The sequence below is a fragment of the Oncorhynchus tshawytscha genome, linkage group LG09 (genome assembly GCF_018296145.1).
Source record: "Oncorhynchus tshawytscha isolate Ot180627B linkage group LG09, Otsh_v2.0, whole genome shotgun sequence".
NCBI lineage: Eukaryota > Metazoa > Chordata > Actinopteri > Salmoniformes > Salmonidae > Oncorhynchus > Oncorhynchus tshawytscha.
The window spans coordinates 31,793,951-31,938,129 of record NC_056437.1 but is presented as its reverse complement, the minus strand read 5'-3'; the positions used below and the strand labels follow the sequence as shown (position 1 = coordinate 31,938,129).

Genomic DNA, 144,179 nt, shown 5'->3' with positions numbered 1-144,179 from the left:
TCTATAAAATAGCCTACAACACTCTACTCAACAAATTGGATGCAGTCTATCACAGTGCATCCGTTTTGTCACCAAAGCCCCATATACTACCCACCACTGCGACCTGTACGCTCTCGTTGGTTGGCCCTCGCTTCATACTTGTTGCCAAACCCACTAGCTACAGGTTATCTACTAGTCTCTGCTAGGTAAAGCCCCGCCTTATCTCAGCTCACTGGTCACCATAGCAGCACCCACTCGTAGCATGCGCTCCAACAGGTAAATCTCACTGGTCACCCCCAAAGCCAATTCCTCCTTTGGTCGCCTTTCCTTCCCGTTCTCTGCTGCCAATGACTGGAACAAACTGCAAAAATTACTGAAGCTGGAGACTCATATCTCCCTCACTAGCTTTAAGCACCAGCTGTCAGAGCAGCTATTTATCTTGCTCCTTTGCACCCCAGTATCTCTACTTGCACATTCATCTTCTGCACATCTCCCATTCCAGTGTTTAATTGCTATATTGTAAGTACTTCGCCACCATGGCCTATTTATTGCCTTAACTCCCCTATCTTACCTCATTTGTACTCACTATATATAGATTATTTTGTTTTCTTTTTTTCTACTGTATTATTGACTGTATGTTTTGTTTATTCCATGTGTAACTCTGTGTTGTTGTATATGTCGAATTGCTATGATTTATCTTGGCCAGGTCGCAGTTGCAAATGAGAACTTGTTCTTAACTAGCCTAACTGGTCAAATAAAGGTGAAATAAAAAATATATATTTAAAATCCTGCACCATTTCAACTTTAACATCATCAAATCAACTATGCTTACTCTAATACAGTGACAACTAAAAGATGCCAAAAACTATTTAGTCCAATAAACGTAAGCTAAGTATGATGTGGCTGTCCATGGTTCTGATTTGTTTGTGTGTTTGCGTTCATGCAAGTAGAAAAAACATGTTGACTCACCCTACTTTTAGATAAACGCCATGCCATCCTCCTCTCTTTCATATTGATGACATTTATTTTTTATTTTTTTGGTCTATGAGTCTGTCATACAGTACACACTTTTATATTTTTTTGTCCTAGGCTAAAATGCTTGCTCGCTAGCCTAACTTCCTTTCATGGGCAGCGTTAGCTAGTTAACATTAGCCATCTACATCTAGCTACATATTGAAATTCCATCTTCTCAGTCCAGGGGTACAATGTTTCTTATGGTTGAATCAGAATCGCCGTTATAATCATTGGCTAGTACGGTGAATTAAATTAAACCACAATTCCAAATCCCCATCTCCATCCATGGCTAACTTAGGAAAGCATCAATTTTAGCTAGCTAGCCACCGGAGGACAACAACACAATTCAAATTGTTTCTCTCAATGAAATATATCTCTGTGATAGGAGTGATGCCAAATCCAAACTGGCTTCCCTTGACACTTTTTTTTGGTGCACCTGGACCATTCACAGTTGATCTCAATGTTAATTGGCTAATATTTTATATGGGATATTAGGGTGCAATGAGATATTTTATTTATTTAACCTTTACTGAACTTGGCAAGTCAGTTAAGAACAAATTCTTATTTACAATGACGGCCTACTCCGGATGATGCTGGGCCAATTGTGCGCCACCCTATGGGACTCCCAATCACAGCCAGATGTGATACAACCTGGGTTTGAACCAGGGATTGTAGTGACACCACTTGCACTGAGATGCAGTGACTTAGACTGCTGAACCACTCGGGAGCTACCCGATGGGTTGGACTTTACTTGTCAATCATCTTGAAAAAACGTATACTTAAAAACTGGAAATCAATCCTGCATCGTTAACACAATGCAAAGGTCAAATGCTTTATTATCTAAATGTTGAAAGTGCATGGGTGACAGAGTGTAACAAAATGGTGCAGTTTGAAGCCATGTGGCAGAGAGTGTTATGGGCGCTGGAGATGAGTGTGTGAGGAGGTGGGTCTGGGCTGGGGTGATGTTGTGGAGGTTTGTGTGTGTCTGTGTGTTGTTGTTTTGTATGTGTATGTTTTGTATTGTTAAAAAAGATAAATATCCTAGTGCTGAGTTAATGTGAGTGAATGTGTAGCGGATAATTGTATAGCTTATTGGCTATGTGTACAGTATGTAGATCGACTGAGGTAAATTAAGCTATATCAACCAATAATGGCTGAGGTAATTTTTGCTTGTTTTTGCTATTCTCCAAATATAATTTTTGAGTTTTTAATGTATTGGATATTTACAAAGAAGATACTGGATTAAAAATACCGGAATTTGTGCGCAGGTACATCCGACTAGCACTAGCTAGTCCAAAATAATATTGCGATATGTAACTGTATCGGTTCTTCCCCCCCATCACTACTATTGACCCTGCTCAGCCATTATCAGATCAGCATGGGACACACATATTTGGCCCTACTGTAAAATAATAATACGTGCCCATACTGTAAGGACTGTACGGACTGTAGGACGGATATCATGCTAATCTCTCTCTGTAGGGTTTTAATTCAGGGCTGAGAGAAAAAGCACAGAGAGAGAGAAACAGCAACCTAGAGAGAGAAAAAGAGAGTAACAGAGACAGGGAGAGACGACAGAGAAACAGAAAACAGAGTGACAGAGAGAGAGAGGGAGAGTGAGCCTAAAGCCCAGTAGTACAAATAGCGAATCCTCCAGCAGCACCATCGTTAGGCCCTGAGGGAATGCTAGTGCTTAGCAGCAGCCTCCCTGATCATCATCACTAAATGTGTTGACAGAAATGTAGTGTCTCCTGCTAGCTAGCCATGATGGTACATTTTTTAAACTCATTGTATTATTATACAAACACCTCAAGTCAGATGTGTAACAATAATGTAATAATGTTAAAAAAATAAACCCTGAAAATATTATTATACCCATTAGAATTGAGAAAGTGGTGTGTGGGACTCAACTCAAGTGCCATGTACTGCACTATAATGCTCATGTAGTTGCACAGCCTCATTCTAATGTTTATAGATACAATGCATATTACCAAGGCTCTTATTGTTTTAAAACAGTAGGAGACAGGCTTAGTTTCAGTGAGTGTGGGTGAGTGTATACAGTGTTTGTGTCTACAGTGTGTGCTTGGCCTGCTGCGTGTGTGTTTGTGTGCGTCAGACAAAAAGCAGATTAGTGAAAACACTGAGGTAAAATAAGCAGCCTGACCTTGCTGTGAAACTGAAAGGCAATCCTCTAAATGATCCGCGGGTCACTAGCTTTGTCCTTCAGACAGTTAAAGTCTATCCTTCTCATCCCCTTCTCCTAGCCAATCTCTCACTGCTTCTCATCCCCCTCTCCCTGCCTATCTCTCACTGCTTCTCATCCCCCTCGCCCTGCCTATCTCTCACTGCTTCTCATCCCCTCTCCCTGCCTATCTCTCACTGCTTCTTATCCCCCTCTCCCCTGCCTATCTCTCACTGCTTCTCATCCCCCTCTCCCTGCCTATCTCTCACTGCTTCTCATCCCCCTCGCCCTGCCTATCTCTCACTGCTTCTCATCCCCCTCTCCCTGCCTATCTCTCACTGCTTCTCATCCCCCTCTCCCTGCCTATCTCTCACTGCTTCTCATCCCCCACTCCCTGCATATCTCTCACTGCTTCTCATCCCCCTCTCCCTGCCTGTCTCTCACTCCTTCTCATCCCCCTCCCCTGCCCGTCTCTCACCCCTTCTCATCCCCCTCTCCCTGCCCATCTCTCACCCCTTCTCATCCCCCTCTCCCTGCCCGTCTCTCACACCTTCTCATCCCCCTCTCCCTGCCTGTCTCTCACACGCTCTCATCCACCACACCCTGCCTGCCTCTCACTGCTTTCTTATCCCAGTCTCTCTCTCTTCCTCTCTAGCTCACTCCTTCTCTGTCCCCCTTTCAATTGTCTATCCTTCATCTACAGCATTTGTCTCCCTTAGTGTCTCTCAATCTCTCAATTTTCTTCTCTCTATTTCTCTACTGCCTACTAGCTCTATTTTTCTGCCTTTCCCCCCTCTTCCTCTCTATGCACTACAGTCTATGTCTACATGTGCCACTAAAAAAAAGAATGCGGGAGCAACATTTACTCAACAACCTTTGATACTTCTGTCATCCTTTCATGGCAGGCTCCTTGAACACGTTAGTCTGCTAGTGTTATTTAAAGCTGTGTGCCTGTGTGCGTTCCTCATGACAACATTGTGATGGCACTGATGTGTCTGATACCCCAGTGTGTTCAAAGCCCAGAGAACGCCAGAGACACAGAGCAGACATTACAGTCACATTAAAAACTTCCCAGACTCTTTGAGCTGTGAAATATCTGACGCTAAAGAAGGCAGCAGCTAAAACAGCGTTGCCTTGCCAGGTGAGCAGCACAAGCCCCTTGATGTATAGGATGCCTCAAGAGTTGCTGCATTTGCTGAAAATTACAAGAGTGTCAGCAAGTTCCAGATGTCAGTTACGCAATGTCTAATTACGTGCATTAACAGTCCAAAACTCGCTGTGTGTATGTATGTGTGTGTGTTTGTGTGTGATTGCGTATGCATTGTCAACTCCATGGAGATGGGATTTCAAACTGACATATTTTTTTGTTTATGGGAAAATAAGTCCTGCTAAATCACCACCGACGAGATGTTTGGGAAATTGGTTTACATTGCACTATTTGCTTTAACATACAGCAAGTCATCTCTCAAGACAGTGTGTTGTGTTGTGTGTTGGTCCTAAACACCCTGTGCACTGTTAACCAACTGCTAGGTTCTCCTTGCTCAAGGGTAGGCCAACACCAGCCAGGCAACTACCAGTGTCCTGTGATTCACCTCTACTACCATCTGGACAGCATTGTCAGCCCCTACTAATCTAACCTACTGTACTGCTGTAGTTCCTACTGCTCGATCAATAATACCAGTGAATAAATGAGAGCTGAGGAAAACAACAAGATTGACAAACATACTATCTTCTATATAGTATGAGAGGATTTGATCAAGTGTCAGGGGTTAACCGGGGTAAACAAGTCACATGGTTAAGCTCTAGAATATTACTAACACCTACTGGAGTGAGAGGATTAGAACACAATGATACAGAAGATAAACAACCTATAGATACAGTATGAAATCCCATAAATATATAATGAATACAATATTATACATAACTATAGTAAAGAGACATTTAAATAAATGAAAATGGCCCATGCATAGAGAACATGTGTGAGGACTTTACAGGGCAGGACAGAACATCATAAAAGTGAAATGCACAAAGATCTATTACTGACCTTGCTGTGTTGATGACCAAAACCTTTACTTTTGAAATACTGAGTATATGCACAGCCCCAGCGATCGGTTAAATGTCCAGACAGATTTCCAGTAATTGGGGATTGACATCAATAAGGGTGGGAGGTAGCATAGCACTTAAGCACGTTGTGCCAGTAACTGAAAGGTTGCTGGTTTGAATCCCTGAGCGACTAGGTGAAAAATCTGTTGATATGCCCTTGAGCAAGGCACTTAACCCTACTTGCTACTGTAAGTCGCTCTGGATAAGAGCATCTGGTAAACGACTAAAGTGTGAATGACTTTATCTCAGAATAAATGCCTGGCTTGGTTCCCAGTTTTCTTTTTCTAACCCTGACCTTTAGCCGTGATGGCTATACCTCCTGCACACAGGAATAGCCTGTGTGGATGATCACAAACAGGATACAACCACCACTTTGAAATGGTAATGGAGAGATAAGTCATCATAATTCATTAACCTCTAAAAGTCTAAGCATATGGAATTGTTTTAAGATGGTCATACCCTGGATAATTGAGTTATTTGATTTGGAATTTTAGGACCCCTTTAGGTATATAAAAAATATATATTTGAAAATGATTTGTTAAAATAATGCATTTGTCCTTTGCTACTTACTATAGCCCATAGAAATGCATTGAATAATACAAATTCATGAATGGTAAAAAATAAATCATAAGAAATAATATTTAGAAGAGTCTGTCCTTCATGTAGGAGATATAAGAAAGCACAAAACTACCTCCATACTTCTATTAGTTTGTATGGGTTTCCCTCAGACGAGTCCCGTGACACTTGTGGGAGTCGTAGAGCAAAACGGAGACCATTGTGTTTCTGAGAGTCTCCCCTTTCCATAATAGTTTGTAGTCCACACTGTTCAGACGCTACAGATGTTTTCGTAAGAAGACCAATTTTCGGGATGTTTCAAGGTCTGGCAAACACCTCTGTAGCTCGGCCACCTTCCACTGCAGATGCGGAAGACATAGGCGGATTGAGACGCAGCCCATGCCAAACTGATATCTCTAACTTAAACTGACAGATATTGATGGGGATGTTTTTAGTATGTTACTTAGATTGACGCATGGGTGTGTCAATAGACTCTTAAGGATTGAATAGATGTGATAATTTAGTGATAGCATTATGTCTGGTGTAATGAAAACTGTAAATGTCCATAATGATTTTGAAACTGCCTTTTGAGAAGTACATAGAATGCCTTGGATCGGTATCTCTTGTCATAAATTGAAAGGGGAAAAAAGATTCATAACAGTTTTCAAAAGCACAACGCCTGCTCTGGTCCTATTGTGAAGGCTCTGGTCCACTCTCAGGCATACACACACAAACACACATGCTGACACTGAAACAGACACAGGATGACGGATCGATTGCGGAGTGACAGCGGTGAGGAAATAGAGAGAGATTCAGGATTTACATCGTCCTCTAACACGCTCATATAAACCCCCCAATGATAAAGAGACTGCACTCTGACAAGGACACACACCCAGCCCTCGTTTGGCCACTGAGGAGTTAAAAGATTTGCTGTCTTCTTTTTCCCCCTCTCTCTTCGCTCTTTTTTTTAAAAAGCAGATTTCAGCGCAAAGCGAATAACCTTTGTGAATTATTTAGTTTATTGACCTCTTCAGGGATTTAATATGAAGGTCGTTTCCTGATGGCAGAGCGAGTGCCGACGGGGTCCTCAGGTGACACTGGCAAGGTCGCCCGTCTCCCTCCAGTTAATAATATATTTGTCACACGGAGTGTGTTAGCCCCTGACACAGTGCTACTCCCTTTCACTTGATTAGCAGGACCAATAAGGGCTGCCAAAGATAATAAAGGATACACTGGCTTAAGGAGATGTGTTAAATGTCCCCAGCATCTCTCTCTATCTCACACACACCAGATACCTACACACACACACACACCTCTCTCCCCTCCCTCCCCCTCCTCTCTGTTCTTGTTTTATTGTTTCCCAGATGAAGGTTAAAGGGAGATGCTGAACAGACAGAACAGCCTTGGTGCCTTGGAGGTACGGCTGAGCCATGGCGCTGGGGTGCGGCTGTGGGCAGGAGGAAATACCCACACTAGCTCAGCCCCTTCAACTCTCTGCTCTCTTCTCCTGTGTGGTGGTGTGTGTGTCAGAGGGGTGAGGCTGCTCTGCCACAGGGCCAAGGGGCCTCAGCATCCCACGCACACAGGGCCAGCAGAGGGGTGCTGGTTCCTGACCGAGCAGTCACTGATAATAATCAAGGAGAGCTATCGAGCCTTATTAGCCCTGCCATTTGGCCAGGATGAAGCGCAGGAGCGAGCCCAGGTGAATTATGGGGGAATGGTGAAATGGTTTATGGTTTGGGGTAGCAAATATTTTGTGGCACAGTGTTGTAATTAAGTTGGTGCAGATTGTGAGGATGGAGGTGGCGGTAATGGAGGTTTTAAATCTTTTGAGGCGTTTGTCTTATGTGCTACATTATTGATTTGATTGTATGAAAGCCCAGTGATAATAATGGAGGGTGGGTTTGTGTGTGTGTGTGTGTGTGTGTGTGTGTGTGTGTGTGTGTGTGTGTGTGTGTGTGTGTGTGTGTGTGTGTGTGTGTGTGTGTGTGTGTGTGTGTGTGTGTGTGTGTGTGTGTGTGTGTGTGTTTGTGTGTGTGTGTGTGTGTGTGTGTGTGTGTGTGTTTGTGTGTGTGTGTGTGTGTTTGGTTAGGGGATGACAGACAGATGCGGGTAGCAGGCTGTGTGCTGCTGTGTGTCTCCTGTTTGTCCTCTGACTGACTGAACTAATTTGCATGACGAGGTCAGACAAAGGTAATGTTTACAGCCATATATGGCTAACACAATGTCTGAAAGGGGGTTCAGGGGGATACAGAAACCTACACGAGATAACTTCAACATAATCATTCTGCAATATTTGACAAAATACATAAGCATGGTTTAATCTTTAAACATAAATAACATGACTAATATTTCCATAAAATTGCATCACACATTTTTATCAGATTAAAGGCATTGTGCTATGAAACATAATTAGATGAAATAGCATTAGAAATGGACACTGCAAAATACCTATACTGTTCTATGTTACAGTACGTCAGTGAAAGCATGGGAATGGTATCGATATCACCCCAAAATACAATTTGGAGACGGTAAGACTAGAATCGAGGTGAGATCTGCATTAGCAAGAGGAACATTAGCATGATCAACTGTATGATCACACTGCAGAAAGACACAGTACATTCTCATTAAACCAATACGTTTGGAGAGTCTATAACAACCTTCTATTCTTGACCTTCTGTCTATTATTGCAACTATCCACCATCCACAAATCTGTTGATTTCTATCTATAAGTCATTGTTCCTCCCGCAATCATGTCTCTAGCACTACAATTAGGCTCTTAATACTGGACATCATGTTTGCTAAATCCAGATGAACTCAAGCAACCAACGCTTGCATAGAACATTTGAAGATGATTAATGAAGACAATAGTGGCAATTATATTAAATACTTTCTTGGTGTCTGGGAGAATTAACACTGCTACAGTAGATGTTAAGTACTACAGTACAGTAAGTTGCCTACTGTTCATAGCTATAAAAATGCTTTAGAAATAGTGGTCACACTACCACCAGGGTAGCCTAGTGGTTAGAGCGTTGGACTAGTAACCGAAAGGTTGCAAGTTTGAATCCCCGAGCTGACAAGGTACAAATCTGTCGTTCTGCCCCTGAACAGGCAGTTAACCCACTGTTCCTAGGCCGTCATTGAAAATAAGAATTTGTTCTTAACTGACTTGCCTAGTTAAATAAATAAATAAAAAATTAAAACCACCTCACTTGACCCTGGCTGACATTAGAACAAAGATGTCTGGTACTACATGTAAAACAAGTATGATAACTATGAGTATGCACGCATAGCCCTACTATTGCATAATTTTGAAGATGAATAATTACATGTCTGGTCAAGCCAACGCAGAGGAAGGATGGTGAGCATGTTTGTCTGTAGTCTGTCGACCAGTCATATGCCCTCACTCCTCTCTCTTCTGGGTAACCCCTGCAGTATAGTGGGGCTGGTGAGGCTGGAGAGACTAGAGAGAGGTCACCTGTACCTCAGCAGTGGGCTAGAGAAAGGACACCAATGTAGACAATCACTGACCTCTTCATTAAAGCGGACTGGGGCAGATCTCTAGGGTATGGGTTCCACTTCCAAAGTAGCTCTGCGACTCAAACATTATTTGCAACCAGACAAGCCTATTGTAACAACAAATAAAACAATATTGATTTTGCGGGTGGCAACAGTGACGTGCGTCTTATTGATCAGGATCAAGCACTTATCACTCTCCAGACCTAGAGTGTGCCGGTGTTAAGCGCAGGTCCCAGGTCTTAATTACAACAGTGGCCTTCACAGGGTTCCTGCCCTAATGATGGCCCAATAATACTATTGTGTTTGACCTTATCTATCACCTGCATGGCTAACGCATGGGATCGGATTATTCTCACCCTGCCTGCCTAAGCTGAGATGTTTCTCTTTAACGCTGAACAACTTATCTACCATTTATCCTACTCTGTCCATATGATGGGATTTAATTGTAAGGCTGTGGGTGCTATTGGTCAATGGTGAGAAGTTCACTTGGTGTGTTGTCCACATACCATATGCAGAAACAATATCGTACTATGGAAGCTCTATGGAAAAGTGAAGACATGGTTTTCTATTCTATAATATAACTACAATATCACTGACACTTAGGTGAGTGTTGACATTCGCAAACCACTATAGGTTCTAACATGCATTTTAGGTGTACTGTATATACTGTATAATGCATGCATTTTATTTGCCTCCAACTCATTCAAGGATTTGTCTTTGTTTTTTAAATTTATTACATTGCGGAATAATAGTGAAGACATCAACACTATGAAAAAACACATGGAATCATGTAGTAACCGAAAAATTGTTAAACAAATCAAAATATATTTTATATTCAAATAGCAACCTTTTGCCTTGATGACAGCTTTGCACACTCTTGGCATTCTCTCAACCAGTTTCACCTGGAATGCTTTTCCAACAGTCTTGAAAGAGTTCCGACATATGCTCGGCACTTGTTGGCTGCTTTTCCTTGACTCTTTCGGTCCGACTCATCCCAAACAATCTCAGTTCGGTTGAGGTTGGGGAATTGTGGAGGCCAGGTCATCTGTTGCAGCACTCCATCACTCTCGTTCTTGGTACAATATCCCTTATAAAGCCTGGAGGTGTGTCAGGTCATTGTCCGGTTGAAAACAAATGATAGTCCCACTAAGCCCAAACCAGATGGGATGGTGTATCACTGCAGAATGTTGCTGTAGCCATGCTGGTTAAGTGTTCCTTGAATTCTAAATAAATCACAGACCATGTCACCAGCAAAGCAACCCACACCATAACACCTCCTCCTCCATGCTTTACTGTGGTAAATACACATGCAGTGATCATCCGTTCACCCACACAGCGTCTCACAAATACACGGTGGTTGGAACCAAAAATCTCCAATTTGGACTCCAGACCAAAGGACAAATTTCCACCGGTCTAATGTCCATTGTTCGTATTTCTTGGCCCAAGCAAGTCTCTTTTTAGTATTGGTGTCCTTTAGTAGTGGTTTCTTTGCAGCAATTCTACCATGAAGCCCTGATTCACATAGTCTCCTCTGAACAGTTATTGTTGAGATGTGTCCGTTACTTGAACTCTGTGAAGCATTTATTTGGGCTGCAATTTCTGAGGCTGGTAACTGTCATGAACTTATCCCTATGCAGCAGAGGTAACTCTCGGTCTCACATTCCTGTGGCGGTCCTCATGAGAGCCAGTTTCATTATAGCGCTTGATGTTTTTTTGCGCCTGCACTTGAATAAACTTCTTGAAATGTTCCATATTGACTGACATTCATGTCTTTTAAAGTAATGATGGACTGTCGTTTCTCTTTGCTTATTTGAGCTGTTCTTGACAAAATATGGACTTGGTCTTTTAACAAATAGGGTAATATCTTCTGTATGCCCCCCCCCCTACCTTGTCACAACACAACTGATTGGCTCAAACACATTAAGAAGGATAGAAATTCCACAAATTAACTTTTACGAAGACACACCTGTTAATTAAAATGCATTCCAGATTACTACCTCATGAAGCTGGTTGAGAGATTGCCAAGAGTATGCAAAGCTGTCATCAAGGCAAAGGGTGGCTATTTGAAGAATCTGAAATCTAAAATATATTTTGATTTGTTTAACACTTTTTTGGATACTACATGATTCCATTTGTGGTATTCATAGTTTTGATGTCTTCCCTATTATTTTACAATGTAGAGAATAGCACAAATAAAGAAAGACCCTGGAATGAGTAGGTGTTCTAAAACTTTTGACCAGTGGTGTATTTGTCTAGCTAAGTCAGGTCACTAGACCTTGATAAGAGCATGGGAAATAATACTAAGCACACACCATGCATACAACCATTACATGAAATGAGAAGAAGATATTAGTACGAATTGAACATATTAGATGTGCTTAAATTATTCTTAATGTGCTATTCAAAATTGTACCTATGGGTAATTTCCTATTTTACATGCATCACAGTATGTTTGTCTAGGAAAACATCATTTGAAGGGATTTGTGAAACAGAGCTACTGGTAGAAGCAGGATGTTGGTCATAAAGGCTAGCTATCACACTAAGAGGAGCATATTGTATGTTAAGGTTCTGCTGTCAATCGCTGAACCTCAGGACCATGCAGGTCAATCAATTTGACCTGCATGGTTCTCTCTCTCTCTCTCGTCCCAGATCACTGGAGGAGTGGAGAAAAAAATCTATAGAGTAAAGTAATCAGTGGGCGGAAGATACAGGGAAGGCCTCAGGGCCGCTTGGCTACCTGAGTTCCATTTCACGCATCAGCAGCTGCAACACAAACACACCACGCTCTCCTCGCCTGTCCTCCCATCTTAAACAACACAAGCAGCCCAGTGCTCTGCCATGCTCCTCACCCCTGTGACCTACTCCTCCCCAGAGGAAACTCCCAGAGCGCACTGCAGCACACCAGAGTCTACCTGTCCCGACACCCGGTGCCTGTTATTGATCTCCAGTCGAACACACCACACACCCAATACGACAGGCCTCTCTCTATAGTGTACTATAGCACCAAAATCCTGTAACGTCAGAGAGGCCGTGATGCAATACAACTGCCCATCTCCTCTCCTCTCCCACTCCACTGCTGACATCATCAGCTAATGTACATGAGACAATGACTCATCGCATTCAGTTCAATGATGCCTGGTACATCCATGATACCAGAGGTGGGACCAAGTCATTGTTTTACAAGTCACAAGTAAGTCTCAAGTCTTAGCACTCAAGACAGGCAAGTCCGAGTCAAGTCTCAAGTCAAGACCGTCAAGTATCAAGTCAAGTCTCAAGTCCTAAACTTTGAGTTTCGAGTCCTAAACAAGTCATAATGTGCTCTTCATATTTTTAACAAGGGTAACAGTATATTACATTCACACAAATCATGAATGCTTTTAAAAATATCTATATATGTATTACTTTCCAAATAAACACATTTCCATGGAAATACATGGGAGGCCATAAGAAAGACACCCCCAATAGTGATTGACATTCGAGGATCGCTAAGGGGCGCAATCGGGCGATGTAGGCTTGTACACAATTGCCCAACCTTACACACACACACACTCTCTCTCTGTGTGTGGTTACAGTAGGCTAACGTATGTCAATGGTTTTAGGAAGAGCAGTAACATCAGGCAGGATTTAGGCTACTAACTGCCTAGCCAGTTGTAGCTCAATCTTGGGTGCAATGATCACATTCCCGCACTGACTGACTGTGTGGAGGCTCATTTATTTAACTTTACGTTAGCCTACATATTACACCAAGTAATATGTAGGTGAAGTAATAAAATATATAGCTGTCGGCTATATTAGCCTCGACTTACTGTTCTTTGTGCAGCTTCAAATGTCGAACAAAGTTGGAAATTGTTGCACCTCCGTCTATAATTTTCTTCCCACATGTTTTGCAAGTTACAATCCGTTTTATGTTGATACAGCGTCATCTTTATATCCGAAAATAATAATTTTGGGTATCATTCTTTCCAAGGGCTCCATCTGAATTCACCCACCGACGTTCCTCTGCACTGCCACGCACAACTTTTTCTCAGCTGACACAATTTGATTGACTGCTGTCCGATTCAAACTGTAATCCGTTAAATGAAGAGTTGATACGCTGCAGACTTTTTTTAATAGCACCATTTTTAATATTTGGGCTTGGGGAGGGTATCAAGTCAGTCATAAGGCTTAAGTCCAAGTCAAGTCACGAGTCATTGGTGTTAAAGTCAAAGTCGAGTTGCAAGTCATCATATTTGTGACTCGAGTCTGACTTGAGTCCACACCTCTGCATGATACTATGAAGGAGTGATCTGTGTTCAGTCATTGATCACTGAAAAAACAGTACTTTAGCACAGAGGCCTCTTCAACTTTTTCTTGCCCAGGGACCCACTCCCCGGCAAACCGGCAACCCAGGTACCCCCATCATATGTTAGCATGTCTTGTACAGAAAGTCTTATCTTCAGGTGAATGCAGACATCATTATACGCACGATAGAACAGCAACTTGTTTTAGCGACGTTGCTCTTGAGAGAATCTGTCGTACACCCGACAGTTGCTGAGGGGCCGGTGATAAAGAGTAACAATGAAATGAAAAGAAGTCTTCGCACACTCAGGATCAATGCACAATTTTCTATTTAAAATTACAAGCTAAGCTTTTGGTCGTCAGACTTTCATCAGAGCTTTTACCATGCTGCACAAAAACAAAGGGACTGGGAGTGAACAGTGGTGCTGTTTCCCATAATGCAAATTCCATCTTTAAAGTATCACTTGTGGTTTTGAGTGTATTCCTTCTTTCTTGTAGTAAGTTTTACAGTGTGCCTGGTTTTACATTTAGGTGACCTAGAAGACCAATGGTGGGTGCAGGGTCACGTTGGGTGGTAGAAGAGGGAGCAATGGCTGGGTATTTGTTTAACAATTGTAAAATGCAAATGACAGTGTATCCTGAAGCACTGCTGTACTAACAAAGGACCAAAGGGAGAGGTCAGAAGTGTTTTACAAGGGGCCAAGGGAGGAAGAAGGATTGTAGATGGCTTTGCCATTACATCTCAATGAGATGGATTTATACATGAGGTGAGAGAACCTCAAGATGGGATGGGTCTATCAATGGTTCCTGTGGAACAACAACACACATTGTCTGGCTCGACTGTAAACTCTCCTTCCAGACTCATATTAAACATCTCCAATCCAAAATAAAATCTAGAATCAGGTCATCTATAAGTGTATACTAGGTAAAGCTCCGCCTTATCTCAGTTCACTGGTCACGATAACAACACCCACGCGTAGTACACGTTCCAGCAGGTATATCTCACTGATCATCCCCAAAGCCAATACCTCATTTGGCCACCTTTCCTTCCAGTTCTCTGCTGCCCGTGACTGGAACGAATTGCAAAAATCGCTGAAGTTGTAGACTTATTTCCCTCACCAACTTTAAACATCAACTATCTGAGCAGCTAACCAATCGCTGCAGCTGAACATATTCCATCTATAAATAGCCACCCAATCTACCTACCTCATCCCCATACTGTTTTTATTTTTATTTACTTTTCTGCTCTTTTGCACACCAGTATCTCTACTTGCACATCATCATCTGCTCATTTATCACTCCAGTGTTAATCTGCTAAATTGTAATTATTCGCTCCTATGGCCTATTTATTGCCTACCTCCTCATGCCTTTTGCACACACTGTATATAGACTTTCTTTTTTTCTACTGTGTCATTGACTTGTTTATTGTGTTATTGGCTTGTTTATTGTTTACTCCATGTGTAACTCTGTGTTGTTGTCTGTGTCACACTGCTTTGCTTTATCTTGGCGAGGTCGCAGTTGCAAATTAGAACTTGTTCTCAACTAGCCTACCTGGTTAAAAAAAATATAAAAAAATAAACATGTTCTCACAGTTAAGACTGTTTTTATGTATCTAGACAGACACTGCCAATAAAATGTAATCAACTGAGCGAATACAATACAAGGGCTGATACGAGGTCGAATTTGGAATGAACTTTAAATCGAACAGTGGAAACCAGGGTTGGGGTCAATTCCCTTTCAATTCAGGCAATTCAGGAAGTAAACTGAAATTCCAATGTTCCTCATTGAAGTGGAATTGACCCCAACCCTGGTGGAAACATCACATGGTAAAGGGGAACTTCACCGCTAGACACTATTTGGGGTGTTTTTCTAGTCTCCTTACATAAATGAATGATGAGAGGGTGTTTAAGACGTAATTATGCAATACAGCTGTATTTCTGAATTTTTGTGCCCAGATAGCTGTGACAATGACACCATTGGTTGATTGAGCCTGCTGCCTGATCTAAAAATGAATGGATTCATGTTTTGCTAACTGTCTTTGCTATACCTAAAATGTACTGTAGTCTAACGTTATAGCTAATCAGCTAACTAACCGAGCTAGCCTCAGTGCCTTTCATTAGGAGCAAAACTGGAGAAATGTTTGATGGCGGAGAGTAAAGGAATGACTTTGGCTGTATGACTCATATTAGTCTTGGAGTAACTATACCTGTGTGTTGTATCCATCTTGCTAGCTAATGTGTGTCTGTGGGATACCTCATATTTCTACACCATGCTGCTACAGTAGGAATTACAGACAGTACACAACGATTGCCCATGAATGTCTGATAGCGTTTTCATCTTTCTCTTGCAGACAATATCGCTTGGATACAAAGAATTTGATGACTCTCAAAAGATGTGAAAGGTCCCATAACAACAATCTCCCCTTGTATCAAAGTGACTCCGAACACCTCACTGCACCATCCACACACACCATATGCAAGTATTCACTTGGTAGAACTGTAGTATTCATTATAAGCGTTAGTGGTATATTTTTCTTCTACTGTATATAGTGTATGTCATATATTGCCATAACTGTTCCTGCATACTGCTGTGTAAACACACCTAGGTCTCCAGAGCAAATACACGTCTTGAATACAAGCCACGGGTAATTATTTGCTATATCGACAGACTAATCTACTGTTTTATTAAAACATGTTTCCTTGGTAACAAATTAAAGTTTAAATGATACACCAACCCCTTGCATGATTTGTTTTATCAGGAAGATTGAAGCTAGTTTAACCAAATACATGTCATGAATATCACAATGAATTCATCCAGAAGTTGAAGTCAACACTTTATTGGTTTCTGATGCACCTGGAATTGTTTACTCACTGAATCTAATACATTCAAAAATATTATATAACACCATTATATACATATGTACAAGAGCTAGAAATATCTATACCACAATGCAGTTGTGAGCATACTGGGCATTCTATATTATACTACAACATCAGTCTAACTGAATATGTACGTTGTGTTGCCTGAATGTTCCAGGCAGGGTCCTGAATGTTCTTCAGCTGGTGAACCTCTTCTTGTGTTGGGTAATGGCATTTGGTTTAGCAGGCTTTGGCGCTGTGGCGGTGTTCTTCACCACCCACTGCTTCGACCTCTTGCAGAAGCTTTGTATGTACTCCAAGTCTCCTGGAAAAACATGAAGACTTATCATGGGGGTGTGTAATCATACAATAAACCATGTTCATCTCTAAACAAAAAAGGGGGTACAGTAGACTGGTATGTGTTTTGTTACACAGTCAATAATGGGGCATTGAGATGGGCTGTTAGCAAAGATGTGAAAAGGTTGCGGGGGGCTTGACTTGTAGACCATCTAGTCATGTATAGTTGTGTATGAGCACCTACAGTTGTGCTGTTGGGTAGACAAGCACTGCCAACAATAGAGTAAATAGGCTAGATGAGTATACTAACAGCCCCTCTCCCTCATACCAAAGAACTGAATGCAAGGGTGTAAAAAGTTGGAGGGACACCTGTCTTAGCGTATTGGTTTAGCTTTAGCGTATTGGTGACTTTGTTTTCTCAAGAGGGTATTGTGCTTTCATAAATACCTTTGGCTGTCCTGGCTTGTTTCAAAGTCAGATGATGTTGAGCTTGAACTTATTCCAGCCTGAAAGCTTTTATCTATCCAACGGGTCCCCCTAATGTCAATAATAATAACAGTAGGGGGTGCTTATTTTGCCTTGTTTGCATATCCCAACCCCCCTGAGCTTGATGCTATTGCCGCTGCAGATGTTGATGGGGTGGGACTCTAAATAAAACCCATAATGCTAGTCATGTTAGCCTATGCGGTAGTTAGCTAGCTAGACAGCTAACGTAACCTAACGAAGCTAATGTTAGCTTGCAAAGTTTCAAATAACATCGCCAGATAGCAGCTGGCTAGTTACATTATTATGCTTTGGAATGTCTAGCCAGCGCATTGTAAAGCTACCTAGCTAGATTTTGGTTTAGATAAACAAATGTAGTTCGATGGTAGTTAACTAGTTAGCTAGATAACGTTATACCTACGTTAGCTCAGCTTGCCTTCTTTTCTGCTGCACTGATGTTGGCTGATCGGATGAAGTCCTCTTTGAAGTGAAGGGGAAATTCACTGGAATAGCATCACTTTTCAATGTTTGACGACATGGCAACCCCATCAGTTGTGACTTCAGTTCCGTTTAGAACTGGCTGAAAGTGCTGGCTACAAAATCAGACATTTTGATTTTTCACCCATCAATTGGATACCCTACTCCTCCACCGGCGGTCCTCCACGTCCTGAAATCGCTATGAATTCTGGATATTGTGGTTTGCTTACAACCAGTAAATGTAGCTGGCCCGTTTCTACCGATGAGATGCAGAAATGCTCGTATTTTTGTGTAGTGAGGAAATTCAACATGTTCATGGCACATCTGATATTTAAAAAACATATCTATGGGCATATATAGTGAAATAGAGCAGCGGTGAAATTTCCCTTGAATCTTCTACTGACCCTTTAAACCAGCCCATCATTACAGGTGTGACAGAAAGACAGTGGGTCTTTGATCGTGGTTGTCTAAGTTTTTTCTCCTACCTTCTCCTTACAATGTCCTAATGGGGCCTTTATGAGAGGGCAGGTGGACATCACAGGGAGCCCGGTCAATCTAATCCCACTGACTGCTGTCAGGTCAGAATGGAGTTGGTGCTGCTTTTATGAGCAGTTTGACTGCGTGGCTCCTCAGAGTCAGAGTCATCCCATTCCTCTGTGCTATGGGAGTGGGTGACTGGGAGAGCAGCGTAGCCCTGTTCCATGGAGAGGGGTCGGTTGGCGTCAAGACTGATTCCCAGGATTTGTGTCTGTGGTGGTGAGATTACTACTTGGTGTAGTTTAGTTTAGGCCTTTCTCCGGCTTCAGCAGAACATGTTCCCAAGTGGCTGGCACGGGGTCACCCTGATCCCTGCTCGCCCATTCTCCCCTCCTCCTCCTCCTCCTTCTGCCTTGTTCTCCTCTCCTTTTCTTGTCTCTGTGTTTTTTTGTGATGTTATCTTTTCACTCTCCTCCCACTCACTGCTGTTCCCTGAAGCTGTCTCGGGCTGAACAGCTCATTGTTTTTGTCCTTGTCCTGGTTTAAAACATGGCATGACTAGTCAGGGTGCTTAGCTGTTTCCTACACAGCCCCCTTTGAAAGGAGGATGGGTCAGAAGAAGGCCAATGCCGACTTAAAGACAATTCATCCTCTCGCAGCAACACTCAGACTGTATCCTACATGTCAGTGTTCATTCTCATATCAGGACTGAACAATACTGAGCCCTGTTAGCGTGTGATTTATATGGATCCATGCACTATACATGATTAATCTTCTTACTGTTTGTAAAATCAACAAAACATCCTCCTTTTTATAGATGAGATGCAACATAATTAAACATCTGAGCGTGTGAACACAGAATGGTGATGCAGCTCAATAGCATTTTTTTTGTATTACTAACGCAGGCAGGCAGCGAGTACTGCGCAGGCATTGCCATGACAAAATTAAACAATCCTCCTTTCAGCTTTGTCTGTTTACATAAGTTGTGTCTCCTTTCAGATTTATTTTTATTCTAATCATGCACATGCTGAGGCGTTACACAAATCAAGAAGGAACTCCTTGCAGATGGGGTGATGAAAGCTGTTCTCTCTGCTCCATGGGGGGGTGGAGGGGGGCTGAGTGATTGAGGAGAAGACATGTTGTTCTGTTCATCATGAGGGCTCTATAATTGATGTGCCCTTTTGGCTCTGCCGGCGTGACCTTAAAAATCTGAAACTCTCGACGAGAGGCACGGCCACTGTCTCAGCACTGATCAATCTCCATCCTCTGCTGCCCTCAGTTCCCCCTCTGTGCCATTCACACACAGACATCACTACTCAAATAATACAGTTTGTTGGTAAAGCCGGTGGCATGTCATCAATAACAGGTTATAGCAGCTGTCATGAGATCTGTGGAATCAAATTAGCAAGCTTGTTGGAAAGCTATCTAGCTAGGCTGAATTGCCAAATAGCATTATGTTACCTTTGTGTGAAGGTATATCACCATTCCATTAAACATCGAAACGACCCCACTCCTGAGATTGACTGGCAATGGGGATCTGACATTGCAATTTGCAATGACCACATAGGAAGGAGCCGGCTGGAGAAGTATTTGGGGAAATAGAATCTTTCAGGCCATTTCTCTCTCCGGAAAGGAGGCAATGAAACCCTTTATCTACTACGTGCCCAAGAATAATTATATTTTTTTCTCTCTGGCCTTGCATTGCATTGTTACTCGATAATTACCGTGGTCCTTGGAGGATTCTCATTAGGGTGTTGACCTTGAGGAGGCTCATGCAACATTGACATCTTAACTAAAGACCGGAACACTTTTCATTCCATTCCACAACACACAGCGCAGGCAGGGACACTCCGATCACATTGTCCGCCGTGAGCCAACTGGAGCGGAAAAGCCAGTGGAAGTTCAGGAAGCATGGATAAAAAACTCTGAATGTGATGAGGTGCTGCAAGGGCAAGATGTCTTTAACGAGCCCCCCTCCCCCTCCTTCCCCTCAGCCCATTACTTCAACCCCCCTTCACTCCCTGACAGTCCCTAGCTCCACCTCCACACACACTCATTACTCCCTCAGCACCCATATCTAGCCATTCCTTCAACCTCTGCACCTGTTCCTACCCCCACCTCTATTTCTCTTCTCCTATCCCCCCTCCTTCCACAAATGTGTTGTTCTGTTGTTGCTTTGGTGAGGAGGGACACAGCAGGGTGAGTAATTCTCCCGGTGATACTACTTCCTGACCTTTCATTACACCTAAGGAAAAGAGGGATTTTTCCTTCCCTCAGAAGCGTCACTCCTCATCCGCCATGACGGCTCCTGGTGCATTGTGGATCTGGGGCTGTGTGTGCCCCAGGAGTCGGGGGGGGAGGGGTCTGTCCTGTCACAGTGTGGAGCGTCAGGCAGTGGGGGCTGAGGCTGGGGCCAGAGACCTAGGGTGGCCTACAGGCTGACAGCAGACAGACCTGCTACTTGTTAGCTGTAACACCTCTAAGCTGAGGAAGATGTCAGCCAACAGACAGCATCACAACCGTCGGGCATATCACCTTTCCACTCATCCGACCCCCATACCTAACCCCCTGCAGCATTTGGATGTGCTCCTGCCTAAAATGCAATTAACATCGTCAATGCTGTATGACAATAAACACAGGTGTGATACTCAGTGTTGGGGAAGCTACTCTGAAATCATAGTTACCAAACCAATAATTACTTCACACTGGAACAAGCAACACTAAATCTATCCTTAATTAAAAAATATAGTTTACTTAACTAAAGCTACTCTGAAAAAGTAGTTCAACACATCCAAGCTACAAATTGTAAGAACAGATCACTATGAAATCAGAATGTGTCATTTTGCCTATTAAACACAAAAAATATGTTTCAAGTGAGAATTAGGAAGGTCTGATTCAGAAAAAGAAAGGAATTCAGCCATGTTTTATTTTATTTGAGCAAAAAAAGTAGTGTGTAGTTCCAGTAGTTAGCAACATTGCCAAAAAAGTAATTAACTACTGAAAACACTACCTAGATTTGAATTTAGTTCAACTACCACCAAGCTACTACAAAATGTAGTTGAATTACTAGTTGAACTACTTAACTCCTTTTAACACTATGGCTCTTTGGACACTGAACATGACTGGTCCACTGTACAACACCAATGCAATAAAGAAAGAAAGGACATGATACAATTAACATACCACATCCATGGTGAAATCAAAGTCCAGAGAGTAACTAAACAGTGATATTATTTCATATTCCTATTGTCCAGTATGAATAGTCCGGTCAGTGAGGGCTGTGGTGAGTTAGATCATTAAGAGTTTCCTGTGTTCTGTGGTTCATTATGAGTGGATAGGGGGGTCTTGTCAAGTCACGACAACCAACCACAAAGCCTCATGTGGAAACAGTCAGGCAGCTAATTCCTTAGACCCAACAGAGCACATACAGAATATACTATTTCGCTAGCTCAAAAAACAAAAAGGAGATATATGAATAGACTGTGCAGAGAGACAAAGGGAAGAGATTGGTAGTAGGACTGACTGGCAAGACAGAAAGTGGCTAGCTAAGAGCATTTGGAGGAGTGCGTGGGCCGTGGGCGAATCAACAGAGCCTGAAATGAGCCAAGGCTGTATATACAGTATGTCACAGTAACAAAAGGGAAGCAACTCCTTCATTTGAGACCCTGTGTACGTAACCCCCCCACCCCCTTCCACTGTAGCTTTTACAAAGCCTCTTTTCTGCAGCTTTTCCTAATTTACACCGATCCAGAAGAATGGGTAATTGCTGACCAGAAAACAGGTTTATTTTGCTATCCTATTAAAACATACATGTTGACAATGCTCCACTTTCTGGAGAGAGATGAGCAGGGAGGCAGCACTAATGCTGCAGGCTTCACACATCTCAAAACCACAACGCAACACACAGGGGTGGGACACTCAAAATTAGAACTGGGATCACATCCACATCCGTGGCACAACAAACAGCACTTTGTTTTTGGAGGGAATTGGGCGCTGTACCCCGTGCTCTGGAGTCCTAATTTCCTCCCGGTCCCATAGTAACAAACTCCTTTGTCAGTGATGGAAGCTTTGTAGATATTTACGTGCCAGGGGAAATATAATTTATTTTTTTATTATTCCAAACAATGGGGCTCACGCTGAGTCTGAAATAGGTCACAAATGGATTATCATTTTTTTGTTTGTTTGTTTTTTGACACTACTTTCATTCTTTATTTTTAGATGTAGTAAGGAGAGGGTGTTTCATTATTTTATCTATGACAGAAGAGGCAGCATTGGCCATCAATAAACATTGTTGTTTCAGTTTTTAAATTATACCCTTGGAAAGTCTCTTGAATACATTGCAACTAAAAAGGTTGCCAATTCCAAACCATGTGTACACATACTGTGTGTGAAAGTGAAGATATTGACAGAGCATTATATTAACCTGGCTTATGCTGATTATTACAAAACATCAACACCTAGCCATATCCCCTCCTACATGGTGATTTAAAAAAAATGTTTCCTACTTGACAGCAATGTGGTAATTTTCTAGAGAGTAATAATGAAGGTTTTGAATTTGTCATTTTAGAAATATAAGATGTTATGCTTTTAGTTTGGCACACGCACACATTGAGGTATTCATTAGTGGTGTTCTAACAGAACACTAGACATTAAAGAGGTTGAACAGGATCTTAAGCACAATGAATTGGATTCGAAACATATCATCCGAATTGCAAAAAATAAAAAAGCATGAACATTGAGTGAAATAAAAACAATACAAATTGTAATAAAAAAGTAAGAATAATATACATATTAACAACTGCAACAGTGATGAATGTCATTGGGGTGGGGGTGGAGTAAAGGTCTGAGTAACGTGGAGGGGGGTCAGCAGGAGAAAGAATGTCAATAGAGGGAGCAGCATGTAAGGCAAGTGAGAGTTGAGGGTGTGGGGGAAGCAGGTAGCTGACTAGTGGTGGCTATTCAGCAGTCCGATGGTCTGAGGGTAGAAAGTATTGGTCAGTCTTTCAGTTTTTTGTCCAGCCTGGTTCCTTCTGAAGTCCCCAATCAGCTTGTTTGTTTTGCTAATGTTGAGGGAGAGATTGTCAACCTGGCACCACACCGTCAGAGTGCCTACCTCCTCCCTGTAGGCTGTCTCGTCATTGTTGGTGAAACAGGCCTACTACTGACGTGTTGTCAGCAAACTTCATGGTGGAGTTGGAACTGTGGGAGGCCATGCAGTTGTGGGTATACAGGGAATACATGAGGGGTTTGAGGACGCACCCTTGTGGGGCCCCTGTGTTATTAAGGATCAGTGATGCGGAGGTAATATGGCCTACCTTCACCACCTGGGGACAGCCTGTCAGGAAGTCCAGGACCCAGTTGCATAGGGAGGAGTTTAGACACAGGGCCGTACGCTTTGAAATGAGCTTATATGGCACTATGGTATTGAAGGCCGAGCTGTAGTTGATGAACAGCTTCCTCACATATGAATTCCTTTTGGGTAAGGGCAGTGTGTACTGCAATAGCGATTGAGTCGTCTGTTAATCTGTCAGGGCGGTATGCGAATTGGAGAGGGTCGAGTGTGTTGGGGAGGGAGGAGGCGATATGGTCTTTGACTAGCCTCTCGAAGCACTTCATGATGTCGGAAGTGAGTGCTACCGGTTGGTAGTCATTCAGTTCAGTTACTTTCCATTTCTTGGGCACAGGGATGATAGTGGGCATCATGAAGCAGGAGGGCTTAGACACCTGAGCTAGGAAGAGATTGAAAATGTCAGAGGACACAACAGCCAGCTGGTCTGCACATGCTCTGAGGGCACGGCTATCGATGCCGTCTGGGCTGGCAGCCTTGCGAGGGTTAACACGTTTGAATGACTTACATACGTCCTCAGTGGAGACTGAGTGTGTAGCCCACGTTGTCATCGGGGGCTCTCCTCGGCAGCACAGGATCCTTTTGCTGTAATCTTGAATAGAAGGTATTTAGCTTGTCCTGTAGAGTGGCGTTGGTGACTGTGATATGGCTGGCTTTCTTTTTGTAATCCATGATCGATGGGGGCCCCTACCACATACGCCTTGTGTCCAACCCACTGAATTGCTCATCCACTTTGTACCTATACTTGTGTTTTACCATCTTGATCGATCTGTGTAAGTCATATTTGTATTGTTTAACCAAACTATTGTCCCCGGTCACCTTGCCTTGTTTATTAGCAGCATCTCTCTCTTTCAGTTTTCCTACAAGTCTGCTATCAATCCACGGTATTTGATTAAAGTATGTTTGAAAGATACTATCGGTATAGTGTCATCTATGCATTTTTTTTATGAATCCTGTGACTGAGTCGACGTATTCATTGACGTTATCTCCAGAGGCGACCCGGAATATATTCCAGTCCATGTGATCAAAACAGTCTTGGAGTGTGAATTTTGATTCGGACCACCGCTCTACAGACCTGACCACCGGAACGTCCCTCTTGAGTCTTTGTTTGTAGGCGGGGAGAAGTTTTACAGCCCTACCATAGACATGAGTAGTTTTAAAGCCCTCCCAGTCCCACTGTGTGTAATTAGCCTGGCTGTCACCAAATCTATGGGAATGAAAGGGCACCTTGCAACCCCAGGGTCACACAGGATCAAAGGTCACGGTGGGCCTAATCTTCTTTCCAGACACTTCTGCCCAAATGCTCTAAGAGACTAGTGGACCAATGTTGTCTTCATTGGCCAATACAGAAATACCAGAATAAACTTCCGGCGCACAGGCATTGGCTTAATCATCTGATTCTACCAACCAATCATCTCTCACTACACCTTCCTCCTTACCCTCCCCGGTACGCTAGCACATCACAAGCACAGACCCATGCCTCGCATCGTTGTATGCAATAGCCTAGGGACAAGTTTACGGTGGGGCCAACAGGAAAACTGTTGAGCAAACATCAACACACACACACACACACACACACACACACGCGCATTCAGATGCACACACAAATGCAAGCATGCATAGACGTACAGACACAAAATACCACAATTTCTATAAAACTGGTGTCTTTAATGCCCTGCATTGTTACAGTAATATATGCAAAGCAAATAAACTGGCGTAATGAAACTGAGTGTGGCTGTCCTGTCCTCTTCTACATTACTGTAAGGTTGAAGGGTGAGTGTGGCACTCAGTACAAGAAGATGGTGACAGGGGTCAACTGTGAGTGACATTTTAGAGGGAAATGACCCACGTGCCATGTGGCATGGCATTGGATAGAGGCAATGTCATCCTGATCTGACTTAGCTCTAAAAGCAGCTGATAAGCACCCCCAACACAAATGACACAAACACCTTCACACACACGCACACACTTGATGTCTCTGACATGTGACTGTCAAACTTTTCTCATGTCAAGTGACTGTTAAAACTTTACTAGGGTAGGGGACACTATTTTCACCTCTGGATGAATAGCGTGCCCAAGTAAACTGCCTGTTACTCAGGCCCAGAAGCTGGGATATGCATATAATTGGTAGTTTTGGATAGAAACACTCCAATGTTTCCAAAACTGTTAAAATAATGTCCGTGAACTGATACACCAGACGAAAACCTGAGAAAAATCCATCCAGGAAGTGCGATTTTTTAAATGTTTGTAGTTCTCCATTGACTGCCTATACAGATTCCTTTGACTTAGGACTCAAATTGCACTTCCTATGGCTTCCACTAGATGTCAACAGTCTTTACAAATTGTTTCAGGCTTGTATTCTAAAAAATGAGGGAGTAAGACCACTCTGAATGAGTGGACACTGCAGTGTCCCAGAGGTCTTTCATGCGCACGACCGAGAGCGATCCTTTCTTGTTTTTCTTTTATATTGACAAAGCTTTTGTCCGGTTGAAATATTATTGACGATTATGACTAAAAACAACCTGAGGATTGATTATAAACATCGTTTGACATGTTTCTACAAACTTTACTGATACTTTTCGGATTTTTCGTCTGCCTGTTTTGACTGCTTTTGAGCCTGTGGATTACTGAACAAAACACGCGAACAAAACTGAGGTCTTTGGATATAAAGAGGGACTTTATCGAAAAAAACAAAACATTTATTGAGTAAACGGGAGTCTTGTGAGTGCAACCATATGAAGATCATCAAAGTGATACATTTTATCTCTATTTCTGACTTGTGTAACTCCTCTACATGGCTGGTAACTGTTTGTAATGATTTGTCTTCCTGGGCGCTGTTCTCAGATAATCGTATGGTATGCTTTCGCCGTAAAGGCTTTTTGAAATCTAACACCGTGTTTGGATGAACAAGAAGTTAATCTTTAAACCGATGTATAACACTTGTATGTTTTATGAATTCTTATAATGAGTATTTCTGTTTTTGAATTTGGCGCTCTGTAATTTCAGTGGATGTTGGCCAGGTGGGACGCTACCGTCCCACACCTCCTAGAGAGGTTTTAACAAGACACGTCATCTTCCAGATATGAATGTGCCATTATATCCTCTGGGCAGGTTTAGCTACAAGAGGTTTTAGTGAAATACATTCAGTTGTCTCATCGTGCTGGATGTCACGATACCATCTGACATGGGAAAGGCTCAGTCATGAGCTCCATGCCATGTTACTAAACAAATACATTCTGACATTACTGTAACCCTAGGACCTAGCTAAAATTAAGGTCATCATTGGCTTCAGAACACAGCAAGGAAAGGAGAAAGTCAAGCTGTCCTTGTTTGTGTAAAAAACAGAGAGCAGAAATGTGTTTGTAGAACTTGAATGTCAGAACACTGGGGGTCCATACTTGCGAACATTAGAAAAAGTTTGAGTTTAAACATTTTATCCGTCTCAAAATGTGCATCAGCCAATTAAAATCGTTAACACAGTTGCACGTGGTAAAACATTACATGTTAGCTCTTTCCATTAGATTAACTGGCACATTTAGCAATATCCTAACCGGACAAGCTGGCAGTGATTATTTCCTGTTACAAATTCTGCATCAGTCAATTTCAAATGTTCACATAGCTAGACGTGATCGAACACTTTTCCATGACAGCATCCTCAACAGAAGTTGAACGGCATCATCTGCTAATCAAAGTTAGCCTACTAAAACACGGACAACATTTTCACTGGACAAATAGCTCACAGTGTAGCAAGCTTTGCTCTTTGTAATTTCTTAAAAGTTTGATTCCCATGTGAGATAGGATTTCAGCGTGTTGTTAATAATGGAAGTGCAGCCACACATTAAAAATGAAGATTAAGAATACAGTGCATTCGGAAAGTATTCAGACCCCTTGACCTTTCCACATTTTCTTACGTTGCAGCCTTATTCTAAAATGGATGAAATTATATTTTTTTCTCATGCAAATGTATTCAAAATAAAAAACAGAAATACCTTATTTGCATAAGTATTCATACCCTTTGCTATGAGACTCAAAATTGAGCTCAGTTGCATCCTGTTTCCATTGATCATCTTTGAGATGTTTCTACAACTTGATTGGAGTCCACATGCGGTATTTCAATTGATTAGACATAATTTGGAAAGGCACACACCTGTCTCTATAAGATCCCAATGTTGACAGTGCATGTCAGAGCAAAAACCAAGCTGTGAGGTCGAAGCAGTTGTCCGTAGAGCTCCGAGACAGGATTGTGTCGAGGCACGGATCTGGGGAAGGGTACCAAAAAATGCCTGCAGCATTGAAGGTGCCCAAGAACAACATGGCCTCCATCATCCTTAAATGGAAGAAGTTTGGAACCATCAAGACTCTTCCTAGAGCTGACAGCCCAGCCAAACTGAGCAATTGGGGGAGAAGGGCCTTGGTCAGGGTGATGACCAAGAACCCGATTGGTCCCTCTGACAGAGTTCCAGAGTTCCTTTGTTGAGATGGGAGAACCTTCCAGAAGGACAACCATCTCAGTAAAAGGCACATGACAGCCCACTTTGAGTTTGCCAAAAGGCACCTAAAGATTTTCTTGTCTGTTGAAACCAAGATTAAACTCATTGGCCTGAATGCCATGCATCACATCTGGAGGAAACCTGGCACCATCTCTATAGTGAAGCATGGTGGTGGCAGCATCATGCAATGGGGATGTTTTTCAGCAGCAGGGACTGGGAGACTAGTCAGGATTGAGGGAAAGATGAACGGAGCAAAGTACAGAGAGATCCTTGATGAAAACCTGCTCCAAAGCGCTGAGGACCTCAGACTGGGGAGAAGGTTCACCTTCCAGCAGGACAACAACCCTAAGCACACAGCCAAGACCCAAGACAATGCAGGAGTGGCTTTGGGACAAGTCTCTTAATGTTATTGAGTGGCCCAGCCAGAGCCCGGACTTGAACCTGATCGAACATCTCTGGAGAGATCTGAAAATAGCTGTGCAGCGACACTCCCCATCTACCATGACAGAGCTTGAGACGATCTCCAGAAAATAATGGGAGAAACTCCCCAAATACAGGTGTGCCAAGCTCGTAGCGTCAAACCCAAGAAGACTCAAGGCTGTAATTACTTCCAAAAGTGCTTCAATAAAGTACTGAGTAAAGGGTCTGAATAGTTTTTATTTTGAATAGATGTGCAAACATTTCTAAAAAACAGTTTTTGCTTTGCCATTATGGGGTATTGTGTGAAGACTGAAAAAAAGAACAAAAACAATTTAATCAATTTTAGAATAAGGCTGTAATGTAACAAAATGTGGGAAAAGTCAAGGGGCTGGAATACTTTCCGAATGCAGGAGCAGCATCTTTCTTCTGCCTGGTAGACAACCACACTGTTAGTAATGATGTTTATTAGGCCTATTACATAGACATGTAAGCTACTGATGCGCAGGTCAGCTGTTTGTTCACCCGCACCCACCCACAGTTGCTAAACAGTATGTGATAGTGAAAATCTGAGGTCTACACCTGACCCTAACCCGCAAATAGGCCGACAGAAAATGCGCTGTACATTCAGAGATGGGGTAACGATCTTTTGACACGGGGTGTGGGTTTAATTTCCTTGAGTCTATTGATGCACCTGTGATGTGCCAACACACCGGTGATGTAACAACAGTTTGTCTGTAGCGTCCAAACTGTTTGGGCTACAAACTAATAGGACCCCACTGTAGAAAGGGGAGACGCTCACGAACATGATAGTCTTCGTTTTGCTCTATGACCCCCACAAATGTCCAGGGACTCGTCTAAAGGTAAGATCATTTTGTGCCAACAGAAATAAGGGGTTAAATGTGTAAAAAATATATATTTATTTCCTGATTTTTCTTATATCGCTTAGACACTTCAAAACAATATTTGTTATGATCCATTTTTTGACTGTTCTTTTTGGCATTTATGAATGTGTTATTCAATGAGTTTCTATGGGTCATGTTAGTATAGGCCAAATGCTATATTTTATCACATTTTTATTTTTGGGATACCTAAAGGGGTCCTAAAATTTGAAATCAAATAGCTAAATGATCCATTGTATGACCTTCTTAAAACAATTCCATATGTTAGCTTAGACCCCCCCCCCAGCTTGGATTTGTAGGATTTCTTAAAAATATTTTTTTTCTTATAATTTCTGACATTTTGCTAGGTTATTTGTTAGTCAACTTGTCTTAGATACATGCAGCTTCTCTTCTGTCAATACTGCCCTGGAAGACTACAGTACATAAACCCTTGCGCACCAGAATAATGACATAAATTGATGAATACTTCAATCTCGTTGACATCAGTAAAGTTCTCTTTCATCTCTGCAATACCTTTCAACCCCCCCCCTAAAAAAAATAACGGGAATGATTTTCCATGCAAAATTTCCAAATGACATCAGTTTGAATGGTTTTAAGGAAATCAAAAGCTGTTGTAACGACCGTTGGTGGAATAAGGTGAGGACCAAAGCGCAGCGTGGTACCTGTTCATATTTCCTTTAATTAACTGAACACTACATACAAAATAATAAATGAAAACCGAAACAGTCCCATTTGGTGCAAACACTGAAACGGAAAAGAACTACCCACAACCCATAGTGGGAAAAGAGGCTGCCTAAGTGTGGTTCTCAATCAGAGACAACGATTGACAGCTGCCTCTGATTGGGAACCATACCAGGCCAAACACCTAGAAATATAACACACAGAACAAAACATAGAATGCCCACCCCAACTCACGCCCTGACCAAAACCTAAACCCATAGGGGAGGGTCTGGGTGGGCACCTGTCCGCGGTGGCGGCTCTGGAGTGGGACGTAGACCCCACTCCACCTTAGTCTTGGCCTACTTAGGTGGCGCCTTTGGAGCAGTGACCCTCGTCACAGACAACGGACTGGGGACCCTTGCAGCGGGCCCCGAATAGACGGGAGACTCTGGCAGCTCCGGAGTGAAGGGCGACTCTGGCAGCTCCGGAGAGAAGGGCGACTCTGGCAGCTCCGGAGTGAAGGGCGACTCTGGCAGCTCCGGAGTGAAGGGCGACTCTGGCAGCTCCGGGAGTGAAGGGCGACTCTGGCAGCTCCGGAGTGAAGGGCGACTCTGGCAGCTCCGGAGAGAAGGGCGACTCTGGCAGCTCCGGAGAGAAGGGCGGGCAGCTCCGGAGAAGGGCGACTCTGGCAGCTCCGGAGTGAAGGGCGACTCTGGCAGCTCCGGAGTGAAGGGCGACTCTGGCAGCTCCGGAGTGAAGGGCGACTCTGGCAGCTCCGGAGTGAAGGGCGACTCTGGCAGCTCCGGAGTGAAGGGCGACTCTGGCAGCTCCGGCGACTCTGGCAGCTCCGGAGTGAAGGGCGACTCTGGCAGCTCCGGAGTGAAGGGCGACTCTGGCAGCTCCGGAGTGAAGGGCGACTCTGGCAGCTCCGGAGTGAAGGGCGACTCTGGCAGCTCCGGAGTGAAGGGCGACTCACTGGCAGCTCCGGAGTGAAGGGCGACTGGCAGCTCCGGGGTGAAGGGCGACTCTGGCAGCTCCGGAGTGAAGGGCGACTCTGGCAGCTCCGGAGTGAAGGGCGACTCTGGCAGCTCCGGAGTGAAGGGCGACTCTGGCAGCTCCGGAGTGAAGGGCGACTCTGGCAGCTCCGGAGTGAAGGGCGACTCTGGCAGCTCCGGAGTGAAGGGCGACTCTGGCAGCTCCGGAGTGAAGGGCGACTCTGGCAGCTCCGGAGTGAAGGGCGACTCTGGCAGCTCCGGAGTGAAGGGCGACTCTGGCAGCTCCGGAGTGAAGGGCGACTCTGGCAGCTCCGGAGTGAAGGGCGACTCTGGCAGCTCCGGAAGGGCGACTCTGGCAGCTCCGGAGTGAAGGGCGACTCTGGCAGCTCCGGAGTGAAGGGCGACTCTGGCAGCTCCGGAGTGAAGGGCGACTCTGGCAGCTCCGGAGTGAAGGGCGACTCTGGCAGCTCCGGAGTGAAGGGCGACTCTGGCAGCTCCGGAGTGAAGGGCGGCTCTGGCAGCTCCGGAGTGAAGGGCGGCTCTGGCAGCTCCGGAGTGAAGGCCGGCTCTGGCAGCTCCGGAGTGAAGGCCGGCTCTGGCAGCTCCGGAGTGAAGGGCGGCTCTGGAAGCTCCGGACTGACGGGCAGCTCTGGCAGCTCCTGACTGACGGGCGGCTTTGGCAGCTCCGGACCTCACAATCCAATGCCTACCGTAGAACCTCCCAAGAGAATTCTCTTCAGTTATAGTCATAGCTGTGTATATTCCCGCTCATGTCGATACCACAACAACTGTGATATGTTCCTGGCAGCCTCTGAGAATAATATTGACAAATACACAGATACGGTGACTGAGTTCATCAGGAAATGTATAGGAGATGTTGTACTCACTGTGACTAGTAAACCTCCCCAAACCAGAAACCGTAGATAGATGGAAGAATTCGTGCAAAACTGAAAGCGCAAAGTTTTGCGCAAATTCTTCCATCTATCTACGGTTTCTGGTCTGGTTTCTATTCTCAGAAACCATCGCATTTAACCATGGCAAAGCGACTGGGAATATGGCTGAATACAAACAGTTATTCCCTCTGTAAGGCAATCAAACAGGCAAAACGTCAGTACAGAGACAAAGTGGAGTCACAAAGTGGAGTCTCGCGCAGACACGAGACGTATGTGGTAGGGTCTACATACAATCACAGACTACAAAGAGAAAACCAGCCACGTCGCGGACTACAACATCTTGCTTCCGGACAAGCTAAACACCTTCTTTGCCCGCTTTGAGGATAACACATTGCCACCAACGACTGTGGGCTCTCCTTCTCCGTGGCTGACGTGAGTAAGACGTTTAAGCATAATAACGCTCGCAAGGCTGCCGGGCTCCAGACGGCATTCCTAGCCGCATCCTCAGGACATGCACAGACCAGTTGGCTGGAGTGTTTACGGACATATTCAATGCACTGTTTGTATTCAGCCATGTTACCAGACACCTTGCCCTGATTAAAAGCAGTGGTTTGTGCCTTCAGTTTCACACGAATGCTGCCATCAATCCACGGTTTCTGGTTAGGGAACGATTAAAACATTCCCTAACCAGAAACCGTGGATTGATGGCAGCATTCGTGTGAAACTGAAGGCACGAACCACTGCTTTTAATCAGGGCAAGGTGTCTGGTAACATGGCTGAATACAAACAGTGCAGCTATTCCCTCCGCAAGGCTATCAAACAAGCTAAGCGCCAGTACAGAGACAAAGTAGAATCTCAATTCAACGGCTCAGACACAAGAGGTATGTGGCAGGGTCTACAGTCAATCACGGACTACAGGAAGAAACCCAGCCCAGTCACGGACCAGGATGTCTTGCTCCCAGGCAGACTAAATAACTTTTTTGCCCGCTTTGAGGACAATACAGTGCCACTGACACGGCCTGCAACGGAAACATGCGGTCTCTCCTTCACTGCAGCCGAAGTGAGTAAGACATTTAAACGTGTTAACCCTCGCAAGGCTGCAGGCCCAGACGGCATCCCCAGCCGCGCCCTCAGAGCATGCGCAGACCAGCTGGCCGGTGTGTTTACGGACATATTCAATCAATCCCTATACCAGTCTGCTGTTCCCACATGCTTCAAGAGGGCCACCATTGTTCCTGTTCCCAAGAAAGCTAAGGTAACTGAGCTAAACGACTACCGCCCCGTAGCACTCACATCCGTCATCATGAAGTGCTTTGAGAGACTAGTCAAGGACCATATCACCTCCACCCTACCTGACACCCTTGACCCACTCCAATTTGCTTACCGCCCAAATAGGTCCACAGACGATGCAATCTCAACCACACTGCACACTGCCCTAACCCATCTGGACAAGAGGAATACCTATGTGAGAATGCTGTTCATCGACTACAGCTCGGCATTCAACACCATAGTACCCTCCAAGCTCGTCATCAAGCTCGAGACCCTGGGTCTCGACCCCGCCCTGTGCAACTGATGTACTGGACTTCCTGACGGGCCGCCCCAGGTGGTGAGGGTAGGCAACAACATCTCCTCCCCGCTGATCCTCAACACTGGGGCCCCACAAGGGTGCGTTCTGAGCCCTCTCCTGTACTCCCTGTTCACCCACGACTGCGTGGCCATGCACGCCCAACTCAATCATCAAGTTTGCGGACGACACAACAGTGGTAGGCTTGATTACCAACAACGACGAGACGGCCTACAGGGAGGAGGTGAGGGCCCTCGGAGTGTGGTGTCAGGAAAATAACCTCACACTCAACGTCAACAAAACTAAGGAGATGATTGTGGACTTCAGGAAACAGCAGAGGGAACACCCCCATCCACATCGATGGAACAGTAGTGGAGAGGGTAGCAAGTTTTAAGTTCCTCGGCATACACATCACAGACAAACTGAATTGGTCCACTCACACAGACAGCATCGTGAGGAAGGCGCAGCAGCGCCTCTTCAACCTCAGGAGGCTGAAGAAATTCGGCTTGTCACCAAAAGCACTCACAAACTTCTACAGATGCACAATCGAGAGCATCCTGGCGGGCTGTATCACCGCCTGGTATGGCAACTGCACCGCCCTCAACCGTAAGGCTCTCCAGAGGGTAGTGAGGTCTGCACAACGCATCACCGGGGGCAAACTACCTGCCCTCCAGGACACCTACACCACCCGATGCTACAGGAAGGCCATAAAGATCATCAAGGACATCAACCACCCGAGCCACTGCCTGTTCACCCCGCTGCCATCCAGAAGGCGAGGTCAGTACAGGTGCATCAAAGCTGGGACCGAGAGACTGAAAAACAGCTTCTATCTCAAGGCCATCAGACTGTTAAACAGCCACCACTAACATTGAGTGGCTACTGCCAACACACTGTCAATGACACTGACTCTACTCCAGCCACTTTAATCATGGGAATCGATGGGAAATGATGTAAATATATCACTAGCCACTTTAAACAATGCTACCTTATATAATGTTACTTACCCTACATTGTTCATCTCATATGCATACGTTGATACTGTACTCTATATCATCGACTGCATCCTTATGTAATACATGTATCACTAGCCACTTTAACTATGCCACTTGGTTTACATACTTATCTCATATGTATATACTGTACTCGATATCATCTACTGTATCTTGCCTATGCTGCTCTGTACCATCACTCATTCATATATCCTTATGTACATATTCTTTATCCCCTTACACTGTGTATGACAGTAGTTTTTTTTGGAATTGTTAGTTAGATTACTTGCTCGTTATTACTGCATTGTCGGAACTAGAAGCACAAGCATTTCGCTACACTCGCATTAACATCTGCTAACCATGTGTATGTGACAAATAAAATTTGATTTGATTTGATCTCCCTGTCCCAGTCTGCTGTCCCCACTTGCTTCAAGATGTCCACAATTGTTCCAGTACGCAAGAAAGCAAAGGTAACCTAACAAAATGACTATCGCCCTGTAGCACTCACTTCTGTCATCATGAAGTGCTTTGCTAGTTAAGGATCATATCACCTCTATCTTACCTGACACACTAGACCCACTTCAATTTGCTTACTGCCCCAATAGATCCACAGACATTGCAATTACCATCGGAGAGCACAATGCCCTATCCCATCTGGACAAGAGGAATACCTATGTACGAATGCTGTTCATTGACTATAGCTCAGCATTCAACACCATAGTACCCTCCAAGCTCATCATTTACGCTCGGGGCCCTGGGTCTGAACCCCACCCTGTGCAACTGGGTCATGGACTTCCTGAAGGGCCGCCCCCAGGCGGTGAAGGTAGGAAACAACACCTTCACTTTGCTGATCCTCAGCACAGGGGTCCCACAAGCATGCGTGCTCAGCCCCCTCCTGTACTCCCTGTTCACCCACGACTGCATGGCCACTCATGCCTCCTACTCAATCAATACGTTTGCAGACAACACAACAGTAGTAGGCCTGATTACCAACAATGACGGGACAACCTACAGGGAGGAGGTGAGGGCCCTGGGAAAGTGGTGCCAGGAAAATAACCTCTCACTCAATGTCAACAAAACAAAGGAGCTGATCGTGGACATCAGGAAACAGCAGTGGGAGTTCGTCCCTATCCACATCAACGGCACTGCAGTGGATTAGGTGGAAAGCTTCAAATTCCTGACGATCTGAAATGGTCCACCCACACAGACAGTGTGGTGTTCAGGAGGCTGAATACATTTTGCTTGGCCACTAAAACCCTCACAATTATTTTTTACAGATGCACAATTGAGAGCATCCTGTTGGATTGTATCACCGCCTGGTACAGCAACTGCAATTGCAGGGCTCTCCAGAGGGTGGTGCGGTCTTCCCAACACATCACCAGAGGCATATTACCTGCCCTCCAGGACACCAACAGCACCCAATGTCACACGAAGGCCAACAAGATCATCAAGGACATCAACCACCCGAGCCACACGTGTTCACGCCGCTATCATCCAGAAGGCGAGGTCAGTACAGGTGCATCACAGCTGGCACCGAGAGACTGAAAAACAGCTTCTATCTCAAGGCCATCAGACTGTTAAATAGCAACCACTAGTCGTCTTCTCCCCAGTTATGCAAACCTGCACCTTAAGAGGCTGCTGCCCTATATACATAGACTTGGAATCACTGGCCACTTTAATAATGGAACACTAGTCACTTTAATAATGTTTCTATAATGTTTACATATTGTTTTACTCAGTACATATGTATATACAGTATTCTATTCTACTGTATTTTAGTCAATACCACTCCGACATTGCTCAATCTAATATTTACTTTTAGATTTGTGTGTATTGTTGTGAATTATTAGATACTACTGCACGGTTGGAGCTAGGAACACAAGCATTTCGCTACACCCACAATAACATCTGCTAAGTATGTGTATGTGACCAATATAATTTGATTTGATTGGATGAAGATAGAACCTTTACAGACGGTCCCTAACACGTATTCATTCTCTCAAGATGCTGAAATAAATGAATCATATTCATATTTCTCCACTGTGTTCTGAATCAAAATGTATATTTGGTGTATCATTTTACTGCAAGAAATGCTTAATTCTGCGGGAGTTAATATTATATTAGGAGAGATTAGTAGAGTTATGTGAGACGTTATAGACCTACAATCAGTGTACAGATTTCTGTTAACCTAATATTCCATTTAACCCATCTGAACAGTAGGCTACAGTTCCGTTAACGTGCCATATTTGATGTACCCTTGTTGTGACTCCTAAATTTATATAGCGCCTCACAATACTCACACATAACATAGCCAACACTGGTATCATCCTCTTTTACCACTTCACAAAATCTTTCCCAAACATTACTGTTCTGGCCCTACCTTCTCTTTATTTTCAACACTCCATTTCACAGCTTTCTTCTTACTGAATTCAATGACATTTCCCTTTTTGCCTCAGTGGATCAAAATTAACTTTTTCTGCCCAAGTTCCCAAAAACATTTGGCTATTGGTGTGTATTTGGTGAGCATACAGTTAGGTCCTGAAGCATAGGCTTACACACTAATGGTAGATACAGATAAATAACGATGTAGCCTACTATTGCCTATAAATAGAAATTGGACAAGAATAATACATATCTGGATTTTGAATGCATTGTTTTCTATTTATTCAACCCGTCCACCACCCACCAGCCCTTCATCCACACAATATAAATTATAGAATTCATGGACTATGTTATAAATGCTCATAAAAGCTTGGTAAATGTGTAGATTTTCCTGTTTCAGAAATATATTGTTCAAAACAAGCTGTTCAGTTACTTGCAGTACTCCCCTCAGTGACGGTCATCAATAGCAGTTCCATCGCCATGGCCGCATAGGCCGTGCAAACATTGATTGGAATGTTTTGCCAGCTATTTGGTGTGAGGGGAAACAGCTCCAATGAAATCGCAGGATTTCATAGCATAAATTATAACAACACAAAGTAACTGGACCGTCAAATGTGTGTCCGTTCAGTCAGAACTTCTGGGTCTCCTCTAGTCTCCCTCCAAATGAGTCTCTCGCACCAGACGGCTTACTTCCGCACGTGAGACTAGATCTGCTCTATCAGGTACAGATGGTGCTAAAGCAAAAAGCTAATTCTAATTAATTTAGAAATATATAATCATAACAGTCATGGGAGCCTGGGACCTGATAAACAACTATAACTATATCAAACAACAGTCGAAGGACAAAGGGATAGACTAGCTAGAATTGGCATGGCAAATTTGGTTGTTTCTCCCCATGCTGTTCATCAGGTTCTACTCTAGGTGACAGGGCGACATTTTGTGTGGACTAAAAAAGCATTAAACAGGGGGTATCACAAAGCACGATCAAATTAATTAGCCAGTACAGTAATTTTGAGATACATTAAGAAAGAGTTTGGTCAAATATTTGGTCAAATTAGCCAGTTTCTATTTCTAATAAGCTTTCTAGCTAGTTAGCTCCCATGCTAATTTCAAGTCTTTTTAAACAAATATCTGACTAAGTTATTTCAGAATGAAAGTTAACTGGCTAGCGCATCATGCTTTGTGACATTATGTTAGCTAGCTATCCCCAGTTAGCTAAATAATGTGTTTTCACTTTGCACTCTCCCTGGTGCATTTGTTCATTTGTGACATGAGCTAGCTGCTCGTTCTAAATACTATAATCTAATCTGTTCAAAACAGTGGCAGCATGTGCAGCATTGGTCACAGATCGCTTTATGTATCTTCTCAACGAAATTACCAATAGTTCAAAAACTTGGCATCATATTTCTGTCATGCTGCTTTGTCGACAACTCCAACCACCTTGCGCCCCTGATATTGAGTCAACCAGTGGCCGGCACTGCCTGGCAGTGATTGTAATGGTGGCACATGACAGCTATTTGACAAAACCATGAGGCTCTTCAACTTTTTTTAATGACGTACAATACACTTAAATGTTGTATAGACATCCTTTATCTTTTTCCTGTAAAAGCACATGGATGTGTGTGAAACATATAAGCATGGGATTTTGTCATGTATGCGAAAACGTGCTTCTTGAATTTAATCTAACATTAGTAGCTAGTAGCCTAGTCAAGGTTGCATCATGCAATATTGGCACACTTCAATTGTGACAGACCAAGTGGAACAAAAGTAAACCTTGAATTTGAAGGTTTAAAATATCCCTCTGGTGGCCAAGTTGACCTATTTTAAGAAATTGTTGGTAGATATAAAGTCTAAGATCTTTGATATGCTGATGCAGAATTTGTTACAGAAAATATTCATTACCAGCTGGTCAAGTTATTATAGGGCTAAATGTGCCAGGTTATCTAATGGGAACAGCTTACATGTAGAGTTTTATCACTACCTCAACAATATTATTTGGCTGATGTGCATTTTGAGACTGAGAAAAAGTTTCAACTTAAATGTCAACTTTTTCTAATGTTTGCAAGTATGTACCCTGTGTTTCTGAGATCACAATGTGCAGAACAAGTGAAGGTGCTTCTTTTTCTGCTGCCATAGCGAATACCACTGCATTTCTAACAGCATGGGAACAAAACAAGCAAAACACTGAATTACAATGGTGGGGGAAGGCATTCGCATCTACTGATAGCCTCACAGTATCAACAGACTACAAAATCCAATTACCTTATTCATACATGGAGCAATGACCTTTGGCTGTAACATTCAAATGGTCAACTCCAATATAACTCTTCCAATAAAAAGTTGCCATCAGAAAAAGTTTTCCCCCAAAAGCTTATCTTAAACTGTGGCTATATTTTCCAGGGGATCTGTTTTGAGTCCTACATAAGTCATCTGAACTACAACTCCCAAGGAGAACGGGGATCAGATACAGAGGTCCGGCATCAAAGAAGGTGACGCGATTTAAAGAATGCCAATCTATCTTCCCAGTGCTTGCTATATCTCCGTGCCTCATCTTTCATCCTTCTCTCTCCCTACCCTGCTGTTTTAGGCATTCCCTCCATCTCCCTTTCTCTCTCTCCCTCTCTCTCTTTTCGCGTTTCCATGTACCCCACCCTATCCCTCCCTCCCCCTTCTTTCTCTTACATGCTGATGAGGCAGCTGTGAGGAAGCAGTGTAATAAAAAGAAGAGCTAATGAAAGGTTGTGAGGGGTCAGCATGCTCACATACCTTCACCAGACAAGGGAATGATAGGTTGACCATTCTAAGGGGACAAACTGTTTCACTTTTTGACTATCCAACATTCAAAAGGTTGCAAGTAAGGGCGCAGGGTCATAACCCCTGGGTTTAGATTCCGAGTGCCCTGTGGTTCAGAGGGGAAGGGGGGGGGGTCAAAGGTTTGGTCTCCATCCTGTGTTCGGATGGGTGAACAAAGGCTGCGGTGTAAATTAACATTTAATCCTCCTTGTTTTACCTCAGTCTCAGGCTCCAGACTCACCAACGACAGTACAGATCATTTGGGACGTCAACATTTGATATGATGAATTTTTAATTCTAATTAAATATTGCAATCATGTACAGTAGACAGTTCATGGCCATATTGCGAGTACCAATATACTGAAATATTTCCAAATCACAAGGAATATTTCATTGAATTTTAAGAAGCAAGGGAATAGTAAGAGAACGAATGAAAGCTATCTTGGTTTGGTACTTCAATAGAGATGTAGTGATCCCTAAGACAATAGTAGAGAGCTTAGTTGATTCTTACTACAGCGGCCAAAATAATTAAGCAATATTAAAATTTCATCCACTTAACATCCAACAAAAATCTCACCTGACAGCAAAAATTGTTATTTTTCCTGTAAAGTGATTGATATGAACAGATGTTTTTGATTTTAAACAAAACTACTTCTTACAGTAACACAAGCGTCAATGTGTTTTGCAAGTCACAAGATGTGTGTTACATCAGTGAGTGGAGTATTGAAAACAGTATGACATTAACCCCATTTCTTCCTGGGTTTTCTTGTGTATATGAGAACTGTGACAGTTCATGCAGAGCTCTACTGAAAAACAGTAGGAGGAACACTGCCATCTTGAGGAAAACAGTGGAGTCTGTCCCAAATGCAGTGTGGGTAACTACTTAGAACTCCCAGTAGAGGGCCCAGCAATGCAAACTATCCAGTCCAATATTATATGATGATACTAACAACAGCATGAAATCCATTTTAAATGTAAAGTTATTTTAATAAATCATAAGATGTATAAGATGTCACATGAACAGTACAAACACACAAGAGAAGTCTGTAAGAAAAGCCACTTGGGTTTAAATCAATAGACTTAATATACAGTTGAATTAATGTCATAATTCATAGAATTTGTGAATTCATATCTTCTGGCCAGCTGGTTGGATCTCAACTGGAGAGAATAAGTGGATAAAGCAGTAGAGACATGATATGTCTGTGTGTTTCCAGTAGTAGAGTAGCCTCCTCCATCTCCTCCACCACCTCAGGATCAGGAGTTTGTATTCTAGCAACCCGGATCAAGTTATACACCCTGTGCCAGGGATCAGTCTGACTGAAACAATGGCAGATAACTGCAGGACAGCAGCACACCGTCAGTCTGCAATGCTCAGAGTGTGACGTTGCAGTAATGGATGGGTTTTAACGACTATCCTACAATATTAACTGTAATCCTGAACTGTATTCTAGGCCACTCAGTAGTCACGTAGCCAGAAAACATAGCCAATATTGGATTTATAACTTGGATTTTGCAGTAACTGTTATCTGAACAATGGATGGGTGTATTTATCCCATTGATCGGGTTCCCGCCTACAAATATCTGGGCATCTGGATTGACAAAGACTTATGGTTTAAAAACATACGGATAAGCTAGTTAAAAAGCTAAGATTTAAAGTGGGCTTATTTAAAAAAAAAAATAGATCTAGCCTCTCCTTTAATTGCAGGAAGTAGATTGTACAGTCGACTTTCCTGACAGTTCTTGATTATGGTGACACCATATACCAGATTGCAGCAGCCACTACTCTTAAACCTTTGGATGCCGTCTATCATAGCGCCATTCGTTTTATCACTGGTGGCAGTTTTAATACTCACCACTGCATCCTGTATTAAAAGGTTGGCTGGTCCTCATTAAAGTCCCGTAGATCAATTCATTACTCCCTCTTTGTTTACAAAGCCCTACTACACAAGCTCCCAACTTACCTAACTTTGTTGCTAACGCATAAAAGAATGAGCTACCAAACCATTTCACAGGGTTGGTTAACTCTTCAGATTCCTCGGGTCTCTAAGGAATGAGGTAAATCCGCTTTTAGTTTTAACGCTCTACATTTTGAAATCCCTTTCAAAATTCATTACATTTGGTTTCCCTGGTGCCACAAGAAAAATTTTAAACACCGATGATAAGTTCAACGAGGTGTGCAATTGTTTTGATTGATTGATTTAACAACTTGTTTATGAAGGCTGTGATGTTAGTGATGTTCTAATGTAAATGACTTGTTATTGTATCTTGTTATATATATATTTATTTTATTTTACTTTATGATCTAAGGGCACAATTGAAAATGAGACCCTGGTCTCAACTGGGCTCCGCTGAGTAAATAAAAGTTAATACATTTACGATGTACATGACATGGAAAACAAATTGCACCTATTCCATTCAAAACTACTTTTAAACCATTAACGTTATACTGTGTTATGTGATAGACAGTATATCGTACAGTATATTGCCATGCAGAGAACAAGGCTGCTGCTATGTGTATTGGAGTGAGAGTGATGACAAAGAAGTTTGAGTCTTGCTTCAGCAGACTAATCTAAATCCCCCCCCAGTAGGAGCTGAGCGTGAAGGCCAGGACACACAGATAGACATGCAATGCTCAGCTGGAGTCACACACACACACACACACACACACACACACACACACACACAAAGCTCTAATGAATTTACATGCAAGCCAAGCGATACGCCTATCCCTCTGAACCCTGACAAATGCATGCCTCATACATAACTGGAAAAAATGTGACATAAGGTGTTTATAACAACTTCATAACTTGCTACATGACGCGTGTCGTTAGCCCATTGAGCTAAAGCCTAGGCATCAGCTCTGGGAGCTACGACAAGTCTTCAGGTCTGAAGCGACATATCACACACATAATGTGGTATCAGTGCTGACAAAAGCAAGACGTGTTGTTCTAAATCAGGGATACGCAATCCTAGTGGCGCCTCTCGTGACAGCGAAGAGAAAAAAACAATGTTTTAAAGTTAATTTCTTGCAATTCTGCCAATTTTGCCATGGCGTGCAAAGAAAATGTTGTTGTCGTTTTTAATGCACTTAATGCACTTTAATGCACTAATGATTGTGTCAAGAACTTCAACGCTGCTGGGGTCTTCACGCTCAACAGTTCCCCGTGTGTATCAAGAATGGTCCACCACCCAAAGGACATCCAATCAACTTGACACAACCGTGGGAAACATGGGCCAGCATCCCTGTGGAATGCTTTTGGCACCTTGTAGTCCATTCCCAGATGAATTGAGGCTGTTCTGAGGGCAAAAGGGGGTGCAACTCAATATCAGGAAGGTGTTCCTAAGGTTTTATCAACTGTGTATTTTGCTGTAAAATTACAGACCAAATGTTAATTATGTCTTGGGAACAAGAGTGGATTTCTTTATTTCTTTCATCTTGAGAAAATGAGAATGCGTGTGGTGTAGCCCCCAAAAATTATAGATTGTTCATGATGCATTTATTCTATTGATTTATGACATTATTTTGATGAGCAAGGCTTTTAGTATTCTAGAGCATCAAGGAACGACAGAAGAGACGCTGCATGTGTCTAATTATTAACAAGTTTATTAACAAATAGTCTACTTAATGTTGGAAATTATATGCAGAAAAATAACTAGACGCACCCTGTCAAAAGATCTTTCCACCATCCCTGGACAAATTAGGAATAATCTGGATGCTGATTTATTATTCCTCCTTTGTCTTTCATCCAGATGTTGACACTGGTTTTTATCTGGCTATGATAGGGTCTCTGCAACAGAATTAGGTCACGTCTGAGAGAGTTAGAATTATCAGGAATCAAGGTAAGATCCAAGTGCAGACTGTGTGAAGTAACAATGTTTATTGTAACCACAGGGGCAGGCAAACTACAGGTCAAGGCAGGCAGGGGTTGATAATCCAGAGCAGAGGCCAAGGTACAAGACGGCAGGCAGGCTCAGGGTCAGGTCAGGCAGAGTTCGGAAATCCACAGGTTTAGCAAAGGTACAGGACGGCAGGCAGGCTCAGGGTCAGAAACAGACAGTGGTCAGGCGGGCGGGTACAGGGTCAGGACAGGCAAAGGTCAAAAACCAGGAGGATTAGAAAAAGAGAGATGAGGGAAAACGAGCTGAGACAAAATGCTGGTAGGCTTGAACAAACAAGACGAACTGGCAACCGACAGACAGAAAACACAGGTATATATACACAGGGGATAATTGGGAAGATGAGCAACACCTGGGGAGGGGGGGACCAGCACAAGGACAGGTGAAACAGATCAGGGCGTGACAAGAACAGGGATGGGCAACTGGCGGTCAGAGGGCTGCATGGGTTCTCAACTTACTGTTGACAGTTCCAATAATAGAATACACAAGGTGCAATTTCAACATTTGGTATTGCATCAGCAGTCACACAATTAGCCCATGTCAGCAAAAATGTTTTATTAGTAAGTTACTCTAGCAGCCAGCTATCTGAACTTGTAGTAGGGATGGTCAAATTACCGACCGCGGTGGGGCCCATTGATCATCAGTAGGCTACATGTGAGGCCTACAGTCCGTGCCCAGACTTCAGTTCCTATTCCAACTTTTACTGTTTCCATCTGAACTTCAACGGTGATAGGCATACAATGCGAAACTGAGCCTGTGCAGAACGCAAAAAACAACAGAAAATGGGATAAGATGTTTACATGCCACAGTACCAGTCTTAGATCAGCATATCCCAGGCTTCTTATTTGGGTTTCTCAACACCAGAATAGAGCTCATTCGGGTTATTGCAAACGGAATATGATGTTTATACGCATCAACTAAATAAATTATACTTGAGTACCCTGAATAATAACGGGATATTGGTGTGCATGTAAACATGGTCAATGATGCTGACTTGAGGCAGATCTGGATGAGAGAATAGGAGGGATGCAGACCAGAAATTCAACACACATGTGCCCACCATATGAGAAATATGCTGAAATAGTGAGTGATGGAGCAGAACTACAGTTAGAGGACAAGGAGAGGAAGGATTACACAGGGGATAAACACTGAGCCTCACATCTATAATAATACTAATGTTATTTTTCTGAGGCCAACCCTCTCTGGGACCTCTGCTTAGAGCAAATTAGCAATATAGCCTGGTGATTGAAAACAGATATGAGTCCTTGGAATGGAGAAATAATATCACTGTATTATAAACAATTGTATTTAGAGATAGATGGGATTTGTGTAATAAAGATATGGACAATATGGTTGTTTTTCTGAGTTTCTGCTGCTCTGGTCAATGGTCCTGCGACTCCCCTCTGAAACAAATACTACTTCAGGACAGAGGCTGAGCCAATGAAGTTTCTTGAATAGTATTTGTGGATAGAAAATAGGTACATTTTTAAATGTAACCTTTATTTAACTAAGCAAGTCAGTTAAGAACAAATTCTTATTTACAATGACAGCCTATCCCGGACGACGCTGGGCCAATTGTGCGCCGCCCTATGGGACTCCCATTCACGGCCGGATGTGATACAGCCTGGATTCGAACCAGGGAGTTGTTGTGACACCTCTTGCACTGAGCTGCAAGTGCCTTAGACCGCTACGCTACTTGGGAGCCCTACTTTGGCAATATGTCCATAACACATTTATTACACATCTATAAGCATTTCATGAACATGTCCCAAACACATGATTAAAGTTGAATTAAATATAGCCATAGTGTATATGTGGTGCATTCATGTTATTCTGTGTAAGAGTTTATATTTAGCTATCTTAATAGATGCAATATTAAGATGACAGCATAGTGTCATCATTATGGCTGTTCTTAAAAGTGTGCTTCTGCCATACCATTGTTAGTTAATAAATATGCCAAAAGGCCAAATTAAGTTAGAAAAATGAATCTTATACTGTATATAGCATGTACAGGCCTGTGACTTACATTGTAATTCTTCTCACTGAGGTCAACGGTGCATGAAGATCCCACAGGGTTGTACAGATTAAATGGTGTAATTGAGGGTTGTACGATAACTCTTTCGTAACTCATTAACGGCCCTCCTCCACATCACAATTAGGTTGGTCATACTGGTCTGTAACGCCAACGTGGTCTAAAGGCAATTCGTATAATTCCTCTACGTAAATCTGCGACACTACATTTAGTATGATATGTTACGTTATGTTACATTATGAATGGAATAGCAGCCATGCAATATCATACGAATAAGAGGATATATAGTACCATAAGTCTTATCCGGTTGTGCAATAGCATACAAATTGGATCATGTAACTTAGCATTGGTCTTGGAGGATGTGTAGTATTGCATGTCTTTATCTGAGACGAGATTGCTTGTTGCACTGTAACAACAAAGGAGAATTACAGAGATAATCTACGTTGGCGGTTAGAGGATCTAACGACAAATGTTAGGAGAACTAAAATAACAAAGGTTAGTTGAAATGGATTAAGTTTAGGGGAAAGGTTTACTAAAAAGTTAGCTAAAATGCTACAGTTGACCCGAACATGCAACTTTTAGATGGCTAGACTGTCCTGTATTACGCCCACCCATCCTCACCCACCAACCTACTTTAATTTCTGTCTCAAGTAAATAGACCATTAATAGGTATCATATGTCTTGGAGGTGCTCAGAAATACGTAAAGTATATTGTAAGGCCAGGCTGATAACGCACACATGAAGGGTTTATGTATGAATTCTATGCAGTCAATGTAAGTAATGTCATTTATATTTTCCCATTCATAAAGCACACATATACTTACTATGCCAAACATTAGGAACACCTTCCTAATAAAGTGTTCCACAGGGATGCTGGCCCATGTTGACTCCAATGCTTCACGCAGATGTGTCAAGTTGGCTGGATGTCCTTTGGGTGGTGGACCGTTCTTGAAACACACAGGGAACTATTGAGAGTGAAAAATGCAGCAGCGTTGCATATCTTGACACGAACCAGTTCACCTGGTACCTACTACTATATCCTGTTTTAAGGCACTTAAATATTTTGTCTTGCCCATTCCCCCTCTGAGTGGCACACATACACAATCCATGTCTCAGTTGTCTCAAAGCTTAACAATCCTTTTTAAATCTGTCTCCTTCCCTTCATCTACACTGATTGAAGTGGGTTTAACAGGTGATCTCAATAAGGGATCATAGCTTTTCATGTCATGGAAAGAGCTGTTTTGCATTTGTGTGCCAATGCAGCATTTAGAAACATGCCTCACTTATCCAAATTAATATGGGCACAACACAGAATATTAAAGGAAATATGAATGGCCTTACTGAAGAGCTCAGTGACTTTCCAACAAGTCAGTTTGTCAAATGTCTGCCCTGCTAGAGCTGCCCCAGTCAACTGAAAGTGCTGTTAGGTGAAGTGGAAACGTCTAGAAGCAACAATGGCTCAGCCGCGAAGTGGTAGGCCACACAAGCTCACAGAACGGGACCACCAAGTGCTGAAGAGCATAGCGTGTGAAAATTGTCTGTCCTAGGTTGCAACACTTACCCACCAAGTTCAAAACTGCCTTTGGAAGCAATGTCAAAACTAGAACTGTTCGTCTGGAGCTTCATGAATTGGGTTTCCATGGCCAAGCAGCCGCTCACAAGCCTAAGATCACCATGCGCAATGCCAAGTGTCTGGAGTGGTGTAAAGCTTGCCGCCATTGGTCTCTGGAGCAGTGGGAACTGGAGGGATGAATCACGCTTCACTATCTGGCTTTGGCGGATGCCAGGAGAACGCTACCTGCCTCAATGCATAGTGCCAGATGTAAAGTTGGGGGGAGGAGGAATAATGGTCTGGGGCTGTTTTTCATGGTTCCGGCGAGGCCCCTTAGAACTAGTGAAAGGAAATCTTAACGCTTCAGCATACAATGATATTCTAGATGATTCTGTGCTTCTAACTTTGTAGCAAAGTTTGGGGAAGGACAATAACCCTGTGCACAAACCGAGGTCCATACAGAAATGGCTTGTCGAGATCGATGTGGAAGAACTTGACTGACCTGCAAAGAGCCCTGACCTCGACCCCATCGAACACCTTCTGGATGAATTGGAAAGCGACTTCAAGCCAGGCCTACTCGCCCAAAACCAGTGCCCTACTTCACTAATGCTCTTCAAATCAAATCAAATTGTATTAGTTTATTAGTCAATATGCAACAGGTCACCTTACAGTGAAATGCTTACTTACGTGCCACTAACCAACAATGCAGTTTTAAAAAATAAAATATGAATAAGAAATAAAAGTAATTAAAGAGCAGCAGTAAAAATAACAATAGCGAGATGCTGATAGAAATTTGGTAAGACGAATTTAAGTTTCCCTGCATTAAAGTCCCCGGCTACTAGGAGTGCCGCCTCTGGGTGAGTGTTTTCCTGTTTGCTTAAGGCGGAATACAGCTCCTTCAGTGCGGTTTTGGTGCCAGCATCAGTCTGTGGTGGTATGTAGACAGCTACGAAAAATACAGAAGAAATCTCTCAAGGTAGATAGTGTGGTAGACAGCTTATCATGAGATACTCTACCTCAGGCGAGCAAAACCTCGAGACTTCCTTAGATATCGTGCACCAGCAGTTACTAACAAAAATACATAGTCCGCCGGCCCTAGTCTTAAAAGACACCGCTGTTCTATCCTGCCGGTACAGGCAGGTTTTTCTATAAATTGTCAAATATAATTTCCCCCACAAAAAATAGCCTAAGCGTTAATTGAAACAATAAGGCCCGAAGAGGTGTGATATACGGGCAATATACCACGGCTAAGGGCAACGCAGAGTGCCTGGACACAGCACTCTCCTTAGCCGTGGTATACTGGCCATATATCACATACCCAGAGGTGCCTTATTACTATTATAAACTGGTGACCAAGTAATTAGAGCAGTAATGATAAATCGTGGTATACGATCTGATATACCACGGCTGTCAGCCAATTAGCATTCAGTGCTCGAACCACCCTGTATATAGCCTCGTTATTGTTATTTTATTGTGTTACTTTTTATTTAATTTTTTACTTTAGTTTATTTAGTAATTATTTTCTTAACTCTATTTCTGGAACTGCCTTGTTGGTTAAGTGCTTTTGTATTTGACGCATGTGACTAATACAATTATATTATATTTTATTTTAACTTTATTTAACCGGGCAAGTCAGTTAAGAACAAATTCTTATTTTCAATGACGGCCTAGGAACAGTGGGTTAACTGCCTGTTCAGGGGCAGAGCGACAGATTTGTACCTTGTCAGCTCGGGGGTTTGAACTTGCAACCTTCTGGTTTAAATAAATGTTTGGAGAAAAACATCTGCAAAAGTAACCATTTAAACACTTTATCACATATCTTATTATTATCTTATTAAAGTTTGACCAGAAGATCACGACCCCCAAAAATAGCTTAAGCGTTCATTTAAATAATGATAGTAATAAAAAATCCCCATAACAAAAGCAGCATGAGCTGGAGCATTGTTTATTTGTTTTGTGCAGCCAGCCAGTGTCACGTCCTGACCTTAGTTCCTTTTTTATGTCTCTATTTTAGTTTGGTCAGGGCATGAGTTGGGGTGGGCATTCTGTGTGTTCTATGTTTTTGGATTTCTATGTGTTTGGCCTGGTATGGTTCTCAATCAGAGGCAGCTGTCTATCGTTGTCTCTGATTGAGAGCCATACTTAGGTAGCCTGTTTTCCCATTTCGAGTGTGGGTGATTGTTTACTGTCTCTGTACCAGACAGAACTGTTTAGTTTTTTTTTTTTTTTTTTTTTGGGTTGCTCTTATTTTGTGTTCAGTTTAAATAAATATTAACATGGACACGTACCACGCTGCATATTGGTCCGATCCTTCCTACTCCTCAGAAGAGGAAAACCGTTACAGCCAGCTTAAGTCAGTGCTGGCCTGTTGAGTGTGATTATGGGTGGCCTGCCTGGTCCGGAGCAGACCTGCCTGTTTGTGAGATCTGTCTTGGACAGTAATGGCTCAATGTTTTCTATGTAGTTAAATTACTAGTTGAACTTGCAGGTTGCTAACTCAGGATTAGATACTGTAGTGTAGCAGTAGCTCAGGGATAGATAGTGTTATTTCTGTTGACGGGGATCCAAAATGGACTCTCTCAGGAAATTGACATAAAGGAGATTGAGCTTTCAGTTGTACTGAACATTATGAAGAGATATTTGTGTATTGTCAGTCCCCGCCTGTACACCCTGTTCACTCATGACTGCAAGGCCAGGCACAACTCCAACACCATCATTAAGTTTGCTGATGACACTACAGTGGTCGGCCTGATCACCAGCAACGATGAGACAGCCTATAGGGAGGACAACAACCTCTCCCTCAACGTGATCAAGACAAAGGAGATTGTGGACTACAGGAAAAGGAGAACCGAGCACACCCCCATTCTCATCAATGGGGCTGTAGTGGAGCAGGTTGAGAGCTTCAAGTTCCTTGGCGCCCACATCACCAACAAACTAACATGGTCCAAGCACACCAAGACAGTCATGAAGAGGGTACGACAAAACCTATTCCCCCCTCAAGAGACTGAAAAGATTTGTCATGGGTCCTCAGATCCTCAAAAGATTTTACAGCTGCACCATCGAAAGCATCCTGACGGGTTGCATCACTGCCTGGTATGGCAACTGCTCGGGCCCCCTGACCGCAAGGCACTGCAGAGGGCAGTGCTTACTGCCCAGTACATCCACTATACCAGGTGGTGTCAGAGGAAGGCCTGAAATTGTCAAAGACCCCAGCCACCCAAGTCATAGACTGTTCTCTCTGCTACTGCATGGCAAGCAGTACCGGAGTGCCAAATCTAGGTCCGGAGAGGCTCCTAAATAGCTTCTACCCCCAAGCCATAAGACTCCTGAACAGCTAATCAATTGGCTACCCAGAATATTTGCATTGCTCCCTCCCCCTCTGGAATGCTGCTGCTATTCTCTGTTATTATCTATGCATTGTCACTTTAATAACTACCTACACGCACATATTACCTCAATTACCTCGACACCGGTACCCCCTGTACATAGCCCCATTATTGTTATTTACTGCTGCTCTTTAATAATTTATTCTTATCTTTTTTGGGGGTATATTCTTAAGAACAAAATCTTAGTTTTCAATGATGGCCTAGGAACAGTGGGTTAACTGCCTTGTTCAGGAGCAGAAAGACAGCTTTTTGTCAACTTGGGGAATCAATCTTGCATCCTTTTGGTTACTAGTCCAACACTCTAACCACTAGGCTACCCTGCCACTCTGTAAATCTACACACAATTATGGGGTATTGTGTAAGAATGTATAAGGATGTATAGTATAAGGATGTAACGTAACAAAATGTTGAAAAAGTAAATGAGTCTGAATTTTTTCAGAATGCACCGTAGATATAGGCAAAGAGGCACAAGACACTACCATGCTTTTGAACTCAGCAAAGCTAAAATATTCATTTTAATTACACAATTAGACAGTCAATTTACCCTATTCACATCCTGGACGACCCCACAAAATCGATTAGCAAAAAAATGAAAAAAGCATAACTTGTACATTTGTAAAATACCTTAAAATGAGAAAAAGCTGATGTTTTTTTGCCTGTTTGGGTTTACTGGGTGAATTAAATTGACTTGGAGCTCCATACAACAGATCACAAGGTTATGTAGAGAGGAACGTGTCCTATTCATGAATTAGGCCAAAGTAATCGGACGAGCGTCAACATTTCATCCCCTATGCTCACTGTGTAAAGTGTCAATACAGCTACTTCATTAGTTGTCACATACACTACACACTTCAGGACATTACTTTTACAGCAGGTTTGACTGTAACCCAAGGTAGGATTTAAGGAGGGGAAAGGGGCTACTTAGTCAGTTGCACAACTGGATGCATTCAACTGAAATGTATCTACCACATTTAACCCAACCCCTCAATCAGCGGTGAGGGGGTCTGCCTTAATCAACATACACAACATCAGCACCCAGGGAGCAGTTGTGGTTGGGGGTTAACTGCCTTTCTCAATGGCAGAATGGCAGATCTTTCCACCTTGCTTGGGGATTCAACCAGCGACCTTTCTCTTACTGTCCCAACGCTCTTAACCGCTTTGCTATTTGGTAACTGAGAAACTGGGTTTTATATGGGCATTTATAACAGACTTTATGGGTTTCTGATACTAACCAACCCCAAATATGCAGAAAAAATGGTAATACTGGAAAGATCATGCCATTCCAATCACTCAACACAGACTTGACTGAGCACAGAACTCATGGACTGTGTGTATACAATTCTGATATTTTTCCACTTAAGGCCTTTGCAGTCTGTATGATTTTAGAAGTCTTATACTACGATTTTGCCATTCCAGACAAGTATCCAAGGCATGGGCAAATTCTTAGGTCGTAAATGATTGTAGGACATCTTGGCTCATTCAGTGTGACAGGGTCTAGGTCTGCGGATTAAGTACCGCTATGTGTGGTTGTAGGCTCAGACGAAGTTCTGGCAGTTTCCATGCATTATGGCTAGTGTTACGAGCCAATCCCGGTGACTGACCAATAGGAACACGGCCAGCACTGAGTATGCACACAATAATACGACTATTTTGAATAGTCAGATTTACATAATTGTTAGATTTAAACATTGACATGCTGTGCAAGAAGAACGATTTCCCTAATAATCTTGTTCATATGACACATCTAATATCAGGCTACCACAAAATTGCTAATCAAAGTAAATGTTCTACCACAATTACCATTTTATTTTGGGGAAGCCTATTTGATTTTGAATTCCGACAAGTTTGTATGTGAAAACTATTTCTAAAATGCATACTTTCAGTTTTTCCCAACTCGCGTCACTTGCGCATTAACAGAGTGAGGCTTGCGCTGCAGGTGCTGGCACAAATACACCGCTGCAGTTGACATAGCCTACGTTGGCTAATGTAGTTTCGCAAGCCAATCGCAGAGAATTGAAGGAAATCGTACAATCTGGCAAGGTTGATATCGAGATTTTAATTTGGTAGCATTGCACAGTGTGACATGTAATAATCATACATCTGAATCCGACATAATCCGAGTCTGCAAAGGCCTTAATTGGTCTTTTGACCAATCAGAGCAGCTCAAAAAAAGATTTGATGTAAAAAGATCTGATGTGATTGGTCAAAAGACCATTAGTGGAAAAAATGTATCTGCCTTTGTAAACGCAGCCATGTTGACTCATCTATCGATCTGACCTCAGCAGTCCTTGGCCCACAACAGAGATCACATGGTCAAGTAGCAGCACTTAAACCCACTCATGGGTCAAGAAGGACTGTGGTTGGATGGCTTGTAAGCCCCTTCAGACCTCTTTCTAATGGGGTCATACTGTAATGTGCGCCCCTCCACATCAGAAAGGATCTATGTGGTCACATGTGGACAATTCCATTTTTAGAGCTGATCAGATGCAAAGTTTGGTAACAGAATTACAGTTTTGTGCTGTCATTCGGTTACCAAACTTTGCTTCTGCACTGTTCAAGTAAATGTGTTTTTGTAAAATGTTCTGTTAAAATGGTTAACGGTAGTCTTTGTGCATAGAGTTGTATGGTTTGTTTAACTGTGTAATCATTGTCTCAGCATCAAGTCTCAGCATCAATCTGTTACTGTGGAATTTCCAATGGACATAGCTTTGAACAGGAAACTAGGGTGCATCGTTCTGTTCCTTTATTTAATGAGTACTTGAGAACAGATTTCAGTCTCCTGGCCTGACCTGGCGAGCCGCATCACCCCTAATTGAAAGAGTCCAGCACATAACCAAATAACACATCTAGAACTTACTACCAGACAGTGGACTTTTATAGCATTACCACATACTTTTGACAACCAATATAACACAGTAACGAGTCATGAAACTCTGCAAATCTTGAATTTTGACCTTGGAATAAATCAATAATACCCTATGGAATAATCAATAATCCCCAGCATTCAGTGTGTTTACAGTATTGTAGCCTTCCAGTCCCTGATCATGTTGCTCCCTTTCCTCTCGTCTAGGAAGGCTCGACAGAGAGCCTGTATGAGCCTGCCCTCAACAAACACCCAGTCATCCATGAAAACAGTAGTAGACACAGTAGCCCATCTTTGAGGGACAGTGGCTCAGATCCATGTATACCCACGGTGAGTTCAACCAGATGTTCAACAAAATATCAATACACTTACTAATTATTGTAACCCAAACCCCAGGCAAGTTGTTGCATATCAATACACTTGCAAGTTTGAGAAAAAAAAGACCACCTATAGTCGACTTTCCAAATAAAGTGGGACCTAAAGTAGTATATCATACCTCAAATCAGGCCAATAGCTTCCAACACACTGACGTTATGGTCTCCAACAACAACAAACCAGTCAGACACTGCTCGTGACCTGTGACTGCAGTCTGCTGCTAAAGCTTCAGGTCACTGGATGGGTGCCTGAAGACCAACGTTTCTGTGTTAGCCTATATGAACCTCTAGGTTCATCAGGGTATTCTGAAATGATTTCAGCAGACCTACTTGTGTAACACATTACGCGTGCCAAATCAATGCAAAGTTAAAAATCATAAAAAATCCTACAATGTGATTTTCTGGAATTTTTTTTCTCATTTTGTCTGTCATAGTTGAAGTGCACCTATGATGAAAATTACAGGCCTCATTTTTTAAGTGGGAGAACTTGCACAATTGGTGGCTGACTAAATACTTTTTTGCCACACTGTATGATGCACTGATAGATAGAACACCACCCTCCGGTAAGACGGTATATTTGTAAACCACAGCTGGTGCATGAAATCTAAGGAAGACTCAAGATTTTGCTCGCTTGAAGTAGAGTATCTCATGATAAGCTGTAGACCACACTATTTGCCAAGAGATTTCTTGATTTTTTTTAGTGGCTGTTTATTTACCACCACAGACAGATGCTGGCACTAAGACCGCACTCAGTCAGCTGTATAAGGAAATAAGCAAACAGGAAACAGCTCACCAAGAGGTGGCACTCGTAGTGGCCGGAGACTTTAATGCAGGGAAACTTAAATCAGATTTACCTAATTTCTATCAGCATGTTAAATGCACAACCAGAGGGGAAAAAAATTCTAGATCACCTTTACTCCACACACAGAGGCGCGTACAAATCTCTCCCTCGCCCTCCATTTGGCAAATTTGACCATAATTCTATCCTCCTGATTCCTGCTTACAAGAAAAAAATAAAGCAGGAAGCACCAGTGACTTGGTCTATAAAAGTGGTCAGATGAAGCAGATGCTAAACTACAGGACTTTTGCTATCACAGACTGGAACATGTTCTGGGTTTCTTCCGATGGTATTGAGGAGTACACCACATCAGTCACTGGCTTTATCAATAAGTGCATCAAGGACGTCATCCCCACAGTGACTGTACATGCATACCCCAACCAGAAGCCATGGATTACAGGCAACATTCACACTGAGCTAAAGGGTAGAGCTGCCGCTTTCAAGGTGCGGGACTCTAACCCGGAAACTTACAAGAAATCCCTCTATGCCCTGCGACGAACCATCAAACAGGCAAAGCGTCAATACATGGCCAAGATTGAATCATACTACACCGGCTCCGACGCTCGTTGGATATGGCAGGGCTTGCAAACTATTACAGACTACAAAGGGAAGCACTGCCGCAAGCTGCCGAGTGACACGAACCTACCAGACGAGCTAAATCACTTTTATGCTCACTTCGAGGCAAGCAACACTGAGGCATGCATGAGAGCATCAGCTGTTCTGGAAATTGTGTGATCATGCTCTCAGTATCCGACGTGGGTAAGTCCTTTAAACAGGTCAACATACACAAGGCTGTGGGGCCAGACGGATTACCAGGACGTGTGCTCCGGGCATGTGCTGACCAACTGGCAGGTGTCTTCACTGACATTTTCAACATGTCCCTGATTGAGTCTGTAATACCAACTTGCTTCAAGCAGACCACCACAGTCAATGTGCCCAAGAACACAAAGGCAACCTGCCTAAATGACTACAGACCTGTAGCACTCAAGTCAGTAGCCATGAAGTACTTTGAAAGGCTGGTAATCAACACCATTATCCCAGAAACCCTAGACACACTCCAATTTGCATACCACCCAAACAGATCCACAGATGACGCAATCTCTATTGCACTACACACTGCCCTTTCCCACCTGGACAAAAGGAACACCTATGTGAGAATGATGTTCATTGACTACAGCTCAGCGTTCAACACCATAGTACCCTCAAAGCTCATCACCAAGCTAAGGATCCTGGGACTAAACACCTCCCCCTGCAACTGGATCTCTGACTTCCTGACAGGCTGCCCCCAGGTGGGGAGGGTAGGTAGCAACACATCTGTAACGTTGATCCTCAACACTGGAGCTCCCCAGGGGTGCGTGCTCTGTCCCCTCCTGTACTCCCTGTTCACCCACAACTGCATGGCCAGGCACGACTCCAACACCATCATTAAGTTTGCTGACGACAAAACAGTGATAGGCTGTCACCTCGTTGTCGGTGATCAGGCCTATAGGGAGGAGGTCAGAGACCTGGTCGGGTGGTGCCAGAATAACAACCTATCCCTCAATGTAACCAAGACTAAGGAGATGATTGTGGACTACAGAAAAAGGAGCTCCGAGCACGTCCCCATTCTCATCGACGGGGCTATAGTGGAGCAGGTTGAGAGCTTCAAATTCCTTGGTGTCCACATCAACAACAAACTAGATTGGTCCAAACACACCAAGACAGTCGTGAAGAGGGCACGACAAAGCCTATTCCCCCTTAGGAAACTAAAAAGATGTGGCATGGGTCCTGAGATCCTCAAAAGGTTCTACAGCTGCAACATCGAGAGCATCCTGACCGGTTGCATCACTGCCTGGTACGGCAAATGCTCGGCCTCCGACCGCAAGGCACTTCAGAGGGTAGTGCGTACGGCCCAGTACATCACTGGGGCAAAGCTGCCTGCCGTCCAGGACCTCTACACCAGGCGGTGTCAGAGGAAGGCCCTAAAAATTGTCAAAGAACCCAGCCACCCCAGTCAGACTGTTCTCTCTACTACCGCATGGCAAGCGGTACCGGAGTGCCAAGTCTTGGACAAAAAGGCTTCTCAACAGTTTTTACCCCCAAGCCATAAGACTCCTAAACAGGGAGCCAATGGTTACCCAGACTATTTGCATTGTGTGCCCCCCCCAGCCCCTCTATTACACGGCTGCTACTCTCTGTTTATCTTATATGCTTAGTCACTTTAACTATACATTCATGTACATACTACCTAAATTGGCCCGACCAACCAGTGCTCCTGCACATTGGCTAACCAGGCTATCTGCATTGTGTCCCACCACCCACCAACCCCTCTTTTTACACTTCTGCTACTCTCTGTTCATCATATATGCACAGTCACTTTAACGATACCTACATGAACATACTACCTCAATAAGCCTGACTAACAGGTGTATGTATATAGCTTTGCTACCCTTTAAAAAATGTCTTTCTACTGTTTTATTTCTTTACTTACCTACACACAAACACAAACACATACCTTTTTTGGCACCATTGGTTAGAGCCTGTAAGTAAGCATTTCACTGTAAGGTTTACACCTGTTGTATTCGGCTCACGTGACAAATAAACTTTGATTTGGAATTAGCCCGACTAACTGGTGTCCCCTCACAGTGGCTACCCGGACTATTTTCATTGTGTCCTGCCACCCGCCATCTCCCTCATTTACGCTGCTGGTACTCTCTGTTTATCCTGTATTGTTACGGATACAAGTATCGTGAGTGTGTATCCTGTGTGTATTTCTTTTCTCTCCTTCTCCCCTCTTCACAGGTGGCAATCATCATTCCCCAATCAGAAGATACACCTCCTCCTGTTTCCATTACCCAATCACATCCCCTTTCCCTTGGTTTATAAACCCAGTCAGGTGTTTTCTCTGTAGCTCATCTCTCTGTGTATCTCTCGCCATCTCTATTTGTATGCAGATATCGCTCTGTTTTTGCGACTAAATTTAACTTTGTCTGTTATCCTGTGAGTATTGTTTTGTTATGGTGTTAGACTGTTTGTTTGATGGTGGGAAAGGGGGTACCAAGACAAGTTGCCCATGGGCATACACTACCCGTGGGTAAACTTTGTCTAAATACCCTAGTTAAAACTGGGCGGACCACCCACTGTATTTTTGGTTAGTTAGCTGTATTGAAGTAGGCTAGTCTAGCTTAGGGGGGTGGGTATAATTTGTGGAATGTTCCAACAGGAATCCGTTCCAAAAACTTCGTATATAACAAGGTTCCCAACAAACAACGCATACAGAGTCGTATAACAGTAGAATGAGATACCGGGTAGGGATTGAGCTATGTACACGCTTAGGGGTGTTTTTGGATATTTGTTTCTTTCCTTGGGTCCAGCTCAGCCCCTTTTCCAGCTCTCCTTTACCGTCTGTTTAAAAATAAACCATGAGTGTTTGACGGTAATTTAGTTGTCTGTGGTTTTTCGTTCTCACTGTTACTTTTTCACTATTATACTTTGCATGAGTTGTTATGGGTCTCATTACCATCCCCCCTCGACTGCCAGGCCAAAGGGATTCGTAACATCTATGCATAGTCACTTCAATAACTCTACCTACATGTACATATTACCTCAATTAGCCCGACTAACAGATGCCCATTGACTCTATACCGGTACCACCTGTATATAGCCTCACTACTGTTATTTTCACTGTCATTTTACATTTTACCTAATACCTATTTTTACTTAAATTGCACAGTTTGTTAGGGCTTATCAGTACGCATTTCACTGTAAGGTCTACACCTGTTGTATTTGGCACATGTGACAAATAAACATGTAGCTCAGGACCTGAAGCAAGGATATGCATATTGTTGATAACATTTGAAGGGAAACACTTTGAAGTTAGTGGAAATGTGAAATTCATTTAGGAGAATATAACCCATCGGATCTGGTAAAAGATAATACAAACAAAAAAAGATATTTGAAATGCAAGAGGCCATAATATAGTACTGCATTTTAGGCACAATTTAGATTTTGGCCACTAGATGGCAGCAGTATATGTGCAAATCAGGAGTATTTGTACAAACAAGATGGCGCCGACAGAGATGGTCACCTCAATTAGAGTCCTTAGTAAACTATGCAGTATTATTTCTTACATTGTTACCACAGAAAATCTTAAGTCTTATTACATACAGCCGGGAAGAACTATTGGATAAAAGCGCGATGTCAACTTACCAACGACCAGGAATACGACTTTCCCTAAGCGGATCTTCTGTTTGGACCACCACCCAGGACAATGGACCTTATCCCAGAAGCTGACTCAAAACAATGGCGCCACAGAAGGGGCAGACAGAGCGGCCTCCTGGTCAGGCTCCTGAGACGTGCTCATCGCCCACCGCTCCCGAGTATACTGCTCGCCAATGTCCAGTCTCTTGACAACAAGGTAGATGAAATTCAAGCAAAGGTTGCCTTCCAGAGAGACATCAGAGATTGTAACATTCTCTGTTTCATGGAATCATGGCTCTCTCGGGATATGGTGTCGGAATTGTTTCAGCCACCGGGCTTCTCCATGCATCACGCCGACAGAGAAACTCCTCTCTGGGAAGAGGAAGGGCGGGGGTGTATGCTTCATGATCAACGACTCATAGTGTAATCATTACAACATACAGGAACTCAAGTCTTTCTGCTCACCCGACCTAGAATTCCTTACAATCAAATGGCGGCCATATTATCTCCCAAGATAATTCTCGTCAGTTATCGTCACAGCTGTCTACATTCCCCCTCAAGCACACACCAAGACGGCCCTCAAGGAACTTCACTGGACTCTATGTAAACTGGAAACCACATATCCTGAGGCTGCATTTATTGTAGCTGGGGATTTTAACAACACAAATTTGAAAACGATGCTACCTAAATTCTTCAACGCTGGTCTGACCAATCGGATCCACGCTTCATGATTGTTTTGATCACGCAGACTGGGATATGTTCCGGTCAGCCTCATAACATCGATCTATACACTGACTCAGTGAGTGAGTTTATAAAGAAGTGCATTGGAGATGTTGTACCCACTGTGACTATTAAAACCTACCCTAACCAGAAACCGTGGATGGATGCGGCATTCCCACAAAACTGAAAGCGCAAACCATGGAAACCATGGAAAATAAACCAAACCATTTAACCATGGAAAGAGGTCTGGGAATATGGCTGAATATAAACAGTGTAGTTATTCCCTCCGCAGGGCAATCAAACAAGTGAAATGTCAGTACAGGGACAAAGTAGAGTCGAAAACAAACTAAACACCTTCTTTGCCCGCTTTGAGAATAATACAGTGCCACCGTCGCGCCCCACTAACAAGGACTGCACCTCCCCTCCCCTCCTTCTTCGTGGCTGATGTGAGTAAAACATTTAAAAGTGTTAACCCTCTCAAGACTGCTGGCCCAGATGGCATCCCTAGCCGCCTCTTCAGAGCATGCACAGACCAGCTGGCTTGTGTGTTTACGGACATATTCAACCGCTCCCTATCCCAGTCTGCTGTCCCCACATTATTGATGGCCACCATTTTTCCTGTACCCAAGAAGGCAAAGATAACTGAACTAAATGACTACCGCCCGTAGCACTCACTTAGCACTCACTTATGAAGTAGTTTGAGAGACTAGTCAAGGATCGTATCACATCCACCTTACCGGCCATCCTAGACCCAATTCAGTTTGCATACCGACTCAACAGGTCCACAGACAATTCAATCGCCATCACACTTGCACACTGCCCTATCCCATCTGGACAAGAGGAATACCTGTGTAAGACTGCTGTTCATTAACTACAACTCAGCATTCAACACCATAGTACCCTCCAAGCTCATCAAGCTGGAGGCCCTGGGTCTCAACCCCACCCTGTGCAATTGGGTTCTGGACTTTCTGACGGGCCATCCCCAGGTGGTGAAGGTAGGAAACAACATCTCCACTTTGCTGACCATCAACACTGGGGCCCCACAAGGGTGTGTGCTCAGCCCCCTCCCGTACTACCTGTTCACCCATGACTGCGTGGCCATGCATGCCTCCAACTCAATCATCAAGTTTGCAGATGACACAACAGTGAAAAAAACAACAACATTGCAGTGCTTCGTTATGTGGAAGGATTATGTTAAATGAGACAGCTGAATGAGAGCAAACAGGGTGTCTGTTGGGTGTAAAAAAAACAAACTGAGGCTGAGAGAGATGGCAGTTTCATTTGGATTCTTGACCATGTGTGGTAGTTTCAGTAGGTAACCCTACACCTGCACACAGTGGCAACCTGTCATTCAGGGCAGGCTGTTTAAAAAATACAATTAAAAAGTAGGCTTGTTTTGGATGTAATTCTGGCATTAATTCATGTCACATATCAGTTGAGCAAACAATGTAAAAAAATATTTGAGTTAATAAAGTACCATACAAACTTGGTCTTCTTTGAGTAAGGCAGCTCCAAAATGCAGCTGTTTCAGCCTAGCTCAGTGATTTGTGTGGTGGAGGGGCTGCCAGCGAAAGCACACAGAGTAGGCGTTGTTAATCATGTTAATTGTCTCAGGGTTCTGTCACTCGTGAACATTGTGTCACTGCAGAATTTATGGGAGAGCAAGGCTGAAGATTATGGATATACTGACAAGATACATGTCTCTCTGCCCTAACAATGGGAGTCATTGATTTACAGAAGAAGTGCTCATCCAAGAAGGCTCAAGGTCATCAAAATGAAGTCAAATCACGTTATATCTCCCGTAGCTTTAATTGGACTGATCATGTCAACATCATACTTTCAAAATCTTAGCTAGCAAGCAAACAGTCATCATCATTCGTCACATTGACAATGTACTGGAAAATCCTTTTCAATCCTTGCCGTATGAAGAGAAATTAAAGATAACATTTCTTGGTGCTCATTGGACATAAACATTACATACCAAGTCAGAAATCGCAAATTCTACGTTGTTGTTGGAAGGAAGCAGTGGCTAACTGCAAGCGTCACAAAGCAATCACTATTATGCTTCCCCTGCCTGCGATTCGGTGGAGAGGGTGTAGTTCAAGTCTGGGTTTAAGGATTTAAAACACCTGTCTGAAATGGTCTCAAAACATAAGAATTGTGCATAACATCTAGACAACGCTGTTAAACTCAGATTACTGGGGAAATCAAACGCTGTGGCACAGCTAGACACCCCATCAGAAAGTATTCACACCCCTTAACTTTTTCCACATTTTGTTATGTTACAGCCTGGCCTACACACAACATCCCATAATGTCAAAGTGGAATTATGTTTTTTGAAATATTTTTGAAATTAAAAATGAAAAGCTGAAATATCTCGAGTCTTTGTTATGGCAAGCCTAATTATGTTAAATTGTAAAAATGTGCATAACAAGTCACATAATAAGTTGCATGGACTCTGTGTGCAATAATAGCGTTAAACATGGTTTATGAATGACTGTCTCATCTCTGTACCGCACGCATAAACTTATTGGGAAGGTCCCTCAGTCGAGCAGTGAATTTCACACACGGATTCAACCACAAAGACAAGGGAGGTTTTCCAATGCCTCACAAAGAAGGACACCTATTGGTAGATAGGTTAAAAAAAAGCAGACATTGAATATCTATTTGAGGATGATGAAGTTATTAATTACACTTTGGATGGTGTATCAATACACGCAGTCACTACAATGATACAGGCGTCCTTCCTAACTCAGTTGCTGGAGAGGAAGAAAACCACTCAGGGATTTCACCATGAGGCCAGTGGTGACTTTACAGAGTATCATGGCTGTGATAGGATAAATCGAAGGATGCAGTTACTCCACAGTACCTACCTAAATTACAGGGTGAAATGAAGGAAGCCTGTACAGACTACAAATATTCCAAAACACGCATCATGTTTGCAACAAGGGACTAAAGAAACACTGCAAAACAATGTGGCAAAGCAATTCACATTTTGTCCTGAATACAAAGTGTTATGTTTGGAGCAAATTCAACACAACACATTACTGAGTACCACTCTCCATATTTTCAAGAATAGTGGTGGCTGCATCATGTCATGGGTATACTTGTAATCATTAAGGAATGTGGATTTTTAGGATAAAAAAACCCCGCAATGGAGCTAAGCACAGGCAAAATCCTATCGGAAAATCTGGTTCACTGAGACACTGGGAGATGAATTCACCTTTCAATAGGACAATAACCTAAAACACAAGGCCAAATCTACCCTGATGTTGCTTACGAAGAAGACAGTGAATGTTCCTGAGTGGCCAAGTTTTGACTTAAATCTGCTTGAAAATCCATGACAAGACCTAAAAATGTTTGTCTAGCAATGATAAACAAAGAATTTGAGCTTAAATAATTTTGAAAAGAATAACGGGCAAATGTTACACAATCCAAGCGTGTAAAGCTCTTAGAGACTTACCCAGAAAGAGGGGTGTGACTACTTATGAAAATGAGATATTTCTGTATTAAATTTTCAATACATTTGCAAACATTTCAAAAAACTTGTTTTCACTTTGTCATTATGGGGTATTGTGTGTAGATGGTGAGAAAAAAACAACAATTGAATCCATTTTGAATACAGGCTGTAACACAACAAAATGTGGAATAAGTCAAGGGGTATGAATACATTCTGAAGGCACTGTAGATGAGCCATCGACCTTAACAACCAACAAACAGAGGAGAATATGCACATGCCTGCCAGAAGTTTAACATGCTTTCAATTGTGTGGCTGAACGAATAGGCCTATAGGCTACGTACGTCTCAGCTCGCTAATGTCTTATGCCCCTTTTACATCGTGAAGTATTTCATTATGTTGTACGTCATCTTTACAGAGTCTTGTCCCCGCTATTGAACGGACAAGTGTAGTGTTTCTAACACAAGATGGAGGAGAGCCTGTCTTTTGTTAGAGATCACATGGGAGATTTCAAAATTTGACCGGAGCTGCTAGTTAGCTAAAAGCTAGGCTTTCCCCCCCACCTTTATATAACCAGGTAGGCCAGCTGAGAACAAGTTCTCATTTACAACTGCGACCTGGCCAAGATAAAGCAAAGCAGTGCGACAACAACAACAACACAGAGCTACACATGGGATAAACAAAGTACAGTGACTAACACAATAGAAAAATCTGTATACAGTGTGTGCAAATAAAGTAAGGAGGTAAGGCAATAAATAGGCCATAGTGGTGACGTAATTACAATTGAGCAATTAACACTGCCGTGATAGAATGTACAGATGAGGACGTGCAAGTAGAAATACTGGTGTGCAAAAGAGCAGAAAAACAAAAATAAACATGGGGATGCGGTAGCTAGTTGGATGGGCTATTTACAGGTGGACTGTGTACAGCTGCAGTGATCGGTAAGCTGCTCTGACAGCTGACGCTTAAAGTTAGTGAGGGAGATATGTCTCCAACTTCAGTGATTTTTGCAATTCGTTCCAGTCATTGGCAGCAGAGAACTGGAAAGAAAGGCGGCCAAAGGAGGTGCTGGCTTTGGGGATGACCAGTGAAATATACCTGCTGGAGCGTGTGCTACGGGTGGGTGTTGCTATGGTGATCAGTGAGCTGAGATAAGGTGGAGCTTTACCTAGCAAAGACTTGTAGATGACCTGGAGTCAGTGGGTTTGGCGACGAATATGTAGTGAGGGCCAGCCAACGAGAGCATACAGGTCATAGTGGTGGGTAGTATATAGGGCTTTGGTGACAAAACGTATGGCACTGTGATAGACTGCATCCAATTTGCTGAGCAGAGTTTTGGAGGCTATTTTGTAAATGACATCGCCGAAGTCAAAGATCGGTAGGATAGTCAGTTTTACAAGGGTATGTTTGTCAGCATGAGTGAAGGATGCTTTGTTGCGAAATAGGAAGCTGATTCTAGATTTAATTTTGGATTGGAGATGCTTAATATGAGTCTGGAAGGAAAGTATACAGTCTAGCCAGACACCTAGCTATTTATAGTTGTCCACATATTCTAAGTCAGCTCCGTCCAGAAAGTGATGCTAGTCGGGTGGGCGGGTGCAGGCAGCGATCTGTTGAAGAGCATGCATTTAGTTTTTCTTGCATTTAAGAGCAGTTGGAGGCCACGGAAGGAGTGTTGTATGGCATTGAAGCTCGTTTGGAGGTTTGTTAACCCTCTGAATAGCACATATACACAATCCATGTCTCAATTGTCTCAAGGCTTAAATATTAATCTTTAACCCGTCTCCTCCCCTTCATCTCTCTCTCTCTTTGACTTTCTCGCTCTCTCTCGTGTGTGTGTGGTGACTTAAAGAAGAGTAAAGTTAAGGTCTCAACATCTTGATGAATTTATTTTAACTAAAATGTATATACATTTCTGTTGCTGTTGTTAGGTTCTTAACAAACAGAGTTAAAAACTCAAATGGACAACTAGAAAAAGCTCAAACCAAGTTTATTCACCCACTGGGTCAAACATCTGCAAAGACATGGCAGATAACACAAGCACATATATTTATAACCTTCTAATTGGCGGGTTCAACTCCTTACACATTTAGAAAACCAATACATCTCTTTTGCTAGACATGAATTTAATTGGTTCTTCTCACTGTTTCTAAAACCATTGTGGAAGTGTGTGTGAGATAGGACTGTAGTAGGAAAGTCGTTGTGGTGGGCCTCTCCCCTCTCAGATCTGTTGATTTGACCTTGAGATGCATTCCTCACTCCTCCCTAAAGTAGTTCTGCAGTCGGCCTGCCTGATCAGAGACTAACAATTTCCTTTTGCCTCCCTCCTTAGAAACATGGAACAGAATAGTCTTACTCTTTCTCTCTAACTCTTCAGTGTTGCTCTGTGACTTTCCATATTCCTAGTTCCCATCTACCCTTCATTGACATTGACCCCAACATTACATTACTTATACATGTGAAGTAATTAATGAGTTCTAGTATGGCAACATGAATCAGTACATTTCAAGCTAGAATCTAACACTGTCCATTTTGAGAGTTCAGAAAACATTGGCCTACCTCGTCGCAGCACATTTGCTTGCACTTGCTTATACTAGAGCTAAGTATTAATGATAAGAAAAACAAACATTATGAATTTACTGTACATAAATGTAATCATCAAAAAGAAAGGAGGACCAAGGCGCTCTTCATATAATTAATTCAAATGCCGTTTTTAGTATGGCAAACAACGTTTTTTAAAAACCCACGCGTTTCAGCTGCATGGCCTTCATCAGGGAGTACAAAAAAAAGGAATACAATGTCCTCTTTTGAACAGCTTTTCCAATTAGCCCTAATTGGAAGAGGGAGTGGTTACAAAATTGATTGGATACACCTAGTAAGCAATACTATACACATTAAAAAGGTGAAATACTGTAGCTATGTTATCATAAATATACAACTTCAAGCTAGAAGTATCAGAACACTAAAAGGTAGTTCTAACCTTAAATATGCCTGGGAGAAGTGTCAAGAATAAGAAAGCAACATATTCCATAGTACACTAGAACACAGCAAAACATGAACAACAACAGTCTAAACATAGCTGAAGGCAATTGAGCAAAATGTCCACTAGATGACAGCAAATGGACTTATCACAACCCTACAGGAAGGGTGAGAAATCCATATCTTCATTTAAACCAGGGTATTTAAATGTCCTTTGGGGTGGGGTGGGGTGGCCAATGACAGTCCTGTCATTACCTGCATCGGGCTGGTGAAGAAGACAGAGACGAAGATCTCTAAGGCTGCCCAACCTTCACCATAGAAGCAGCAGACTAAGGAGACCAATGGGAAAGTTGTGAAAGGACCTTGGAGCACTTGGGTTCACAACCACCATTGGAGCCCCACAGAAGTCCCTCCACTCTGGGATGTCCCCTACCACACCTGCCACCAGGCCCCAGGCGAGTCCTGGAACCATGGCTTTGACTTCACCCTGCCCCGAGCAACAGCCTGGGACAACTTTGAGAATCTGGTCCAGGAACTGGACAGCAAACAGATACCCCCAGATGTCTTGCTCCAATGGGTGTTCACAGATCTTGACATCTCAGAATCCACGGTAAGATACAGTTCACTTAAAGCGGTGTGTCCCAAAACCGGTCCTCGAGTACCCTCAAAAGTACATACAACAGTACAAGCACACCTGATTGGACTTGTCAACTAATCATCAAGCCCTTGACAAGTTGAATCAGGTATTTTTGTCCAGGGCTACAACAAAAATGTGTACTGCTGTGAGAAATCGTGGGCCGGAGTTGGGAAACACTAACTTAAAGGAGCTACAATTAGGGTTGCACAATTCCTGGAACTTTCAATAAATTCCTTTGTTTTCCCAAAATCCCAGTTGGAGGATTCCCAGAATCAGGTGGGAATAAGCAGGAACTCTGTAATCTTCCAACCAGGATTTCTTGAAAACCAGGGAATTTATTAAAAGTTGAAACCCTAGATATGATAGAGGTACTGTGGGACAATGTGGGACTGGTGTGTCCTAAGAAATGATTGCTTTGTAGGGCACACTTAACCCTGACAAATAAATTGATATCCATTTTTATTAAGCATTATGATTTCTATACAAAATAATTGCTGTAACTGAACACTACACAGGGAAAATTATTATTAAGGCAAACTTAAGGCCTGTTTATTTGGTACACCCATCTATTACCGGGTCGGACCCCCCTTTGCCTCCAGAACATCCTGAATTCTTTGGGGCATGGATTCTACAAGGTATAGCGTTCAAACATTGTTCAATGGGTATCAAGGGACCTAATGTGTCCCAGGAAAACATTCCCCACACCATTACACCACCACCACCAGCCTGTACCATTGACACCAGGCAGGATGGGTCCATGAACTCATGCTGCTTACGCCAAATCCTGACTCTGCCATCAGCATGACGGAACAGGAACCGGGATTCATTGGACCAGGCAATGTTTTTCCCCTCCTCAATTGTCCAGTGTTGGTGATTGCGTGTTCATTGGAGACGCTTCTTCTTGTTTTTATCTGATGGGAGTGGAACCCGGTGTGGTCGTCTGCTGCAATAGCCCATCCATGGCAAGCACCAACGAGTTGTCCATTCCGAGATGCCGTTCTGCACACCACTGTTGTACTGCACCCTTATTTGCCTGTTTGTTGTCACATTGGTATGAATGATTCGGGAGAAAGGTCGCAGGGATGCGTAATATATATATATTTTTTTCACCCAAATTATGGCATGCCATGTAAATGCACGGGGACGAAGACCAAACAAACAATACAAAACACAGGGTAGAAAACCAAACAAAAGAGCGAGGAGTACCTCAAATAAATAACACACGCGCACAATGATTAACACACGGGACATGACCCGTAATCATCTGGGAAATCCACAATGGCACGAAAGCCAAAACACACAGCACACGCACCAACGGCATTGTAACAATAATTCGACAGGACACCGGTAAACCAAGGGCACACTTATACAATTACTAATAACTGGGAATAGGGGCCAATTGTGCATAATGAAAGTTCCAGAGGGATCCGTGACATTTGTGGCCCGCCTGTTAGCTTGCACAATTCCTGCCATTCTCCTTCGACCTCTCTCCTTAACAATGTGTTTTTGCCCACAGGAATTGTTTGTCGCACCATTCTCGGTAAACCCTAGACACTGTCATGCGTAAAACGCCAAAGAGGCCATCTGTTTCATACCACGTGCAAAGTCGCTTAGGTCACTCTTTTTGCCCATTCTAACGTTCAATCGAACAGTAACTGAATGCCTTGATGCCTTTATATAGCAAGCCACGGCCACGTGACTCACTATCTGTAGGAGCAAAAAAAAATGTGAACGGGTGTATATTTTGTATTCATTTAACAATGATTTAACTTAGTGAGGTAATAGAGCTGAAACTGCAATATACAGGATTCGTGGAATTCACCCCTTCCTGTGTTCACCAGTCTCTTGGCCACTTCCTCATCAGTAGTTTTACTGGTTACAGTGAGTTGCATTTAACTTGGTGCGTTGTCAAAAAGTGTCATGTTGGCAGCAGTTTGTGATATTGATTGAATAGTCTTTCAACTTTCATAAAATTATTTTACCATACAACAACAATCCAGCAGTCTGATCAATGAGGCTTTCTTGGTGCACTGAAGATGTTTCAGTTTATGCAGCTTGTTGACGAAAGTACAACACATTCATGCCTTTGATTACAGATAAACAGACTGTGTAGATATAGTCACATCCTGCCTGACTTAGAGGAAATGTACCTGCTCTGCACAACTGTTGCGGGGTAGTAGGTTGTTGATATGATGATTGGTCGAATAGGCTACAGCACAGTTGTTTTTGATCCAAAATAAACAGTGTACAGCGGTAATTCAGATTCAGCACAATGCTTCACAGGAAACCGTCAAACGTCTCAAACAAAGACCCAAAGAGCAAGACAAAACCAAAGGTGAGATCTTTTAAATGTCAGGTTTTTGGGGGGGTACAATTTGCTTTTCGATTTGCTACTATCCAATGTAATAACAAAAAAACAATATTTGATATGTCTAACTGGTTGGGCATTTTGCTTGACATTTTTAAACTGTGTGTATTTGTAATGGCTCTCTTCTATCTCCTCTGACGAAGAGGTAGAACAAGGATCAGACCAAAATGCAGCGTGATGATGATTCATGATATATTTTAATGAAGGAAAACCTATACATACAGAAACTACAAAACTAACGAAATGAAATAATGAAAACCGAAACAGCCTATCTGGTGAAATACAAAACACTAAGACAGGAACAATCACCCACGAAAACACTCAGAATATGGCTGCCTAAATATGGCTCAATGTAATAGTCCGGTGGCCATTTGATTAATTGTTCAGCAGTCTAATGGCTTGGGGTTAGAAGCTCTTAAGGAGCCTTTTGGTCCTAGACTTGGTGCTCTGCTACCGCTTGCCGTGAGGTAGCAGAGAAAACAGTCTATGACTTGGGTGACTGGAGTCTCTGACAATTTTATGGGCTTTCCTCTGACACTGCCTATTATATAGGTCCTGAATTGCAGGAAGCTTGGCCCCAGTGATGTACTGGGCAGGATATTAAAGATGAAGATTCACTCAAAATATTTGAGTTCATTATAAAAGCAATACTAGCATTTGCTGCTCTTGCTATTTGACCATTATTTCTATTAGACATCATTAGCTTTCCCCAGTAGGTGACGGTGACTGCAGCCGGCCAAGGTTCACGGTTCAGTAATGGTCAGATGGTCAGTGTTGGGCCACAAGCCAGGGTTTAATGTAACAGATGTTGGGCGAGAGCCTCAGAATTAATCTAATGGGCCGCCAGTGAACAACGGACCATTGCTTTTCACACGCTCTCCATTTTAATGACGCTTTTGCCGATTATCTTTCAATTAGATTATCTTCAATTAGATGACAGGTTTTAGGGAGATCAGGAGGACTAGAATGTGCTAGAACAGTGGTTCTCCCCACACGTCAAGTGTATCTCTATGGCCACAAGCACTGACCATGGCACAAACGGTTCAAACCCTTTTTGTTGGCAGAGAGATAATTGTACAGGTTTAAAGCTTATTTCCTGCAATTCTATCCATTTTGCAATGGACAGATGTCATTTTCTTTGCCATTTAAAAGCAAATTTCCTGCAATTCTACACATTTTGCCATTTCTTATTCGTGTTCATGTGATATCTGAGTGACTCAAACATGACAACAAAATCAGTGGGTAAAAAAACCTAGCTAAAAAAACATTACCTTACATGATATAGTTGATCTGGACATTTCTGATGTTACAAATATATCTCCAAGGTCTGCAATGACTGACATGACAAGAAGAAAACAGCTGATACACTACCCAATTTTACAAACCTCATTAGCTGCAGTGAAGCTGAGCGCCACTCAGCACTCATCCATTACTATACAGTAGTTCTCAATGCTCATGAGTCCAAACTGAAACTGCAGTTACATCATTAAATCCAACCCTAATCAAATGCAACATTAGATACAATTCAGTACAAAAAAAGATTAAGAAAAATCTTAGTCCGGTGGATAAAATGCCATAATAGAGCCTGATGGTAATACAGACAATACTATGTAAATACATGACCAGAAGAACAGCAGATTAGATGGTTTACAGGGTATATAGGCCTACAGACATGACTGCTCGGAGTTCTACATAAACACGGCAGCCAGACAACATCTGTTCTGCTGTTACCATCCAAAACACATTTGAATCCGTTAATCTCCCTACTCACCCAGCGCTCCACCAGCTTTGGCCGATTTGACACCTTTAGACACCAACCAGCCCCAGTGAAGCCAGTGGAAAATGGCGATTCTTCGGTACGTGAAGCATCTGTCTGATTTTTGTTGGCTACTTCAACCAGTAATTCCCTATAAGTGACACTGTAAACTTTCTTCATTGTTTCAACATTAGTTTTTGGCATTTGTTGAAACAAAACAACATGTTTATTCTGCTCATCTTTTTCATGTTAACACACAATATTTTTGAAACACTAACTTTGGCCTTTGTATATTGCTGTATCGTAGTTTAAGCATGTCAACTATGTAACAACATGTGTGTGTTAATATGCGTGCAGTCTGCAGAGGGAGAGCAGGTTGACAGTGGTGACCAGACCAGATCAGGAGGTATAGGGAAGAAGATGAAGGCCATCTCACTGACGATGATGAAGAGGATGGGCAGGAATTATGCCAAAGCCCTGTCAGAGGAAATGGTGAGTGAGCAGAGCACATTGTGTCATACAGATCAGGCCTCAATATTCAGTGTACCACAGATCTCGGACAAAAGTCAAAAGAGTGAAATGTAAGTTCAACGAAAAGAAAGCAGATGCCCAAATGCAGAGGTATGGGCAAGTATGTAGAAAATACTAAGACCACACAAACTATAGGAACAGAACTGGAACCTTGATAATACAGTGATAATACAATATAGTGATAATACAATATAGTTCTAATACAGTGCAAGGCTTCTCAGGAGGATGCTGAGGAGGATGACAGGCAAAGAAAGGGTTATACTGTAAATTATGATGAACAAGCAGTAGTGGTGTGTGGGTAAAATCACTGGGGAAGCCAAGCCAGAAAAAAAGCTATATTACAACCTGTGTTGTGATAATTGTGTTGTTCGCTCTGTAACCTGTTAGTTCACATGCCTTGTGACCGTGACATATAGGTTTAAGTCCGAGACATTAAGAAGACACAGTAGCAGAATAAAGTCAACAAAGTATATTGCATGTAACAAACAGTTACATGACCTACAGCATGGTCAAGCAAGATCATGTTTCCAACATTTTCAGACTACTAAATAACTATTGATTTAGAACCATGGAGAGTTAACCCAAGTTACTACACCAAGACAGTCGTGAAGAGGGCACGACAAAACCTATTCCCCCTCAGGAGACTGAAAAGATTTGGCATGGGTCCTCAGTACCCCAGCTCACAGCAGCCGCAAGGCATGAGGTAGGGAGGATGGTCTCGGAGTCAGAGGAGGTGGCAGCGGGACTGTACAGGCAAGAGAGGGTGTTAGGTTTAACATTATTGGACCCTGGGCAATAAGAAATTGTGAAGTTGAAGCTGATGAATAACAGTGGGCCTGCCAGGAGTTAAGGCGCTTGGCTGTGCAGAGATATTCCAAATGATTGTGGTCGGTCCAAACCAAAAACTGATGTTTTGCTCCCTCCAAATCAAATCAAAGTTGATTTGTCACGTGCACTGAATACAACAGGTGTAGTAGACCTTACAGCCCCCGTGATATGCAACTTTTTAGGGAAGTTAGGAACCAATATACACAGGCTTTTAGGAAAGCTAAGGCTAGCTTTTTCAAACAGAAATTTGCATCCTGTAGTACAAACTCAAAAAACATTTGGGACACTGTAAAGTCTATGGAGAATAAGAGCATCTCATCCTAGCTGCCCACTGCACTGATGCTAGGAAACACTGTCTCTACCGATAAATCCACAATAATTGAGAAATTCAATAAGCATTTTTCTACGGCTGGCCATGCTTTCCATCTGGCTACCCCTACCCCAGTAAACAGCCCTGCGCTCCCACACAGTAACTCGCCCACACCTCCCCCACTTCTCCTTCACCCAAATCCAGATAGCTGATGTTCTGAAAGAGCTGCAAAATCTGGACCCCTACAAATCAGCAGGGCTAGACAATCTGGACCCTCTCTTTTTAAAATTATCTGCCGAAATTATTGCAACCCCTATTACTAGCCTGTTCAACCTCTCTTTCGTATCGTCTGAGATTCCCATAGATTGGAAAGCTGCCGCAGTCATCCCCCTCTTCAAAGGGGGTAACACTCTAGACCCAAACTGCTACAGACCTATATCTTTTCTACCCTGTCTTTCTAAGGTCTTTGAAAGCCAAGTTAACAAACAGATTACCGACCATTTCGAATCTCACAGTACCTTCTCCGCTATGCAATCTTGTTTCAGAACTGTTCATGGGTGCACCTCAGCCACGCTCAAGGTCCTAAATGATGTCATAACCGCCATCGATAAGAGACATTACTGTGTAGCCGTATTCATCGACCTGGCTAAGGTTTTCACTCCGTCAATCACAACATTCTTATTGGCATACTCAACAGCCTGGGTTTCTCAAATGATTGCCTCGCTTGGTTCACCAACTACTTCTCCGATAGAGTGCGCTATGTCAAATCGGAGGGCCTGTTGTCTGGACATCTGGCAGTCTCTATGGGGGTGCCACAGGGTTCAATTCTTGGGTCGACTCTCTTCTCTGTATACATCAATGATGTCGCTCTCGCTGCTGGTGATTCTTTGATCCACCTCTATGCAGACGACACCATTCTGTATACTTCTGGCCCCTCTTTGGACACTGTGCTAACTAACCTCCAGACAAGCTTCAATGCCATACAACTCTCCTTCCGTGGCCTCCAACTCCTCTTAAATACATGTAAAACTAAATGCATGCTCTTCAACCGATCGCTGCCCGCACCTGCCCGCCCGTCCAGCATCACTACTCTGGACGGTTCTGACTTAGAATATGTGGACAACTTCAAATACCTAGGTGTCTGGTTAGACTGTAAACTCTACTTCCAGACTCACATTAAACATCTCCAATCCTCTGGCTTCCTATTTCGCCACAAAGCATCCTTCACTCATGCTGCCAAACATACCCTCGTAAAACTGACCATCCTACCGATCCTCGACTTCGGCGATGTCCTTTACAAAATAGCCTCCAACACTCTACTCAGCAAATTGTATGCAGTCTATCACAGTGCCATCTGTTTTGTCACCAAAGCCCCATATACTACCCACCACTGTGACCAGTATGATCTCGTTGGCTGGCCCTCGCTTCATACTCGTCGCCAAACCCACTGACTCCAGGTCATCTACAAGTCTCTGCTAGGTAAAGCCCCGCCTTAACCCAGCTCACTGGTCACCATAGCAGCACCCACCCATAGCACGTGCTCCAGCATGCATATCTCACTGGTCACCCCCAAAGCAAATTCTTCCTTTGGCCGCCTCTGCTTCTAGTTCTCTGCTGCCAATGATTGTAACAAACTGCAAAAATCTCTGAAGCTGGAGACTCTTACCTTTCACACCAGCTTTATGCACCAGCTGTCAGAGCAGCTCACAGATCGCTGCACCTGTACATAGCTCATCTGTAAATAGCCCATCCAATCTACCTCATCCCCATACTGTTATTTATTTATTTAGCTTGCTCCTTTTCACCCCAGTATCTCTACTTGCACATTCATCTTCTGCACATCCTACCATTCCAGTGTTTAATTGCTATATTGTAATTGTTACGGCTGTGTAAGGAAGGTGAAGTCAGGTGCAGGAGAGCAGAGTAGAGTAAACAGGCGCACTTTTATTCCATTCAACAATGGGCACAAAAAATGACATAAGTTCCCAAAAACACGGAATATAAACTATAAAAGTATTGTGCGTAAACATACACCGTTAACAATGAGCAATTACACACAAAGACATGATGGGGAACAGAGGAATAAATACATGTAGATTGATTGCGGAATGAAAACCAGGTGTGTAGGGAACAAGACAAGACAAATGGACATATGAAGCGGCGATGGCTAGAAAGCCGGTGACGTTGATCGCCGAACGCCGCCCGAACAAGGAGAGGAGCCGACTTCGGTAGAAGTCCTGACAGTACCCCCCCCTTGACGCGCCTCGGGGACGACAACACTGGCCTCGGGGATGACCCGGAGGGCGAGGCGCAGGGCGATCCTGCCGGCGACGGTGAAACTCCCGCAGCAGTTCGGGATCCAAAACATCCGCAACCGGAACCCAGCACCTCTCCTCCGTACCCCTCCCACTCCACGAGGTACTGAAGGCCCCCCCGACACCTCGAATCCAGGATGGAACGAACAATGTCCAAAGGGGGAGGAGGGACCTCTCGCACCTCAGAATCCTGGAGCGGACAAGCCACCACTGGCCTGAGGAGAGACACATGGAACAAGGGGTTAATACGATAATCAGAGGGAAGCTGTAATCTGTAACATACGTCGTTCACCCTCCTCAGGACTTTGAAGGGCCCCAGAAACTGCAGTCCCAGCTTCAGGAGGAGCAGATGGAGGGGCAGGTCTCGGGTCGAGAGTCAGTCTCAATGCGGTGACGGTCCGTGCTGGTTTTCTGGCGAAACGCGGCTCGCTGGAGGTGTACACGGGCGGCCTCCCATGTCTCCTCCGCGCGCCTGAACCAGTCGTCCACCGCAGGAGCCTCGGTCTGACCCTGATGCCAAGGCGCCAGAACCGGCTGGTACCCCAATACACACTGAATACGCACTGCATAATTTTTTCTTGGTACATTTTTTGGGTAAGCCTGGCTTCCCTTCACGAATACATCCATGAATACATGTCACTCTGAACAAGTTAGCCTACTCCCAGGCTTTTAGCCCAAAGACCTTGTCGTAGCGTTTGCTGTCATCGGACGGTCTAGTGGTTAGAGCGTTGGGACTAGTAACCGAAAGAACAAGGCAGTTAACCCACTGTTTCTAGGCCGTCATTGAAAATAAGAATGTGTTCTTATTAACTGACTTGCATAGATAAAAAATAAATACAAAAATGTGAAGACTGTTATATTATCAAATCAATTCTCTATGTGTAATTATTCCTTAAGTGATCAAACTAATCCTGTAATTTAAATTAACTCGGAAGTCGGGGCACCAAGGGAAAATGTTGTTTATAGAGTTTCAATTTCCCGAATATAACTCTTCAGATATTTTATTATCTTATTGATTACAGTCTTCTATTAATGTATTGTTACCTCTTTAGTCTCATTCCTGAAAGTCGCAAACCCTTGGATATCTGCACGAACCCTAAAATAAATCATGAATCAGCGATATACAAATTGGCTTAATTATTTATTTACTAACTAATCAATCGCAGAATTACATAAACACACACAATAGTTTTACATTGGTTACTGACATGATACACTGAAAAGTCCCAAGTGCGCTAAGCCGATATGACGGCTTTGTAGACAAAGAAAAAGGGTGGGGCCAGCTCAAGAGTTGGAAACTCAGAGTGGACCCCCCTACATACACGACACTACACTCATGGAAATGCTTATACTTTGAACATGAACAACCGCTCATTCAAAAATAAATAGGAATTTACTTATTTATGAGTGTATGCCTTTGTTGTCCCTCTCTGCGATCGCCGGTCCGTCTGCTGGATAGATTGTTGACAGAAAGTCTCTGGTTTGACCACCAGAGATCAAAGTCTTTCGGAGTTGTAGCTTGTTGTAATGGATATGTCAGAGTACCATTCGGTCGTTCGACCAGTTGCGTTTACCAGACTAAAGTACTTAAACAGCTGCAGCCTGAATAATTGTTCTTTAGTTTGTAGATTTCTTAGCCATATCAACTTGGGAATGATCTCCATGTTCTCTGGTCTTGTTCTTTGGTAGAGTTGCCAACCATTTCAACATGTAGCGACAGCTTCCAAGTTTCCTGGTCACCAGAGTAGTTTGAACCTCTTCACACACCAGCATCACCTGGCATGTTTTGGTCTAGAGTAGTAGCCATTTCAACATGGGGAACCTATCCCGGCGATGTCTTGACCAAATGTACATTTTGTCACAAGTCATTTTATTCTGGAGTAGAAAAGGGGGTGTTCCATGACACCGATGTAAATGTCTGTGCTCACGGGGTGTAGTCACTGACTAGTTAAAACTTTACATGAAAAACCTCTCTAATTTAGAAGGCTAACATCACATTTAATATTTTCAAAAGTAGTCCCATACTCAATCAGTAATTTTATACAATGTTGAGATGTAAATCTGGAAACTGGGAAATATACACATTCAGAGAAACAGTTATGTTGTTCTGCCGTGGTAGTTACATGACAAATTAGTAAGGAATTCGACACGATTGTTCTTTAAGTACCCACGGAAAATTTCAACTGGTTGGAATACTGAAATATTGCTACATTATTCAACCTTTTGAGGTTACCATACTGCAAAGTCTTTCTCTGTGGTAACAAAGGGATTCTCAACCTTCATTTTGGCCCGAGTGTGGTAAAGATTTTTTAGGTATTTATGACCTTCATAAACCTTTGGTGGGAGAGAGAGTGAGAGAGAGGGCTATGATCCTCACCCTAAAAGGGAGTGTCATGACAACCAACATGTCTAAACATCACTGAGTCAAAACAAATCAAAGCGTCACCAAGCGATTTGTGGAGCTAAAAAGAAGCAACTCTTCTCTCACAGAGAGGACCAGGGAGGTACAGTCAGAGCCTATGGTAGATGACACACACTTCCTGGCCATGTCAAGTCTCAGTAATAAATGGTAAGGCAGCTCTGTGTGGATTAAGGACTCTTGGCAGAAGAGAGGAGAGGAGCTCTTCTGTGGCCTTACATAAACTGCCTGGGATACTGAGCAGCTTTGGCACATGAGAAATTAAACACGGAATAGCTTAGAGCCCTGGCCTGACCCAGCCCTCTGATTGGTTTGGCTTTTTCCTGTTCTTCCTCCTCAACTACCACGCTGTGAGATAAGATGAGATGGGGAGTGACAGCATAAGAAAAGGAGGGCAAAGAAAATAATAAAACGTGACCTTATCTGTTGTTTTTTACTGTGTAGGTTGACGGGACAGAGAGAGATGAAGAAGGAAGAGGGGATATTGTTAATGGTGTCCATTCATTTCCAAAAGGACACAGAGTGTCCAGTCACTCCCTTGAAAGTCTCTACGGTCTCAACAGTGGACACAGCAATTTCAGTAAGCTCATTGGGCACACAGCCAAGACCTTACTGAACTAATTAAGTTCCCTTTCACTCTCTACTAATGCAATTTTCGCTTACTCTGCATTACAGTAAAGCATGCTACACATTGTGGTTGATAAAAATCTAAGTATGGAACCCAATCTACAGTTGAAGTCGGAAGTTTACATACACTTAGGTTGGAGTCATTAAAACTTGTTTTCAAACCACTCCACACATTTTTTGTTAATAAAAACGATAGTTTTGGCAAGTCGGTTAGGACATCTACTTTGTGCATGACACGTAATTTTTTGCCAACAATTGTTTACAGACAGATTATTTCACTTACAATTCACTGCATCACAATTCCAGTGGGTCAGAAGTTTACATACACTAAGTTGACTGTGCCTTTAAATAGCTTGGAAAGTTCCAGAAAATGATGTCATGGCTTTAGAAGCTTCTGATAGGCTAATTGACATCAATTGAGTCAATTGGAGGTGTACCTGTGGATGTATTTCAAGGCCTACCTTCAAACCCAGTGCCTCTTTACTTGACATCATGGCAAAAGCAAAAGAAATCAGCCAAGACCTCAGAAAAAAACAGTAGACCTCCACAAGTCTGGTTCATCCTTGGCAGCAATTTCAAAACGCCTGAAGTTACCACGTTCATCTGTACAAACAATAGTATGCAAGTATAAACACCATGGGACCACGCAGACATCATACCACTCAGAAAGGAGACGCGTTCTGTCTCCTAGAGATGAACGTACTTTGGTGCGAAACGTGAGAATCAATCCCAGAACAACAGCGAAGGACCTTGTGAAGATGCTGGAGGAAACAGATACAAAAGTATCTATATCCACAGTAACACGAGTCCTATATCGACATAACCTGAAAGGCCGCTCAGCAAGAAAGAAGCCACTGCTGTGTGCGAGCAAGGAGGTCTACAAACCTGACTCAGTCAATGGGCCAAAATTCACCCAACTTATTGTGGGAAGCTTGTGGAAGGCTACCCTTAAATGTTTGACCCAAGTTAAACAATTTAAAGGCAATGCTACCAAATACTAATTGAGTGTATGTAAACTTCTGATGAAAGAAATAAAAGCTGAAATTAATCATTTTCTCTACTATTATTCTGACATTTCACATTCTTAAAATAAAGTGGTGATCCTAGCTGACCTAAGACAGGAAATTTTTACTAGGATTAAATGTCAGGAATTGTGAAAACTGCGTTTAAATGTATTTGGCTAAGGTCTATGTAAACTTCCGACTTCAACTGTACTAAGGCATGTTGTTGCACCTTGATTAACCAAACAAGGATGCCTGACAAACATAATCACAGTCAAAAGTCTAAACTGTCAATGTTTAACTCACTGCCATACCTTTCATAATTTAAATGTTCAAATCAGCAAGTAGGCTACGATTAGACCATAAATCCTCATCTAGGAGCAGGAAACTCCCTCACTATGTAGCATGATGTACTACAGTACCCAAAATGCCCTATGTAACACATTTGTCTTTGTCTTTGTAAATACTGATGTGAAGCCAAACATCATGATGTCGGTCTCCTACCAATCAAACTGTGTTGTGTGCTGCTCCCCAGGTGGGTTGACCAGCGGGTCAGATGGCTTCAGTAACAGAGACAGTCTGAGGCTGGATGAGGTGCTGCCCTACACAGGCCAGTTCTGTGGCAGAGCCCGGGTCCACACAGACTTTGTCCCCAGTCCGTACGACACGGAATCACTTAAACTTAAGGTAATTAGCCTACTTGACTAAACTAGTTGTATCCTGATTCCTGACTGACTGAAATATTGCTGTGAATGTAGAATAATATAACATATTATGATGAATAGTTATAGACTGCCTCTTTCTCAAATGTCAAACCTGTCCTTCCACACATCTTCCTGGATTTTTAAACAGTTGAGATCGAGCCAATGTCTTGCAAAGCAGGCTGTGTTGATCTATTACATGTACAGTATTTCTCAAGTAAAAGGACCAATTCTTCTTTCAGGTGGGGGATGTGATTGAGATAATCAGCAAGCCTCCTATGGGTATATGGACAGGCATGCTGAACAACAAGGTGGGAAACTTTAAGTTCATCTACGTGGACCTCATAGTAGAGAAGGTTCCTGAACTGCCTCAGAAGACGAGGACACACATGAGGAGCAGGAGACCCCGTCCCAAAACGCTACAGGAGCTCCTAGAGCGCCTCAATCTGGAGGTAGACTGACTCTCTCTTTCTCCCTCTCTTCTCTGTCTCTCTCCTCAAAGTGGTTACAAATAATCCCTCGCAAAAAAACAGGTTCCCTGGATTCTTTGGAAAAAATCCCCAGATAAATTGCATCTTTAGGGAACAATATGTTTCTGATGTCAATGTCAATTTAGTTGCGTTTTTTATTGCAACATGGCGACTTGCTTACAGATTGGTATTGTTTATATGTATTGTAGGAGTATGCCTCTTCACTGCTCCTGAATGGCTATCAAACAGTAGATGACCTGAAAGAGCTGAAGGAGAAGTATCTGATGGAACTCAATGTGACTGATCCTGAACACAGACATCTTCTCATGGCAGCCATCGAGTGTCTCCAAGAACCCCAAAGTGAGTTAGGGTAGTCTTCCTCCTACTTAAATTTCCAGGTGGAATGCAAAGGGTGGCAGCGTAGCCTAGTGGTTAGAACGTTGGACTAGTAACCGGAAGGTTGCAAACCGAAATCCCCGATCTGACAAGGTACAAATCTGTCGGCTGAACAAGGCAGTTAACCCACTGTTCCTAGGCTGTCATTAAAAATAAGAATTTGTTCTTAACTGACATGCCTAGTTAAATAAAGGTAAAATACAGTTAAAAAAGGCACTTAAGACAACACCTAGGTCTTAGGTGATGCGCAATAGTGTTAGTTCTGACAAAAGATCGCCAAAGCAGGTAAGGAAGGGCATACCATCAGCAGATGTGCTGTATCAGGGCTGTGGTATCAGGTACACAGGTAAAGAGGCTAATGATAACAGGATACCCTTAATAAAAACACATGAGAAAAAACACTGGGTTTGTGGACACGTGACATTTCACATGGAATTTCACGAGAACAAATCACATGTGGTTTGCATATACACATGTGAAGTTCCACATGACAATTTTTCATGACACAGACATGTGGTTTCCCAACATTTCACATGTACTTTTAGAACTGGCAGGATTAGAACCCAGGTCTCCCACAAGTGAAGCCAACGTGTTGACCATTAGACTAAGAGGGTCAACACGAATGTTGAAGTTGCAGAGGGGGCTACCTCATCACATGACCATCAGCAAAAGCAACCATGACAAGTCATGTCTGCTACACTTTCACATGTTCCTTTTTTGCCATTTTAATGTAAATTTTAACTAGGGCTGTCAAACGATAAAACATTTTAATCAAGTTTATCACAGGATTTGCTGATTAATCCAGATTAATCGCAAATTCAGAATTTGCACAAATTTACGATATTTTTTAATAAAAAAGGACTAAGAATGTTAACGTCTTGAGTTTGTTCAAAGTAACATTTAGCAAAATTAGGTTATTTGATGAGCACACTTTCTTTAACCTCAATGTTAACTTGTTTTGAGATTGCATTGTTGTTTTTAGCTGTATAGATTATGTATTTTGGATGTTTTCAGTGTATTTTGAATGGTTTCAGACAATGTGATTAATCACAATAAAATGACAAAGTTAACTTGAGTTAACTGATTAACAAAATGTTTACATGTTAAACAAGATAAATAAGGAGTCATCTGAGACGCCATCTTTTTCTCATTGACTTGCATACAAAAGTTAGTTAGCTAGCTACTAAACTCATGTAAATGGTAAAAATCTCACCTTTTTTCTCACCTTTTCTAAACTTTCATTTTCAATTTATAAGTTATCTCTAGATTTTGAAAATGTAACCTTGCGTAGAAACCGTAAAACAGGATAGAATTTGGAGACACAGAGAGCTATTTTACCTGTTATTTTCATTCGGTATCTTCCAATGGTCACTGACCAACGTATGAAGAAGAGAGGCATGCGCCTGCAGCAGTAACAGTCTGAATGAATGGCTCAGAAATAATAAATTACCTTTAACACACCTGAAATGATAATGCTCAGGTAGGCTAAGTAGTAATGTGCAAGGAGAGTAACAGTGTTTCACTGCCACATGTGAAAGTGAGAAGTTTTCTTAATATAATTTGCATTTTCAACATTTTCACATGTGATTGGGAATTTGGGAACTTGCAGTTCCACTTATGAAAGTGAGTTTTTCACATCTGGAAGTAAAATTAGTAAGAAAGTGAGTTTATGAAAGTGAGTTTTTCACATCATGGTAGAAGTAGTAAGAAAGTTACTTTTTGGACCTGAATGCCAAAAGAAAATAGAGGTGCTCAAAGTTGACCCCATTGCAAACCCCTTGCCTGATGACTCAAACTGAATTATTTCGCTGCTCTGACGTTCGCTACATATAGTGCATTCGGAGAGTATTCAGACCCCTTGACTTTTTCCATATTTTGTTACTTTACAGCCTTATTATAAAATTGATTGCATTGTTTATTTTTCCTTATCAATCTACACACGATACCCCACAATGACAAAGCATATACAGTTCTTTTTTAAATTTGTTTAAAAAAAAAAAATAGAAACTGAAATATCACATTTACATAAGTATTCAGACCATTTACTCAGTACTTTGTTGAAGCACCCTTGGCAACGATTACAGCCTCGGTTCTTCTTGGGTATGACGCTACAAGATTGGCACACCTGTATTTGGGGAGTTTCTCAAATTCTTCTCTGCAGATCCTCTCAAGCTCTGTCATGTTGGATGGGGAGCATAGCTGCACACCTATTTTCAGGTCTCTCCAGAGATGTTTGATCGGGTTCAAGACCAGGCTCTGGCTGGGCCACTCAAGCACATTCAGAGACTTGTCCCAAAATCACTCCTGCGTTATCTTGGCTGTGTGCTTAGGGTCGTTGACCTGTTGGAAGGTACACCTTCACCCCAGTCTGAGGTCCTGAGCACTCTGGAGCAGGTTTTTATCAAGGATCTCTCTGTACTTTGCTCCATTCATCTTTCTGTTGATTCTGACAAGTCTCCCAGTCCCTGCCGCTAAAAAACATCCCCACAGCATGATGCTGCCACCACCATGCTTCACCTTCGGGATGGTGCCAGTTTTCCTCCAAACGTGACGTTTGGCATTCAGGCCAAAGAGTTAAATATTGGTAACCAGAGAATCTTGTTTCTCATGGTCGGAGAGTCTTTAAGGTGCTTCTTGGCAAACTCCAAGTGGGCTGTCATGTGCCTTTTGCTGACGAGTGGCTTTTGTCTGGCCAATCTACCATAAAGGCCTGATTGGTGGAGTGCTGCAGAGATGGTTGTCCTTCTGGAAGGTTCTCCCATCTCCACAGAGGAACTCTGGAGCCTTGGTCACCTCCCTGACCAAGGCTCTTCCACGATTGCTCAGTTTGGCCGGGCAGCCAGCTCTAGGAAGAGTCTTGGTGGTTCCAAACTTCTTCAATTTAAGAATGATGGAGGCCACACTGTTCTTGGGGACCTTCAATGCTGCAGACATTTTTTAGTAACTTTCCCCAGATCTGTGCCTCGACACAATCTTGTCTCAGAGCACTATGGACAATTCCTTCAACCTCATGGGTTGGTTTTTCCTCTGACATGCACTGTCAACTGTGGGACCTTATATAGACAGGTGGGTACCTTTCCAATCAATTGAATTTACGACAGGTGGACTCCAATCAAGCTGTAGAAAAAACAGGATGCACCTGAGCTCAATTTCAAGGCTAATAGCAAAGGGTCTGAATACTTATGTAAATAAGGTATTTCTGTTTTTTATTTTTAAGAGATTTACAAAAATGTCTAAACAACTGTTTTCACTTTGTCATTATGGGGTATTGTGTGTAGATTGCTGAGTTAATATATATTTTTAATACATTCTGAATAAGGCTAATGTTTGTGGGCGTCGCATAGCTTTTGGCCGGAGCAAGGATTATGCTTTCACATCAATGATCTAATATTGCCAGATCTAGATGTTTTTCTTGATCATAATATATGTTGTAGCTTAGATCCTATTTTATGTATTTATTGATGGAGGGTTTCATTCAAATCAAAAGGGGTTCAGTCAGAAAGTAATTGAATTCATATAGAAGACCCAGTAAAGACTGTCTGTATTAACAAAGTAATATCACTGCAAGAAGTGAACTTCAGAATGTAACATTAATTGTGTTCACCTCACAGTGTGTGTAAATAACAGGATATCAGCCATCTTGTACTGGCCATGGATAGCTAAAGATGTGTTATACTAAACAGTACCAGTCAAAAATTTGGACACCTACTCATTCAAGGACAATTCTTTATTTTTCCATACATTGTAGAATAATAGTGAAGACATAAACTATGAGATAACACATGGAATAATTGAATAACCAAAAAAGTGTGAAACAAATCAAAATATATTTTATGAGTTTCTTCAAAGTTACCACCCCTTGCCTTGATGACAGCTTTGCAGACTTTTGGTATTCTCTCAACCAGCTTCATGAGGCAGTCACCTGGAATGCATTTCAATTAACAGTTGTGCCTGGTTAAAAGTTAATTTGTGGAATTTATGTTCTTCTTAACGTGTTTGAGCCAATCAGTTGTGTTGTGACAAGGTAGGGGGTATACAGAAGATAGCTATTTGGTACAAGACCAAGTCCATATTATGGCAAGAACAGCTCAAATAAGCGATGACAGTCGATCATTACTTTAAGACATGAAGGTCAGTCAATACGGAACATTTCAAGAACTTTGAAAGTTTCTTCAAGTGCAATCGCAAAACCATCAAGTACTATGATGAAACTGGCTCTCATGAGGACCGCCACAGGAAAGGAAATCCCAGAGTTACCTCTGCTGCAGACGATAAGTTCCTTAGAGTTAACAGCCTCAGAAATTGCAGCCCAAATAAATGCTTCAGAGTTCAAGTAACAGACACATCTCAACATAAACTGTTCAGAGGAGACGTCATGAATTAGGCCTTCGTGGTCTAATTGCTGCAAGGAAACCACTACTAAAGGACACCAATAATAAGAAGAGACTTGCTCGGGCCAAGAAACACGAGCAATGGACATTAGACCCAGTGGAAATGTGTGCTTTGGTCTGATGAGTCCAAATCTGAGATTTTTGGTTACAACTGTTATGTCTTTGTGAGACGCAGAGTAGGTGAACGGATGACCTCTGCATGTGGTTCCCACCGTGAAGCAGGAAGGAGGATGTGTGATTGTGTGGGGTTGCTTTGCTGGTGACACTGTCTGTAATAATTTATTTAGAATTCAGCTTTACAGCTTTCTGCAGCGATATGCCATCCCATCCAGTTTGCACTTAGTGGGACTATCATTTGTTTTGAAACAGGACAATGGCCCAACACACCTACAGGCTGTGTAGGGGCTATTTGACCAAGAAGGAGAGTGATGGAGTGCTACATCAGATGACCTGGCCTCCACAATCACCCGACCTCAACCCAATTGAGATGGTTTGGGATGAGTTGGACTGCAGTGTGAAGGAAAAGCAGCCAACAAGTGCTCAGCATATGTGGGAACTCCTTCAAGACTGTTAGAAAAGCATTCCAGGTGATCTGTCATCAAGGCAAAGAATATATTTTTATTTGTTTAAAACTTTGTTGGTTACTACATGATTCCATATGTGTTATTTCATAGTATTGATGTCTTCACTATTATTCTACAATGTAGAAAATAGTAAAAATAAAGAAAAACCCTTGAATGAGTAGGTGTGTCCAAACGTTTGACTGGTACTGTATACATAATCTATATACACTGCAAATACACAAAACACTGCTTACAGGCTGTAAAGAGACAGTTACTAGAAGGACATGAAAGGAAAGGCAGAGTCAGGAAACTACATTGAGTGGTACAAGACAAGACAAGCTATTAACAGGAAATGTCATTTTCAGAGGTAAGACACTGTGGTATGGGCGCTACACTAGCTTATCTGTCATGTTTTTCAAGCTTATGCAAACCTTTTTATCTTTTGAACTTCACTTTTCGCTGCGGTAAGCAAATGTAACATGGTCTCACAGCTTTCACAGCCTACATACAGATCAAACATCCAGCTACAATAGGCATATTTCGGGGGTTGGGGGGGAAAGAGGAAACTATGAAAAAAGTTATTTCTGCTACTCTGATATTGTGGGAGCATATCTGTGGCCATTACTTTTGAATACAAGTTCTCAAAGCCCCCATACCCATTCCATTCTAGGTGATGGTCAGGAGGGAGAGTTAAACCAGGATGCCAAGTCCCCGACTGAGAGTGTTAAAGCGGACCTGACCGACTGCCCCAGAGACTCTGGCTGTTACATCCCTTTGGACTGCTCAGACAACAGCAAGGAGACAGACATCCACCTGCCAGCACTGCACCATCATCCTCCCATGGCTCAGACCTAACCTAAAAATGATCGATGTGGGTCAATGCAATTCACCCAGATCGTGATCTAATGTGAAAGCCCTTTTCTGCATTACAAGAGCACTCCTCTTTGCTTTCATACTGCATGTAGTATCTGTAGCCTATGCGGCTGGCACTGCAATTGTTATGCATGAAGCTACTGTACACAATTTCCTATTCTAGTGAGTTGGATTGGCTGCTGGTTTGTAAATGTTAATGATGATGTATCCCAAGCCTTTCAAATCACTGACATTGGACCTGTGAAATCATAACAGTGGGCTAGGCTTTGTTTTTAGCACAATGTGCAATGTCAACTTTACTGTGTGTGGGTGTACAGTACAAGAGGTGCCTGTGGAAATGGGAGAGATTAAATACAGGCAGGTCACCCATGATACAAGTCAGTATTCAATGTCCATACATGTCTGAGGAGGTCGGGAGAGGACGTGGAAACTGGCTCTAGGGGCAACAGTAAGTGCTGTTATCTTTAAGTAGGTATTGTGGACAGGTATGGCAGATGTGCGTAAGCATCTGCCTGTGGCTCCAAAGGCTGCATGTTTGAATCCAGCAATAGAAAGTTGTTTTTGATATTTTGCTTTAAGCCTATCCGTAACCTTAACCCTTACCATAACCATTTGGTGTTCATGCCTAACCTTAAGACTTCAGAGTTAATACCTAAAATTTTACCTTGGAATTATACAGAGAAGTAACTAAACACTTTGACGTTTGATGTTTGGAATAACTTCAAAATGTGATTGAGAAACATGGATGAACGTCTAATTCTGATGTGCGACTGCGAGAGCTTGTTGATTAAATGAGGGTTTAAAGGATTTTTGTACTGTATCTTACGGTTTTCATTTATGGTATTATTTAACATTTTGTTAAAGTGCTTTGAGAGTGAGTAGCATACTGTCAGTTTCTTGAATGCTCTCCTTCATTAAAGCAATTGTTACACAAATGTATTATTGAAATGCAGCTGTTAAATCATTTATGGTGAGAATGGCACACAGGGCAAAATCATTTTGGGCTGAAGTTTCGATGAGAAGAACAACCAGCAGAAGTAATGGCAACATATACAGTTGAAGTCGGAAGTTTACATACACTTAGGTTGGAGTCATTAAAACTCATTTTTCAACCACTCCACAAATTTCTTGTTAACAAACTATATTTTCGACAAGTCGGTTAAGACATCTACTTTTGTGCATGATACAAGTAATTTTTGCCAACAATTGTTCACAGACAGATTATTTCACTTATAATTCACAGTATCAAAATTCCAGTGGGTCAGAAGTTTACATACACTTAGTTGATTGTGCCTTTAAACAGCTTGGAAAATTCCAGAAAATGTCACGTCTTTAGAAGCTTCTGATAGGCTAATTGACATCAATTGAGTCAATTGGAGGTGTACCTGTGGATGTATTTCAAGGTATACCTTCAAACTCAGTGCGTCTTTGCTTGACATTTGGGGAAAATCAGCCAAGACCTCAGAAAAAAAATTGCAGACCTCCACAAGTCTGGTTCATCCTTGGGAGCAATTTCCAAACGCCTGAAGGTACCACGTTCATCTGTACAAACAATAGTATGCAAGTATATACACCATGGGACCACGCAGCCGTCATACCGCTCAGGAAGGAGACACGTTCTGTCTCCTAGAGATGAACGTACTTTGGTGCGAAAAGTGCAAATCAATCCCAGAACAACAGCAAAGGACCTTGTGAAGATGCTGGAGGAAACAGGTAAAAAAGTATCTATATCCACAGTAAAACGAGTCCTATATCGACATAACCTGAAAGGCCACTCAGCAAGGAAGAAGCCACTGCTCCAAAACCACCATAAAAATGCCAGATTACGGTTTGTAACTGCACATGGGGACAAAGATCATACTTTTTGTAGAAATGTCCTCTGGTCTGATGAAACAAAAATAGAACTGTTTGGCCATAATGACCAAGGGTGGCAGCATCATGTTGTGGGGGTGCTTTGCTGCAGGAGGGACTGGTGCACTCCACAAAATGCATGGCATCATAAGGAAGAAAAATGATGTGGATATATTGACGCAACATCTCAAGACATCAGTCAGGAAGTTAAAGCTTGGTCACAAATGGGTCTTCCAAATAGACAATGACCCCAAGCATACTTCCAAAGTTGTGGCAAAATGGCTTAAAGTCAAGGTATTGGAGTGGCCATCACAAAGCCCTGACCTCAATCCTATAGAACATTTGTGGGCAAAACTGAAAAAGCGTGTGCGAGCAAGGAGGCCTACAAACCTGACTCAGTTACACCAGCTCTGTCAGGAGGAATGGTCCAAAATTCACCCAACTTATTGTGGTAAGCTTGTGGAAGGCTACCCAAAACTTTTGACCCACTGGGACTGTGATGAAAGAAATAAAAGCTGAAATAAATCATTTTCTCTACTATTATTCTGACATTTCACATTCTTAAAATAAAGTGGTGATCCTAACTGACCTAAGACAGGGAAGTTTTCTTAGGATTAAATGTCAGGAATTTTGAAAAACTGAGTTTAAATGTATTTGGCTAAGGTGTATGTAAACTTCCGACTTCAACTGTATTACCTGTTAGATACTGCTGCACTGTCTGTCGGATCTAGAAGCATAAGTATTTCGCTACACTCGCAATAACATCTGCTAACCATATGTATGTGACAAGTAAAATTTGATTTGACAATGCAAGAACAGTTCACTCCAATAATGCAAAATGTCATTCACACATCGATAGGAGAGGACACACATGTTAGTGAATTCAGTCTTATATCATATTATTCAGAACTCCAAACCATGAAAATCCTCTGAGGGAAAATAAAATAACAGAAAAACTCAACTCAATGTCCAGAGCAGGTCGCTTTTCCTCTGCTATATAAACAAATTATCGAAGAAAAACATCCCATGATCCGTCAGAACAACTTCTAAAAAAGTCACTCCAGCAAGAAGGTCAACAGTCTTCAAAATATTGAACATTCAGAACTTTTTAAAGTTCAAACTTCCGACATGTTGGTAGAAACCTCCATGTTTACAGTAGCAGCTATTGTGATTCTGCCTGTTGCGGTCACCATGTTATGCCGTCATAAGTGTAGCTGTCACAACCAGCGCAGACAGGTACAGAGACAACTCATCCTTCCTGCACATTGGCATAGCCATTCTCATGGTATAGAGACAGTTCATCTGAATGGACCATTGTCCTGGTCTCCAGGTACAGAGACACAGCTCACTTGTACTGCCCAATGTCATAGCCATTCTCTGGATATAGATGTTCATCTGTACTGGTCACTCCATTACTTACCTCTAAAAAAGGAGAGAAAAAGAAGAATTAAACTTTGACCCTCACTCTTTTCCGTTCTTGATTAGGTCAAGTGGATTAGTTCGACCATGGTGCTGGCAACACACATTTTTTCCCCTTTTCCTGTGTTTTGGTACCTGAGAATATGAGCTTCTCCTTCATGATGTTAACATCCCGGCTGGGCCTGCGCGCCACAGCACTCAGCATGATCTGCTCTGGATTGTAGTTCTGCATGCCACTCATCCTCCACCTGGTGCAGCACAGAGACGCACAGCACCGTCAGACACACCGTTAGAATCAGTGGAGGCTGCTGAGGGGTGGGCAGCTCATAATAATGGCTGAAATGGAGTCAACAGAGTGGTATCAACCACATGGAAACCATGTTTTTGACGTGTTTGATACAGTTCTATTGACTAGATTCCAGCCATTAATAAGAGCTGTCCTTCAGCAGCCTCCTCTTGTTATAATTGATAAAACATTGATAATTGATGAATACATTAAGACAAATGAAACCTATAGTGTTCACTGAGTTCATGAACATTAGAGCCACACGAGAAGCTCAAGGATAGAAGACAGAAAACAAGGAAGCAACATGAGCCAGTGAAGTCACCTCAGTTACCTGATCACATGATAGCTGACAGACGCCAGAGTGCAGCAGAGAAACGTACCATGCAGATCAGGCAGAACAAAGGACAAACAAGGCAAAGAGAGAGGAAGGAGGAAGGAACAAGTGAGAGATAGTGAGAAGGAGAGAAATGGAAAGACAGTGATGAGGAGAAGAATGGGAGAGTCAACAAAGAGAACGCGAGAGAGCAGAAAGGCAGGGCAGTGAAAGGGAAAGAGCAGAAGAGTCAGTTGAGAAGCAGAAGGCTATGTAGCACAAACCTCATCACAGAGATCAAAGTAGACTCAGACCTCTACAACTACACAACAGTTCAACTTTTACAGTGAAGCAGACATATAGTATTAATGCAGTGTAAAGTATGCTGCAAATATACAACTGCTCATAGCAAAATGAGAAGGAAATCAAGTTTGATAATAGAATCTCAATAAAACAATGGGTACCTACTTTTGAAAGATGAATATTCCTATAACTATGGCGATGGAGACTAGATCGGAGGTGATCCAGACCAAGCAGTATTTATCTGGGCTCTGGAACAACAAGACAGCCAATGAGAACCAACATCCTCCACCACTAGATGGAAGCATAACCACACAAACATACAGTACTTCATACATTTTTTTGCAGAAGGAGCTCTATTTTGGTGGTGACTGGTAAATTCTAATGCCTGAATTCCATACTTTTTTGAGTTTACCTCCCAGATTAGAAAAATTTGTTGTAATATAATCTCTTGAGATTAGTCTTATTTACAGTTTTACTGCAAGATATTAATTGCCACAATGTTTGTCTGAAAATCATACATTTTTTTGCAGAAGGAGCTCTATTTTGGTGGTGACTGGTAAATTCTAATGCCTGAATTCCATACTTTTTTGAGTTTACCTCCCAGATTAGAAAAATTTGTTGTAATATAATCTCTTGAGATTAGTCTTATTTACAGTTTTACTGCAAGATATTAATTGCCACAATGTTTGTCTGAAAATCATACATTTTTTTGCAGAAGGAGCTCTATTTTGGTGGTGACTGGTAAATTCTAATGCCTGAATTCCATACTTTTTTGAGTTTACCTCCCAGATTAGAAAAATTTGTTGTAATATAATCTCTTGAGATTAGTCTTATTTACAGTTTTACTGCAAGATATTAATTGCCACAATGTTTGTCTGAAAATTATGTATTTTATTAAATCAGAAAAATTCATTAAATAGCTCACAATTATATTGAAAAATAAATTAAAGGTTTTGTTTTTCCAGGTTTCTGTTTTTATTTTTTATTAGAAAAACCACAAAATTGGATGCTCTAAATCCACAACAATACTTAAACGATATTTTGAGGTCTGGGAAAAATCTAATGAATTTTAAACATGATGAATATAATCATGATATAATTCTTCCAGGTAAGCATAGGCTACTTTGTAGTTAACATTAAATTGACAAGCTTTTTGGGAAAGTCTTTCATCTACCAGAAGACTGTTTTCATTAGCATCATTGCTAACGTCTACACAAAGTGGTATTCATGTTGCTTCTTCAGAAAGTTGCAGGAAATTCAAAATCACTGATGCATTTTGTTCATGTCTTATGATAAACTTGGGCAAACTAATACGTTTTCAATAGATTTAGTTGATTCCCTACTAAGGTCAATACATATTTGAAAATTGTTCAATTCTGTTTTAATGCCTGTATTCCGTGAGGGCCTGAATGATCATATTTGGACTAGAATGAGGCTCTCCAATACCTATTGTTCCTGCAGTGGAGATTCACCATCTTCATCAAAATTATTTAGTAAATAATCTGCAGACAATCGGCAAAAAGCCTAGGCCTACCAGTAGCCTATGCAAATTAGAGAGCCAAATGAACGGCTCTCTTTAACCAATGCGATTCATTAGGCTGCACTCACTACCTATGTTTCCATTAACTTGTCCAGTGATTTATTTTTTACATGTAGAAAGTTTGCATAGAAAATAGATACATGGAAACACAGCCAAGCAGGCAATTGTTGTAACTATCATGTGTTGATAAAAACAGCTGGATGTAATGATGTCATACCAAAAACCAACAGTATTGAATAAAAATGAAGTGGTTGAAGTGTTTCCATTACCCAATTAGGCAAACTGCTCATTAATAAGGGACAGATCTAAATTTACTGGGGGGGAGGGGCTGGTCCAACACAAGGTGTCATGAAAAAAATGCACTCCCCTCCCCAATGTAAAAAACATTTTCACATGACCCTCCCCTTGAACGAAGGCACCGGAGGAGATGGCTGCCGTTTTACGGGCTCCTAACCAATTGTGTGTGTTTTTGCACGTTATTTGTAATTATTTTGTACATAATGTTTCTTCCACCTTCTCTTATCAACGAAAAGAGCATCTGGATATCAGGACAACGATTACTCACCTCGTACTGGACAAAGATTTTTTCTTTAACAAGTCGAACGCAAAGGATTTATTTCAGACACCCGACAAGGCCCAAACCCCCGTCATTGGCATGAATAAGAGACAGAGACATCGGGGACGTAGGTCAGGGTTCTTTGTAAGGATCCGATAGCAAGTGAGTACTACCATCAGTCCTATTAGCCAATGTGCAACCATCATCATCAACAAAATGGATGAGCTCCGATCAAGACTATCCTACCAATGGGACATAAAAAACGGTAATATCTTATGTTTCACCGAGTCGTGGCTGAATGACGTTATGAATAACATACAGCTGGCTGGGTTTTCGGTCCATCGACAAGATAGAACAGCTGCCTCCGTTAAGACAAGGGGTGGTGGTCTGTGTCTATTTGTAAAAAAACAGCTGGTGCACAAAATCTAATATTAAGGAAGTCTCAAGGTTTTGCTCACCTGAGGTAGAGTATCTCATGATAAGCTGTAGACCACACTATTTACCAGGAGAGTTTATCTATATTTTTCATAGCTGTCTATTTACCAGCACAAGCTGATGCTGGCACTAAGAATGCACTCAACGAGCTGAATAAGGCCAAAAGCAAACAAGAAAATACTCATCCAGAGGCGGCACTCCTAGTGGCCAGGGACTTTAATTAATGCAGGGAAACTTAAATCCGTTTTACCTCATTTCTACCAACATGTTACATGTGCAATCAGAGGAATAAAACTCGAGGCCACCTTTACTCCACACACAGAGATGCGTACAAAGCTCACTCTCACCCTCCATTTAACAAATCTGACTACTATCTGACTATAACTATATACTCCTGATTCCTGCTTACAAGCAAAAACTAAAGCATGAAGAACAGATCCACAGATGATTCAATCTCTATTGCACGCCAGACTGCCCATTCACACTTGGACAAAAGGAACACCTACGTGAGAATGCTATTCATTGACTACAGCTCAGCGTTCAACACCATAGTGCCCACAAAGCTCATCACTAAGCTAAGGACACTGGGACTAAACATCTCCTTCTGCAACTAGTTCCTGGACCTCCTGACGGGCCGCCCCCAGGTGGTATGGGAAGGTAACAACACATTTGCCATGCTGATCCTCAACATGGGGGCCCCTCAGGGGTGCGTGCTCAGTCCGCTGCTGTACTCCATGTTCAACCATGACTGGATGGTCAAGCAACTCCATCAACATCATTAAGTTTGCCAACAACACAACAGTGGTAGGCCTGATCACCGAAAACGATGAGACAGGCTATAGGGAGGAGGTCAGAGACCTTGCAGTGTGGTGGATGGATAACAACCTCTCCCTCAATGTGATCAAGACAAAGGACATGATTGTGGATTACAGGAAAAGGAGGACAGAAAACGCACCCATTCTCATCAACAGGGCTGTAGTGGTGCAGGTTGAGAGCTTCAAGTTCCTTGGTGTACACATCACCAATAAACTATCATGGTCCAAACACACCAAGACAGTTGTGAAGAGGGCACGACAATGCCTTTTCCCCTCAGGAGACTGAAATGGGTCCTCAGAACCTCGAAATGTTATGCATTTAGACTGGTTGCATCACCGCCTGGTATGGCAACTGCTCGGCCTACAGAGGGTAGGGCGTACGGCCCAGTACATCACTGGGGCCAAGCTTCCTACCATCCAGGACCTCTTCACCAGGCGGTGTCAGAGGAAGGCCCTAGAAATTGCCAAAGACTCCAGCCACCCTAGTCATAGACTGTTCAATATGCTACCGCATGGCAAGTGGTACCGGAGCGCCAAGTCTAGGTCCAAAATGCTTTTCTTTCTTAACAGCTTCTACCCCCAAGCCATAAGACTCCTGAACAGCTAATCAAATGGCTACTCGGACTATTTGCATTGCCCCCCCCACCCTCTTCCACGCTGCTGCTACTACTCTCTGTTATTATCTATGCAAAGTCACTTTAATAACTCTACCTACATGTACATATTACCTCAATTACCTCGACACATGTGCCCTGGCACATTGACTCTGTAACGATATCCCTTATATATAGCTCTGCTATTGTTATTTACTGCTGCTCTTTAATTATTTGTTATTCTTATCTCTTAGTTTTTTTTGTGGTATTTCCTTAAAACTTCATTGTTGGTTAAGGGCTTGTAAGTAAGCATTTCACTGTAATGTCTACACCTGTTGTATTTGGCACATGTGACAAATCAAACTTGATTTGATGCTAGATGCTTGGCACACCTGTATTTGGGGCGTTTCGCAAATTCTTCTGTGCAGATCCGCTCAAGCTCTGTCAGTTTGGATGGAGAGCGTTGCTACACAGCTATTTTCAGGTCTCTCCAGAGACAATTAAATGGGTTCAAATCCAGGCTCTGGCTGGGCCACTCAAGGACATTCAGAAACTTGTCCCAAAGCCACTCCTGCATTGTCTTGGCTGTGTGCTTTGGGTCGTTGTCCTGTTGGAGCGCTGAGTTCCTGAGCGCCTTGGAGCAGGTTTTCATCAAGGATCTCTTTGTACTTTGCTCCGTTCATCTTTTCCTCAATCCTGACTAGTCTCCTAGTCCCTGCCGCTGAAAAGCATCCCCACAGCTTGATTCTGCCACCACCATGCTTCACCGTAGGGATGGTGCCAGGTTTCCTCCAGACGTGATGCTTGGCATTCAGGCCAGAGAACCTTGTTTATCTTGGCCTGATAGTCGGTTAGGTGCCTCTTGGCAAACTCCAAGTAGGATATCATGTGCCTTTTACTGAGGAGTGGCCCCTTTACCATAAAGGCCTGATTGGTGGAGTGCTGCAGAGATGGTTGTCCTTCTGGAAGGTTCTCCCATCTCCACAGAGGAACTCTGGAGCTCTGTCAGAGTGACCATCGGGTTCTTGGTCACCTCCCTGACCAAGGCTCTTCACTCCCGATTGCTCAGTTTGGTCAGGCAGTTAGCTCTACGAAGTTTATTGATGGTTCCAAACTTCTTCCATTTAAGAATGATGGAGGCCAAGGTGTTCTTGGGGATTTTTTTTGGTACACTTCTCCAGATCTGTGCCTCGACACAATCCTGTCTCGGAGCTCTACGGACAATTCCTTCGACCTCATGGCTTGATTTTTGCTCTGACATGCACTGTCAACCGTGGGACCTTATATAGACAGGTGTGTGCCTTTACAAATCATGTCCAAACAATTGAATTTACCACAGGTGGACTCCAATCAAGTTGCAGAAACATCTTGAGGATGATCAATGGAAACATGATGCACCTGAGCACAATTTCGAGTCTCAAAGCAAAGGGTCTGAAAAGTTATGTAAATAAGGTATTTTTTTAATTTTTAATACATTTGCAAAAATGTCTAAAAACCTGTTTTCGCTATGTAATTATGGGGTAGTGTGTAGATTGATGAGGAGGAAAAAAAGATTTAACCAATTTTAGAATATAACTGTAATGTAACAACATTTTCTACATTGCAAAATAATAGTGAAGACATCAAAACTATGAAATAACGCATATGAAATCAGGTTATAGCCAAAAGAATCAAGGGTGGCTACTTTGAAGAATCTCAAATATCAAATATATTTTGATTTGTTTAGCACTTTTTTGGTTACTACATGATTCCATATATGTTATTTCATAGTTTTGATGTCTTCACTATTATTTTGCAATGTACAAAATGTTATTACATTACAGCTATATTCTAAAATTGATCAAATATTTTTTCCCCCTTCATCAACGTAGAAAACAGTAAAAATAAAGAAAAGGTGGAGCTGCTTACCATAAGCCAGATGGGGTAAGGCACCTTGCGGAGGACCTGAGGGGTGTCAGAGGAGACAGAAGACACCCCGCTGCACCACAGCACTGAGTAAAGCCACGGCTCATTCACCGGGTACACCGTCACACTCATGTTGTTTGCCAAGAAGTCCCTACAAAGACAAATAGTTATTGGAAATGCTGGCCTGTGAGTAATACAGGGTGAGGTTAGGGATTTAGATAACATTTGTGGACCTACCAGATAAGATTCTTGGGGCATGTCCGGTTAAGATTGTGGAAGATCACAGCATGTGAAGGGTTAGGGTTAGTGTTTGAGAGTAACAGTAGGTATGTCTTACTGAATGTCCTTGTTGCTGGCCTGTGAGTAGCGCAGGGTGAGGCTGCTGATGCCTCTGTGTCTGAGCTCCTCCACTGACAGCTTCTCCAAGGAGGTCTGCTGCAGCCCCCTGACACGGCCCCTGTCTGTGTCCGGGGTCCACGTCACCTAAAGAGCAATAGGGCACAAGACACAGGGTAAGAGACTGGACCTGCTTTTTGATTCACACTTTTCTACCAATATTACTAATAAGGATTCAGTGAGACCCATAAACAGAGTCCTTCTCACTCTCTTCTGTGATATCCCAGACCTCTGGACGGCCCACAGGGTGTCCATGATCCAGGTCTTGTAGTGTGGGTGTTCTGGGGGAGGTCTGCGGAGATACAACAGGGCTGACCGGTTGGCCCTGGCAGCCAGACGCAACATCTCTACCAGGCTACACACTGTCAGGTTCCGTATCCGGTTCCGGTCCCTCCCTGTCAGAGACCCAACAGTCCAGAAGGGGTCGTTCTGGAGAGACAGAGAGGGTATATATTTTATGAAGTGATGCAAAAAAAGATACATTCTAAAATTGTCTCGGTGTAGGGAGAGGGAGAGGTAGACTAGAGAAGGGAGAGACAAAGAAAAAAAGCAATACAAGGAGAAAGAGAGTGTCATAGATACTGAGAGAGAGAGAGAGAGAGAGAGAGAGAGAGAGAGAGAGAGAGAGAGAGAGAGAGAGAGAGAGAGAAAGAGAGAGAGAGAGAGAGAGAAAGGTACCTCCAAAAACCACTGCCCCGCATTTAGAGAGCGAATCTCTGTCCAGTTGAAGAGAGAGGCGTCCTCGTCCTGCCTGTCTGGAAAGACTTTGGCGATGTCAGTGGTCCGTTTCAAGGTGCGGTCTCGCATCAGGAAGGGCACCCCGTCCAGACTGGAGGGGAGAGGTGGGACCACAGACTTACATCACTGAACCAGCAACATATGTCATTCACACTTATGTCACTGCTTTAATAAATAAAGATCATGTTTCTGTGGCAATGTAAGGGAAAAAAAGAGCCTGTAATAAAAGGCCTATAATGCATTGAAAATGAATGGATGTGAGATTAAAATGGTCTTAAAACATGTTGACTATATCAAAGGCAGCGACAGAATGGGGCTCTTTAGATTTGCTCTATAACCATTTAAACCCTGAGATTGTTGCTATTGATTCGTTCCCAGTCTACTGTAAAGAACTCATTGCTCCAAACATTGAGGTGGTAGGGTGGGGTGGGGTAAGGTTATTGGCTGGTCGAGTATGGTTGGTTACCTGACGGTGACGTCGGCCTCCAATGAGCTAACCCCCTGCTGCAGAGCCTTGTTGAAGGACATCAGGGTGTTCTCTGGAGCCAGCTACAGCACAGGACACACAGACAGAGGGACAGCCTTAGAGAGGTATAATGGGTTATTATGGGTTGTTAGAATCTGATGGTGGTCATTTGATCTAGTGGTGGGTGGCATTATTATTTCACTATTTTAATAAATAGGTAAAAGGTCAGCAAAAGAGGTAATTGTATGTGCGGGAGTTATCTTTTATCATAAGCTTTTTAAACGTTGTACAAATGGTGCGGTTGGTGAGACCTGTAAAAAATCCATTGATCTTTCTAGCAAGTGGATGTCAGAGAGGCACGTTTACTTAAACAGAGAGGCATTTACAGCAGTACACCTCTGACATCATCATTTCAATGAAATGAATCCTCACTCTCTGTGACAAAGACAGGTATCTACACCACAACTCAAACCTACTACAGCCGTACAATGTTAGACATACTAATCCACTTCTGAATATATTGATCCTTTGATTTCTCCTGAGGGAAGAGGTCCTTGTCTGAGTTTGTAGAATAAAGCTCATAGAAAGACAGAATAATGAATCTGTCTTGTCCTTTGGTAAGCAGCTTTCAGGCACTGGTCTCCTGTCTCCTTCCACAGACAGCTACCATATTACCCACAGCAGGAGTCAATAGAGGCAAGCCCTAACGGGCTGAAAGTGTGTGTTTGTGTTTTTGTGTTTGTGGAGTGTGCGTTTGTGATTTGAAGGCAGGTAGATAGGCAGAGTGTGTGTCTGGGCTACAGTGTGAGTGTGTATTTGTTTAAAGCAAGTGGTCTGGAACAATGTTTACTTACCCAGCTGCTTCGGGACAGGACAGTTTATTGTGTTCCCTACCAACAGTAGAAAACAAACCAAACATCTACAATCCTAACAAATGTGCTCTCGATCAATGAACCTACTGCTACTCCGTTGGGGGAGGGGGGGCGACATATGGAATTGTTTTAAGAAGGTCACACAATGGATCCTTTAGCTATTTGATCTACAATTTTAGGACCACTTCAGGTCTAAAAAATATATATACACATTTTTGATAATATATAGAATTTGGCCCTTTAATAAAAATACTATAGCCCATAGAAACAAATTGAATAACACATTCTTAAATCACAAAAAAGACAGTCCAAAAATAAATCACAAAAAATAAGGTATTGAAGTGTCTGTCCTATATCTATATGTCAGGAAATATTTGTGTATTTTTTTTACACATGTTTAGCCCCTTTTAGCCCCTTACCTTTAGACGAGTCCCGTGACACTTTTGAGGGGTCATAGAGCAAAATAGAGAACATTGTGTTTGTGAGAGTCTCCCCTTTCTATAGAGTTGTTTGTATTAGTTTGTGGGCCAAACCGTTTGCATGCTAATATGTTTTTGTGTACGGCCAGTTTTCGGGATGTCTCCTTGTCTGACAAACAGCGTTGTAGCTCTGCCACTTTCCACCACAGATGTGGAAGGGTGACATAGGTGGTTTCGGTGGATTGAAACACAGCCCATGCAAAATTATATCTTTAGCTTAAACTAAAAAATGATTATTACCGGTTCGTCAATAGATTCTAGGTTATACACTGACTGGACAAATGCTGTTTGTCTGGCCCTATATAGCCTGCACTCATTACCAGGTCAAGGCAGCACAGTCAGTGCATGTCACAAAGCAGACCTGTTTGAACCTGATTGTGAACTCCACCTATCCAATGAACTGTTTCATTGTCCAGCAAGTAAATAGTGTTCGCTAATGGGGCTCTTTATTGGGGCTCCAAGACATTCAGTACATTCATTACCCTGAAGCAGAACAGCTCTCAAATTGAATGTGATTGTGAACTCCAGCCACCATTATCGCTTATACCTATTTAATAATTAATGATCTACATGAAGAGGCTAGAGAGTAGAGCCATTGCCTTACCATTGGCGCTCCCCGTCGTCCAATGACGTCAGGTCGAGATTTGAGGCTGTTCTTGTCCATGATGCAGGGTGAGGAGATGGCAAGGGGAGCCATGTAGAGGGCCAGCAGGACACTCAGGTAAACCAGCAGCAATATCATGTGGAACTCTGGGAAGGAGGAAGACCACAGAGTGAGGACATTAGGTCTCACAAATTTCTGAATGCTGCTGCAGTTATTGTTCGTTAAAACATCTTAATGGTTATAATGGTTTACAATGATATTAATTATGATGTAATATGTACAATATTGGTATTATTGGTCAGAGTTACAGTGAAAGCCAATCCTAAGCCAACACAACACTTACTGGTTCTCTCTGCACGGACCACTTGTTCAGCAACTAGCCAGCCCAGCACTGTGACGGCAGCCAGAGCTCCTATGTGCAGGAAAGGCCCTGTGGACTGAATTACAACACAGGAAGACAGGAGTTTTATAACCTTGTTTACACACAAACATCTAAAAAAGACCAATAGAGAAACAGAGACAAATAGAGATGTAGACCTGTAGAGATATGAGGATGATGTCCCATTCGTCCCCCCAGACGTCATCGATGGAGACCACGCCACTGACAGTGGTGATCAAGGCAGCCAACACACCAACCTGAGTTAAAAAACATACTAACAGTTTGATTTGTCCTACACATTCCTATGCAGGGCTAATAGTAATACGGTATTTATTTCCGTAGGTCAGAGTTCATTTGGAAGCCTACCTTGTGGATCCAGTAGAGGTTCAGCTGCTGTCCCAGTGAAATATGACAAAGTGCTAAAATCTGGAAACGAACAGAGCCACAATCAGGTTAGATCACACTGAAGCTGCTGTAGCAACATGTGCTTTACTGTGTGTATAAGCATATAACCAAACATGGGTAACTCACTCACCATTAAAAATGTAATGTAACTAAAGCCAACTGCGGTGGTTGCCAGAATGGGGACAGTCCCGTCCTTCCATTCCCCAGAACGGTTGTATAGTAACCTGAGGATGAGAGACAACGGGTGGGGAAGGTGAACCAGTGCCTTGACAAGAAGAGGATGAAACAGACAAGCTCTTCTAGGAGATATTGAAATATGCACACGTTCTATTACTAATTTAAAACTGCTCAAACGAGAGAGTGCTTCTGAAGGACAGAAACAATGGTACAAACAGCCCACAGTCACTCTGGTAAGGACTAACTGCCCCACTCACCAGTTGAATTGGTTGTAGTCATTGTGGGCCTCCAACCAGAAGTAAGCCCAGAAGAGGAGCAGGGAGAAGGTGCTGCACAAGATGATGAACCATGCACACTCCCACTGGTGAACACACAACAGACAAGAAGAAGACATTTGTGACTCGTTTCAGGAAATTAGGCATATGTCACACGTCACTACTTCTCAGGAGAGTCATTTGAACAAACATTTTTTATCAAAATGTTTTTTTGGGGGGCACAAATGCCTTCTGGAACAAGTGAACTTTCAAGTTCCTTAATAACAAACTTGTATTCCATCCGTAAATACAAATACAATTGCTAAATGACGAGCCTAGTTGGTTTGGCCTTGGAAAACTATTTCCATTCTTCGTTATAGCCTAATGTTAGCTACTGTAGCTAACATTGAACCTGGTTGGTTAGCTTTAGCTACCTGCAGATTTATATTACAGCTATGACAATGTTTGTAATGGTTGGTAGTAGCATGAGTTGGGATAATGCCGCTTCATTGTTTAGTTAGCTACATGTTTAAACAAAAGACTACATGTCTAAACAAAACACTTCGCCAGATAATTACATGACCCATCAAGATAGCCAGGTGCCCAGGGGTGATTACGGCCATCTATTGTATTTCATGAACATGTGTACAAGTCTAGAGAATAGTGACTCATCCACTTAACTAGATGTGGCTGGGGAGTGGTTATAGCATTTATTTCACATGACCCATCAATTTAGACAAGTGTGTCAGGTAAGCGTAATCTAATAATTCAAAAATATTTATAAAATATTTTTATCTGGACACTTTCTGTTTTTTATATTGTTACTATGCAAGTAACCATTTCACTGTACTGTTTACACCTTCTGTATCCGGTGCATGTGACAAATCCACTTTTTTATTGTGTTTGATATAGTGTGTTTACCAGAGACGGTAATGTGAAGAACAACATGACCTGCACCAAAGTCAGATTAGGATATAGGCCAAGGACTAGATCAAGTGTTTTTTTTACCTTGAGTTTTCCTTATTGTTAGGCTAATACTTTTACCACTTTTAGTCCTGAAATCTTTGGTTGTTTACTAAACTAATCACTCTGTTTAGCAAATGGCCTCACATGTGAATCGTTAAAGAGATGGGTGGGGCTAAGGGTTAAGAGGGTGTGAACGATGCTGAATGGATTCTCCAGGAGGTATACCAAAACATTCAAGGGCCATTTTTTGGATTCTCCAGAAGGTATACCAAAACATTCAAGGGCCATTTTTTGGATTCTCCAGAAGGTATACCAAAACATTCAAGGGCCATTTTTTGGGATTCTCCAGAAGGTATACCAAAACATTCAAGGGCCATTTTTAAAAGAAAAATTACTTTCCCATTGTTCTCCAACTGCAGTGTGTTTTACCATTTTTTAGCTAAAAAAACACTATTTCAAATTCTGCTATATAAGCCCGAATCGAGGCGATCGGTCACGTTTATATTCTATAACACTTTTAACATAACATTACACGACTTTAAGCTTAAACAATCAAAGGCAAAAGGTCCTAAGAGTAAAAAAAAAATTCTACAACACCTGACCTCTTAAATAAAAATACATTTTCCCCTTGATTGCTAACAGAACCTTCACCTTTTGTCTGTCCTCTGGTTTGACGTGAAAGTATAGGAGAAGGTTTGGACAGATTACCAGGCACTTCCCCCAAAGTAATGAACTGGATTGAGGGGGATAGGACAGGTCAGGGGCCCATGCAGCAGGGCACAACGTTGCGGCAGAGCAAATTTCCCAAGGATTATAAAGAATATGGTATCATGTCAGCACTATTCATGACATCTCTTTCTGCAAAGTTCTACAACGATTGCCTACTGAACGTGGCCCAGGTCAGACCACAGCCAGTTGGAGTTGACCAGTGATCAGTTTTACACCTCATGCTGGCCAGACTAGTGCGGAATCTCCTCCACATCTCCTACAGTCTATTATTAGAGGTGTGTAGATGTGTGGTTAGAGTGGAATACCACATTAACACTTCACACTGCACTCGGAGGAAAGATGAGAAACCTGATCAGAGAGATCTCACCTTCTGCAGGTTAGAGTTAATGCACAGGGGAGAATGGGAGAGTAGAGGGCTGCTGTTTTAATGAATTCTGGTTTCTGAGGTAACCACCACACTACTTCTGTTGAGACATTCAATTACCTTGTCCGGCACAATACTTTACAGCTTTGACTTGACTGTGTGTGTGTGTGTATGTGTGTGTGTAAGCAGTAAAGTTAGACCCTAGACCTAATGCGACTAAGGTAATAGAGGTAATACAAAGTGACAGTGGGGCAGGGGCTCTGACAAAGTCAGGTTGTAGTATTTAATTGGTCAACTTACAGTGAGCTGAAAGTGCATAGGTGTAGGACTACAGCCACAGTCACATGGTGAATCTCACATTCACTCAAGAACAGTCGGAGGAATCTCTCCAAAGCAGGTTTGGGTGAAATTAATTTCCGATGCCGTTAATTCAGGAAGTTAGCTAGTGTTAGGAGCGAACCAAGGAGAAGGATATTTTGTACACATTTAGCAGACAACACATTACAGTGGGCGACTCATTCATTGTCACCAAGCTGATGACGTCTAATCCTGACGTACTTCCAATCCCATTACATCCTCCTCCAGAGCACAGTAGCATATGGGCACCCAGACGGTGTCTGGCCATCCTTCTCCTTCCCTCTCTAACATCTTCACAGCCTGCTAATTATAACCCTAATAGGCAGTGCTGATCTACCACACTGTTACATCTACTGAGAAGAACACTGATTAATCACCATGAATGCGCTTAATCAGACAACCAGTATGACTGGTTGCCGTTACCGGCAAACCTTCTCAGACATACAGTTCACATCTCGCTTCTGTATTATAAAGTACACACACACAAGTTATCCTATGGATTTTTCAATATCAGGTGTGTGGTACTACATGGAAATATGTACATAAAAAATAAGGTGCAATACTACAATGCAAATATTGATGCTTTGTGCCTCAATAATAACTTGCAACGTATGATTGAGCTATGGATCATCCTCACTCCTGCTCAGCATGGGCTGCTTCATGGTGTGCTATTGTTGAGTGAAAGTATTTCTAGGTCATTTATTACAAAGTTCTCTATTGGCTGGAAGAGCAGGAAAGAGCTAATCTGTTTCTGAGAAATACCAGCCTACCACAAAGTACCAGCAAGCAATGATATACAAACACAGGAGGATCAACTCAGGACTGGGAATCACAGCAGTACGATCTCAAAGGCCAAGTCAATATCAGAATGAACTCTAATAATAAGAGTGAGATAAATAAGTATTGTTAGAGAGTTGCATTTAGTCTGAGTATAGCAGAGACACACTAGAGTTTGCATACCGCCCAACTGATCCTCAACACGGAGGCCTCACAGGGGTGGAAGCTCAGCACCTCTGTGGGGCAATTGCAACGTCCGCAACGGCAGGGCTCCTCAGAGAGTGGTGTGGTCAGCCCAAGGCATCGTCGGTGGCACGCTGCCTGCCCACCAGGACATCTACAGTACCCGGTGTCATAGGAAGGCCAAGAAAATCATCAAGGACCCCAGCCACCCGAGCCACAGCCTGTTCACCCCGCTACCATCTAAAAAGGTAGAGACAGGGACCGAGAGACTGATAAATAGCTTCTATATCCAGGCCTTCAGACAGTCACCACTAGCCGACCTCTGGCCAGTACCCTGCCCTGAACCTCAAACAATGTCACTAGCCGTTACCACCTGGTACTCTAAGCTGCACCTAAGAGAACACTGGTGATTTCAAAAATGTTTACCTAATGTTTTACCCAATTTATATTAATATACAGTATTCTAGTCATGGCTCATCTTTATAACTACTTTAATACAAACCTTTAATATTCACATTGTTAAATTCTAAATTAACCTATTAAAACTCACGGACGATTAGTAAAGCTTATTAGAACAGAGTTTATATCCGGTGTCCTGTGTGGATTTAAGTATGCTCTCTCTAATTCTCTCTTTCTTTCTCTCTCTCAGAGGACCTGAGCCCTAGGACCATGCCTCAGGACTACCTGGCATGATGACTCCTTGCTGTCCCCAGTCCAACTGACCGTGCTGCTGTTCCAGTTTCAACTGTTCTGCCTGCGGCTATGGAACACTGACCTGTTCACCGGACGTGCTACCTGTCCCAGTCCTGCTGTTTTCAACTCTCTAGAGACAGCAGGTGCGGTAGAGATACTCTTAATGATCGGCTATGAAAAGCCAACTGACATTTACTCTTGAGGTGCTGACTTGTTGCACCCTCGACAACTACTGTGATTATTATTATTTGACCATGCTGGTCATTTATGAACATTTGAACATCTTGGCCATGTTCTGTTATAATCTCCACCCGGCACAGCCAGAAGAGGACTGGCCACGCCTCATAGCCTGGTTCCTCTCTAGGTTTCTTCCTAGGTTTTGGCCTTTCTAGGGAGTTTTTCCTAGCCACCGTGCTTCTACACCTGCATTGCTTGCTGTTTGGGGTTTTCGGCTGGGTTTCTGTACAGCACTTTGAGATATCAGCTGATGTAAGGGAGGGCTATATAAATACATTTGATTTGATTCCCCCATTGGGTCATACAGCTGCATAAGACAAAGACATATTTCCACCAGTGGTAATATATATACCCCAAATTGGGTGAAGTCTCCTCTCTTAACATTACATCTTTATTACTAGGCAGGAAATTAAGTGATGTGGGCCACAAACGGTTCCTTCTCCTTTAAGGTTGACCTGACCTCAACCCCCTTCCTCACTTCTCCACAGCTCACCACCATTATCAGTGAATGCAATCATGTGATTGCCTCTCCTCTACTCAGCATCTTCCAAAGCCCCCTGGATCCTATCCAACCTTCCTTGAACCCACCATAAACATTCCCCCTACAGATAACAATTAACTTCTGGTGAATAAACCAGACTACGGCACTACTCATGTCTCTAGTTTAACTGATGATTAACAACATTTAAAAAGTTTAGAAATCCAAACCCATCAACACACTTTCCATACAGTCCATATTCACATACACTACATGGCCAAAAGTATATGGACACCTGCTCATTGAACATCTCATTCCAAAATCATGAGCATTAATATGGAGTCGGTCAACCCTTTGCTGCTATAACAGCTACCACTCTTCAGGGAAGGCTTTCCACTAGATGTTGGAACATTGCTGCGGGGACTTGCTTCCATTCAGCCACAAGATCATTAGTGAGGTCGGGAACTGATGTTGGGCGATGAGACCTGGCTCGCAGTCCGCGTTCCAATTCATCCCAAATGTGTTCGACGGGATTGATGTCAGGTCTCTGTGCAAGCCAGTCAAGTTCTTCCACACTGATCTCGACAAACAATTTCTGTATGGACCTTGCTGAAACAGGAAAGGGCCTACCAAAACTGTTACCACAAAGTTGGAAGCACAGAATCGTCCAGAATGTAATTGAATAATGTAGTGTTAAAATGTCCCTTGACTGGAATGAATGGTCCTAGCCCGAACCATGAAAAACAGCCCCAGACCACTCTAGCCTAGTGGTTAGAGCGTGTGACTAGTAACCGGAAGGTTGCGAGTTCAAACCCCCGAGCTGACAAGGTACAAGTCTGTCGTTCTGCCCCTGAACAGGCAGTTAGCCTAGGAACAGTGGGTTGTCATTGAAAATAAGAATTTGTTCTTAACTGACTTGCCTGGTTAAATAAAGGTAAAATAAATAAATCTTCCACCAAACTTTAAAGTAGGCAGTATTTATTGGGGAAGGTAGCGTTCTGCTGGCATCTGCCAAATTCAGATTCAGACGGCCAGATAGTGAAGCATGATTCATCACTCCAGCAAATGAGTTTCTACTGCTCCAGAGTCCAATGGCTGCGAGCTTTACACCCCTCCAGCCAACGCTTGGTATTGCACATGGTGATCTTAGGCTTGCACGCAGCTGCTTGGAAATGGAAACCCATTTCATGATGTTGCTTCCAGAGGCAGTTTGGAACTCGGTTGTGAGTGTTGCAACTGAGGACAGACGATTTTTACGCACTTCAGCTCTCGGTGGTCCTGTTCTGTGAGCTTGTGTGGCCTACCACTTAGCGTCAGAGCCATTTCTTACTCCCACATATTTCCACTTCACAATAACAGCACTTACAGTTCATCGGGGCAACTCTAGCAGGGCAGAAATTTGATAAGCTAACCTTTTGGAAAGGTGGCATCCTATGACAATTCCACGTTGAAAGTCACTGAGCTATTCAGTAAGGCCATTCTAATGACAATGTTTTTTCTATGGAGATTGCATGGCTGTGTGCTCTATTTTATACACCTGGCAGCAACAGGTGTGCCCGAAATAGCCGACTACATCGAAGGGGTGTCCATATACTTTTGTATATGTAGGGTATCAAGTTGTTTCAGCTCTATACAAGTGAATGTATGAATTAATTTGTATTTTCGTGTCAAATCACCAGTTGATAGCCCATCCCTTGACAAACAAACATTACAATAATTATTCAATACAAAATAGCAAATAAGGTTATCCAAACAATAATTATATGCCAAGAGCAGTACAAAATATACATACACAGTTGAAGTCAGAAGTTTTGTCGTGGAAGAATCAGAAATTTGTTGGTAACATATGTAAAATGTTTTGTGTATAAATGTGTATAAATTACTTCTCATCAAAGAATGTTATTTTTGTATAATACTGTGGCAGGGTTTGCAGTATCTGTTCTATGTCAAGACTAAGTTGCATGGGCCGCAGAGAGGGGAGAGGTCAAAGTATCATCATGTGTAAACATAGCTCTTGGCTCCACAATGTCTGTGTGCCAGTCAGTGTGTCTCTGTGATCTTGTCAAGATAGGATTGGTTGCATCTAAATGACAATTTGATATATGCCTGTTGATATGGAGGGTTGGTTTATGGTTCTGGGGTTTGAGTAAGGAGACAAAGCTGAACGATTTATTATGTCTATGCTGTCTGACTATGTGTGATCTTTGCTATAAAGGATCCCATTTTGCCATCATGTTGGGACTCTCAACTTTTCATTAGAGATACTGAACTGTTGAAAGTCAAAATGCTATTGCAATATGGAGGGGGCTCTCAGAGAATTCATTGAGAGACACTGAATTACCTGAGAGTCACAGGATTGTGATAGAGCTCATATAATTAAAAGATGGACTTTGATAACTCTGACTTGTGGTTTGCTCCCATGATTTGGTAAAGAGGAAATTTCCACAACAGTTTACATACCCTTAGAAATGGGTCATTAAAACTCGTTTTTCAGCCACTTCACACATTTCTTGTTAACAAATGATAGTTTTGGCAAGTCGGTTAGGACATCTAACTTTGTGCATGACACAAGTCATTTTTACAACTATTGTTTACAGATTATTGATTATTGCACTTGTAATTCACTGTATCACAATTCCAGTGGGTCAGAAGTTTACAAACACTAAGTTAACAGTGCCTTTAAACAGCTTGGAAAATTCCAGAAAATGATGTCATGGCTTTACAAGCTTCTGATAGGCTAATTGACATAATTTGAGTCAATTGGAGGTGTACCTGTTTCAAGGCATACCTTCAACTCAGTGCCTCTTTGCTTGACATCATTGGAAAATCAAAAGAAATCAGCCAAGACCTCAGAAAAAAAAGAATTGCAGACATCCACAAGTCTGGTTCATCCTTGGGAGCAATTTCCAAAACGCCTGAAGGTACCACGTTCATCTGTACAAACAATAGTACGCAAGTATAAACACCATGGGACCACGCAGACATCATACCACTCAGGAAGGAGAGGCATTCTGTCTCCTAGAGGTGAACGTACTTTAGTGCAAAAAGTGCAAATCAATTCCAGAACAACAGCAAAAGACCTTGTGAAGTTGCTGTAGGAAACAGGTACAAAAGTATCTATATCCACAGTAAAATGAGTCCTATATTGACATAACCTGAAAGGCCGCTCAGCAAGGAAGAAGCCACTGCTCCAAAACTGCCATAAAAAAGCCAGACTACGGTTTGCAACTGCACATGGGGACTGTTACGCACGCCTCTATGAAGAGGGAACGCAACACCCTGCTACAACTAAACTCTCCGTGAAGTGCAAAAGGTATGGACTGTAGGTGCGAGTAAGAATGACAACAGGCAGAATGTGGTACCGTTTACAAGGACTTTATTCCTTTACACGGTAATATGGGGAAAAGGGGCTGGACGGAACCAAAGCAAAGAAAGTAAATCTCAAAGCCCCCCCCCCCCTCCTATCTTACCTGCCTACCCACTTCTTACCTAATTTAGCACCACCTGGTGCCCTAACCAAAATACAGGGGGTGGTCCGCCCAGGTCTTACCTAGTGTGCCTAGACAGTGAATATACTACGGGTATATGTATGCCCGCAGGCCTCTTGTCTAAACACTCCCAAGGTGACTTCCACTTTCCCCCTGGGAACAAATTAAACATAATATTAAACAATTTCACAAACAAACTAAGAAACAAAGGACATCAAATAAGCTCTATCTGAGCAACAAACTCACAAAACATACCAACTCTCTGCAATGACCTCCCAGCAGAATCAACCTCTAGCAGAATCAACCTCTAGCAAAATCTCTCAGCAATCCCTACCTCCAAATCTCTAGCAAATCGCTCTAGCAAAATCTCTGCAATGACCTCCCAGAAAATCTCTCCTGAACAGAACACTGGCTTTTATATAGCTTCAGAAGGAATGGGTAATTGGAGACAGCTGTGTCTTGACGAGGGGGCGGGGTCAGCGCTCCAATTAGCCCTGGAGTCGACCAATCAGCTGCTTGAGGGATTTCAGGAAGCCATTTCCTGAAATGAACACATGCAAATACACAAACTACAACACATAATCTGGGGAATGTAACAGGGACAAAGATCATACTTTTTGTAGAAATGTCCTCTGGTCTGATGAAACAAAAATAGAACTGTTTGGCCATAATGACCATCGTTATTTTTGGAGGAAAAGGGGGGAGACTTTCAAGCTGAAGAACACCATCCCAACTGTGAAGCACAGGGGGTGGCAGCATCACGTTGTGGGTGAGCTTTGCTGCAGGAGGGACTGGTGCACGTCACAAAATACATGGCATCATGAGGCAGAAAAATGATGTGGATATATTGAAGCAACATCTCAAGACATCAGTCAGGAAGTTAAAGCTTGGTCGCAAATGGGTCTCCCAAATGGATAATGACCCCAAGCATACTTCCAAAGTTGTGGCAAAATGGCTTAAGGACAACAAAGTCAATGTATTGGAGTGGCCATCACAAAGCCCTGACCTCAATCCCATAGAAAATTTGTTGGTAGAACTGAAAAAGTGTGTGTGAGCAAGGAGGCCTACAAACCTGACTCAGTTACACAAGCTCTGTCAGGAGGAATGGGCCAAAATTCACCCAACTTATTGTGGGAAGCTTGTGGAAGGCTACACGAAACCTTTGACCCAAGTTAAGTAATTTAAAGGCAATGCTACCAAATACTGATTGAGTATATGTCAACTTTTGACCCACTGGGAATGTGATGAAAGAAAAAAGCTGAAATAATTAATTCTCTCTACTATTATTCTGACATTTCACATTCTTAAAATAATGTGGTGATCCTAACTGACCTAAGACAGGGAATTGTAACAAGGATTAAATGTCAGGAATTGTGAACCTGAGTTTTAATGTATTTGGCTAAGGTGTATGTAAACTTCTGACTTCAACTGTATAATACTGAAAATGTAAGAGTATGGTGACTCCCCTACCGGGCCTCAATCCGAGGCCACCAGCAACAATGTCAAACACCCTAACCACTGTCCCAATAAGGGATATCTGAAGGGCATGTGCTTATTGGGCCACTATAGGCCCTGTCCAGAAGAAACTCCTCCTACCTAGGAACTTATGTAGATGAATCTACTTGATTGGTGTAAGGAATAGATGAATGCAACTTTGATATAAATCTCAGCTCTGTTAAAAGTACACTCAAGAAAAACTATTTTATTAATCATAGTGATTCCGGAGTAACAATAAAACAGGTTAACATGCCCCACCAACATTAGACAACTATACAAAAAGCCTTTAAAAATCGCTGAAATAAGCAAGTCAAATCAACGATGAGACTCATCAGACTAACTGACATCTGACACCGACATGGTGGCGTAGTGGAAAGATCAGAGTATCTGTCACGCCCTGGTCTAAGTATTTTGTGTTTTTCTTCATGTATTGGGTCAGGCCAGGGTGTGGCATGGGGTTTTTGTATTGTGGTGTGTTTTGTCTTGGGGTTCTGGTGTGTTTGTATTGGGATTGTAGCTAGTGGGGTTATCTAGCAAAGTCTATGGCTGTCTGGAGTGGTTCTCAATCAGAGGCAGGTGTTTATCGTTGTCTCTGATTGGGAACCATATTTAGGCAGCCATATTCTTTGAGTTTGTCGTGGGTGATTGTCCTTAGTGTCTTTGTTCCTGTCGCTGTGTTAGTTGGCACAAGTACAGGCTGTTTCGGTTTTCGTTACGTTTATTGTTTTGTAGTGTTGTGTGTGTATTTGTGTGACGTTTGTTTGATTAAACATGGATCGCAATCTACACGCTGCATTTTGGTCCGACTCTCCTTCACCACAAGAGAACCGTTACAGAATCACCCACCACAAACGGACCAAGCAGCGTGTCAACAGGCAGGAGCAGCCCAAAGAGGAGATGCGTAAGAAGGATTTCTGGACATGGGAGGAGATCCTCGACGGGAGAGGACCCTGGGCTAAACCAGGGGAGTGTAGCCGCCCAAAGGTGAAACAGGAGAAGAGGCAACAGAGGCAGCAGGAGCAGCAGCAGCTACAGTGGGAGAGGTTGCACCACCTGGAGAAATGGACATGGGAGGAGGAACTGGACGGTAAAGGACCCTGGGATCAGCCTGGAGATTATTGTCGCCCCAAAGCCGAGCTGGAGGCAGCAAAAGCAGAGAGGCGGCATTATGTGGAGCTAGCACGGCAGAGCGGATGGAAGCCTGGTAGTCAGCCCCAAAAAATTATTGGGGGGGGGCTCACAGGGAGTATGGCTACGCCAGGTACGAGACCTGCGCAAACTCCCTGTGCTTACCGGGGGGCTAGAGAGACCGGGCAGGCACCGTGTTATGCAGTGGTGCGCACGGTGTCCCCAGTGCGGGTGCATAGCCCGGTGAGGTATATTCCAGCTCCTCGGATCGGCTGGGCTAGAGTGGGCATCGAGCCAGGTAAGGTTGGGCAGGCTCGGTGCTCCAGTGCGCCTGCACGGTCCGGTCTATCCAGTACCACCTCCACACCCCAGCCCTCCGGTAGCAGCTCCCCGCACCAGGCTTCCTGTGCGTGTCCTCGGTCCAGTACCACCAGTACCAGCACCACGCATTAGGCCTACAGTGCGCCTCGCCTCTCCAGCGCTGTCGGAGCCTTTCTCATCTCCAGCGCTGCCGGAGTCTCCCGCCTGTTCAGCGCAGCTAGAGCTTTCCTCATCTCCAGCACTGCCGGAGTCTCCCGCCTGTTCAGCGCAGCCAGAACCTTCCTCCGACAGCGCTGAAGGAGTCTCCCGCCTGTTCAGCGCAGCCAGAGCCTTCCTCCTCTGGACAGCCAGCTGCCAGTCTGCAGTCTCCAGAGCTGCCTGTTCAGCGCAGCCAGAGCTGCCAGTCTGCATGGAGCAGCCAGAGCTGCCAGTCTGCATGGAGCAGCCAGAGCTGCCAGTCTGCATGGAGCAGCCAGAGCTGTCAGTCTGCATGGAGCAGTCAGAGCTGTCAGTCTGCATGGAGCAGTCAGAGCTGTCAGTCTGCATGGCAGCAGAGCTGCCAGTCTGCATGGAGCAGCCAGAGCTGCCAGTCTGCATGGAGCAGCCAGAGCTGTCAGTTTGCATGAAGCAGCCAGAGCTGTCAGTCTGCATGGAGCAGTCAGAGCTGTCAGTCTGCATGGAGCAGTCAGAGCTGTCAGTCTGCATGGAGCAGCCAGAGCTGTCAGTCTGCATGGAGCAGCCAGAGCTGTCAGTCTGCATGGAGCAGCCAGAGCTGTCAGTCTGCAAGGAGCTGCCAGTCTGCACGGAGCTGCCAGTCTGCACGGAGCTGCCAGTCTGCACGGAGCTGCCAGTCTGCACGGAGCTGCCAGTCAGCATGGAGCAGCCAGATCTTTCAGTCTGCCAGGATCCGCCAGACTCTTCCAGATCCGCCAGACTCTTCCAGATCCGCCAGACTCTTCCAGATCCGCCAGACTCTTCCAGATCCGCCAGACTCTTCCAGATCCGCCAGACTCTTCCAGATCCGCCAGTCGGCCAGGATCTGCCAGTCGGCCAGGATCTGCTGAAACCACCAGCCAGCCAGGATCTGGTAGATCTACCTACCTGCCTGAGCTTTCTCTCACTCCCGAGCTTCCTCTCACTCCCGAGCTTCCTCTCACTCCCGAGCTGTCCTTCAGTCCCGATCTGCTCCTCAGTCCAGTGGGTTTCTGGGTGAGGACTACTAGGCCATGGTCAGCGGCGAGGGTGGACTATACAGGGACGCGAGGAGAGGGGACTAAGACATTGACTGAGTGGGTTCCACGTCCCGCGCCGGAGCCGCCACCATGGACAGACGCCCACCCGGACCCTCCCTATTGTTTTGAGGTGCGTTCGGGAGTCCGCACCTTAGGGGGGTTCTGTCACGCCCTGGTCTAAGTATTTTGTGTTTTTCTTCATGTATTGGGTCAGGCCAGGGTGTGGCATGGGTTTTTTGTATTGTGGTGTGTTTTGTCTTGGGGTTCTGGTGTGTTTGTATTGTAGCTAGTGGGGTTATCTAGCAAAGTCTATGGCTGTCTGGAGTGGTTCTCAGAGGCAGGTGTTTATCGTTGTCTCTGATTGGGAACCATATTTAGGCAGCCATATTCTTTGAGTTTGTCGTGGGTGATTGTCCTTAGTGTCTTTGTTCCTGTCGCTGTGTTAGTTGGCACAAGTACAGGCTGTTTCGGTTTTCGTTACGTTTATTGTTTTGTAGTGTTTGGTGTGTATTCGTGTTACGTTTGTTTGATTAAACATGGATCGCAATCTACACGCTGCATTTTGGTCCGACTCTCCTTCACCACAAGAGAACCGTTACAGTATCGTGGACCAAGATGTTTTGAGTTTAAATCTCAGGTGAAGACATGATTAATAATTACTATATACATGAACATGCACAATGAAATTATTTATGTAAAATATGTAAGTTGAAAACTGTATGTTAAAAGCAATGTGTCGGTGTGAAAGTATCACTAACCTTGCCAAAAGACAAAGACCTATGAATGGATTAGTGGTTCACTAATCAGGGCCTTGATTGGCTCTGCAAAAGTAACAAGGCATTATGTTAACGAAACATTCATTTTGGGGGTATTGTTTCTTTGGGAACATCAGGTGACGTTCTGACAACTGAAAATTAGACATGTCTAGAACATTAACATCTTAGATTCTGAGAACATGGCAACCATATTCTGTATATGTTTGGTGGGACGTTGATGGAATATTCTCCTAACCCTCAGAAAACTGGACACATGAGACATGTCTAGAACATTCATATCTAATGTTCTTGCAACGTTACCATGAAATGTGTCTAGAACATGAATATCTTAAATTGGTAACCACGTTCTGGGTAAGTTCTATTTGACAATAAGGGAATGGTCTCTTGGAAATATTCCTTGTACATAATGGAAACATTCCTATGAAAACGTTAGTTAATGACCTAATGAAACTCTTAAGGGAACATTCTCAAACGTTTTGGGAACATTTTTTGTTAGCTGCATCCTCACCAACTGCACCATGCAGCCAATTCCTGGTTAGTGGAAGGCAATATTTGTCTGTCTAATCAATAGGGTGTTTTTGGTTGACCTCCGCGAATGTGACCAAAGATGTGACTGCAACTTTAAAGCCGATTCTAAACATACAAGCAGAACAGGGGATACAAATGAAAGTGACATTTGAGACTCTCTTACCAATTCATTATACACATGTTATGTTTTCAGTTTGTAAGTGTGTGATATGGGGATTAAGAAACGCTTATTTCAACATTTATAAACAATATGCCTGTTGATCTGAGCCTTGCTGTTCGGCTGTCACAGATTCAGCTCTCCCAACTACACTCATCGACTTCCGTACAGTTGGCGTTGTTAGCCTTACTACTCGAACACACCCAATGAGATGAACATTATGCAAGACTTTTTTCTCACATAGTATCTGCTTTTCTTTTCTTTCGGTATTGCAGTTTAGTTGAATTCAATCCCAAAAAGATAATTGCCATGGAGTAGTCCACACTGAAAATTGCAAATAAGACACCTTAGTCATCACCTTTAGTCAAGTAAATAATTTTTTCCATCACTCACAGCCAAAGATATTAACATTTATACATCACAAAAAAATAAACGCAATATGCAGTGTTGGTCCCATGTTTTATGAGCTGAAATAAATTATCCTAGAATTGTTCTATAGACACAAAAAACATTTCTCTCAAATTGTGTGCACAAATTTGTTTACATGCCTGTTAGTAAACATTTCTCATTTGCCAAGATAATCCATCAACCTGACAGGTGTGGCATATCAAGAAGCTGATTAAACAGCATGATCATTACACAGGTGCATTACACACATTACACACCTTGTGCTGGGGACAATAAAAGGCCACTCTAAAATGTGCAGTTTTGTAACACAATGCCACAGATGTCTCAAGTTCTGAGGGAGCATGCAATCGGCATGCTGATTGCAAGAATGTCCACAAAAGCTGCTGCCAGAGAATTTAATGTTAAGTTCTATACCATAAGCAGCCTCCTGCGGGAGCCGCCACCTGCAGGATCATCTGAGACCAGTCACCCGGACAGCTGATGAAACAGCTGAGTATTTGTCTGTAATAAAGCCGTTTTGTGGGCTTTTGATTGGCTGGGCCTGGCTCCCAAGTGGGTGGGCCCATGACTGTTCTTCAGCCCTAATCTTCATAGATTAAGGGCCTAATTAATTTATTTAAATTCACTGATTTCCTTATATGAACTAACTCAGTAAAATCATTGAAATTGTTGCAGGTTACGTTTATATTTTTGTTCAATGTCTGCCATGCTTCTGGATGATGTGATGACGCTGCTCGCGCTTGTTCCAGTGCACACTGAGTGCTAGCTATCGGCTCTATAAAGCCGATGGCAACCACCACGAAACGGGGTATGTGAACGTGAGTAAATTACGTTTAAAACAACAGGTGTCTATCTTGGACTATAACTCAGGACCTGACCCATCACCTTATGCCATTACTGCACCACAGTGGCAGTAAGTGACATCTCAAAAAACACCAAAACTATACAAAACATAAATGGCTCCTAGCCTCCCACACATAGGCTACTTTCTGTCCCTAACACTAAAACTGAAACCAAATAACATAAAACCTAAATAGAAATGTTTTATAAAACTTAAACTAACTAAAAACTAGTAAATCAGATCTGAAAACTGACTGAAACTAAACTGAATTTCAAATAAAAAGCTTGAAACTAATAGAAATATATACTAATATAAAAACACAAAACTATAATAACCTTGGTGTGCATGTGTGTGTGAGTGACTACATTCTGCTTTGTAAATGGAGAGAGGGAAAGTAGGCGTGCAGCTGTATGTTCGTATTTTTCCTCTTGGTCAGCACTTCATTAATGCCCCGCTTACACATTCCCTAACTGGCCTAATTTATGGACAACCTACTGGGTCTTTATAGTCTAATGACAAGTCAAGTACAGCAGGAGTGGCTGTAATACTCCAGTCTGCGTCACACACAGCTGGGAGTCTGGGTCAAAGCATTACATTAAAACACCCCATTGACTCCTACACTAAGCTTATGGCTGCCAATGCCTGCCATAAAGCTAAAACTTTACAATGAGCAGCAACGTTTGATTAGTACTCCTCGCTGATACAGACCACTATTTACAGAACATTGAATTTGACTTGCATTTCATAACAAGACAATAACTGTATTTTGGAAAGTATTATTTTGAATCAACTGAATAATGTCTGTCTTTCTTTATGTATGTATGTTTGGAAAATTGTTCAAATATTCCTGAGGTGTGATCAGCTTTCAATACAGGATGGGCAGAACTGTGACTTGCTAGCCATTTAAAAGGAGTTTAGCGTTATAGTACACACTGACCTCTATACCTATGCACACTACTTGCAGCCTCCCTCTGTAACATTTTACAGAGAGCTGACAGGTATAACACTATATTACCTGTTATAAGCATATATGAACTATAATGTCTTATTATAAGGCGTATAATACTAGATCTTATTTCTCTCTATGAAGCCTAAGGCAAAGGTCATATACAGGCAGGCTCTTGCCTTGCAGGCTGACTGATATTGTTGTGCCCCATCTCACACGTGTCAGGTTACTGTATCTCAGTCAAGTTTCCTTTGTCACTGTTTCTTCCCTGCAAGTGATACTGTATGTCTCCTGACTTTGTTTTGCTTACAAACAAGCCTCTACCACTGCTATAATCTCACTAACAAATTTGTTGGAAAATCATCCATCACCCACGGTCTGAATAAGACAGTTTTTCAATAAACAGACTTCAGACTAAACTAGTATATGGAATGGATTTAAGATGGTCATACCATGGACATTAGCTATTTTATTTAGAATTGTAGGACCAATGTAGGTATAAAAAAATATACATATTAAAAAATGATTTGATAAAATATACAATTTGGCCTCGTCTTCTATAGCCCTTAAACGCATTGAATAACACATGCCTAAATGGCAAAACATACAGTCCAAAAAAAAAATCATAAGGAATAAGGTTTTGAAGTGTCTGTCCTATATATAGGAAATATAAGAAAGCTCAGGAATATGCACTGAACTAAAATATAAACACAACATGTAAAGTGTTGGTCCCATGTTTGATGAGCTAAAAGAAAATATCCCAGAAATGTCCATTTGCATAAAGAAGTTTATTTCTAAAGGAAATTGTGCACACATTTGTTTACATCCCTGTTAGTAAGCATTTCTCCGAGATAATTAATACACCTGACAGGTGTGGCATATCAAGAAGCTGATTAAACAGCATGGTCATTACACAGACAATAAAAAGGCCACTCTAAAATGCACACAACACAATGCTGACTGCAACTGGCATGCTGACTGCAGGAATGTCCAGCATGTTCATTTCTCTACCATAAGCTACTTCCAACTTTGTTTTAGAGAATTTGGCCAACCGGCTTCACAACTGCACGTGTATGGCGTTGTTTGGGCTAGCGGTTTGCTGAGGTCAACGTTGTGAACAGAAAGCCCAATGGTGGCTGTGGGGTTATGGTATGAGCAGGCATAAGTTACGGACAACCAGCACAATTGCATTTTAACAATGGCAATTTGAATGCAGAGAGATACCATGATGAGATCCTGAGGCCCATTGTCATGCCATTAATCCGCTGCCATCACCTCATTTTTCAGCATGATAATGCATGGCCCCATGTCGCAAGGATCTGTACACAATTCTTGGAAGCTGAAAAGTCCCAGTTCTTCCATGGCCTGCATACTCACCAGACATGTCACCCATTGAGCACATTTGGGATGCTCTGGATCGATGTCTATGACAGCGTATTCCAGTTCCTTCTAATATCCAGCAACTTCGCACACCCATTGAAAAGGAGTGGGACAACATTCCACAGGCCACAATCAACAGCCTTATCAACTTTATGAGAAGGGTGATGTGTCGCGCTGCATGAGGCAAATGGTGGTCCCACCAGATACTGACTGGTTTTATGATCCACGCCCTACCTTTTTTTAAGGTATATGTGACCAAGAAATGCATATCTGTATTCCGAGTCATGTGAAATCCATAGATTAGGTTCTAATGAATTTATTTCAATTGACTGATTTCCTTAGATGAACTAGCTCAGTAAAATCTTTGAAATTGTGGCATGTTGCGTTTATATTATTGTTCAGTACATATAAATATATGTATTTCTTTTACACGTATTTAACCCCTTTATTTGGAGCACAAAATACTTCCAAACTTCCTGGTACTGGGAGAACACCATCGTGTTTGTTTGAGTCTCATCTTTCCATCAAGTGGTTATATTAGTTTGTAGGCCAAACCTTTCGCACGCTACAAACATTTTTGTGAGAAGACTACCGGTCTTTCAAACAGCACTGTAGCTCTGCCACTTTCCACCACAGATGCAGAACGCCAACATAGGCGGAAGCGGTGCATTGAGACGCAGCCCATATCTCTAGCTGAAAGACAAATTTTTATGGGGATTCTCTTATTACGTTAATTGGATTGACGCAAAGCAGCCAATCCATAAACATTCAAACGTCAAACAGTAACCAATTTCTCAAAGATCATTCTGGTTTAAACATGTTGATTCCACTTAGGTACATGGAGCTAAATCAGGTATGCTGCAGCAATGTTAATGACAGCCTAATAAACAGTCTAGCCCACTTTTTTCCTACATCCTGTACACACAGACACACCACACATGCACGCACACACACACACACACACACACACACACAAAAAAAAATACTAATTGTGCTTATGAAGGTCTATCAATCCCTATATTGGTAATTCATCATTACCATTGATGTTTTGCGGTCTCCTGCTGCTCAGTAAATGTCAGATGAGGTGATCCAAAGCGTTTTCTTTTGAGCTCAAAGCACAGTTAAGCAGCATTAGCACAGATTCTCTGTTTGGGCCTCAATCCATGTGGGTAAATAGATATTATGACTAACGGTCATTCGGTGGATCTACTGGTTATTAGTGATGGGGGGGGGAATCGATACAGTTACATATCACAATATTATTTTGTAGGGAGCATTAGCTAGCGCTATTTGGCTGTACCTGCGCCCAAAACTCCGGTATTTTTCATCCTATAGCTTGTTCTCCATCTTATTTTTAAAAAGTGTGCCCTTTAATAATGTATTTGGCTGATTGAGGACTAGAGTGGTCCTCAGTAACAAGTCCAGACATGTTGCCAGCAGGTGCATTTAAAGGTCAGGACAATCTAGCTCTCAGACATTCCACTGATTTGTATGACAAGAGAATGTACAAATACACCTATCATTTGTCCACAACAGAACATCTTGTGACATTTGCAGAAGTCTTGTCTCTCACCTTGGAGCTGTCGTCATGTGAACGCTGGTAGCGTTTCCAGCGGCAGCCATAGATCCCAGTGAGGAAGGACAAACACAGCTGCTTCTCATAGACCTGCTGCAAGGGTTGGTGCTTCACCATGCTCCTTCAGCCTCGGCTCGCCACCGGTCCGCTAGCATTCCACACTGAACAAGGAAGCCTGCAGGAGAAGAAGACCGAAACATCTTGAAGATAATTAAAAACTGGAGAGATCATTTGGAGAGAATAAAGTAACTTGAAGGAAGATAAAGGAGTGTTTGTGTGGAATACCGTTTATTATATTTTCTAGCTACTCAACATGATGACTGTCTTTCCAGTAACTGAACTCCATGGTGATTGTTGTGATGAACAACAGGAACCCTATAAATCCTAAAAACATGCATGAATATTCTGTGCCTTAGTCGTGTAACTGGGGTAGCCGGATTGTGGATCAGTGGATTGGTTTCTTTATCTTTACTCATGGTAACTCTTCCATCTGAAGCCTCCAACCATCCTATGATTAATGAGTTCTTGGCAACCAAGCACACATCAGCACATTTCAAAATGGCCTGTTAAAAGAATAGCCTGCTCGAGAAAGAGGCCCAGTATATTCAGCTCCCATTTGCCTCATGCTTTTTAAAATGATGGTTGTCTTGGTTGCATTTAAAAATGTCTTCTTGGCAAAGATAGCTTTTTCATGCCCCTTTGGAGAACAAGGAAACCTTTCCTCAAATTGCTGACACCTCTGTTCTGGAGTCACTGTCTATCATTTGTTTTATTACTCTCTCGTTCAACATTTTCATCTTGACAGTCATTTAAACAGCAGTATTACGTAAACTATACCTTTGAAAGTGTCTCAATGCAACTACTGTAGTATGAACCTTCCTCATGGCTTCATAATACTTAGACACAACCAATGGGTCAATTGTCTACAGTTGCAAAACAAGAGTCGATTTTGTGAAACATTGAGCTTCAGTTCTCTTTCTAACTGCTTTCGATGGTGCAGCTGCAGAAACTTTTGAGGATCTGAGGACCAATGCCAAATCTTTTCAGTCTTCTGAGGGGGAATAGGCTTTGTCGTGCTCTCTTCACTAATGTCTTGGTGTATTAGGACCATGATAGTTTGTTGGTGATGTGGACCCCAAGGAACTTGAAGCTCAACCTGCTCCACTAAAGCCCTGTTGATGAGAATGGGGGCATGCTCGGTCCCCCTTTTCCTGTAGTCCACAATCATCTCCTTTGTCTTGATCACGTTGAGGGAGAAGTTGTCATCCTGGCACTACATGGCCAGGTCTCTGACCTCCTCCCTATAGGCTGTTTCATCGTTGTCGGTGATCAGGCCTACCACTGTTGTGTCATCGGCAAACTTAATGATGGTGTTGGAGTCGTGCAGTCATGAGTGAACAGGGAGTACAGGAGGGGACTGAGCACGCACCCCTGAGGGGCCCCCGTGTTGAGGATCGGCGTGGCGGATGTGTTGTTACCTACCCTTACCACCTCGGGGCAAATAGAATACAGTATATACATTTGAAATGAGTAAAGCAATGAGAAACTGGAGAGGTGCCCTGAAATTTTAGGTAAAACATATTCACATTAATTATGAACAAAAAGCTGGATAAAGCAGCCTGGTCCCATAATAAAAGAGTGAACAATCTCAAGTTGCAGCCTTCTCAATTATTGTGAAAAATTCTTATTACAATCAATTCTTAATGTTGTGTGACTAGCAAAGGAAATTATACTATATATATCTGTAGGACTGAAACACATCATCCATCCTCTGGCAACTCTTGATACTGAGGACCAATACCATGTTTCAAATGGACAAAATGACAAATCAATGTCCTTTCAATTCAACACATATCAAGCCAAACCCAACCTCAGCACCCAGAACCAAATCAGCTGAGGCTGTCATGAGAGACTAGGCCTAACCACATGTGATGCACTTTCCAACATTCAATGAAAGTATTAATTACGTGTAAAACAGAACATGATTTAACTTTGTCTATTATCTCATCTACAGTGTACTCGGAAAGTATTCAGACCTCTTGACTTTTCCAAATGGTTTCCTCATCAATCCATACATACCCCATAATGACAAAGCGAAAACAGGTTTAGATTTTTATGTACAAATGTATAATTTAAAAAAAAAAGTTATATAGTATTTACGTAAGTAATCAGACCTTTTGCTATGAGACTCGAAATTGAGCTCAGGTGCATCCTGTTTCCATTGATCATCCTTGAGATGTTACTACAACTTGATTGGAGTCCACTTGTGGTAAATTCAATTAATTAGACATGATAGGGAAAGGCACATGCCTGTCTATATAAGGTCCCACAGTTGACAGCACAAGTCAGAGCAGAAGGAATTGAGGTCAAAGGAATTGTCTGTAGAGCTCCGAGACAGGATTGTGTCGAGGCACAGATGTGGGGAAGGTTACCAAAACATTTCTGCAGCATTGAAGGTCCCCAAGAACACAGCGGCCTCCATCACTCTTAAATGGAAGATGTTTGGAACCACCAAGACTCTTCCTAGAGCTGGCTGCCCGGCCAAACTGAGCAATCGGCCTTGGTCAGGGAGGTGACCAAGAACCCGATGGTCACTCTGACAGAGCTCCAGAGTTCCTCTGGAGAGATGGGAGAACCTTCCAGAAGGACAACCATTTCCGCAGCACTCCACCAATCAAGCCTTTATGGTAGAGTGACCAGACGAAAGCTACTCTTCAGTAAAAAGGCACATGACAGCACGCTTGGACTTTGCCAAGAGGCACCTAAAGACTCAGACCATGAGAAACAAGATTGTCTGTTCTGACGAAACCAACTCTTTGGCCTAACTACCAAGCTTCACATCTGGAGTAAACTTGGCACCATCCCTATGGTTGTGGCAGCATCATGCTGTGGGGATGTTTTCCGTGGCAGGGACTGGGAGACTAGTCAGGATCGAGGGAAATATGTTCTTTGCTCCGTTCATAGAGATCCTTGATGAAAACCTGCTCCAGAGTGCTCAGGACCTCAGACTGGGGCGAAGGTTCACCTTCCAACAGGACAACAACCCTAAGCACACAGCCAAGACAACGCAAGAGAGGCTTCGGGACAAATCTCTGAATGTCCTTGATTACCCTAGCCAGAGACCGAACTTGAACCTGATCGAACATCTCTGGAGAGACTTAAAATGTCTGTGCAGCAACACTCCCCATCCAATCTGACAGAGCTTGAGAGGATCTGCAGAGAAGAATGGGAGAAACTCCCCAAATACAGGTGCGCCAAACTTGTAGTGTCATACTCAAGAAGACTCAAGGCTGTAATCGCTGCCAAAGGTGCTTCAACAAAGTACTGAGGAAAGGGTCTGAATACTTATGTAAATGTGATATTTTATTGACAGCTGACCCTTACCTACTGACTCTTACCTTAACCCTAATCTTAACCTAACCTTAATGCAAACAAATTTGGAAATTATATATCAGTTTGCATGTCAGCCACATCCCCTTAGTTTTTCCCTACCTCAAGCTGAAAATCTATTTTACACGAGAACATACGTATCAATCATTGCCAAAAGCTACATTTCCACTATCTCCTCCACTCTGTTGATTTATCAAATCAATGCTACCATGCCAACCTAAACGAGATAAGCTCAACTTGTTAAATAAATAAATATTGATTGGTCTTTTTAAATCACACCAGCGGTCCGGGTGAGCGTCAGTGTTCTCTCAGTGAATGGCTGTCAGATGAAGACATAGGACAGTGACAGGGGCCCATTTCCTGGTTAATCTTCCCAGACAAAGAGAGCAGTGAATTTCCCCCTGTTCTTTATCTCCTAACAGACTGACCGATTCTCAGAACGGAGAGATAGAGAGAGTGAGATTGAAAATGTGAGTGGCTGGCAGCTCCAGCTGTATTATCTGGTTTCCTCAGCTCAGCTGTGTTTGTGTAAAGCTACTGTGCCAGGTCCACAGTTTCCATGACGCTGGAATGAGCTCCCTATCAGCCTTTCACAGATCTAGCCTGGTCCTGGAATAGGGTTTATTCAAGAAATAAGATTGATGCTTTATTGAGTAATGACCATATAAACCAGTGGAGGCTCTTCAGATGAGAATGTGGAGGAGCATTCTCCTAAGTGAATTTCATAAAAATAAAAATAGTGAAACATTAAAAAAGTAATCCTTTTTATATAAAACTATACAAAATATATTCACGTCACCAAATAATTGATTAAAACACACTGTTTTGTAACAGTCTACAGTAGCCTTAACAGCACTTTGTAGGGTAGCGCCATGGTTTAGCCGGAGGAAAGCTCGTTTCCGTCCTCCTCTTGGTACATTGGCTTCAATACAAAACCTAGGAAGCTCATGGATATCACCCCTTCCATAAACTTACACAGTAATTATGACAACTTCCGGAGGACATCGTCCAACCCATCAGAGCTCTTACATCATGAATTGACATGATGTCCACCCAATCAAAGGATCAGAGAATGAATCTAGTACTGAAAGCATAAGCTACAGCTAGCTAGCACTGCAGTGCATAAAATGTTGTGAGTAGTTGACTAAGAGAGAGAAAGACAATAGTTGAACAGTTTTGAACAAATTAATTAAATTGAAAAATGAAGGAGAAGCAAGAGAGTGAGAGATACATGTATTTTTCTTTTCACTTTCACTTAGCTAGTAAATGCAGCTAGCTAGTTTAGCCTACTCAAAAAACGGCAGAGAGGGATGCTATGTTAGCTAGCTGGCTATGGCTATCCAACACTGGAACCCTTCCAAGTCAAGGTAAGTTTTTGGTTTTATTCATTATTGCCACTGGGGTCCACAGGTGTAACTGCTAAACTGTTTGCTGACTGTACACTGTACTGCATGATTGTAGCGGGTTTACTAACGAGTTAGTTCTAGTGGCTAAGTTGACTATGAAGTTAGCTAATATAGAGACAACAATGTAGGCTGTGTGTAGCGGTTAGCGGTTATGATATGAAGGTTTGGCTTCGAAAGGTTTTTTCACATGGTCACAGACATCTGATGTGTTTGTTGTACACTGAATTCTACAAGCGAAGGGAAAAGGTAAGAGGAGGAAAGCGTGTAGATGTGAGAAGGAATTACACAATTAGTAAAATGATTATGCTGTTTGTATGTGGCTGCTATGAAAGTGAAGTGTTTGCGTGTGATCAGGGGTGTATTATTCATTCCACCAAATTTGTTGAAAAACATATCTTAAGCGGAAGCAAACAGAACAAAACAGAGATAAACATATACTAACTATACTGAACAAAAATATAAAACACAACATGCAACAATTTCAAAGATTTTACTAAGTTACAGTTAGTTCATAGGAGGAAATTAGTCAACTGAAATAAATGCATTAGGCCCTAATCTATGGATTTCACATGACTGGGAATACAGATATGCATCTGTATTCCCATGACTGTACCAGATAAGGTATCTGTATCTGTACAGACACCTTAAGAAAAAGGGCTTCACAATGAGCCTCAGGATCTCATTGCGGCATTTTTTGTGCATTGAAATTGCTATTCGATAAAATGCAATTGTGTTCTTGTCCGTAGCTTATGCCTGCCCATATCATAACCCCACCGCAACCATGGGGCACTCTGTTCACAATGTTTACATCAGGAAACCGCTTGCCCACATGATGCCATACACATGGTTTGCGGTTTTGAGGCCAGTTGGACGTACTGCCAAATTCTCTAAAACGATGTTGAAGGTGGCTTATGATAGAGAAATGGACAATCAATTCCCTGCCAGTAGCTCTGTTGGACATTTTTGGAGTCAGCATGCCAACTGATGCTCCCTCAAAACTTGTGACATCTTTGGCATTGTGTTGTGTGACAAAAACACACATTTTAGTGTGGCCTTTTATTGTCCCCAGCACAAGGTGCACCTGTGTAATTATCATGCTGTTTAACCAGCTTCGTGATATGCCACACCTGTTAGGTGGATGGATTATCTTGGTAAAGGAGAAATATGTAAAAATGTAAACATTTTAGAGAAATAAGCTTTTTGTGCACATATCTGGGATATTTTATTTCAGCTCATGAAACATGGGACCAACACTTTACATTTTGTGTTTATATTTTTGTTTAGTGTACATTACCAAAAGTATGTGGACATCTGCTTGTCGTAAAATCTCATTCCGCTCAGCCACAAGAGCATTAGTGAGGTCGGACAATGATGTTGGGTGATTAGGCCAGGCTTACAGTTGGCTTTCCAATTCATCCCAAATGTTTCGATGGGGTTGAGGTCAGGGCTCTGTGCAGGTCAGTCAAGTTCTTCCACACCGATCTCGACAAACAATTTCTGCATAGATCTCGCTTTGTGCACAGGGGCATTGTAATGCTGAATCAGGAAAAGGCCTTCCTCAAACTGTTGCTACAAACTTGGAAGAACAGAATTGTCTAGAATGCAATTGTATATTGCAGGGTTAAGATTTCCCTTCACTGGAACTAAGTGGTCTAGCCCGAACCATGAAAAACAGCCCCAGACCTTTATTACTCTTCCACCAAACTTTACAGTTGGCACTATGCATTTGGGAAGGTAATATTCTCCTGACATCTGCCAAACCCAGATTTGTCTGTCAGACTGCCAGATGGTGAAGTGTGTTTCATCACTCTAAAGAACGCGTTTCCACTAATCCAGAGTTCAATGGTGGCGAGCTTTACAGCACTCCAGCTGATGCTTGGCATTGCGCATAGTGATCTTAGGCTTGTGTGCGGCCAAGCGATCTTGTGCTGACATTGCTTCCAGAGGCAGTTTGAAAGTCGTGAGTGAGTATTTATTTTTACACGCTACTCGCTTCAGCACTCGGCGTTCCCATTCTATGAGCTTGTGTCGCCTACTACTTCGCAGCTGAGCCGTTGTTGCTCCTAGACGTTTCCACTTCACAATAACAACACTTACAGTTGACCGGAGAAGCTCTAGCAGGGCAGATATTTGACAAACTAACTTGTTGGAAAGGTGGTATCCTAGGACGGTGCCCCGTTGAAAGTCATTGAGTTCTTCAGTAAGGCCATTCCACTGCCAATGTTTGTTTAAGGAGATTCCATGGCTTATTTTCCACCATAATTTGCAAATAAATTCATTAAAAAATCCTACAATGTGATTGTCTGGATTTTTTTCCCCTCATTTTGTCTGTCATAGTTAAAGTGTACCTATGATGAAAATTACAGGCCTCTCTCATCTTTTTAAGTGGGAGAACTTGCACAATTGGTGGCTGACTAAATACTTTTTTGCCCCACTGTATATGACGTAATGACGCCATGGAAAATGTTGCACTACACATGCAACACAGCATTTCTAACCCAGCCCACAATGTCTGCTGTGTGGATTGAGCAGTAAACAAGTTGAGCAGTCATTTGAAAGAGTAATAAAATCCAGTGAGACAACTCTAATTGAATTCATTGCCCTTGACAATCAACAGTTCTCTGTCGTGAGTGATGTTGGCTTTCGCCGACCTGTCGAGCACCGGTACACACTACCAAGTGCGCTATTTTTCAGATGTGCGCTATTTTTCAGATGTTGCCCTACCGGAGTTACACAGTGATGCAGAAGGTTACAATTGGTGGATAATGTTAAACAAGGTTGGAATGTGAAGCAATGAAATGGGATATCAGTCTACTCGGTTATCCCCACAGAACACAACTGTGATGAGTTCACACAAATTTTAGCATCGTAGCTCTTATCGCGGGACTGTGACTGTGAAATCACCTCCCCAGTCAGCCTATTTTGTGTATTGACATTCATATTGCTCTGTACAATTTACCTAAGGATTGGGGATCAATGAAATGGGGTTTCAGTCTACTTAATACTCAAGATATTTTTCCCCAACGTCCTCCTCAGAGGTATCAGACTCCAAAACATCCACGCAGTATTGTTTTTCCTCGGGAATAGTGTTCAATACAAATAGGTTGACAATAAATGTGGCTCAATTCACAGTTGTTTCAGAGTCCCGCAATATGCCCCCAGTGCAATTCTAAAGTATAATACATCCAGTGTGACTTCAACAGATTTTTGCAAATTAAACCATTAATTGTCTTCTGTTGATTTTATATAACAACATTCCAACCTCGTTTAGCATGATCTATTCAATTATGGCATAATTCTACTATGTGTATTCATTTGTATCACATTCCATTTTAAAGGCTAACCGCAAAGTCCACTATTGTGGCTAATCCTTATTGTGGCTAGCTTCACATAGATGGGTCCGACCACCATTGATCAAATAAGACCTGTCTTATAAATGAGGTTTTTTTTTTTAGATGATGACACCAACTGTAGCTATATAGTTTGCTAACTTTACCAGCATCATAGCATACATATCGATGAATCATTATGACATATGAAATGTGAGTGACAGTGTAATCAATGTGTAATAACTACGTAAAAAATGTATGAACACGTTAAATTATTATGTGGCATGCAGTCATATTCAGGTCCTGATTGGTCAACAAGCTAGTTTAAACGTCAAATAGTGTTATATACTGTATATATCTTGTTTGTGTTATTGGTGTCAAATAGTGTTATAGTGTTATATCTTTTTTGACACACAAAGACCCAAATGGCGTTCCATAGAAATCCTGATTGAGAATGAAAAGACTGAACAAATGAACAACGAAACAGCACAGCAAGTAAGTGAAAGAAATAGGGTTTGATTATGTTTTTCTGGTAATGGGGACATACGTAAATGCCAACAAAATTATTTTTTGGTCAGTGGTGTGTGTGTGTGCGTGCGTGCGTAACCATTATTTAACTAGGCAAGTCAGACCACTATTGTTTTCACTATATGGCTTCACCATGTTTCATTGAAATGTACAGCTGTGTGTCATCCGCATAGCAGTGAAAGTTAACATTATGTTTTCGAATAACATCCCCCAAGAGGTAAAATATATAGTGAAAACAATAGTGGTCCTAAAACGGAATCTAGGGTATTGCGCAAGGTTAAATTGAGTTCCTCAGTTAGGTGGTTAACTGATTTTTGTCCTCTGGCGTCCTTGGGTAGACAGAGGGAATCTGGAAGGACATCAAGGAATCTTTGTGTTGTCTGTGAATTTATAGCACGACTTTTGATGTTCCTTGGTTGGGGTCTGAGCAGATTATTTGTTGCAATTGCAAACGTAATAAAATGGTGGTCCGATAGTCCGGGATTATGAGGAAAAACATTAAGATCCACAACATTTATTCCATGGGACAAAACTAGGTCCAGCGTATGACTGTGACAGTGAGTGGGTCCAGAGACATGTTGGACAAAACCCACTGAGTCGACGATGGCTCCGAAAGCCTTTTGGAGTGGGTCTGTGGACTTTTCCATGTGAATATTAAAGTCACCAAAGATTAGAATATTATCTGCTATGACTACAAGGTCCGATAGGAATTCAGGGAACTCAGTGAGGAACGCTGTATATGGCCCAGGAGGCCTGTAAACAGTAGCTATTAAAAGTGATTGAGTAGGCTGCATAGATTTCATGACTAGCCTTAACGTCGGTAGCCCTGCCCCCTGGTAAACAGTGTATGATCGCTGGATGATTCGTTTTAGGTCTAATACTGCGGGTAATGGGAGTCGCCAATGACTAGAGTTTTCAATTTGTCAGAGCTAATGGTGGGAAGCTTCGGCGTCTCAGACCCCGTAACGGGAGGAGTAGAGACCAGAGAAGACTCGGCGAAAGTACTTCTGGAGAGAGTTTGCTGCACTGAAAGTAAAGGGGCTGAATAATTTTGCACGCCCAATTTCAGTTTTTGATTTGTTAAAAAGGTTTGAAATATCCAATAAATGTCGTTCCACTTCATGATTGTGTCCCACTTGTTGTTGATTCTTCACAAAAAAATACAGTTTTATATCTTTATGTTTGAAGCCTGAAATGTGGCAAAAGGTTGCAAAGTTCAAGGGGGCCGAATACTTTCGCAAGGCACTGTATCTGTACTTACTGGTGGCACAGACGCTGTTTCATCCTTTCCTACACTGAAATTACCCTTGCCTAACGATTGCGTCTGAAGCTGGGCTTGTAGCACAGCTATCCTCGCCGTAAGGCGAGTACAGCGACTGCAATTAGAAGGCATCATGTTAATGTTACTACTTAGCTTCAGCTGTTGGAGGTCCTGACGAATCGTGTCCAGATAAAGCGTCCGGAGTGAAAAAGTTGAGGAAAAAATATATATATATAAACGGTAATTAAAAAGTAAAAACCGTAAAGTTGTCAGGTAGCAAAATAGGTTGGCAACAAAACGCACAGCAACTCGAAAACAAGTCTGCAAGTTGTGACCGGAAATGACCGGAAACACTGCACTCTTTGAGAGAAGTAGTTAGCAAACCAGGCCAAAGTCCCCTCAGAGACACCAATACTCATTAGCCGGCCCACAACAATGGAATGGTCTACCGTATCAAATGCTTTGGCCAATATACAGGGGGTACCGGTAGCAAGTCAGGTTAGTCGAGGTAAATCCTGGATGTCAGGATGCTTGGCCCCAGTGATGTACTGGGCTGTACGCACTATCCTCTGTAGCGCCTAATGGTCAGATGCCAAGCAGTTGCCATACCAAGTGGTGATGCAAGTGGTGATGTCAGGATGCTCTCGATGGTACAGCTTTCAAACTTTTTGAGGATCTGGGGACCCATGACAAATATTTTCAGTCTCCTGTGTGGGAAAAGGTGTTGTCGTGCCCTCTTCACAACTCTCTTGATGTGTTAGGACCATGATAGTTTGTTGGTGATCTGGACACTAAGGAACTTGAAACTCTTGACCCGCTCCACTTCAACCCCATCGATGTTAATGGGGGGCCTGTTCAGCCCTCCTTTTGCTATAGTCCACGATCAGCTCCTACATCTTGCTCACATTGAGAGAGAGGTTGTTGTCCTGGCACCAAACTGCCAGGTCTCTGACCTCCTCCCTATAGTCTGTCTCATCATTGTCTGTGATCAGGTCTACCACTGTTTTGTCGTCAGCAAACTTAATGATGGTGTTGAGCGGCGTGCTTGGCCACACAGTCGTGGGTGAACAGGGAGTACAGGAGGGGACTAAGCACACACCCCTCCTGAACTAAGCACGCACCCCTCCTGGGTCTCGGGTTTCCGGCATGATGGTGTTGATGTGAGCCATGACCATTCTTTCAAAGCACTTCATGGCGACCGACGTGAGTGCTACGGGGCGGTAATCATTTAAGCAGGTTACCTTTGTTTTCTTTAGCACAGGGACTATGGTGATCTGTTTGAAACATGTAGGTATTACAGACTCGGTCAGGGAGAGGTTGAATGTCAGTGAAGACACTTGCCAGTTGGTCCGCACATGCTTTGAGTACACGTCCTGGTAATCCGTCTGGCCCCGCAGTTTTGCGAATGTTGACCTGTTTAAAAGGTCTTGCTCACATTGGCTACGGATAGGGTGATCACACAGTCGACTGGAACAGCTTGTGTTCTCATGCATGCTTCAGTGTTGCTTGCCTCGAAGCAAGCATAAAAAGCATTTAGCTCGTCTGGTAGGCTCGCGTCACTGGGCAGCTCGCGGCTGTAGTCCGTAATATTTTTCAAGCCCTGCCACATCCGACAAGTGTCAGAGCTGGTATAGTAGGATTCAGTCTTAGTAATATATTGACATTTTGCCTGTTTGATGGTTTCCTTGAGGGCATAGCGGGATTTCTTATAAGCGTCCGGATTAGTGTCCTGCTCATTGAAAACGTCAGCTTTATCCTTTAGCTCAGTATGGATGTTGCCTGTAATGCATGGCTTCTGGTTGGGAAATGTACATACAGTCACTGTGGGGACAATGTCGTCGATGCACTTATTGATGAAGCCGGTGACTGAGGTTGTATACTCCTTAATGCCGTTGGATGAATCCCGGAACGTATTCCAGTCTATGCTAGCAAAACAGTCCTGTAGCGTAACATCCACGTCATCTGACCATTTCCATATTGAGCAAGTCACTGGTACGTCCTGCTTTTGCTTGTAAGTAGGAATCAGGAGGATAGAATTATGTCAGATTTTCCAATTGGAGGACGATGGAGGGCTTTGTATGCGTCTCTGTGTGTGGAGTAAAGGTGGTCTAGAATTTTTTTTCCCTCTGGTTGAACATGTGACATGCTGGTAGAAATTAGGTAAAAAGGTCAGCATTAAAGTCCCTAGCCACTAGGAGTGCCGCTTCTGGATGAGGATTTTCTTGTTTGCGCATGGCCTTACACAGCTTGTTGAGTGCAGCATCGATTTGTGGTGGTAAATAGATGGCTACGAATACTATAGATGAGAACTCTCTCAGTAGAAAGAGTTGTCAACAGCTTATAATGAGGTATTCTACCTCAGGCGAGCAATACCTTCAGACTTCTTTAATAATAGACATCGCGCACCAGCAGTTATTGACAAATAGACACACAACCCCGCCCCTCGTCTTACCAGACATAGCTGCACTGTTCTGCCGATGCACAGAGATTCCGATTCATTGTTTAGCCACGTCTCGGTGAAACACAAGATATTACAGTTTTTAATGTCCAGTTGGTAGGATAGTCTTAATCGTAGATCATCCAATTTGTTTTCCAATGATTGCACATTCGCCAATAATACGGAGGGTAATGTGTGGTTTACCTACTTGTCGGGGAATTCTTCAAGCACTCCTTGGGGTTTAACATACAATACTGCCAATGGTTGATTCAGTTAACTGGAGAAATATCTATAACAAAGCCCTTTAAGCTTTTTGGAATGTAACTTTTACCCTGGGCAGGAAAATATCCCAGGTAGTAAGACTTCAGAGGCCTTTAAAGGATCGCTGCAGGGAGTTTCATAACTGGCGTCTTACTGTAGCTGAGGAACAAGTGTCCCAGGGGCAAACAGAGAAAAGCAAAACAACCCGAAACAAGACAAAACAAACAAAGCAAAACAACCTGAAACAAGACAAGAGACAGGGCGGTGTGTATCACAAAACAACTGGCAAATCAAATAACAGAGAAGGGTGTAGTCCCCTTTGGGAATTAGTCCTAAGTTGTATAAATTGTTAAAAACTAGAGAAACAGTCGCAGGTGTGGGGCTGCTGTGCAATGTTGGTTTCTCTATTTTTCCATGGAAAAAGATACAACAATTCCATAATCCACTGCAAATGTCTGTCAACACACTCTATCAGACGGCACTGTCTAGTTCCACCTGTGAGAGATGGAGAAATCAGTCTGGTTGTCTGTTTGCTGACCGGAGTGTCTTCAACACCCGTTGTTTTAACGCGTCCCCCTAGCAACTTGTAATAACCATGCAGAAGAGCCACCCAACTGACTGGCCCCTAAATGTTGTGACATCTTTCATCAACAGTCTCCTCTCAGCTGTTTGTGGTTATCTGTCCATAGCCAGAGGGACTGAACTGAAGAGACAGGACTTCCTTCCTGTTGGGGTGTCATTATGTCTTTCCTCTGAGTCTGGCTTTCAAAATATCTACCACACTCCATCTCAATCATCTCAAGTTGCTTCCTCTGCTCATCTCCTGTTTGAGTCTGCATTCTTTGAAGCTACCAACCAACACAGCTACATCTCAATAATCTAAAGTAGCTTCCTCTCCTTGTCTCCTTTTTTAGTCTGGTTTCCTTGATGCTACCTACCAACATGGCTGCATCTTAATCATCTAAAGTGGCTTCCTCGTCTCCATCTGCACTAGTATGAGAAGACAAGCCAAGTAAAATCCTTACAGCAGAGGGACTTGTTTTCTTCTGTCCAGCATGCAGGTAAAGGAGAGGAGACAAGGAGAGTGAATCTGTTTAGATTATTTGAGAGGCTGCCCACAACAATCTGAGAAGACTTCTCTAGGTTTCTCTCTCTGTGTCTCACTTCCTTGCCAAATCTGTTCTAGAACCATCCTCTCAGACGATAGCATTGTTCTAGAATTGGCTTCTCAGATGAGAGCACATGTCAAAGTTACCGTTGTCATTAGAATCATCAGCTCATGGTTATTCATAGAATAATCCACTGAGTCTCTGCCATGGATATATATAAAATTAGCTCTTTATATTGGTCAGTGTTACTTATCTCCAGGCTCCCTCATCATTCATTCATTCCCTCATGAAAAATATATTACATTAGTTATTCATTCCTGGATCTCTCATTCAGTGTATTCACCTCCCCACAATAGGGTTTTCATTAGAGCAATGTTCTCATTATAGCTACTCATCAAAGGGGTGGGAAGACATTGAACATTTACTAACACTGCCCTCATTCGAACCATAGGTTCAGATATGACTCATACTACATGTGAAATCAATCATCGCTGAGGTTGCTGGTGCCAGAAATAGACTTTGCTGACGCTGTGTTATGTACCTGACATTATCAGGTAGTGGGTGGATGTGGCTTAAAGCTGATTGAGATGTCCCTTAGTAGCAACGCTGTGTAACCTCTTGGTCTTCATTTGATCATTCATGCAGAGTCTGCCACGTTGAGGCCAAATCATTATTTCATTAATGATGATTCAGACCTGACAGATAATAACCTCATGATGACGTAGGTTGGGAAAGGCAGGGTAAGATACAGACTGGAAAGTGTTGTTACAAAAGCACTGGCTCTACACTCTTAGAAAAAACGGTGTTATCTAGAACCTAAAGGGTTATTTGGTTGTCCCCTTAGGAGAACCCTTTGAAGAACTATTTTTGGTTCCAGGTAGAACCCTTTTTGTTCCAGGTAGAACCATATTGGTTCCATGTAGAACCTTTTCCACAGAGGGTTTTACATGGAACCCAACATTTTTCAACCTGGAACCAAAAGGGTTCTCCATGGAACCAAAAAGAGATCTTATATGTGGACAACCAAAGAACCCTGTTGGAACCCTTTTCTCTAAAAGTATAGTCTCTCGACCAGATTCTCAAAGGCAAAAAAAAAAGTAAACTTAATTAACCCAATTAATTAAAATAGAGATCCTAGAGTTGCTTATGACTGAGATGTGCCCTGGTGCAATTTGTTGCTGTGATTACTAGAGCCCATCCCAACCTTCTCTCGGATCTGGTACAGGACAAAGATAGGAAGAGATCCATATCACAACCTGGTTGGCCAACACCTGCTGAAAATATTTCAGGCAGTCTACGGGCTCCCGAGTGGCGCAGCGGTCTAAGGCACTGCATCTCAGTGCTAGAGGCTTCACTAGAGACCCTGGTTCGATTCCAGGCTGTGTCACAACCGGCCGTGATTGGGAGTCCCATAGGGCGGCACACAACTGGCCTAGCGTCGCCTGGGTTAGGGTTTGGCCCGGGGTAGGCCGTCATTGTAAATAAGAATTTGTTCTTAACTGACTTGCCTAGTTAAATAAAGGTTCAATAAATACAAATAATAACCTGTCAAAACAGGCCTCAATATTCATTGTATTAAAACACAAAGCTAAATGTGTGCATTCACAAATGTTGATCTTCTCTCAGAAATCATAATCTCTATGACAGGCCCAAGCTAGACAGACAGATAATAGCAGCCCAGAGATGTCTTTGCTGGCCCAATCCTATATGGCAGAGGACCCAAATGTAACCATGAGCCATTTCTTCATTTGGCCTTGAATTTAACTCTGGTTCAATCAAGAGATATGAGTTGGGAAACAGTTTGCATAAAGTTGCCCTTCTGCAATCTGTAACTATATAGTATTGTCTAATTACCCAGCTAGTACTACACTGTAATTGCAGACACAGTGTATAAAACAACTAATTAAACTAGAATTGAAGCAAGTGGCCAAGTACTTTCTACATTGGTCACTAGTACAGTTACTGTGTAGTTATTTGGTAATTACGCAAGTGAATTCAATTTCTATTTAACTAGGTATCAGTGCAATTTACTGTAAGGGTTGACCAGGAATGTTAGGCTACAGTGAGAAATAATACAGTAAGGTATGATGATGGTGATGTGATAGAGAACAAAAATCATATTTAAACTGTCCAGGTCTGGTCAGCCACTGTGAACTGTTTTATATACATTATACAGATATATATTTTATCATCTACCCAGTTAGCCAAAATAAATACAACTTCGAGGTCATCATGGTCTCATTGCGTCTCATGAAATGATAGCAGGGAAACAAGGCACTTCACACAGGTCAATAGACTATGTGACAGCGATCGGATTATATGAAACGTAATCCGTTAGCCTGCGCACAATGTCAACACTCACCTTCCCTCCACGACGGTGTATCTTCTCCAAAGCAAAACGTATAAAACAGGTTCCTGTCTGTCACAGCTATGTTCTTGTGAGATTAGGCAACACCAATACTTGTCCCCTCTTTGAAGTTATTGCAGATTCAAACTTCAAATAATACGCAAATGTGTGGTTTCTGGTTATGTTGGCAACCCATCTAATGACAAAACATCACTTGAATTAAACTAAACGCAGCGAGAATTATATTTCAAATGACAATGTCCGAAGTTTTTTTTCCTTAAATCCCAAGAAAATGACTCACAGGACTGTGACTCACCGACACACTTCGCAGATCAGGAGAGAACCTTAATTCATTCGACACGGTGTGGGTGGAGCTACAGTGTATCCACTGCATTTGCCCTGGTTCGGAGTAGAGGGCGTTAGAAACTAGTGACACAATGAGCATCGGAGGTATGATCAACTGAATCAGGTCTACACGTTGGATAGGTAAATAAAAGTGCACACTGTAAACGACATACTCCAATAATGACTAAATAACGCAATTATTTTTTCCATAGGTTCCCTACAAGGATCATATTCCTAATCAGGGCCAGATTAATCCAGGCCGGTGGGAGGCCCAAGAGGCAGCTATAAAACAAAATGTTAAACTAATACATCAAGAATATAACAGTGAGTGTAAAAAAACATTACAAACATGCTATTTCCATGGAATAAATTGAGCAGATGATTCCAGGTGAAAACTAGGATCCCTTATTGATGTCACCTGTTAAATCCACATCAATCAGTGTAGATGAAGGAGAGGAGACAGGCTAAAGAAGGATTATTAAACCTTGAGACAATTGAGACATTGGTTGAGAATGTGTGCCATTCAGAGGGTGAATGGGCAAGACCAAGGATTGAAGTGCCTTTTCACACTCAACAGTTTCCAGGGTGTATCAAGAATAGTCCACAATTGGACTCAACATGGGGCAGCATTAATGTGCCCATGTTGTGAAACGTTTCCAGCACCTTCTAGAGTCCATGCCCGATGAATTGGGGCAGTTCTGAGGGCAAACAATGTACAACTCAATATTAGGAAGGTGCTTTGAACACTCAGTGTATGTATGATATACAGTTGAAGTCAGAAGTTTACATACACTTAGGTTGGAGTCATTAAAACTCGTTTTTCAACCACTCCACCAATTTCTTGTTAACAATCTATAGTTTTGGCAAGTCTGTTAGGACATCTACTTTGTGCATGGCGCAAGTAATTTTTTCAACAATTGTTTACAGACAAATTATTTAACTTACAATTCACTCCATCAAAATTCCAGTGCATCAGAAGTTTACATAAACTAAGTTAACTGTGCCTTTAAACAGCTTGGAAAATTCCAGAAAAATGCCATGGCTTTAGAAGCTTCTGATAGGCTAATTGACATCAATTGAGTCAATTGGAGGTGTACCTGTGGGTGTATTTCAAGGCCTACTGTCACGACTCCTACCGAAGGTGGCCCCTCTTGCTGTTCGGGTGGTGCTCGGTGGTCGTCGTCACCGGCCTACTAGCTGCCACCGATCCCTTTTCTGTTGTTTTTGTCTGATTAGTAACACCTGTTTCTTGTTTAGGTTTAGTTGGGCTATTTAAGCTGCTGGTGGGCCCGCCTGCTCTTTGTGCGGGCTTGTTTAGTTTCCCACTGGTTATTTTGTGTGGTAGTGCTGGTTGTTTTGGATGTTTTGGATTTTCCCTCCGGACTGTTGCGGTCCTGGTTTTGGGCGATTGTATATGTGCGCCCAGTTTCTTTGTGAGTACATTTTCCCCAGTGCGTAATAAAGCGCTACTCTGTATCTTCTGCCTCCTGCGTCTGACTCCGCACCCACTACGCCCAGTGCGTTACACCTACCTTCAAACTCAGTGCCTCTTTGCTTGACATCATTGGAAAATCTAAATAAATCAGCCAAGAACTCAGAGAAAAATGGTAGACCTCCACAAGCCTGGTTCATCCTTGGGAGCAATTTTCAAACACCTGAAGGTACCACATTCATCTGTACAAACAATAATATGCAAGTATAAACACCATGGGACCACGCAGCCGCCATACCGCTCAGGAAGGAGATGAGTTCTGTCTCCTAGAGAGGAATGTACTTTGATGCGAAAACTGCAAATCAATCCCATAGCAACAGCAAAGGACCTTGTGAGGATGCTGGAGGAAACAGGTACAAAAGTATCTATATCCACAGTAAAACAAGTCCTATATCGACATGACCTGAAAGGTCGCTCAGCAAGGAAGAAGCCACTGCTCCAAAACCGACATAAAAAAGCCAGACTACGGATTGCAACTGCACATGGGGACAAAGATCATAATTTTTGGAGAAATGTCCTCTGGTCTGATGAAACAAAATTTGAACTGTTTGGCCATAATGACCATCGTTATGTTTGGAAGAAAAAGGGGGGCTTGCAAGCTGAAGAACACCATCCCAACCATGGAGCACGGGGGTGGCAGCATCATGTTGTGGGGGTGCTTTGCTGCAGGAGGGGCTGGTGCACTTCACAAAATACATGGCATCATGAGGCAGAAAAATTATGTGGATATATTGAAGCAATATCTGAAGACATCAGTCAGGAAGTTCAAGCTTGGTCGCAAAGGGGTCTTCCAAATAGACAATGACCCCTAGCATATTTCCAAAGTTGTGGCAAAAAAGGACAACAAAATCAAGGTATTAGAGTGGCCATCACAAAGCCCTGACCTCAATCCTATAGAAAATGTGTTGGCAGAACTGAAAAAGCATGTGCGAGCAAGGAGGTCTACAAACCTGACTCAGTTACACCAGCTCTGTCAGGAGGAATGGGCCAAAATTCACCCAACTCATTGTGAGAAACTTGTGGTAGGCTACCCGAAACGTTTGACCCAAGTTAAACAATTTAAAGGCAATGCTACCAAATACTGATTGAGTGTATGTACATTTCTGACCCACTGGGAATGTGATGAAGGAAATAAAAGCTGAAATAAATAATTATCTTGTAACGATCCTCTTCCTGTGAATGACTGGACCAAGGCGCAGCGTGAGACGTGTTCATGATATTTTATTAAAATCAGAACTGGAACAAAAAATAACAATGAGGAAACAAACAGTTCTGTAAAGAACCTAACAATACAGAAAACATAGAAAAAAGAACAGAATTCCTAGTCACAGAATAAAAGCCTCTATGGCCAGGGCGTGACATCTCTCTACTATTATTCTGACATTTCACATTCTTGAAATACAGTGGGGATCCTAACTGACCTAAGACAGGGAATTTTTACAAGGATCAAATGTCAGGAATTGTGAAAAACTGAGTGTAAATGTATTTCGCTAAGGTGTATGTAAACGTCCTACTGCAACTGTATTATACAGTATATACAGTATATATCAGTGTTCCCCAACTGGTGGCCCGTGAGCCGAATTTGGCCCACGGGTGGTTTTATTTGCCCCCTTAAGTTTTCTGAGCAAAAAATACCATGGCAATTTCACTGTTAAATGTATGGGTGTGCTAACAATGGCTGCCAGTCCTGACTGCCATCTATGGATTATATTCTATGGTTGTTCTCAAGAAAACCGTACAATTTGGAAAGCAAATGTTTAAAGCTGAAAAGAGAAGACTAATCTGTCTCTAGAACCAACAGAACATTTTATTTTCTCAACAACTCCCAATTTTTAACAGCACTGTTTTTCAAAGTAGCTCATCTTTAGAAAGGCTATTGCCACGATGAGGGCATCAGCCATCACTGTGAGGAGCCTATGACTTCATCTTTGTTATTAGGTGAGTCAGTGCACCATTGGAAATGTTATTTAGTAGCCTACAGTAGCCTATATTCAGACCCCTTGACTTTTTCCAAACGTTGTTATTTTACAGCCCTGTTCTAAAATGGATTAAATAGATTTTTCCCTCGTCAATCTACACACAATACCCCATAATGACAAAGTAAAAACAGTTTATTTTTTTAATTTTAGCAAATGTTTAAAATATACAAAACTGAAAAATCACATTTACATAAGTATTCAGTACCTCTACTCAGTACTTTGTTGAAGCACCTTTGGCAGCGATTACAGGTTCGAGTCTTCTTGGGTATGACGCTACAAGCTTGGCAAACCTGTATTTGGGGTGATTCTCCCATTTTTAGTCGCTGCACAACTATTTTCAGGTCTCTCCAGAGATGTTCGATCAGGTTCAAGTCCAGGCTCTGGCTGGGCCACTCAATGACATTAAGAGACTTGTCCCGAAGCCACTCCTGCGTTGACTTGGCTGTGTGCTTAGCGTCATTGTCCTATTGGAAGGTGAACCCTTTCCCCAGTCTGAGGTCCAGAGCGCTCTTCATCAAGCATCTCTCTGTACTTTGCTCTGTTCATCTTTCCCTCGATCCTGACTAGTCTCCCAGTCCCTGCTGCTGAAAAATATCCCCACACCCTTCACCTTCGGGATGGTGCCAGGTTTCCTCCGGACGAGACACTTGGAATTCAGGCCAAACAGTTCAATCTTGGTTTCATCAGACCAGAGAATATTGTTTCTCACAGTCTGAGAGTCTTTTAGGTGCCTTTTGGCAAACTCCAAGGGGACTGTCATCTGCCTTTTACTGAGGAGTGGCTTCAGTCTGGCCCCTTTACCATAAAGGCCTGATTGGTGGAGTGCTGCAGAAATGGTTGTCCTTCTGGAAGGTTCTCCCACCTCCACAGAGGAACTCTGGAGCTCTGTCAGAGTGACCATCAGGTTCTTGGTCACCTCCCTGACCAAGGCCCTTCTCCCCTGATTGTTCAGTTTGGCCAGCTATATGAAGAGTCTTGGTGGTTCCAAACTTCTTCCATTTAACCTCTATGGGATCGGTGTCCATAAACTGGGACGGTTGTCGCTAATGTGTCCAATTTACAGTTGCTATTACAGTAAAAAGATACTATGCTATTGTTTGAGGAGTGCACAACAACAACAAAAACTTATCACGTCAACTTGTTTGATACTTTCACCTCTGAGGGTAAATAATGTACTACTTACGTTCAGTAATCTTGCTCTGATTTGTCATCCTGAAGGTCCCAGAGATTAACTGAAGAATCATTTTGTTTGATAAATCAATTTTTATTTTCAAATGTAGGAACTGGGTTCTACAGTTTGAACCCCTGCTGTCTCTGGCCCCACACCCACCCCTAGACATGGGAAGATTAGTGTTTTTTCTGCAGGGAAGCTAATTATCCATCATGTATGACATTCCTGGATGTGTGTAAACTTACATTTTTCATTACCATAGCATTTTTGTGTGTTCTCTATACTTATGCACTTGAAAATATATCAATTGACCAATTCGTCACATTTGGGCAAACTCCTGGCAGACTAAAGTGTAGGAATGTAATACTTCTCTGGATCAGTCTGAAACTTTGCACAACCCTGCTACCACCTGGTGGTAAGAATCTACAATTACACAAATTCCTTTCTCTTCAATTTCAAATATCATGGAACAAATTTTTTTAAATAGAAAACGCATGTTATTTTGTTTTTTTAAATCTTTTACCAGATCTTTTGTGTTATATTCTCCTACATTAATTTCACATTACTACAAAATTCAAAGGGTTTCCTTTGAAATGGTATCAAGAATATGCATGTCCTTGCTTCAGGTCCTGAGCTACAGGCAGTTAAATTTGGGTATGTAATTTAATGCAGAAATAGAAAAGAACGGGTCCGATCCTTAGAATGGTGGAAGCCACTGTGTTCTTGGGGACCTTCAATGCTGCAGATATTTTTTGGTACCCTTCCCGACCTCTGTGCCTTGAGACAGATCTCAGCGCTCCACGGACAATTCCTTCGACCTCATGTCTTGGTCTTTGCTCTGACATGCACTGTCAACTCTGGGACCTTATATAGACAGGTGTGTGCCTTTCCAAATTATGTGCAATCAGTTGAAGGATGATCAATGGAAACAGGATGCACCTGAGCTCAATTTCGAGTCTCATAGCAAAGGGTCTGAATACTTACGTAATTGAGGTATTTCTGTTTTTTTTGTTTCATACATTTGCAAAAATGCCTAAAAATGTGTTTTCGCTTAGTCATTATGGGGTTATTTTGTGTAGATTGCTGAGGATTTTTTTCTATTTAATCCAGTTTAGAATAAAGCTGTAATGTAACAAAATGTGGAAAAAGTCAAAGGGTCTGAATACTTTCCGAATGCACCGTACATGTATATAAAAAATGAAAAGCTCTGGGGCCCATGATTTCTTAATCCGGCCCTGTTCCAAATCATGGTAGTTGGTGATTTTCACTGCTGGATTTGATGTCCATGCCTTAATCGACTGTACTATTTGTGTAAGGTACCTCCAGTAATCAGGATGGCTGGCCTACTACAGGTGCCATCAAGCACCAACCCCTGATACAGCTCGGAGGCATTGAGCCAACACCAGGCACAGGGAGTGACTTCCAACCGTATATCTATTTCAGGCCTAACAGCCACAGATTAACTCTTGGCTTGGAAGATGATTGCGTCAATTCCCTCTAATCTTGTGCAACTGACAAGTGAGGTTAATTTACTTTAGCATACTGTACAGTAGGTGACCAGACACTCTGTGAATCTGTGTCTGTCTCTTAGAGCACTCTGCTGGAGATTGACTGCAATAATTTACAAGGTGGTTTTTTAGGAGTTTATAAACTGTAACTGTTAACTACTGTTACTTTTAAATATATAGATAGTTTCTAAGTCTATAACTAATAGTTGAAATTGTGTGACTGTCATTGGATTAAAAAAAACAGATATCTAAATGCTATAATCAAGTGGAGATAAAAATATATATATATAATAATTGTGCAACAGAACTCATGGCTGAACATTCCCTAGCATTTGGTAGTCCCTGGTGGTGAATCATAATCGTCTCCTCTCTCTATAAGTCCCTGATCCCTGCTCTGTCATGATCATGGCACATTAGCAGATTTTCATCCACCAGAGAATGCTATTGCCAGCTGTAGCTCACTTTGCTCACTTGAGGGCCTCTCTCTAAAACATTTGTCCAGTTCCAAATGTACACTAGCCCCTACTCCTACGCACAACGCCTGAAAGTATTGTCAATATGTATGTCAGCAATATGACCACAAAATTCCAAAAGATTCTGCATGATACAAATCTTCTACACAAACTCTACTCATTAGTGCAGTGGTCTTCAATCATGGGTCGAAAGACCCACAGTATGTGCAGGATTTTGCTCTAGCCCAGCAGTAACACACCTGATGTCAACTTACCCCCCGATTAACTGACTCAGATTCATTAGTATGGGGCTGGAACAAAGGTCTACTCACCTGGCCGTGGGTCTTCAGGAACATGATTGAAGAACACTGCATAAATGGGATCAGAATAAACTGTAACAGTATATCTCTGCACACTTCCACTCTTTCCAGACAGGCACTAAACTACTGTACCAGAGTTTATACAGTAAATCACATCTTTGAGTGGGTTTGGCAGTAGTTGGTGAGAGTTAAACAGCTGAAGGTTACATCAGCATGCTTTGCAACATTACTGAGGTCTTACATCATGAGAATATCAGGCCAATTTCTATTTCTAAAGGAAGAAACCGACTGTGACCATGCTTCCTCTTACAGAGAGCTCGTATTTGAGAGAAAAGTCCAAGTTTGCTGAAAAAAGTTCCAAAGAATAAAAGGTATCTTGAGGATGCTCCTCGGCTTCAAAATATGGATGAGCTATAGGCCTAAGATATGGAAGTTGTCATTCACTTTATTTTATATGATATACAAAACATTCTCCAAAACCCCTCATAAATTACTTAAATAAATGTAAAAAGTTAAGCTGAAGTGCTGAACGAACTGTAGGGTAACTGAAACCAGATGGCTTTGGCAGTTTTTCACATGAATGCTTATTTTTCCCCCTCCATGATCAGCACCTACATCCCTCTGCTACATGGTATTTCTGGATGTGGAACCAAGGCAGGTCATCACAGGAAGCTGGACAACATAGAGACGGATATACGTTCTGTTCCACTGCCCCTTTTTCCTACTGTTTGCTGATGGGATTCCCATGCCGCCATCGTTGCTATCGTTACATGCATCTTGACATGCAGTATTGTGCAGGCAGTAACCAACGTGAGCTATTAAGCCCTCAGTGAAGGTATATAATACAGTACAGCATAGGAGGTTGGTGGCACCTTAATT

The 144,179-nt window shown here is 42.6% G+C and overlaps 2 protein-coding genes and 1 long non-coding RNA gene across 5 annotated transcripts; 1 reads left to right on the top strand and 2 right to left on the bottom strand.

Annotated features, from left to right (window-relative positions):
• Positions 1-16,446: 16,446 nt before the first annotated feature.
• Positions 16,447-18,740, bottom strand: LOC112259355. The gene is made up of 2 exons (XR_002954828.2): positions 17,690-18,740; positions 16,447-16,813 (listed from the first exon to the last, which is right to left on the bottom strand). It is a non-coding gene; the product is annotated as an uncharacterized LOC112259355 (long non-coding RNA).
• A 47,406-nt stretch (positions 18,741-66,146) lies between these two features.
• On the top strand, positions 66,147-86,924 carry LOC112257813 (SAM domain-containing protein SAMSN-1). 2 transcript variants are annotated; one of them, XM_024431679.2, is made up of 9 exons: positions 66,147-66,541; positions 68,852-68,903; positions 70,712-70,792; positions 71,050-71,184; positions 77,540-77,675; positions 79,259-79,410; positions 79,667-79,876; positions 80,104-80,254; positions 85,915-86,924. In XM_024431679.2, exons 1-9 carry the CDS (start codon positions 66,354-66,356, stop codon positions 86,097-86,099), a joined length of 1,290 nt encoding a protein of 429 aa, XP_024287447.1. In that variant the 5' UTR covers positions 66,147-66,353; the 3' UTR covers positions 86,100-86,924. The 2 variants fall into 2 exon arrangements, with proteins under 2 accessions (XP_024287447.1, XP_042182751.1); XM_042326817.1 differs by lacking the exon at positions 66,147-66,541 and adding an exon at positions 68,302-68,449.
• A 1,767-nt stretch (positions 86,925-88,691) lies between these two features.
• Positions 88,692-136,383, bottom strand: LOC112257812 (glycerophosphodiester phosphodiesterase domain-containing protein 5). 2 transcript variants are annotated; one of them, XM_024431677.2, is made up of 17 exons: positions 136,049-136,383; positions 119,963-120,140; positions 100,907-101,010; positions 100,603-100,696; positions 100,434-100,493; positions 100,226-100,324; positions 100,032-100,125; positions 99,689-99,834; positions 97,734-97,816; positions 97,208-97,358; positions 96,737-96,958; positions 96,471-96,616; positions 96,137-96,284; positions 90,455-90,537; positions 90,005-90,019; positions 89,523-89,635; positions 88,692-89,390 (listed from the first exon to the last, which is right to left on the bottom strand). In XM_024431677.2, exons 2-17 carry the CDS (start codon positions 120,080-120,082, stop codon positions 89,314-89,316), a joined length of 1,755 nt encoding a protein of 584 aa, XP_024287445.1. In that variant the 5' UTR covers positions 120,083-120,140; positions 136,049-136,383; the 3' UTR covers positions 88,692-89,313. The 2 variants fall into 2 exon arrangements, with proteins under 2 accessions (XP_024287445.1, XP_024287446.1); XM_024431678.2 differs by lacking the exon at positions 90,005-90,019.
• Positions 136,384-144,179: the final 7,796 nt, after the last annotated feature.

Excerpts from the sequence above, each read along its gene's own strand:
- LOC112257813 (XM_024431679.2), top strand. The coding sequence starts at position 66,354 with ATGTCCCCTACCACACCTGCCACCAGGCCCCAGGCGAGTCCTGGAACC. Across the intron at positions 70,793-71,049 it reads TGGAAAATGGCGATTCTTCG|TCTGCAGAGGGAGAGCAGGT; the intron begins GTACGTGAAGCA and ends ATATGCGTGCAG. Across the intron at positions 80,255-85,914 it reads GTGTCTCCAAGAACCCCAAA|GTGATGGTCAGGAGGGAGAG; the intron begins GTGAGTTAGGGT and ends ATTCCATTCTAG.
- LOC112257812 (XM_024431677.2), bottom strand. The coding sequence starts at position 120,082 with ATGGTGAAGCACCAACCCTTGCAGCAGGTCTATGAGAAGCAGCTGTGT. Across the intron at positions 100,126-100,225 it reads TCATCCTCATATCTCTACAG|TCCACAGGGCCTTTCCTGCA; the intron begins GTCTACATCTCT and ends GTTGTAATTCAG. Across the intron at positions 99,835-100,031 it reads GGTCCGTGCAGAGAGAACCA|AGTTCCACATGATATTGCTG; the intron begins GTAAGTGTTGTG and ends CCTCCTTCCCAG.